The sequence below is a fragment of the Mercenaria mercenaria genome, chromosome 3, assembly GCF_021730395.1.
Source record: "Mercenaria mercenaria strain notata chromosome 3, MADL_Memer_1, whole genome shotgun sequence".
Lineage (NCBI taxonomy): Eukaryota > Metazoa > Mollusca > Bivalvia > Venerida > Veneridae > Mercenaria > Mercenaria mercenaria.
This window is the reverse complement of record NC_069363.1, coordinates 58778199-58900767: the sequence shown is the minus strand read 5'-3', so window position 1 is coordinate 58900767 and position 122569 is coordinate 58778199. Positions and strand designations below refer to the sequence as shown.

The 122569-nt window shown below is 35.9% G+C and overlaps 5 protein-coding genes across 8 annotated transcripts in view; 3 read left to right on the top strand and 2 right to left on the bottom strand.

Annotated features, from left to right (window-relative positions):
* Positions 1-21370: 21370 nt before the first annotated feature.
* On the bottom strand, positions 21371-46990 carry LOC123524625 (peptidyl-prolyl cis-trans isomerase E-like). Its single transcript, XM_045302949.2, has 12 exons — positions 46881-46990; positions 43149-43247; positions 38978-39021; positions 37656-37682; positions 36066-36147; positions 35144-35253; positions 34040-34166; positions 33574-33653; positions 30084-30189; positions 25817-25892; positions 24263-24329; positions 21371-23089 (listed from the first exon to the last, which is right to left on the bottom strand). Exons 1-12 carry the CDS (start codon positions 46912-46914, stop codon positions 23021-23023), a joined length of 921 nt encoding a protein of 306 aa, XP_045158884.2. The 5' UTR covers positions 46915-46990; the 3' UTR covers positions 21371-23020.
* A 1039-nt stretch (positions 46991-48029) lies between these two features.
* On the top strand, positions 48030-98278 carry LOC123524626 (structural maintenance of chromosomes protein 6-like). 4 transcript variants are annotated; one of them, XM_045302951.2, is made up of 29 exons: positions 48030-48128; positions 56626-56852; positions 57291-57405; positions 58487-58592; positions 59574-59710; positions 60487-60629; positions 61409-61510; positions 63102-63239; positions 64811-64891; positions 65159-65305; positions 65788-65876; positions 67245-67409; positions 68293-68471; positions 71191-71363; positions 72971-72997; positions 74519-74602; positions 75769-75867; positions 76997-77266; positions 78103-78159; positions 78440-78610; positions 80127-80264; positions 83877-83995; positions 84521-84620; positions 87155-87316; positions 89767-89925; positions 93925-94080; positions 95526-95623; positions 96126-97222; positions 97379-98278. In XM_045302951.2, the coding sequence occupies exons 2-28, from the start codon at positions 56643-56645 to the stop codon at positions 96226-96228; spliced, it is 3528 nt and encodes a 1175-aa protein (XP_045158886.2). In that variant the 5' UTR covers positions 48030-48128; positions 56626-56642; the 3' UTR covers positions 96229-97222; positions 97379-98278. The 4 variants fall into 4 exon arrangements, with proteins under 4 accessions (XP_045158886.2, XP_053394660.1, XP_045158888.2 ...); XM_053538685.1 differs by having other exon boundaries at positions 96126-97263; XM_045302953.2 differs by lacking the exon at positions 87155-87316 and having other exon boundaries at positions 96126-97263.
* A 7511-nt stretch (positions 98279-105789) lies between these two features.
* LOC123523465 (uncharacterized) lies at positions 105790-108388 on the bottom strand. Its single transcript, XM_045301138.2, has 2 exons — positions 108291-108388; positions 105790-107990 (listed from the first exon to the last, which is right to left on the bottom strand). The coding sequence occupies exon 2, from the start codon at positions 107979-107981 to the stop codon at positions 106353-106355; it is 1629 nt and encodes a 542-aa protein (XP_045157073.2). The 5' UTR covers positions 107982-107990; positions 108291-108388; the 3' UTR covers positions 105790-106352.
* Positions 108389-112250: 3862 nt separating this feature from the next.
* Positions 112251-116061, top strand: LOC123524630 (dentin sialophosphoprotein-like). The gene is made up of 2 exons (XM_045302956.2): positions 112251-113508; positions 115209-116061. Exons 1-2 carry the CDS (start codon positions 112498-112500, stop codon positions 115980-115982), a joined length of 1785 nt encoding a protein of 594 aa, XP_045158891.2. The 5' UTR covers positions 112251-112497; the 3' UTR covers positions 115983-116061.
* A 2216-nt stretch (positions 116062-118277) lies between these two features.
* Positions 118278-122569, top strand: part of LOC123523466 (sulfotransferase 1C2-like) — a 5606-nt gene continuing 1314 nt past the window's right edge. The window contains exons 1-5 of the mRNA XM_045301139.2: positions 118278-118352; positions 119609-119800; positions 120220-120403; positions 121120-121253; positions 122365-122468. Coding sequence (XP_045157074.2) covers positions 119623-119800; positions 120220-120403; positions 121120-121253; positions 122365-122468 — 600 coding nt within the window. The 5' untranslated portion in view covers positions 118278-118352; positions 119609-119622. The remainder of the gene's footprint in view (positions 118353-119608; positions 119801-120219; positions 120404-121119; positions 121254-122364; positions 122469-122569) is intronic.

The window sequence follows — 122569 nt, the reverse complement described above, 5'->3', positions numbered from 1 at the left end:
GGCCAAAATACATGTCAGAGTTATGGGACTTGATGCTATCACCTAGTTTCATAACTCCGAAGACACATGTGAAGTTTCAATTCAATATCTGCATTAGTTTTGGAGATAGTAACGTGCATGTAAAACTATAACAAGGATTTTCTAAGTCCAAAAGGGTGCATAATTTGGCCAAAATACATATCAAAGTTATGGGACTTGACCCAGTGAGGTTGGTAATTGACTTAGAAAAAGAAAAAATAAGTTTCAAAGCTATATGCCTTTAAATGATAGCCATATGTACTTGCCTGCAAAACTTTAACCAAGGTGTGACGCCGACGCCGACTCCAGGATGAGTAGAATAGCTAGACTATTCTTAGAATAGTCGAGCTAAAAATGTGCAGTGCAATTATGGCATTTATCTGTCAATTACCTTGCAGCAGGGTCCAAGCTACATACAAATGTACAGAAGAAGATGAAAGTACAATATCTAACACGCTAAGACCCCGTGACCATAGTGATTAGATTAAATGCACCGCAAACCAAAATTATATATAATAAATTGTTTTATTATTAAATCTATATTTATAGTCCTTTCCATTGGGCTAGATGTAGTCACATGATCAATGATAAAAAATCTTATTACATACTTAAAAACTCCATTAGTTTCAGTGGAACCTGAAACATCAATATTTATAGGTTATTTACTTTGTATGTGGATATATGCACGAGTTCTGCAGCGGTAATATTGCGCGACTTTAGGAGCGCAATATCATCCCCGAAAGAACGAGTTATTACATACCCACAATCAAATAATTATTTTATGTCTAAATTATCGTTCTGTAACGAAAGACAAGAAAAATACGAAAAGAATTTCTCCGAAAATGTAATAAACAAATCAAACTGACGCGCATAAATATTTTCCGCAAAAATGACGTCAAATTGTTGTCGCAACGTGCGCGTGGACGCCATGGATGTCACACGATTCTTTCCATTACAACGTTAAGAAAACATTCCACGTCCGATATGAAAGCGTTCCACGTCATGATATGGAAAAATATTGCACGATCGCGGTCCATTGAAACCCAATGGAAAATAATTTTAGGTATGTAATAATTTTCCATATTGACGTTCAAATTTCATATCGGGTGCGTGATGTCATTTGTGACGTGAGATTCATGTATGCCGTCGTATTTAAAAGCTCTTTAACGACGATATTTTTAATTTCACTCAGGCTTAATAACAAATTTTAATCATTTATATAATAATTTTAAATGTAGATGTGTGTGTGTGTGTGTGTGTGTGTGTGTGTGTGTGTGTGTGTGTTCGGGTTTAACGTCTTTTTCAACAATTTTTCAGTCATATAAAAGACGGTGTCTACTTGTAGCAGTGAGCACAATGCCCAACTTTATAGTGCTGCTTCACTGGAATATCACGCCGTAGACACGTAACATGATACCCCACCCAGTCACATTATACTGTGTATGTAATAAAAAGATTATTAGATTTGCATCGCGAAATATGCACTCGTTCTTTCGCGGAATAATATTGCGCTCCTAAAGTCGTGCAATATTTCCGCTGCAGAACTCATGCATATTTCTCGATACAAATCTAATAACCTATAAATATTGACTCGAAGGCGGAGCCAAAAACACATATTGACCGGCAGCTTTGCCGTCATTACGGTTTAACGTCAATACAATGCGACGTAGTACACAATTTACCACGAAATATTTGTAGTTAATGTTTATACTTATGAGTAGGCTGGATTTAATAATAAAACAATTGTTGCCTTTTAAGTTCGGTCGATATATGGATTTATCGACCTGATAAATCCGAATATCGACCTCACCAAAAGGCAATAATTGTATAGTATCAAAGAGCCGATTTGCCTTTCGTGACCATAATATTGCGGTTACTAAGAGGCAACAAACCTCAATGATGTGATAAGAAATGGCATCAAGCTAAAAAGGAATTCTGTATTATGGCCTTTACAAGAAGAGTGCACGGTTTTAAGATACGTGACCACTCCTTGCCCGGAGATAGGTTACATATTATTAAAAGCCTTACGATGGCATATTTTTGAAATTTAGAAAAACAGTATTGTAAGTCATTCTAAGAAGTATCTATTTTACTCCAAAATAATCATGTCATCTCTAAAATGCTATCTACTGAGTACGCCACCTATAGTAACATATTTAATATAAAGTTAAATTACGCCGATTCATTATTTACATCTATTGATATCAAATGTTTTCAGTAGATTCTTTATTTCCCAATTTACAGAGATTGTGCAACAATAACATGTAACAATGTGTGGTATTTAAAATTGAAAACTACTTCACATGTTTAACGTCACGTCGACACGATTATTGGTCTTAGGGCGACTTCCCAGCAGGCATTGACACCCAAGTAGAACCATGACCTTCCGTCAACTGGGCGGCTTCCGCACATGAAAGAATTATACGTCCAAAGCGCAATTTCGAACCAACAGCGATGAAGAGCATTTGATTCGACGTCAGCGACATAAACAATTCGGTCACAAAGGTTCCTTCTTAAAACTGATGAATCAGGTATTAGCCAGAAAGTAAGCTAAAATAATTATTTAGTCTGACTCATAAAGACACCCACCGAATAACAAACACTTCCTTTCAACCGCGGAAAGGATTGGCAATAAATGATTTGTTTCTTTCAAAATTTATTTTCTTTATTTTTTTGCTACTTAGATAATTAAGGGCATGTTTGTTCAACTCCGTTATCTCTTTTAACCATTGTTAAAGTTTACTTAAGGTGGTCGATACCTTATTCGTCAAATATGGCATTCCCTCCGATTTTGATGAAACTTGGTCCAACTGTAGCACTATGGTTCTAAACTATTTTTCCGTCGTCTTGGAAACAATGCATTATCAGTGATGACGTCACGAACGTCACAACTAAGGGCGCCAAAATGTCGAAATACTGCCGTTTTGAGTCCTCTAAAATGCCTAATTATGATTTAAAATCAGCGAAACTGTACAGTTTGACACTTTATTTAATTTATATTAGGACTATCCTGTGTGGAAGTGGTATCGCACCATATTACAACGAACATTTATCATTTGATAAAGCAAACCATGTTCCTTCTGATATAAAATTTTGACAAAAAGTCGGCAAATATACGCGAAAATTACATGTTTTAAAATCTACAGGCCCATTAAAAGTCTTAATTTCGGCACAAGTGATCAATTTGCAAATGAAATGTCAAATAAAAAAGGGAACTTTACGTTTTCAGTTTTTCGCAATACTTTGTTGAAGACAAACTGTCCTTCCAATTTTTGGACGTACAACTCAACGTTTTGACGTTAGATGCCATGTACGTAAAGCGCGCCATAGCAATTTGATATCTATACATGTGTTTGTTCTTCGTTCTTCGAGGAGATCACATAATAAGCAAAAATAACTTAGGGTAATTAATTGTAAACTTTGATATCATATCGTGCGTAGTTGATAAAAGTAAGTGAATGTTATAAGGCCAGCTCCAGAATTAATTGTATGGGAGGGTCGGAAGGCACTTTTTGAAAAAAAAAAAGAAGAAAAAAACACCACCCATACCTTTTTATTATCCTCCAACCCCACTTCCCATGATTTATGATTTTCCTCCACCCCCACTACCTATAATTATGAATTTTCTACTAACTCCCACCACCTACAATTACTAAATGTACAAAAATCGAAACATGGAAAGAGTCTTTGGAATTTACCGTTTTCCCTTTCTACATCTCAAAACGTCTAAGAGTCATCAAACTGCTTCATTCCGCTTTGAAAATTTGCCGTTAGAATGGAAAAATGTCTAAACCCTAGGCCACCCATCTGATTTATTATAAGCTCACCCGTAAAGCATGTTCGTTTACAGCTTCCAACCCAGCACTTCAAGAAGTGAGTCACCAGACAAGTGAAACAATTGCCATTACATACCTGTTAGTGTTTAAACGTTAACATCCTTTCTTATTTTTGAAACCATGAATATAATATTAAATACTCGAATAAAAAAAAAATCATAAGAGCCTGTGACCGACGAACAGACACGATATAAATTCAAGCTCTTAAGCATGCATTTTATTTGGTTGTAGAGCATTTTGTTAACAATAACATAAAAGCTTCAACACAATGTTGACGCAGAAATATAACACCAAAACGTAAGTTTCTATAAACATTCGGTCATTACCGAAGGAACATCCTGGAAGGCACATGCTGTTTTCCCGCCAAAATACAAAAAAGAAACGTCTGCTTCCCTATCTGTCAAGAAGACCCGATATTTACGCATATTCAAGCCGAATTTCCGTTACGTTTCCAGCTTAACGTTTACATCTTCCGAACAGTGTAGGAAAATGTATATAGTGATCTAGCACAGTTTCTACTGAAATATGGTACATGTATCGGAAGAATCATGTTGTGTCATTAAAACATACATGTATCATGTCTTCATGCCCTGACGCTGACAAGACTTGTGATTTATTTAAACAGTCATGATTTATGGAAATTCAGTCATCCGTTCATCAAATAATAGAGTCAATGGCGCAGTGGTTAGCAGGTTGGACTATAACGCCAGCGGTCCGGGCTCGATTCCCGGTTGCGGCTGATATCCCGACTAGTTTTCAGTGCTGGGTGATATGCTTAAATTGGTACTGTTTCCAGCAGTATCGGTCTACACTGGATGCTGGGGAGGTAAATATGACACCTGCCGTGGGCTCGGCTGGAAATAAGTTGTTCCATCCATCCCAGGTGGGGACTTTCGTCGACTACCCACGTTAAATAAGGAACTTTAGCTTCAACTTCTTTTAATGATTTCACGCAGTATATGTTTTAGTAAACTTCTTTTAAAGGCATTGACCTCTAGATCTTAGGACAACAAAGATATCAAAAATTATTGCTATGTTTCTTAAGGTTTTAAAACTACTCTCTTGATTTGGTAGTTTAAGACAGATTAGAAACAAAAAATCGTGTTCTAATGGTCAAAACATGACTGAACTTTAAGCGAAAATCTGGAGGCCAGTGCCTTTAAATGGCTAAACGTGAAAGTATCTTGTGATTTAGGAAAAGATGTGAAATATTTCGCATGTCACATTTTTGTTTTACTTCAGAGTAATATAGGTTTTTAAAAAGTTTTCTTTTTACGATGCTGGCTTTGTCATTAATACTTCTAACTGCAAAAATGCACTTATTTATGATAGGTCTGTCTATCATTTACATTAATCTGGGTGGGGGAGGGGGGCAAAATATGACTGGAAACTAACAAAAGATAAGTTCATATTGCAAATCAGATAAGCATGCAGGTATTTTAAAGAAACCGATGTTCGCGATTTTTTACAGTTTAACTCTTCAGTGATGCATAAGCGATTTAACTGAAAAACATAGTTCAAATACATGTTAAGCCACGTAATAGAGGAGAAAATATTGCGTAACTCTGTAGTTAATATAATTGTATGCAACATTAGTGACTTCACATAATTGTAGACGAGAATGACTGCTGGGAATATTATACTGTTGGTTTTCTTAGAGATTTACACATTTTGCTGTGGAAAAAAGATTTCCGAATCGGCTAGTGCTTCACAGTTATATCAAAATACCTGAGCGGATATGTCCTTAATATGGATGATGACGATATAACAATTCCGTCGTCATTGGATAATGAAATCGGTAGCATTGATTTATCAACATATGATTTTGTGTGGAATTGCACGATGAATCTGTACGCCTGTTTTAAGTAGTCGTGCAGCATGTAAAATTCGACTAATATTAGGGAAATGTGATTTACATGCAAGAAAAAAATACTCAATTCACGCATGTTTTCGTTTCGGCCTGCCTCGATGTCATTTAGCTACATTCTATTTCTTTTTCCCCGGTTCAGTTTTTAGTGCGTATGCGAAACGGCCATTTCTAAGATACTCATACGCGCAACGTGCCAGACAGAATACACTTGCGAATGAAGGGCGGGATTAAGGACGCTGACTGCAAATTCAGCGGGAACGAGACAAAAAAAAAAATATATATATATATCAAATGAACATAAATAAAAGGAAAGCTCATATTTGTTAGATCGGTTATGTCAAAATTACGTTCCGTGTATCGCGGTGAGTTAAGTAGCGACTTGTAGTTAAAAAGGAAGGAAAATGTCCTTGTGTGAAACCCAGATAGCTCGTAGTGCGTCAATATTAGAAAGACTGAGGCATATTAATTCATCAAAGTTGTTGGCTCATGAATACAGTTGAAATGGACCTAAGATATAACGTGCAACGATGCAAACAATAAGCAACGTCGATAAAACGTTGCGTTTTACGTCCAAAAATCGGAAGGACAGTTTGTCTTCAACACAATATTGTGAAAAACTGAAAACGTAAAGTTCCCTTTTTTATTTGACATTTCATTTTCAAATTGATCGCTTGTGCTGAAAATCAGACTTTTAATGGGCTTGTAGTTTTTTAAAGATGTCATTTTTGCGTATATTTGCCGATTTTTTGGTCAAAATTTTATATCAGAAGGAAATGGGTTACTCAATAAAATTATAAATGTCCGTCGTTATGTGGTGCGATACCACTCAAAAACACACTAGTCCATATGTGAATTAGATAAAGTATCATATTGTGAAGTTTCGCTTATTTTAAATCTTGATTAGATATTTTATAAGACCTATTACGGCGGATTTTGGGCATTTTGGCGCCCTACGTTGCGACGTTCGTGACGTCATCACATATTATTTATTGTTGCCAAGACGACTGAAAAACAAAAAAGGAACTATTGCGCTATAGTTGGACCAAGTTTCATCAAAATCGGAAGGAATGTCATATTTGATGAATAAGGTTTCGACCCACCTTAAGCTGTAAATTATGGTTATGAAGCCTCCAGGTTGGTATGAAAATCAGGATGTTCAAAATCTGTGGAGGCCGAACATCCTCGCGAGTTTTTAAACAGTCCAGAGTGGTTCATATCCAGACGGCGACTACATATCTACAATTAAATACATGTACCTTATTAACAATCTTGTTCATATTTAGTGCTTGTTGTTTGTTTTTTGTCGAGTCCGCTTGCGGTGAGCTCGACTTAGTCGTCACTTTTGGCGGGTCGGTGTATGTGCGTCCGTCCGTCCGATTTTGTCCGGATCATAACGTTGACATGCATGGACCAATCTTGTTCATATTTGGCATGAATGTTAACCTCAATGAGAAGGCGTGTCATGCGCAAACCCCATGTTTCTATCTCAAAGGTCAAGGTCACAGTTGGAGTTCAAAGGTCATATTGAAGTTTGTCCGGTGCATTTCTTCTTCATGCATGATATAACTTGGCATGAATGTTCTCCATTATGAGACGGAGTGTCTTGCGCAAGAACCAGGTCCCTAGGTCTAAGGTCATGGGCACGCTTGACACCTGGCGGGCTCGACATTCTGCCCGTGGGCATACTTGTCTATTAACGGGTCAGTAGTGACACTCGGGCATTTTCGTGAGATGACGATTTCTTATTAAGTAATTCGGCATTCTTCGGACGCAAAGGGAGACCAACGCGTACATTGTTTTCCGTAAATAATCGGAGAATGCCGAAATCCCGTACGGACAATGCCGAAGTTTGCCGATTGTCATTAAGAGTCTTTCACCTTAAAGTAATAGATAAATGTCAAAAACTAACAGCAGCTGTTAGAATTGCAAACAGTCTAATGTTGTCGCTCGAGAGCAAACAAAAAATCCCTGGTCCCGAATTCCGGTCAAAAACTGCCAATTTCTACGTACATTTGTGTCTAAGTCCTTTTTGGCACGCTATTTTTGGTAACTGTTCATCCGTTCAAAATTTCATTTCAAAAGCCGAAGTAAGTGTCGTTGGTAAAATTAATGCATGTGCAAGCCAAAATATGATAATTTTCATTTTTATTTCTAACAATCACAAGGCCCAGGACTAGAACCGCGTGTGGTGATACAAACACGGAAGAAAATTGACAACATTGCAAGGTATCACCAAACTTTTCCCAAATCATATTTTTCACTCAATTCTGAAGAATAAGGTCTATTTAGAATAGACAAAGTTTGGAGAATACGAATAAAGCGATTCAGGTTTTTTTTTCTGCTGAAAGTGCTGTAAAGATGAATCATTTAAACAAAATCTATGCAAACAGGCATAATAAATAGTCTGGTAAATTTCCATCAAAAGGTTAAAGGTTTCGGTAATGTATTTGTTCTAAACTTAAGTACCTCATCATTTGTACTTACTTTTCTTTAGAAATAACATAGAAATCAAAAAATTACAGCGTGACTAACACAGTAGATAGCTTATCTACATTTTTTAAAGACTACATGAGTGCTTTTGCAAATGAATTCTTGCCAGAACTCACTGAATCACTTTGTTTTTACTTTTCATTTGAAATTACTAAGGAATGAGTGTATATTTTTTAATTTTGATTTTTCTATATTAATCTGAAGGCGTGCCCCTTTAACGGCAGAGGATGCCGGAGGAATATTTAAGACAAGACAGATACCTGTGTGGAACCACATAATAAATTATCTTCTAAAACCCAGTTAGATGGCTTCGACACATGAGCAACTTTGTGCCCCTAGTGAAACTCGAACCCACAGTGGTAAGGGGATTAACCACTTGACCACTGACACCAAACAGAGTAGGGCATAAGATGTTTTGACTTTGTCCAAATCCCAGGGTGGTGGGGGGGGAGGGGGAATAACTTCTTAACAGATCAGGCTAGCTTAAGTTTTTGTGGTAGAGGTTCATTTCAAGCAAAAAATAATAACAGACGGACAAAGAATGATCCCAATATGGCCAACCTTAAAAAATGTTGTTTGCTGTGCTTTGATCGACAAAGATTTAAGAAGTGAGTAGGTATGTTTTTGTTGTTGTTGTTTTGTTGTTGTTGTTGTTGTTGTTTTCAATTTATTTAAACTCACAGCCAATTAAGATGCAGACAGGGAAAATTGGGGTTACAATAAGGCAGATATTGTCAGGAGTACTTCTTATATTTTACACGACTTATTTGAAAAGCTAAACTATTTTTGAAATTGACTAAATACATTTTGATAGAATATTTGACTGTTGTAGTAAAAAATTACTTTCAACAAGATTTGGGCTGAGACAAATTAATGGATCAGTCAGAGATCTGCAATCAAACATTTTTAAGATAACACTCAGCTTTGGTTCTAGATCTAACAAACTTAACTGAACAAATGATAATAAATGTTTTGAAAAGTTTAATCCGAATATTTGTAATTGCATCCGCGTGTATGTCTTAAAGTCGGGCTGGGCTTTTTTTTCACTGTATTGAACAATACGCAGAACGTGCCCACTTCATCACTTAGCGGCACACCGAAGGTCATGTGTTGCACTAGCACGGGCAATCCTGATCTAATGATGAACAACACCATAACTGCTGACTTTTTGAGTTTGGGTCATCCGCTACAACGCATGAATTCCGATCAATATCACTTTGACGCATTAAAACGGCGATAAAACCCGTAATCAAAAAAAAGTTCGGAGATTTTTATGAACGTGCGGGCGGGGGGATTTTATTTTTTGCTTCTCGAGAATGAAATCATTGATGCGGTCGTTCCGACGAACGACATATCAATTTGGTATGGCCTTAGCTATTTGAAATGTATTATGCACAAAAAACTGTATCTATGCTGAACGCTTACTAATGCCCAACTTGAAAAAAAAACACTATCCACTCTAAAAGAAAAACTATCCACTCTATCCACTCTAAATGAAAAACTATCCAGCAAAAATAACAAATACACAAGTCAATAATCAGCTGATCAATGACTCCTTTATGTCACTGATCTGTAATGCAGGATTATTTTTCAGTTTCTGACTGCCGGTTTGGAGGACTAGCTCACTTTCACTCAGGTGAGCTTTTGTGACTACCCGTCGTCAGTCGTGCGTCCGTCAAAACTTCTAAAAATTTCTTCTTCGTAACCACTGGGTAGATTTACACCAATCTTCACAGGACTGGTCCTTGGGTGGTCCCCTTTCAGAATTGTTCAAAAATTGAATTCCACACAGAACTCTTGTTGCCATGGCAACCAGAAAGAAAAACTTAAAAAATCTTCTTATCCAAAACCGCAAGGCGTAGAGCCTGGATATTTGGGATGTGACATCATCTAATGGTCTTTTATGAAGATTGTTCAAATCATACCCCTGGTGTGAAAAGAGGCCCCGTCCCGGGGGTCCCAAGTTTTACATAGCCTTATATAGGATCTTCTTGTCTGAAACCACAAGACTAGGCCTTTGATATTTGGTATGTAGCATTGCCTTGTGGTCCTCTACCAAGGTTGTTCAAATTATTACTCTGAGGTGAAAAGAGGCCCCACCCAGGGTGTCCCAAGTTTTATACAGACTTATATAGGAAAAAACTTTAAAAATCTTCTTGCCTGAAACAGCAAGGCCTATGCTTTTGATATGTTGCATTGCCTAGTGGTCCTCTACCAAAATTGTTCAAATTTTGCCCCTGGAGTGAAAAGAGGACCTGCCCTGGGAGACTTATATAGGAAATACTTTAAAAAATCTTCTTGTCTAAAAGGTCAAGGCCTAGGCCTTTGATATCATATGTCCCTGGGGTGAAAAGAGATTCCGCCCCGGGAGTCACTTGCTATAGGAGTTATATAGGAAAAAAATACTTCAAAAATTATCTGATCATATTTCCTAGACTGTTTTATTATAATTACCAAGTAGGGGTCACTTGACTGTGACTTTGACCTACTTTCTTGTTTTTTAAGAACATTTGGATGACATATACAGTTTTTCACACAGATCTTAAAACTGACTTTCAGTAACCATGAATGTGACCTACTGACCTACTTTCTTAATAATTTTGCATCAGTTTGCCATTTGAAACATTTAGCTCATATTACTCAGGTAAGCGATCCAGGGGTCATCGTGACCCTCTTGTTTAAGCATGTGTGTGTGTGTGATTGGGTTTTACGTCTTTTTCAACAATTTTTCAGTCATATAAACGACGGTGTCTACTTGTATAGTGCTGCCTCACTGGATGCCTCACTGGATGATCACGCCGTAGACACGTGACATGATATCCCATCCAGTCACATTATACTGACACCGGGCTGACCAGTCCTAGCACTATCCTCTTAATGCTGAGCGCCAAGCGAGGAAGTTACTCGTACCATTTTTACGTTTTTGGTATGATGTGGCCAGGGATCGAACCCATGGCATCCTCTTGTTTAAGTATTTTACAGGGCATGATTACATGGACACATTATAGCAAGAAATTATTGTCCCATACTTTTGTTATAAACAAGAGGGTCATGATGACCCTGGATCACTCATCTGAGTAATATGAGCCAGATGTTTCAAATGGCAAACTGATGCTAAAATATTAAGAAAGTAAGCCAGTAGGTCATATTCATGGTAACTGAAAGACAGTTTTAAGATCGGTGAGTAAAACTGTACATGTCATCCAAATTTCAAGGCTGTATCTTAAAAACAAGAAAGTAGGTCAGTAGGTCACATTCATGGTCATTGAAAGTCAGTTTTAAAATCGGTGTGCTAACTGTACATGTCATCCAAATTTCAAGGCTGTATCTTAAACAAGAGGGCCATGAAGGCCCTGTATCGCTCACCTGACATATTGGCCTAAAGATCATCAAGATTAACATTCTGACCAAGTTTCATTAAGAGATGATCATAAATGTGGCCTCTGAAGTGTTAAATAGCTTTTCCTTTGATCTGACTTAGTGACCTAGTTTTTGATCCGAAATGACCCAGATTCGAATTTGACCTAAAGATCACCAAGGTATAACATTCTGACTAAGTTTCATGAAGATACAGTGATAAATGTGGCCTCTAGAGGGGATTAACAAGCTTTCCCTTTGATTTGACCTAGTGACCTAGTTTTTTAACCCACCTGACCCAGATTTAAACTTGACATATATATCATCAAGATTAACATTCTGACCAAGTTTCATTAAGATATGGTCATAAATGAGGCCTTTACAGTGTAAATTAGCTTTTCCTTTGTTTTGACCTGGTGACCTAGTTTTTGATCCTACATGACCAGATTCAAACTGGACCTTGAGATCATCAAAATTAACATTCTGGCCATGTTTCATGAAGATACAGCCATAAAAGTGGGCCATAGAGTGTTAACAAGCTTTTCCTTTGATTTGACCTAGTGACCTAGTTTTTATTCCCACCTGACCCAGATTTAAACTTGATCTATAGATCATCAAGATTAACATTCTGACCAAGTTTCATGAAGATACAGTCATAAATCTGGCCTCTACAGTGTTAACAAGCTTTTCCTTTGATTTGACCTGGTGACCTAGTTTTTGACCCCAGATAACCCAATATCAAACTCGTCCAAGATTTTATTGAGGGTAACATTCTGACCAAGTTTCATTATGATTGGGTCCAAACTGTGACCTCTAGAGTGTTAACAAGCTTTTCCTTTGATTTGACCTTGTGACCTAGTTTTTAACCCCAGATGACCCAATATCAAATTCTTCAAAGATTTTATTGAGGGTAACATTCTGACCAAGTTTCATTAAGATTGGGCCAAAATTGTGACCTCTAGAGTGTTAACAGGCTTTTCCTTTGATTTGACCTGGTGGCCTAGTTTTTGACCCCAGATGACCCAATATCGAACTCGTCCAAGGTTTTATTGAGGGTAACATTCTGACCAAGTTTCATTAAGTTTGGGCCAAAATTGTGACCTCTAGTGTGTTAACAGTCAAATTATTGACGAGGGACAACGGACACAGGGCGATCACAAAAGCTCACCTTTGAGCACTTCGTGCTCAGGTGAGCTAAAAACAAGGAAGTGGGTCAGTAGGTCATATGAATCATGATCACTGAAAGTCAGTTTTCAGATCGGTGGGCAAAACTGTACATGTCATCGCAATTTCAATGTTGTATCTTAAAACAAGAGGGCCATGAAGGCCCTGTATCGCTCATCTGACCTATTGACCTAAAGATCATCAAGATTAACATTCTGACCAAGTTTCATTAAGATATGGTCATAAATGTGGCCTCTAAAGTGTTAAATAGCTTTTCCTTTGATTTGACCCGGTGACCTAGTTTTTGACCCCACATTACCCAAATTCTAACTTGACCTAAAGATCATCAAGATTAACATTCTGACCAAGGTTCATGAAGATACAGTCATTAATGTGGCCTCCAGAGTGTTAACAAGCTTTTCCTTTGATTTGACCTAGTTTTTGAACCCACCTTATCCAGATTCGAACTTGAGCTAAAGATCATCAAAATTAACATTCTGACTAAGTTTCATAAAGATACACTCATAAATGTGGCCTCTAGAGTGTTAACAAGCTTTTCCTTTGATTTGACCTAGTGACCTAGTTTTTGACCCCACCTGACCCAGATTTGAACCTGACATATAGATCATCAAGCTTAACATTCTGACCAAGTTTCATTAAGATATGATCATAAATGAGGCCTCTACAGTGTTAACTAGCTTTTCCTTTGATTTGACCTGGTGACCTAGTTTTTGATCCTACATGACCCATATTCAAACTGGACCTCGAGATCATCAAGATTAATATTCTGACCAAGTTTCATGAAGATACAGTCATAAATGTGGCCTCTACAGTGTTAACAAGCTTTTCCTTTCATTTGACCTGATGACCTAGTTTTTGACCCCGGATGACCCAATATCTAACTCGTCCAAGACTTTATTGAGGGTAACATTCTGTCCAAGTTTCATTATGATTGGGCCCAAATTGTGACCTCTAGAGTGTTAACAAGCTTTTCCTTTGATTTGACCTTGTGACCTAGTTTTTGACCCCAGATGACCCAATATCGAACTCGTCCAAGATTTTATTGAGGGTAACATTCTGACCAAGTTTCATTAAGATTGGGCCAAATATGTGACCTCTAGAGTGTTAACAAGCTTTTCCTTTGATTTGACCTGGTGACCTAGGTTTTGACCCCAGATGCCCAATATCAAACTCGTCCAAGATTTTATTGAGGGTAACATTCTGACCAAGTTTCATTAAGATTGGGCCAAAATTGTGACCTCTAGAGTGTTAACAATCAAATTGTTAACGACGCCGACGCCGACAACGCCGACGACGGACACAGGCAATCGGGTGAGCTAAAATGCAAAGCAGAGTTATGGGACCTGAACAGTGCATGTCAGCTCCTGACAGTGAACAAGTGTGTGAAGTTTCAATCCATTCTCATTACTGGATACTGAGATACCAGCTTACATACAACAAGAGGGCCATGAAGGCCCTGTATCGCTCACCTGACCTATTGACCTAAAGATCATCAAGATTAACATTCTGACCAAGTTTCATTAAGATATGGTCATAAATGTGGCCTCTAAAGTGTAAAATAGCTTTTCCTTTGATTTGACCCTGTGACCTAGTTTTTGACCCCACATGACACAGATTCGAACTTGACCTAAAGGTCACCAAGATTAACATTCTGATTAAGTTTCATAAATGCGGCCTCTAGAGTGTTAACAGGCTTTTCCTTTGAATTGACCTAGTGACATAGTTTTTGACCCCACCTGACCAAGATCTGAACTTGACCTATAGATAATAAAGCTTAACTTTCTGACCAAGTTTACTTTAGATATGGTAATACATGTGGCATCTAGTGTAAACTAGCTTTTCCTTTGATTTGACCCAGTGACCTAGTTTTTGACCCCACATGACCCAGATTCGAACTTGACCTAAAGATCATCAAGATTAACATTCTGACTAAGTTTCATGAAGATATAGTCTTAAATGTGGCCTCTAGAGTGTTAACAAGCTTTTCCTTTGAAATGACCTAGTGACCTAGTTTTTGACCCCACCTAACCCAGATTTGAACTTGACCTTTAGATAATCAAGATTAACATTCTGACCAAGTTTCATGAAGATACAGTCATAAGTTTGGTCTCTACATTGTTAACAAGTTTTTCCTTTGATTTGACCTGGTGACCTAGTTTTTGACCCCAGATGACCCAATATCAATCTTGTCCAAGACTTTATTGAGGGTAACATTCTGACCAAGTTTTATTAAGATTTGGCCCAAATTGTGACTTCTAGTGTTAACAAGCCTTTCCTTTGATTTGACCTGGTGACCTAGTTTTTGACCCCAGATGACCCAATATCGAACTCGTCCAAGATTTTATAAAGGGTAACATTCTGACCAAGTTTCATTAAGATTGGGCCAAATATGTGACCTCTAGAGTGTTAACAAGCTTTTCCTTTGATTTGACCCGGTGACCTAGTTTTTGACCCCAGATGACCCGGTATCGAACTCGTCCAAGACTTTATTGAGGGTAACATTTTGACCAAGTTTCATTAAGATTGGGCCAAAATTGTGACCTCTAGAGTGTTAACAATCAAATTGTTGACGACGACGACGCCACCGCCGACGCCACCGACGGACACAGGGCAATCACAAAAGCTGACCTTGAGCACTTTGTGCTCAGGTGAGCTAAAAACAAGAAAGTAGGTCAGTAAGTCACATTCCACAAGACCCAGATTCGAACTTGACCTAAAGATCATCAAGGTTAACATTCTGACAAAGTTTCATGAAGATACAGTCGTAAGTGTTAACAAACTTTTCCTTTGATTTGACCTGGTGACCTAATTTTTGACCCCACCTGACCCAGATTTGACCTACAGAACATCAAGATTAACATCCTGACCAAATTTCATTCAGATACGGTCATAAATGTGGCTCTAGAGTGTTAACAAGCTTTTCCTTTGATTTAACCTGGTGACCTAGATTTTGATTCCACATGACCCAGATTTGAACATAACCTTTAGATCATCAAGATTAACATTCTGACCAAGTTTCATTAAGATATGGTCATAAATATGGCCTCAAGAGTGTAAACTAGCTTTACCTTTGATTTGACCTGGTGACCTAGTTTTTGACCCCACCTGACCCAGATTTGAACTCGACCTAAAGATCAAGATTAACATTCTGACCAAGTTTCATAAGATATTGTCATAAATGTGACCCCAAGAGTGTAAACTAGCCTTTCCTTAGATTTGACCTGGTGACCTAGTTTTTGACCCCACCTGACCCAGATTTGACCTACAGAACATCAAGATTAACATCCTGACTAAATTTCATTCAGATACGGTCATAAATGTGGCTCTAGAGTGTTAACAAGCTTTTCCTTTGATTTGACCTGGTGACCTAGATTTTGATTCCACATGACCCAGATTCCCTCTTGACCTAAAGATCATCAAAGTTAATATTCTGATCAAGTTTCATGAAGATACAGTCATAAATGTAGCCTTTAGCACTGTGAAAAATATGTGCATATACGGGAGTATACGGTCCCCTATATGTCTTATATACGAATATCATATAAAAGGTATCTTTCCTGAAAGTATGATCAAAACCTAGGCCTTAAACATACTTTTGGACCTTGACAATCCCTAACTTTGAATACGTATTTATGCTAAGTATGTACGAACGGATCCATGTGAGAAAAACATGAATGTCCAATTAAAGAATACGGGATTCCCGTATATAGAATGTTCCATATACGGGAAAAATGTTTCCGTATACACCCATATATGAGGAGTATACGGAATGCGTACACTCCCGTATACGGAACCATTTTCCGCAGTGTAGAGTGTTAACAAGCTTTTCCTTCGATTTCAGGGGTCACGCTGTCGATCGCCACTTGAGCCATTTGCGACAAAAAATTAAAAGTGGCTCCGAAATTTTCTAATTGGCGAAAATGGCCCGAAGCTATGTCTGTCTGCAAAACTACGAATATTGCCAGTTTTACGAACCAAAAGGTGTGAAAAATCGATAATCTGTGTAGACACAACATCCGTTATTGAAAGGGAGGGATCTAATTTGCAAATTTTTTATTTGATCAGGCAGTTAATTGGTGATAATTAGATTATTGAATAACAAACTGGATAATTATAACCTTCATTTTGTGCACTTGATACGATTTTATGAGCAGTCGGCCGTTAGACAAATTTTCTATGATTGCCGAGGGTTAGTTTGGGCAAAAACAAATAAAAATGCTTTAGACAAGCAGAAATTGTAAGTATTGAATAGCTATGATGATAGAAAAGCAATAAAACATAGGTATTTTATCAAATATTTAATTCTAACTTACGTTTTCCGAATTTGTCACCCGTTTTCACGACCGTGATTTTCGGATATTTCTGTCATTTCTGACGAGATTTTTTTAGTGCAATCTTAATTAAAAGCCAATAAAAAGTCTACATTTAAGAAAAATATGACAAATGTTGCAAAAGGAGCTCTTATTTTGAAGTAATTTTCGAGAATAAAACATGTTTAAACACAAATTGATTTTCTAAAAAGCTTTTTAAAGGGTTACTAAGAAATATGTAATAACTATATATTTGTATACATTAATTTCTTGAGTAGTATGAGTACTTTGGTACATATAATGTAGTCCTACAAGAACGTCAATGCTATGCGCTTCGCCGATGTTGGCCTCATAATTTTATCTTGGGAAAAAGCAGTGGCTCAGAGAAAAAAATTCCCAGTGTGACCCCTGGATTTGACCAGGTGACCTAGTTTTTGATCCCACCTGACCCAGGTTCGAACCTGACCTAAAAATCATCAAGATTAACATTCTGACCAAGTTTCATAGAGATATTATCATGAATGTGGCCTTTAGAGTGTTAAAAAGCTTTTCCTTTGTTTTGACCTTGGACCTAGTTTTTGACCCCAGATAATGCAATATCGAACATGTCCAAGAACATTCTGACCAAGTTTCATTGAGATTGGGCAAAAATTGTGACCTGTAGAGTATTAACAGTCAAATCGTTGAGGACGGACGACTGACGACGGACACGGGGTGATAACAAAAGCTCACCTTGAGCACTTCGTGAAACTAGAAGGTGCTTTTGTAGAAAAGCGCATGTCTCCCCCCAATGCATAGTTAGGGCTGTGGATCGTCAGACAAGTGGCGATCCGATCCGATCCGCGAGTCGGGGCTAACGATTCACAGATCGAACCACGATCACCAGCCAAAACTTTTAATGATACAAAAAATGCAAGACCGTTATATAAGTACCGTTTTCTTTATGGACTTTTCAGTTTCAGCTCCATTTAACAGTTTTGACTAATGTTTAATGTTTTGCTCATTAATTAAAGTCAGGTTTCGCGGGTGGACTACTGTAATGTTCAGCCATTCTTGCAGATGAACGATATGACGTCGGGCATTAATATCACAATATCTAGTATAAAATTCGTATTTTTGATAAGGAAACTTTATTTGTTGGAAAGAGTTTCGTATTTAGCTTTTTATTTAATTCAATTTCTCAAATAATAAATGTTTATTCACTGTTCTGACTGATTTCATATTAATTTTCGTTCGAAAATAAGACCGATGCTAACTCTACCTAGGACATTTGTTTACATCCGGTCTGGAATCTGACAATGCGTAATCGTCTTAGATGTGCAAAAAAATGCACTGAATACGTTTAATGTGGGTTTAATTTAGTTTTATTGATAGAATTTTACGTGTTGCATGTAATAGTGGAAAAGATCCAACGATCTCGACAAAGACGAATATCCGTACTCGAACTTTTGGTCGAATTCGTGGATATCCGAGTACTCGGATACTCGTTACAGCCCTATGCATAGTCCTAAAGGCAAGATACAAGATACAAGATACAAGAAACTTTATTTTACGTCGGATATGAAATTAACAAATAACATTAGCTTAAAGCTATTTCCCGACAAACGTATGATATAGTAATAACAAAAATAAAATGAAAAAATAAAACAGCTGTAAAGAGAAAGCAGTCATAAAAGAACAAGGGAAGTAACTCTGTAACAGTACATAAACATTACTGACCTTGTTACTCCCCTTAAAAGCTAAATTAAAGCATACATGCTGAAAAGAGGGATACTAAATCAAGCAAAAAAAAATTAGTTAATTACAAATAAGTAGATGACATTATGGGTATTGTGGCAAGTGTAAAAACAAAAACCCTATCTAAGTAAATGTCCCAAAAAACTACCGAAAGAAAGTTGTAGATTTGGGAAAAGGGCCTGGAGAGGTCATTCACTCCACCACGCCCACATCTGTCATCTACCCTAGGAGAAAAGAAGCACACAAGTTAAAACATAAAAAACAAAACAGACAACTTACAGTACATATTTACATAAAATTAACTAAACTAAGACATACTAAGAGAGGAGCACATATTTAATAATAGGCTTTTTAAGCACATGCAGATTATTACTAGGAAAAACTAAGCTAAATCTGTACCATGCAACTAAGAAAACAAAAAAAAAAAAAAAAAATGAGGCATGAAGAGTATTATACAGAAGAAAGAAAAAAGAGAAAAAGTAAAACCTGTGGGAAAGCTGCTGATCTTGACCTAGGCCTAAAAACTGCCATAAAAGTAACTAAATAAAAGTCAAGAAGTCAATAGGTGACAGGAGCAAAAGTCGAAGAGACACTGATGGTTACTGACCAGAAATGGTTTACCATGTTCAGGCCTCTGTGACCTTGACCTTTAATAGAGTGACCCCAAAATCAATAGGGGTCATCTACTCTGCATGTCCAATCATTCTATGAAGTTTCAACTTTCTGGGTCAAGTGGTTCTCAAGTTATTGATCGGAAACGGTTTTCCATGTTCAGGCCCCTATGACCTTGACTAGAGTGACCCCAAAATCAATAGGGGTTATCTATTTATTTATTTGGGTTTTACGGCGCACCAACACAGTATATATATATATATTTTTTTTTTTTTTTTTTTGGATGGATTTAACGTCACACCGACACATGATAGGTCATATGGCGACTTTCCAGCTTCAGTGGTGGAGGAAGACACCAGGTGCCCCTCCGTGCATTATTTCCTCATGAGCGGGCACCTGGGTAGAACCACCGACCTTCCGTAAGCTAGCTGGATGGCTTCCTCACATGAAGAATTCAACGCCCCGAGTGAGGCTCGAACCCACATCGATGAGGGGCAAGTGATTTGAAGTCAGCGACCTTAACCACTCGGCCACGGAGGCCCCTCCAACACAGTATAGGTTATATGGCGCCAAACAGGACTACAAATTTTGGTTCCACATCTCATTTACATCGGAATAAAAACATTAGGTATGGAATCAAAATTTGCATACCTGCTGGAATGACAGAGTTACTGCAAAACCAATGTTAAAACCCTATTAGTCACCTCTTACAATCATGCAAGGGTAAGGCAATGGTTCCAATTCTTTTCATACACAGATCGTCCCATAACCACATGGGGCATAGGGGTCATCTACTCTGCATGATCAATCACCCTATGAAGTTTCAACATTCTGGGTCAAGTGGTTCTCCAGTTATTGATTGGAAATGGTTTTCCATGTTTAGGCCCCTGTGACCTTGACCTTTGATGGAATGACCCCAAAAATAATAGGGGTCGTTTACTCCATAAGCCCTGCCACCCTATGAAGTTTGAAGGTTCCAGGTCAAATTGTTCTCCAGTTATTGATTGGAAATGAAGTGTGACAGACGGACAGGGCAAAAAATGTCTGCCCCAGTGGACAGACGGACAGGGCAAAAAATGTCTGCCCCAGTGGTTGTGGGAGGGGGGGGAGACATAATTATTTTTGTGTCAAAAAAAATGAGTGCAGATAAGGGGATTATGCCTTTAGAGCATCAGTAAGTTGATTTCTAACATCACTGACCATGTTTAAAGCATAAAAAGTGCATTTTTGCAACTTTTTGTTAGATAGTTGAAAAAAATATTCTCCAAAGCCATAAAAACATATAGTGTCAGGCCAAAGTTTTAGGGTTGGTCGTGACACCAGAAACAAACAATTTTTTTTACGCCTTTGTAAGGACAAACATTTACCAAACCTTACTCAGATCAAACAGAAAATAACTTCATAGCCTATCATTATCAATGGTTTTCTATAGACATACCTAGTAAACTTGATTTTATCACCAGACAACTTGACCTAGATTTCATGAAGAAATGTAGAGTAGAGTTACCTAAAAAGTGTCCTCTGTCAAGATTTTCTAATGATTTGTCAGTGTCAGATAAAGCAATTCAAAATTGACATAGGTTTCTTAAGCATTGTGACCAGGTTTCACTCAGATCTGGTAAAGACTGTGGCCTGCAGACTGTTTATGAAGTTTTCTAAGATTAATACTAATTATATAGTTTCTGTTCAGAAAGATAAAACATTCAGACCAAGTTTCATGAAAATGGGTTAAAAAACTGATCAGGTAGAAAATATGGCCTAGGAAGTGCTGACAATCTTTTTCTATAATTTTGACCTTTTGAACTAGTTTGAAATCAAAGATTACCTTGTTTTTTACACGCAAATTCAGAATTTAAAATAGTTATCCTATATTTTGGTTTTTACACACTTATCAAGGAACCTGAAGGCCATGGATACTTACACAACTTGTAGCAATACTTCAACACAAACAAAAGTTTTACTTTAAAAAATTTAATATTACTATTTCAAATTAATAAATCATAAACACAAAAAGGAACAGAAATAAAGTCTTTCATGAGAAGAAGCCATAGAAGCAACTAAGGGTTCGTCAAATCCCTTTGTCCATTCCAAAAATGAGTAGAAATATGATATGGGCTTGCAAACTTGCAGTAATATGCGTCCTACAGGGTAAGTGCAATTTTTTACCAAACATATATCATAAATTCAACGAAAAATCTAATAACTGAAAGTTATCCAAACAAAGCTGATTTATTGTTTCGCAACAATAAACCTATCAAGTTCCGTTACGGCACTGCATTATTATCACATTAGCTAGACGATATCTAGTCCCTGATTTCATTATGTATTGTTTTCACAAGACTTTAAATTGGCACATTCTGAGTAATACAGTATAAAGGCATTAAATTACAGAACAAGTCAAACTGCATTAAAGAGCTTCTCCGCCAGGATAACTTGGTTTCAAAGAATATGTCAAACCCTGCCTGAAATAATGCCAACAGCGATTTCTGCCAATCAAGCCAGTAAGTTAGCATATTTTGTGTAACGCACAGACATAAAGGAAATCAAATAAGTCTATTTAGCCAAGAAATGCTTCTAAAAGATGTTTTAATACAGCTGACATAAAACATGAAAAAAAAAATCAGTTTCAGCATATCCTGATCCTGTAAGAATTGTGTAAGAGACTATGGTTGAGCTGACTATAGATAATCATCGATCAGTACCTTTGTACCACAACTCAATCTTCTGATATTTATGACATCATAATTTTATACTGCTTACACAATTTCTTATACACTTTCTATCTGTTTGTTTCACAACGTTTTAATATCATTTGAGCCTGCACATCCGCGCAGTCTGGTCAAGATCCATGCTGTTCGCTAACAGTTTCTCTAATAGCAATAGACTTTGAAAGCGAACAGCATGGATCCTGATCAGACTGCGCAAATGCGCAGGCTGGTCTGGATCCATGCTGGTCGCAAAGCCAGTATGTTGGTTTTCCCATGGCACAGCTCATTTACTAATATATTTTTATCAGAACTGTTGGACAAAAGTCATTATAATGTTTTGTATTTCAAGTAGAAAGCACAGAAGATAAAAGAAAGCAATTTTAACAATACTCTTAATACCATCTCCATAACAAACAAAAACAACAGGATAAAACAAATTAAGATATACTACCATGAGAATGCATTCATGAGTACAGGGATTTTGTCATCATCACTATAAATCACTCAATTTATACTAACTCCACTTCAATGACTGCTGCTTACAATACAATCAAAACAAGTATGCGGGCCTCAGTACGAGATTACGGCACATCTCTCACCAGGACTCGAACTCGTGACCTGTAGGCTTGGATACAGATTCTCACTCACTGGAGACCTCTGCCCGGTTTGTTGTTTACAGAAAAATATAACACAAGAGCGCTACTGCAGCTTACACTCTGAACTTTGTTAAAAATATTAAATCCATTTAATCAAATTACAGTCACGTGCTACACTTGTCAACATTTGCCTTTTTAAAGTATTTTGTCTGTAAGCTGAAGCATGTTTTCCACAGGAGCTTGTATGTCCAGCACCAAGCCAAGTTAGAGAAACTTCAAGTCCCAGTAACACTGCAAGGTTTCAAACTAGCTCTCCACAGTTTACAATAGAAATCTTCTCTGTTGGTTTTCCTGACTTTGTACCACATTTCTGTAAAAAAAAAGTAAAAGTAATGATTGAACACAACAAATTAAGCAACATTTGAGCTGTGCCATGAGAAAACCAACATAGTGGCTTTGCCACCAGCATGGATCCAGACCAGCCTGCACATCCGTGCAGTCTGGTCAGGATCCATGCTGTTCGCTTTCAAAGCCTATTGTAATTAAAGAAACTGTTAGTGAACAGCATGGATCCTGACCAGACTGCGTGGATGCGCAGGCTGGTCTGGATCCATGCTGGTCGCAAAGCCACTATGTTGGTTTTCTCATGGCGCAGCTCATTTCATTTCCTGATATTGACTGCATTGCAACAAGTGACTTCAACTGAAACCTTAAAGAAAAACAAAAAAAAAAAGATTGTTGACTCCTAATGAACAATACAAATAGCAAAGTCCATCATTTAACTTAAAACAAGATTGGTAAAAATCATAAATAAATATGCAATTATTATTATTATTATTATTATACTAGATTTATATAGCGCCCCTTTCATGATAAACACGTTCAAAGGCACTTTACATATATTGCAGCCACACAGGGCTCGAAATCATCCTCTACTAGTACAGACTCAGAGTGATCTGACCAGAGGGACAGAGTGAGATAAAGCCCCAAGAACAGAGAACTTTTCAGATACAGACGTGTCTGGCTAACTTAGCCTAGCTCTTTTTGAATAGACAGTCTGGTTCTTTAACGTGTCTGGTGTATAATACCAATACACGCGAAGCCGTCTTTCCTGGGAAGAACCAGTACAGGCCTCTAGTTAGATGGGAGACACTCAAGAGCATCTCAGAAATTTCCAGTGTCTGGACCGGGATTCGAACCCTGGACCTCTGGATTGACAGTCAAGCATGTTACCACTAGACCAACGGCCCACCTTACACCTATTTTTGAATTAAATGCAAAGAATTAATTCCTACTGTTTTACTAAACTTTTTTTTTACTGTGACCATTGTGACTCAGAACCTTTCTATATACTGTACAGTCAATACAGGTGTTTTTATAAATTAATACTTTCTAGAACTAGACCTATATCAGTTTTTTCTAAACAATTACTTACAAATTAATGAACTTTTTCATTTCAAAAAAACTTAAATAACCTAAAAATATATAGTGGCATGCTCCTTTGAATAAGTATTAAGAACTTTCATCATCTAATATATCTTACCTCCATTTTCCTTACTACATCCATTCCTTCAATAACTTTTCCAAATACAACATGTTTATTGTCCAACCTGAAACATGATAACAAAACTATTACCTTAAACATTATATAAAAGGTGGATGCAAATTCGGAGAAAAACTGATTTTTTAAATAGTGTTTCGCTCAGCCAAATGAGATGTTCTATTAACCTTTTAAAAAGCCAAATGTGAGATCACATTGAATATTTTATTTTAGGAGTAGCTGTAGCTTCTATTACAGAAACAGCAATTTGATAAAGGACAAGAGCTGTCCGTAAGACAGCCAATGCTCGACTATTCAAATTGTTGTCCCAGAAGCAGGAATATTACCCTAAATGTTAAAATATCTATAGAGTTTCAATCCAGTATCTGCATTAGTTTTGGAGATTCATGTAGTAACTTGCATGCAAAACTTTAACCAGAAGTTCAAAAGGGGACATAATTTGGTCAAAATGCAAGTCAGAGTTATGGGACTTGACCCAGTGAGGTTGGTTATTGATCTAGAAAAAGAAAAATTAGTTTCAAATCTGTATGCCTTTAAGTAATAGCTATGTGTACTTGCATGCAAGACTTTAACCAGGATTTTCTAAGTCCAAAAGGGGGCATAATTTGGCCAAAATGCATGTCAAGAGTTATGGGACTTGATGCTATCAACTAGTTTTATAACCCCAAAGACACAATCATGTGAAGTTTCAATTCAACATCTGCATTAGTTTTGGAGATAGTAACTTGCATGCAAAACTTTAACCAGTATTTTTTAAGTCCAAAAGGGGGCATAATTTGTCCAAAATACATGTCAGAGATATGGGACTTGACCCAGTTAGGTTGGATACTGACCTAGGAAAAGAAAAAAATAAGTTTCAAAGCTATATGCCTTTAAATGATAGCCATATGTACTTGCATGCAAAACTTCAACCAAGGTGTGACACTGATGCCGACACCGATGCCAGGGTGAGTATAATAGCTGGACTATTCTTTGTATAGTCAAGCTAAAAGAAACTATATGGAAGACATCAGACCTTGTGTGTGTGTGTTCGGGTTTAACGTCTTTTTCAACAATTTTTCAGTCATATAAACGACGGTGTCTACTTGTAGCAGTGAGCACAATGCCCAACTTTATAGTGCTGCCTCACTGGAATATCACGCCGTAGACACGTGGCATGATACCCCACCCAGTCACATTATACTGACACCAGGCTGACTAGTCCTAGCACTATCCCCTTAATGCTGAGTGCCAAGCAAGGAAGCTGCTAGTACCATTTTTTACGTCTTTGGTATGACGCGGCCGGGGATCGAACCCACGACCTCCCGCACTCGAAGCGGACGCTCAACTACTAGGCTACCGAGGCGGTTATCAGACCTTGTAACTGAATCATTAAATCTTTATAAAGAACATATTAAAACAATTCAAAAGGCTACAGTTCCAGACTCAGTAACCGAAGTTACATAAACATGTCTGCATTCAAATTTTATGACATAAGATTATCAGTCTGAATGTAATATTCATATGATATCAGTCAAACTAATAAGAACCACCTACCAATCTGTTTTCTCTGTACAAATAAAGAACTGTGAGCCATTAGTATTTGGTCCAGAATTTGCCATTGATAGAGTACCTGAAAACATGATTGTAAGTGTATTAACTACCGGTAACAAAGACTACAGGTACATTATTCATTTTCACCCAAACACTTATATATGTAGCAATTATGACTAAATTTTCTTTTTTGTGGTTGTTTATTTTTTTTGTCTAGTTGTGTTTAACCTATAGCCTGCTGTCAGCAAGAGATTTTGCCTTTGCGACCAGTGCAGACCAAGATCAGCCTGCACATCCGTGTAGGCTGATCATGGTCTGCACTGCTCGCTATTCAGTCAATAATTTTAATTGAACACCCCTTTGAATATTAAGTGGTACTACCCAATTTGAATGATGGCATAGTCCATTTTAGAAATATAGCAGGGTAAAGGTTAAGTCACACAGTTACAGCTCAGGCCATATGACAACTTTCCATCCTTAATCATGAAGACCGCAGGTGTCCCTCTGGGCACTAGTTCTGGATTGAGAAGACACCTGGGTAGAACCACAGACCTTCCACTGGCCAGCTAAATGGCTTCTCCAGACAAATGGTCAAGCAAGGCTTGAACACACAAAAGTAAGGGTCAAGTTGGTTTGAAGAGAGCCGCCTTAACAATTCTGCCATTGAGGCTTTTTAAATTTATCAGTACAAAAAAAAACTAGAATTGTTAAAAATTGTTAACACTTGGATTTAGTTGTTACCAACTAACACTAAAATCCCCATATAATTGATCTTTTAACATTTAAAATCCTTGAACTTCTGAAAATATCCCTGTTGTCAGATAAGATTTAATTTTATACAAATAAAACTGCATGATTCAGCAACGTTTGCCTTTGTGATTTCATTTTTTTCGAACACTTTCAGAAATGAAACATACTTAGTGAAATAACTTTGTTCATTAAAATAATTGAGCCGCACCATGAGAAAACCTACGTTGTGTATTTGTTACCAGCATGGCTCCAGGATGTGCAGGCTGGTCTGGATCCATGCTGGTCACAAATGCACAATGTTGCTTTTCTCATGGTGCGGCTCATATCATTTCTAATGCAATTTTTTCATGAGTAAATGCAGTAATTACAGTAGAATCAGTACTGTGTACTCGGTAATGGATATGTTTGTAAAATTTGATTGCAAAATTATCTTCACATTAGATGAGACCTATGTAACTGTTTAATTCCCTGATAAAAAAAATATAGTTTTGTTTTTGAAGGGTGTAATGTTGCACTGATACATATGTAGGTCATATGGCAACTTCCCAGCTTTTAATGTCTTCCTCAAATGAAAAATTCTACACCCCTGGCAATGATTTGAACCCACAGAGGGGCAAGTGCACTCGGGTTACAAAAAAAAAAATCAAATGTAAACATATGGCAATAAATCAAATATTCAATCAAAGCATTTAACTGTGTAAAATTGCCCTAATTATAAACTAACTGTGATAATGAATGCAACCTGATGAAATGATGATCCTGTCCTTTTTCATTTAAAAAAAAAACTTGGCCTTCTTTTCAAAAAACCCAAAACAAACACTCATTGTACAAATGCAATGCCTATTCTCAAGATCAAAGACACACTGATAAGATATAATTATAACAATTATAAGGTCTTAAAGCAAACACTAATTAAGTATTTCAATAATTAAACCAATATGTGTAGCATTGTAGGACAGAGTCTTGTATGCCACTTCAACCTTTAATAATTACATTTGTATAGCAACTTGGATATTTAAGATTTCAGCTGCCTTCACTTCAAACGAAACAGGAGTGTACTTTTGAAATAACTTTGTACTATTAACCCTTAGCCTGCTGGCGGCAGATGATTCTGCCTTTGCGACCAGTGCAGACCAAGATCAGCCTGCACATCCGTGCAGTCTGATCATGGTCTGCACTGTTTGCTATTCAGTCAGTAATTTTAATTGAACATTTTAATAAGTGGTACTGTCCAAATTGAAAGATGGACCAGTCCATTATAGAAATATAGCAGGTTAAGGGTTAAAACACTCATTGCCACAAACTGACAAAATAAGAAATTGATGAAGGCTCTACATAATGTTTACCTGAACACCTGATTTATACAAAAAAAGTATCTTTCTTTCAACCATCAAGGTCTTATGTGTTTAAGGAGTGTCACCTGGTTCATAAAGTTATTTCACTGTAAATTTTGTCAATATGCCAAACTAAAGAAAATTATCAAAAATAAAGTGTGTTGACAGAATTACTATGTTTATCTAACAATACACACCTCAAACAGATTTTTAGATGGATAACACTTCGAAAAATGGAACAGGCATGGGTGTTCTGATTAAAATGTTCAAAATCCGAACACTTGTATAATTTTGACATACCAAAATGTGAAGTGTTAGTAATGCGGACTCTTCCTGTAAATGAAGTTAAACATATTTGTCAATCAAACGAATATACTTATTAATTGACTAGATTTTTTTCTGATTCTCAACACTACAAAGTATGGTTTACTGTCAAGATGAATCGCCAAAACATTCTTTTCAACAGACTGACATATCAACAAGAGACTAAAAGGGCAGGTCCATGTCTCCCTAAACAAGAGCTGTTTGTAAAACAACAAGGCAGGCTGAAAGACAGCTATATCCCCCACCACTGTTGCGGATAGTGAAAGGGTAAACCTTTGACCTTGAGCTGTGACCTTGACCTTGAACTGACATGGCTGACTCGTGAAATATGCACATCATCTTGATGAGGTGTTCATTTGACCTAAGTTTGATGAAAATCCTTCAAGGAGATTAGGAGATACAGAGCTCAAACCTTTGACCTTGAGTTGTAACCTTGACCTTGAGTTGACATGGCTGACTCATGAGTTGCTGATGAGGTGATCAATTGACCCAAGTTTGATGAAAATCCTTCAAGGGGTTTAGGAGATACAGAGTGGACACAAAATGGAAGGCTCAAACCTTTGACCCTAAGTTGTGACCTTGAACTTGAGCCAGCATGGCTGACTCATGAGTTCTGCACATCGTCTTGATGAGGTGATCATTTGACCCAGGTTTCATATAAATCCTTCAAGGGGATTAGGATATACAGAGCGGACACAAAATGGAAGGCTCAAACCTTTGACCCTGAGTTGTGACCTTGACCTTGAGCCAACATGGCTGACTCATAAGTTCTGCACATCATCTTGATGAGGTGATCATTTGACCCAAGTTTCATGAAAATCCTTCAAGGGATTTAGGAGATACAGAGCGGACATAAAATGGAAGGCTCAAACCTTTGACCCTAAGTTGTGACCTTGACCTTGAGCTGGCATGGCTGACTCATGAGTTCTGCACATCATCTTGATGAGGTAATCATTTGACCCAAATTTTATAAAATTCCTTCCAAGGGGTTTAGGAGATACAGAGCCGACATGAAATGAAAGGCTAAAACCTTTGAAGTTGAGTTGTGACCTTGACCTTGAGCCGACATGGCTGAATCTTGAGTTCTGCATATCGTCTTGATGAGGTGATCATTTGACCCAAGTTTCATGAAAATCCTTCAAGGGGTTTAGGAGATATGGAGCGAACACGAAAGTGTTACGGACAGACGGAAGGGCGGAGACCATTCCTATAACCCCCACCACTCATGGCGGGGGATTCATTATGCCCCCCATGATGGCCTGTCCCATCTTCAGTCCCAATATCACTATGACCATGCCCTTTGACCTACTGACTGTAGGGAATTAACCTATGATGTTTAGTTATTCAGCTAAAACTGTATTCAGTCTCAGTCAATGAAACCCTAGACCTTTAGACTACTGACCCCAAAAGAATAACGATCATTTACTGACCACAGGAAAACAGTCTCTGAAGTATGAAAAATTTAGGCCAAAGCACTCTTTACAGTAGCTGAGGTCTTTTGATGATGCTGAAGTCGTGTGTGAAGTATGAAAGCATTTGGGCAAGTAGTTGTTTTTTTTTGGAAACCTGCTTACATGCAAATTTTACCAAATTTATTGTTAAAAAGGGGCATAATTTAGATAAAATAAGAGCTTAGAGTAATGTAACTTATCCTGTGAGGTCATCTCATCATGTCAAATACATGCATGAAGTTTGAAAGCACTGATGTAGTAGTTTTTGAGATATCAGCTTACATGCAAAATGCAGACACTGACGAAAGGGTGACAACAATACTTCTAGTATTTGAAACATTTCAAATAATGAAGTTGAAAAAAGTTTGCAGGTACCATATTTAATGCAATACAAATCTTTATCTACAATACCTGGTCCTGTGTGCTTCAGAGTGAAGTTTTCATCTTCAAACTTGGATCCGTATATAGACTTTCCACCTGTTCCATTATGATTTGTAAAGTCTCCACCTTGGCACATCTAAGCTGCAGTTAAGGATCCTTGCAAACTGCTCTTTATTTTATCTTCTTTAACTAGGTTTGTTATTTTTCAACAAAAACTGTCACTAATGGTGACAAATGCCCCCGCAGCGCCTTGACCTGGTGACCTGGTGACCTTGACCTTTGACCTGGTGACCCTAAAGTCAGTTGGGATCGTGTACTCAGTAAGTACTATCAGCATGTGAAGTTTGAAGGTCCTGGGTGCAGTGGTTCGCAAGTAAAGTGCCTTCATGCAAAAAGTTAACATTGTGACGAACGAACGAATGAACAAACTAACGAACGGACGGACAGCTGAAAACTAATATGCCTCCCTTCGGGGGAATAAAAATATCTTATGTGAATGAATGAAATATTTAATAGATCTCCGCGAGTAACTGACAACTTGTTCACATGTAACAAAGGCGAAGGATGAAGAAAATTAACAAACACACTTCTGGGCAACAAAGAGAAGCAACCAAGTTCTAGCATGTTACATGATAATCTTGTTCCTATATATTTAGGTTATAGACCTATAAATACATTCAGATAGACACTGTTTGATGTTTCCAGTCACTGTGACTAACCTAACCCTCATAAACTTCATTTTGCGTAACAAAGTTAGTTACACATAAAGTCGTTAAAATATCTTATACCGAATCAATGGGTATCTACCACTTTTTGTGTGATTTTTCTATGGATTTCTCCAAAACTGACAACTATTTCAAATATCTATTATTTCCACCAAAAAATTAATAACGTTCATGTTTTACAAATGCTCTTATTTATTTTAACAATAAAAGTAGTTATTTATCCTACCACTACGCATTTATCAGGCCTATATCTGCTTGCTGCATAAATTTGGGGTTTATTCAGTCAATGGAAGTTTATACGGTCAATACAACTGACTGACTACTTTTTCAAGTATATCCTAAAGACACCGGGCACATTTTTATGCAATCTCACCAGGCATAGGTATGTTTTTGACAACACAGAAAATGACGTCACTTGACCTTCAGCTTTTTCCGGAAGTAAAGAAAATGAAAGTAGACAGGCTAAACTTGCCTTTGCGCTGGGCAATAGTCAAGGGTCACCCCGTCTAAATGTATGCACATGGACTTCTTTCTTTTGCTGATAGGGAGTCAATTTTCAGCATCTCTAATGATTTGAAAATACCTGGGCTTTAACACGACATGTCAGCTTATCATCTACGAAAAAATATTTGAACTCTGAATAAACACAATTCCCACAGGGGTCTGTAACTGAGCAAGAGTATATAGAGATTTTTGGAACTTCATCAAATTGCTCAAAAGGTCCTTTTTGATGTTGTCTGAAAGAGTCAGTATATGCCTCAGATGTAAGATAATTCCATATTTGAGAGCTGCAAACCTAGGCATTTCAGAAATATTTTCAAAATGAATTTTGTGTAATAAATATTGATTCTAAGGAAGCGAGAAAGGGCCATCAGACACATATACATTTTAATATGTTACAGGTGCGGAAAGGATATGTACCATAGGCAGTGTGAACTGGGCTCAAACATTTTATCTTTTTATGAGAACAGCCATGGTAAAAAAATATTCAGAAATTATTTTACGCTATCCTAGTATACCTCAATACAGAATGCTATCCTAGTATACCTCAATACGAAATGGAACGGTGACGGTTTAAAGTCTGAGTAAATCGACCTTGACTTTATTTATTGTGGCGTTTTCACATTTCTAGTTAGAAATTTAGTTTTAAGCAGTCGTTTATTGTATTTTTTAAATCTGAACCGTTCCTGGCAGTAAGAATTTCATTTACCTCATATTGTCTTGCACAGAAATGGAACAGATTTAAGGCATCAATAGAGACTGCAGGCATTTGAATTCAAGCGAGGTTTTCGGCAGTATTTTATCCAAGTCAAAACCACTTTGCTTGTTTTGCACACAAATGCCCTGTTAGCACCTATGATTTATAATACATAGAAGGCAAAGCACGAGGTAAGGAATAATGCTTTATTGTGAAGAACCGTGTGTAACTGAATCGAGCAAGGGCGTAGGAAATTACAAATGAGTAAAATTCTCTGTGTGGATTAATTTTTGATTCGAAAAACAATTTTTAAACAAATATATGTTATACACAGATTTCATTGACTGCAGGATAAATAGAGTAGTAGGTAACTGCCTTTCTTTAAAAATTTGTCCGCCTCCTCTCCAAAATGTTTATCCCTCTCGGCAAGCCTCGGGGTGGATAAACCTTTCTCCAACTTGGCGGATAACCATAAGTTAAGAAAGACAGTAACCTAATATTCTCTATACCCACGCAGTCATTTCTGACCAACCAGCAGATCAAACAGACATAACAGCCTTACAAATTCCTTTGACAAAACTGACTTTTGCCAAACCTTTGAATTTATAAGTCTGTCACCTTAATATAGTAATGGTATCTCAATTTTTATAGATCTTATTGACCAATCTTACTCATCTCACAGGCAATGATTTATTTTCATTTGCATGTATCAAATGTGATGGGAACATACAAATGAATTTCATAACAAAATAATTACAAAAAAATTCAGTTCATTTCCTACATAAACACTACTGGTTTGCGACCCAGAATTTTTGACGACCCAGAAACCCGGACAGTCCTGTAAATGCTTATTTCAGCGTTCTTTTTGATCATTTGTTGACAAGTACACAGACGCTTGCTTTATGTGCAACATCCATTGCAACAATTGCAAATCGGTAAGTAAAACTTACAAAATTGGAATATTTACATTTGTTGTGACAGCTCTCACTGGGGGAAGTTGCATGTGCTTCCGTGCACATGCGCATACTTGTTTTGAGGCCCCAACTTATTCAAGGGGTACTCATCTACAATCTGCTAAATGCAGACGAGAAAATTGCATGTCTTAAAATGATCAAAATGGGAAGATAGTGCCAGGTTTAAATTAAATTATCCAGAAGATAATGGCCATTATTTATTTCTTAAATTATTTTTTTTAAAAATGGAAAAGATGAATTTAATAAGCAGGGTCATGTCAAAAAAAATCAATCTAAGGGAGAAAACTCTCACAGTTTTAAGCCGAACAAACACTGAGGTAGCCTCCCATATTGCTTGCAAGACAGAAGTAATGATAATTAACGTTTTCCTACTATTCAATTTCTGGGTCCTGCAACTTGCTAGAAACGTTAAATTTACGTACCCTCTTTTGGGCCTCTGTGACGTTTTTAGTTTACAAACAAATTCACATCTTGTGACATTGAACAACTGAACTTGATTCAGGTAACATTTCATCGATCATGCATTAAAAATGAAAATACGACAGCTGAAAAGGTTGTAAAATTGTACGAATCTGGGTCACCAACCAGTAGATACATTCTGGAAAAAGAAATTGAAAGGATACAAATGAAGGTATAACTCTATGGAATGAGCTACCTTTGTAACCAAAGCCCTTTTCATGTGTACATAAACATCGAAAGTTTTCTGAAGTATAAAACAACACAGTGTCATAAATTACAAGAATACTGAATGTTATAAAATGTGTTATAAACTACTTCATACTTATGTTACCAGTATTCTTAAAATGTGAAGACACCTTTTTTCAGATTTCACCAATGTTTATAGGTTTGAATTTCTCCTAAAAAGTAACTGTTGTGAGGAATAAGAGGAAACAGATGTTAGATTTTTTCTACCCAGCAAGTTGTCTTACAAACAGGTGAATTTATATTGCTCTTCAATACACCTGATATAATAGATGGCCCAGCCTCAGGAAAGAACTCTTTACTTCCGCATGAACGATGAAGGAGTTCTTTCTAAAAGTAACTTTTGAAAACAGACCTTTCCCCTTAATTTGCACTGTAAAGCTTTACCTGCAGTTTTTGGGACCACATCTGGTCGCAGCTGTATCACAATTCTGCCAGACTGTTTGTTGCCTATCTTTATATCAAAGAACACTTGGGAGCTTGTCCGAGATCTCTTACCAGCGGGCTCATTATCCTTTTATAATAGATTAAGATCATTCTGTACATTATATTTAGAAGTCTGAATTTTTTGGAAGTTCTGTTGCATATAAAAACTAATGTAAAGACATCTTAAACATGTCTTTTTATAGAACAAAATAGAACAGAACAGATATATACTAACTAACTAACAAAACATAGTATCTTGATATATGAACATGTGTATACATATGTATACACAACACTTACTGTATCAGTCCATGACAAATGGTATCAGTCTCTATACCATAACTAAACGTATCAGTTTATATCATAACTTATTGTGGTGTCTAAATTTGAACTTTCTGTATAAAGCTGCAACACAACTTGCAGTATCAGCCTATATCATAACTTACAGACTACAACACAGCTTGCAGTCTATATCATAACTTACTGTATAAGTCTACAGCACAACTATACTATAACTTACAAGTCTAAAACACAACTTAACATAGAAGTCTATACTATAACTTACAGTACAAGTCTAAAACACAACTTAACATATAAATCTACAATGTAACTTACAGTACAAGTCTAAAACACAACTTAACATATAAGTCTAGACTATAACTTACAGTACAAGTCTAAAACACAACTTAACATATAAGTCTAGACTATAACATACAGTACAAGTCTAAAACACAACTTAACATATAAGTCTATACTATAACTTACAGTACAAGTCTAAAACACAACTTAACATATAAGTCTATACTATAACTTACAGTACAAGTCTAAAACACAACTTAACATGTAAGTCTAGACTATAACTTACAGTACAAGTCTAAAACACAACTTAACATACAAGTCTAGACTATAACTTACAGTACAAGTCTAAAACACAACTTAACATATAAATCAATACTATAACTTACAGTACAAGTCTAAAACACAACTTAACATATAAGTCTAGACTATAACTTACAGTACAAGTCTAAAACACAACTTAACATATCAGTCTATACTGCAACTTACTGTATCAGTCTGTGCTGGACGTTTGGTTGGAGATTCTGCACTATTCTCCTTGTCTTCACCACCTATAGTTTCTCCAGCATGCTCCTGTAACCAGGTATCTTCAGACCACACTGAAAGATAAATACATGTATTACATGAAAATATCCAACAATGCAACAATGTTCACAAAATGATTATATTTACCTTTAGCCTGCTGACGGCAAGTGATTCTGCCTTTGCGATTGGTGCAGACCAAGATCAGCCTGCACATCCATGCAGTCTGATCACAGTCTGCACTGTTCGCTATTCAGTCAGTATCTTTTTGGTAAGCACCTCTTTCAACAGTTGATGGTACTGTCCAAATTGAAAGATGGACAAGTTCATTATAGAAATTTAGCAGGGTTAGTACTGTAAAACTCAACCAAACAGTACAGTGTACCAGGAAATGTGTCCCTAACCATGAACATATCCCAGCCTAACAGTACAGTGAGTGGGTGTGTTACAAATGATGATACAAGTAAAAGGCTGCATTGATGTGACTGAGCAGTGCAAAAATACTGCATTTAATTAAAGGTTTGAATTCAGAAAATTACTCAGACCACAGACTATACAGTAAGTGATTATTACAACTATTAAGTGTGGCAATGAGTTAAGTGTTCTATTACTGCACTGCAGCATCTCCCTAAGCACCTTTTCCATTCTGACCACTAATTTTTGCAAGGGTGGACACATTTTTCTTTTCTGAAACTCCTTACTGTCAAGTTCATAGCAAATATTTTCACTATATATTTCTTGTTTTGACATAAATTGATAGTTCTCACTTAATTTAGCATATTTTTCACAAAAAAATGCTATTTCAAATGGAATTACATGAAGGGAATTCTATCTTACATTAAATGAACATGGCAGGCTGTTGACAATACCTTGAACTCCCATACATTACCTGCTTTTGCATAGCCTTCCTTCAATTTCATTGGTTTAGCCAGATTACATCTGATTGTTTTACCAAACAACTCTGCATCATTCTGAAATACAATTTTCTTGTTACAGCATAATGAATTACTTTAAGATGAATGTAGCAATGGCTTAAGAGTGGCTCAACAAAAAGATTGTATGTTTTTGTTTGTCTTTCAATAAGAAAAGAGACACACAAATTCCACAAAACACGTTTTTTTTAAACCACAAAACATATTACAGAAATAAAATTCCATGTCACGGGCTCATTTCTGTTTACTTAGCAAACGCTTTTTTTTAGTTTTCAGAGCTAATAACATTTTTTAACATTTATCAAGCTGGACGCGATTGAATCTGCCTTTGCGACCAGTGCAGATCATGACCAGCATGCACACCCATTTAACAGTTAATGGTACTGTCCAAATTGAAAGATAGACAATTTCATTAAAGAATTTAGCAGGGTAAGGGTAATATAATAGCTGACCTATCCAGGGATGCAACTATGACCTCCTGCATACAAGCTGGATGTTCCACCCAACAAGCTGGATTTCATTTATAATCAGAACAGTACATTTTCAATTTAGAGTACTGTTCAGGGCTTCTTTATTCAGACCTAATATACATTCTTATTCAAATACATTCTACATATACTCTCTCTCTCTCTCTCTCTCTGCAAAGTGCTATAAACATCCAATGACGAGATGACGATAAACTGGCCTTGTACCCATCAAAAAAACATACAGGATTAACTGATAGGCATGTTCAATATTTTTTCAATGGGTGCAAGTATTGTGGAGAATAACGTCAATAATCTTTTTAGTCTATGCTTATTCTTCTCAGTAGGAAAAAAGAAAAACAAGCAGACGGACATACTGCGAAATCATTAATGAGCCGTGCCATGGGAAAACCAACATAGTGGCTTTGCCACCAGCATGGATCCAGACCAGCCTGCGCATCCGCGCAGTCTGGTCAGGATCCATGCTGTTCGCTTTTAAAGCCTATTGAAATTGGAGAAACTGTTAGCGAACAGCATGGATCCTGACAGACTGCGTGGATGCGCAGCCTGGTCTGGATCCATGCTGGCCGCAAACCCACTATGTTGGTTTTCTCATGGCGCGGCTCATTTAATTTCATGGTCATGAAATTTCGTAGTTTTGGTAACAACTGCAATTTTGTGGGGATGTAAATTTGTGGATTTCAACGTCTGAACATAAAATGAATGGGAATTTTTCGTGTTCGTTGGGATTAAATTTCGTGGATTGATTCAACCATGAAATCCACGAAAATTAGTCCCCAACGAACATTAATGTTTTCAAGTATTTCCATCTTTCAAAGACATACAGGAACGTCGCACCAGGTATTACTGATGTTGATATCCAAGCAGATTCAAATCAAAGTCGTTGCATCATCCATGGAATACAATGCATACTTTATACAATATGGAAATATATTGGATGGTAATGTAGTACAAATGTGATTGCTAGTTGGAAAAGAAAAATATTTGTAGGAAAAGTATATCTTTTAGTAATATATTTTATCACTACCTACAAAGAACTTCAAGTAAAGAAAAATTGCTTACCATATTGTCTATTGCAGCAGCAGCATCCTGTAAATAAAACATAACAAAGTCTAACAATATTACACAATAGCTTTAACAGCACAGCACTTTCTATGCAAGAATTCTCTCATGTCACATATTACCAATATTCTAACACATTTAAGATTTTCTTTTATATAAACAAAGAAGGACTTTTCAGTGTATTGTCTTGTTGATTTTGGACCGATTAGAACATGTTTCGCAAAATGACCTACTTTTGGCTATTCCGGTTTACTCCCTCGTATTTCAAACCACATTTTATTTCAGATTAGTATCCCTTCCTGGAGTAATTCAAGCATGTTAGAATGGAAATAGATTTTTAGTTTTGCGTGCTTTGTTGGCAAATAAAACATGTTTTTCATTCAGATGCGTCGTAATTAATAACTCAGGCCTTTGGCCTTCGTGATTAGATAACTATACATCTGAACTCAAAGCCATGTTTTATTTGTCAACAAAGCACGCAAAACTAAAATCTATTACCCAAACAAAATTATATTTTTCTTTGTTTAATCATGTGTCAATCTGAAATACAAGCCATTTATAGAGCAGTTTTCTTTAATATACATGTATGTATTATCTCATACAGTGATACTGACATACTTTTTTTCTGAGAGAAATGAAGAAAATAACCCCTAAAACTTTTGCAAACTGCAGTTAACTTGCAAGTCAGATGCGAAAGCCTGCACTGTTTAAATCGCAGGCAACAAGTGACAAGCAACAAAAGGTAACAGTTTTTATATGCTCCTCTAAAACTTTTTTTTAGCATGATCTTCTCTGCAGTAAGAATTCTGTTCAATGTAATTATGTGGTAAGCCCAGATTTGCTTCAAGCAGTCACTGTGACAGAGTAATTCTAAACCCAACAAGAACAAAAACAATCAAAATTAAATTTGTGACAACTCTGAATTACATCAACAGTGATGGCAACAAATCTCAAATAACTGTACCCATATCTGCACATGTTTACTTTCTCACAAACTACAAACTACATTTTAGATTTTGATCCACGGCCGCATCATACCAAAGATGTAAAAAAAATGGTACTAGTAGCTTCCTCGCTTGGCGCTCAGCATTAAGAGGATAGTGCCAGGACTGGTCAGCCCAGTGTCAGTATAATGTGACTGGGTGGGGTATCATGCCATGTGTCTAAGGCGTGATATTCCAGTCAGGCAGCACTATAAAGTTGGGCATTGTGCTCACTGCTACAAGTAGACACCGTCGTTTATATGACTGAAAAATTGTTGAAAAAAGACGTCAAACCCAAACACACAAATTTTAGATATCTAAACCTCAGTCTATACAAACCTCTGCAAGCTCAAATTCAATGAAGGCAAACCCTCTGTGCTTCTCTGTAAAAAAGAAAAAGAGGAAATATTACACTCTGCTGTCCCACTATGTCTGCATTTAAATATATATATACTTTCCCACCTCATGATGAAAGTTCTGTATTATCAGACAGCTGAAACTGTTTTATATGACAAGTTCTACAACAAATGCCTTAAAAGAAATTTAGCAAAGAACTATTTTAAGGATTATGAAATTTTTTTAGGCTTTGGAACTAAAAATACAAACTTCATGTAGGCACTATCTGTTTTAGATATATGTGTAGCTAACTGCAGCAAAGTACATGTACACATTCTGAAAAAACATATCTAGTCTACCATTTTCTGAAAAAAAGAGTTACTTGGGCTGAAAAAAAATAATCCTGGATAAAAATATTTGGAAACAAGAGTGCCAGAAGGTCATAAAATATGCCTGTCATAGCAAATTTCTTCACACTAGCACCTGTATTTGTATAATACTATGATTTTTTTTTAAAGTTATAATATAAGTTATTTATAGTAACAACAAAGGGAAGTTAATCCTAAAACAAGAGCTGTCCGTAAGACAGCCAAGCTCGACTATTCGAAATATTGTCACAGAAGCAGGAAAATATTACCCAAAAAGGTTAAATACATTGTATTAAAAGAGTTTTAAGTTCAAAAGGGGGCATAATTTGACCAAAATGCATATTAGTCATGGGACTTGCTGCTATCAACTAGTTTTATAACCCCGAAGGCACATGTGAAGTTTTAATTCAATATCTGCATTAGTTTTGGAGATAGAAACTCGCATGTAAAACTTAACCAGAATTTTCAAAGTCCAAAAGGGGGCATAATTTGCCCAAAATACATGCCAGAGTTATGGGACTTGACCCAGTGAGGTTGGTAATTGATCTAGAAAAAAAAAAAAAGTTTCAAATCTATATGCCTTTTAGTAATAGCTGTATGTACTTGCACGCAAAACTTTAACCAGAATTTTCTAAGTCCAAAAAGGGGAATAATTTGCTCAAAATACATGTAAGAGTTATGGAACTTGATCCAGTGAGGTTAGTAATTGATCTAGAAAAAGAAAAAAATAAGTTTCAAATCTATATGCCTTTTAGTAATAGCTGTATGTACTTGCACGCAAAACTTTATCCAGAATTTGCTAAGTCCAAAAGGGGGCATAATTTAGCCAAAATGAAGGTCAGAGTTATGGGACTTCCTGCTATCAACTACTTTTATAACCACAAGGACACATGTGAAGTTTCAAATCAATTTCTGCATTAGTTTTGGAGATAGTAACTTGCATGTAAAACTTTAACCAAAACTTTCTAAGTCTAAAAGGGGGCATAATTTTCCCAAAATACATGTCAGAGTTATGGGACTTGACCCAGTGAGGTTGGTAATTGATCTAGAAAAAGAAAAAATAAGTTTAAAATCTATATGCCTTTTAGAAATAGCTGTATGTACTTGCACGCAAAACTTTAACCAGAATTTTCCAAGTCCAAAAGGGGGCATAATTTGGCCAAAATGAAGGTCAGAGTTATGGGACTTCCTGCTATCAACTACTTTTATAACCCCGAAGACACATGTGAAGTTTCAAATCAATATCTGCATTAGTTTTGGAGATAGTAACTTGCATGTAAAACTTTAACCAAAATTTTCTAAGTCTAAAAGGGGGCATAATTTGCTCAAAAAACATGTCAGAGTTATGGGACTTGACCCAATGAGGTTGGTAATTGATCTAGAAAAAGAAAAAATAAGTTTCAAATCTATATGCCTTTTAGAAATAGCTGTTTGTACTTGCACGCAAAACTTTAACCAGAATTTTTTAAGTCCAAAAGGGGGCATAATTTGGCAAAAATGAAGGTCAGAGTTATGAGACTTGCTGCTATCAACTAGATTTATAACCCCGAAGACACATGTGAAGTTTCAAATCAATATCTGCATTAGTTTTGGAGATAGTAACTTGCATGTAAAATTTTAACCAAAATTTTCTAAGTCTAAAAGGGGGCATAATTTGCTCAAAATACATGTCAGAGTTATGGGTCTTGACCCAGTGAGGTTGGTAATTGATCTAGAAAAAGAAAAAATAAGTTTCAAATCTATATGCCTTTTAGAAATAGCTGTATGTACTTGCACGCAAAACTTTAACCAGAATTTTCCAAGTCCAAAAGGGGGCATAATTTGGCCAAAATGAAGGTCAGAGTTATGGGACTTCCTGCTATCAACTACTTTTATAACCCCGAAGACACATGTGAAGTTTCAAATCAATATCTGCATTAGTTTTGGAGATAGTAACTTGCATGTAAAACTTTAACCAAAATTTTCTAAGTCTAAAAGGGGGCATAATTTGCTCAAAAAACATGTCAGAGTTATGGGACTTGACCCAATGAGGTTGGTAATTGATCTAGAAAAAGAAAAAATAAGTTTCAAATCTATATGCCTTTTAGAAATAGCTGTTTGTACTTGCACGCAAAACTTTAACCAGAATTTTTTAAGTCCAAAAGGGGGCATAATTTGGCAAAAATGAAGGTCAGAGTTATGAGACTTGCTGCTATCAACTAGATTTATAACCCCGAAGACACATGTGAAGTTTCAAATCAATATCTGCATTAGTTTTGGAGATAGTAACTTGCATGTAAAATTTTAACCAAAATTTTCTAAGTCTAAAAGGGGGCATAATTTGCTCAAAATACATGTCAGAGTTATGGGTCTTGACCCAGTGAGGTTGGTAATTGATCTAGAAAAAGAAAAAATAAGTTTCAAATCTATATGCCTTTTAGAAATAGCTGTATGTACTTGCACGCAAAACTTTAACCAGAATTTTCTAAGTCCAAAAGGGGGCATAATTTGGCCAAAATGAAAGTCAGAGTTATGGGACTTCCTGCTATCAACTAGTTTTATAACCCCGAAGACACATGTGAAGTTTCAAATCAATATCTGCATTAGTTTTGGAGATAGTAACTTGCATGTAAAACTTTAACCAAAATTTTCTAAGTCCAAAAGGGGGCATAATTTGCTCAAAATACATGTCAGAGTTATGGGACTTGACCCAGAGAGGTTGGTAATTGACCTAGAAAAAGAAAAAATAAGTTTCAAAGCTATATGCCTTTAATTGATGGCTGTATGTACTTGCATGCAAAAACTTAACCAAGGTGTGACGCCGACGCCGACGCCAGGGTGAGTAGAATAGCTAGACTATTCTTTGAATAGTCGAGCTAAAAAAGATACAATACAAGATATTTATAGTAAAAACAAAGGGAAGTAATTCTAAAAAAAGGGTGCCTCATGGTGGTGAACATTTGTGCCAAGACTGCTCAAACTTTATTGTAGGCTTAGGTGACGATGTACAAAGTAGCTCATGCAAACCATGCTTTTTTTAACCATGCTTTTTTTACCTCTTTGATAAGAAAAATATGTAAAGATCAAATCGTTTATTTTATTTATTTATTTTGTTGGATTTAACGTCGCAACGACACATGATAGGTCATATGGGGACTTTCCAGCTTTAATGGTGGAGGAAGACCCCAGGTACCCCTCCGTGCATTATTTCATCACGAGCGGGCACCTGGGTAGAACCACCGACCTTCCATAAGCCAGCTGGATGGCTTCCTCACATGAAGAATTCAACGCCCAGAGTGAGGCTCGAACCCACATCGATGAGGGGCAAATGGTTTGAAGTCAACGACTCTAACCACTCGGCCACGGAGGCCCCTTCAAATCATTTAATGCCCTGGGAAAAGTGTGACATTTTTGTGGTGAAATATGTCAACAAACAGACAAATTGTTTTTCAAATTAAAACCCACAGAATTTCACAAGGTAAAATATGTTCAGAAAGCTATTGCTGGAAGAGAACAATCTCTGCTACCCATATCATATGTGTCAAAGTATGGGGAAAATATCTAGAAATATGAGAAAATCAAAGTTCTAAAACAATTTCAGGAATATTAGATGCAGGACTGTGTTATCCTGTATAGCAGATAATATAGACAGCCTACTTTTCCATAGCACTGATATAACATGGACAGGATTAGGACTGAGAAACGTTGTTCATTCAACAGAGACTTACCCTAAGCCCTCTTTACGCAAGGGAAACAATTTGTTTATACAGTGAAACTGTTGAGTAAACACCATCAATCATAATAAAATATATTACAAGTTAACTGACCTGTCTCATAGTCCAATGGAATGTTTATGTCGGTCACATCACCAAATGGTATGAATGCTGCATGCAGAGTTTTCTCATCCACCTCCTCAGATAAACCTCCTAAAATTGTTAAATGAAACACAAGCTATTTATAGAAAGTAAAATACATTCTCATAATACTGAAAAACAAATACTGCCCTCCCATGAGGAGAGTTAGTGCATAAACTACTAGATCTCTCCCCAAAAGCATAGTAGAAAATTTACTAGAAATAAGCAAGAAGTTCATTGGGGAGAAGCCAAAGTCAAAGAGACACTGATGGTTGGCTTAGTGACTGAAATGCAATAGGGATCATCTATTTGGCATGTCCAATCATCCCATGAAGTTTCAATGTTTTGGGTCGGGTGGTTCTCAAGTTATGGATTGGAAACGGGTTTCCATGTTCTGGCCCCTGTGACCTTGACCTCTGAAAGAATGGCCCAAAGATCAATAGGTGTCATCTGCTAGGTGTGTCCAATCATCCCGTTTCAACGTTCTGGGTCAAATGGTTCTCAAGTTATGGATAAGAAACGACTTTCCATGTTCTGGTCCCTCGGAAATGGTTTTCCATATTCTGGCTCCTGTGACCTTGACCTTTGATCGAGTGACCTTCAAAACAATAGGTGTAATCTACTCTGTATGTTCTATCACCCTATGATATCACCCTATGATGTTTGAAGGTTCAGGGTAAAATGATTTTCAAGTTATTTATCGGAAACGGTTTTTCATGTTCAGGCCCCTGAGACCTTGAACTTTGAAGTGACCCTAAAATCAATAAGGTCATCTACTCTGCATGTCCAATTATCATGTCCCATGTAATTTCTCATTTTTAAGCCGATTTTGAAAAGTCTTTCATTTCTTTAAATGATTTACGAAATCCTAGCAGAAGGAATTAACATAACAAGAGGGCCAAGATGGCCCTAGGTCGCTCACCTGAGAAACACACCATAACACACCATAACAGTGTAAACATGTTTGACCTAGTGATTTCATGGAAAAAAAATATTCTGACCAATTATCATTAAAATTGGAGCAAAAAATCTTGAGTATAAATAAGTATTTTCTTTGATTTGACCTCGTGACCTAGTTTTTGACCCCAGATGACCCATATTCGAACTTGAATAGACTTCATCGAGGCTATCATTCTGACCAAATTTCATGAAGAAAAGATTCGCGGGTAAATTCCAGTCAATCTAAGTAGCAACTGAGCTATCTCAAAGTTTGTTGATGTTTTTCAAGATGTGATTTCTGAATTTCATTAAAGCTACGACGTAAAAACCACTCACCCAATCGGTCAAGTATACAGCGAGATCCACTCGTCCTATCCAGACTTAGTGGACCATCAGAACATAAAAATAGCGTCACTCAAGTTATGGACAGATCTCGAGGTCCAGGGTTCTAGCCCCAGCAGGGACCTTGGTATTTTCATAGGCCCCATCTAACGGTATCCTTATGGTAGAGCATTATATAGTAAGAAAAAAGAAAAGGTAGGACACTTCCGAATACCCATATTCTCTTGTTCATTAATATATGATCAATTTCAATAGAATAAAATTTAAATGTTAGTTGGAAATATTAATTTTAACAAATATACCACAAAAAGTGTTCAAATAAGTCCTATTATAGCTATAAAATCGATGTTTTACATTTTGAATCGAGTCCAACATTTGCTTTGCTCCGCTGTTTCCGGATCTACGGTGCGAATATCCTCTGCGATTTCATTGGTTAATAGGTATAGTTTGACAGATACCGGGAAAATCGATATACCTCGGCTATATACCTTCATCATCATTACTTCAATAGAACTGAATGAAAAAATAGCGACAAACAATAATAAACAAAAATGTCAATTCAGTTAGAACAACTAAGAAGCGCTGCTAAGCGTGACCACAACATTATTATATCGGGCCAAGCCGGTACAGAATATAAATTTTTCTATTTATTTTCACGAAATTTTATACCTTCGATATCGAAGGTTTATTTTTGACCACCGCAATAAGGACTACAAATTCACTCCGTTGCAAACCGGATGTATACAAGCAGGGAAGATGTAGAAATCTGAAGTTGGTGGAAAATCGCTGATTTCTTTAAAAATACTGTAGTGATAAAGGTTAAACTTATGCTGTAGGTTTATTACAATAATATCAATTAATTAAGTGTATCGTTTGAACCGTACGTTCTATATTAGCTTCAAATCAGATTTGGTGTTTCCTGGAACAACTGATACGGGGACTGGAAACCGGCATTTATCTTATCTGATGCTGTCGTCCAATCGAAGCGTATGCTGTAGGTTATTCTGCTATTACTCGAACACTTACGCCTTACAGTTTAACTCGTCCTTTCAGGGAAAATCTGGGAAAGCATTTGTTGAATTTTTTGTTGAAAACAAAAGTTCTGCCATGAAATTATTGCCTGCATCTGTTTTTAAATGGAAAATATCTACATTAATGTTACTTTTCGCCCTGTGAAAATGGCTAAATCTAGACTTGTCTTACCCAGAGAGAAAGATGTCGTTTTTTACATGATATTTGCCTTGTTGATTTAGAGTATTTAGAATAAAAAAATTAGGACATATTTTAATAAAAATAGCAAGTCAAAACTGTAAACTGTTGCCTGAAAATATTTGTTTATGATATTGCTCTGTTCTTCACCATTTAAATGCGTGTTAAACCTAGATGATTTTCTGCAGTTTTTTCTAAAAGTTCGGAATACTAAATGTAACTTCGTTGTCGGCCTTTTTAAAAAAAATATTGTTATTTTAATTTAAATACATTGTATTTTTCACACATCAGTTTTAAGATTAAATTTATTAAACTAATTTTTGGAGTTTAAACAACAATTTCGTTTGAAACATTCCCTACGTTCAAGAAGAATGTTTTTTTCTGTATGTAGAAATCTGACATTATAAACAATAATTGTTTATAATTATGGCTCTACAAGATTAAGAAAAGTGTCAGCTTTCTGTTATTTTCCTTTTTTTTTTTATTCAAATCCAACAAAAATCGGCCCTTTGATAAAGGTTTGAAGTTACGTGGTAAAATACTTCTTCAGGGAAGTGAGCTCGAGTTAATTTATAATAATTCAGCATATCACCTCATGCAGTCGCATGCTGTTTTTGCTTCAGAATCCCTTTAGATCAATCTCTGATCATCTAATTATCGCCACTTAACATGTGACTGGTAAACCCTTTGAACAATAAGTGTTATAGTTCCATGATTAACATGAGGTAATATGCTAATTACGCGCTAATCGATAGTGGCGAAAACAAAATATCGATTGCTAACGACTGGTCGATATTTACAGGTTTGGACGACAGCTAGTACAGATAAATGTATTGATTTATACTACGAGTTTCTACTCCCCGTATTACACCTTCCTGGTGTTTCGGAAGTGTCCTACCTTTTCTTTTTTCTTACTATATGAATGCTATACCATAAGGATGCGTTAGATGGGGCCTGTGGGTATTTTCTCTCCCACGGCTTACTTTAGGTAAAATAGTTAAATATGTTTAAATAAGCTTACTCTTATTTTTTGCCGATAAATTAAAAACTTCGGGCGGTCGCGAAAATCTATTTCACTTGAAAATGACACAACAAATAAATTTTAAGCCTTATTAATAAAAGCTAAATACTCATGAACTTTCAGTAACTTTACTATTTTTGAGGAATTCCTTATGAAATTTGCCTCATTTATTAAATTATTAAGTAAAACCTTACCGACATACACCATTCGCTTGCTATTCGACGCCATGTTTGATATTTTCGGAGTGTTTCGGATTTGTCCTGGTTCTTGGCGTTAAAATCCTATACCATACCATTTGCAGGGTACACTTCACGGGTGGTAAACGCGCAATCCAATTCCCGCCGGGATTACGCTTAAAATCGGTTGCGCAACGTCCGGTGCTGGTGTTGCGCGTAAAAAAAGACGAAATTGAGGTATGTGAAGTTATGATTTTGCTTAGTATGAGACAAGAATAAATTTTCTCGAAAAAAAGCAAAATGCTATTCGACACAAATATGGTAATACATCATATGTGTAAAATATCTGGTTTGTAATTTATGATTCGGCTCTATTATCACAAAAACTCAGGCGACACGAAGCGTGAAAAAAGTTTGAAATCAACAAAAATGGAAGTTTGACCTCATATGCCTAATCCAAAGAAGAATATTATTTTTTATAGCTCTTTGCCTAATCTGAGGACATCTGATGCTTTTTATGATAACTCAACTGTTATAAAGTAACGAATATCAAAATTATTTGCTTCAGATCCTGCTTACTGGGACATAATTGACAAAACAATAATCGGGAATGGGGATGCGCACCGGGAATGGAGTTGCTCGTATACATCATAATGTATATAATGTATACATGCCTAAATGCAAAAATTATCAACCTACTTTTTGAAATACATGTATGAAATGGTGGCCTCTGGTGCATTTTCTGATATGGGTACTCCCCTTATCCTATGGGGGTCAGGGGGCTCTCCCCCTGGAATTTTTGAAATACAGGCATGAAATGGTGGCCACTGGTGCATTTTAGGTCTAAATTTTGAGGTAATGGAGAGATTACTCCCCTCTTGATGGGGGTAGGGTCATGGAGCTCTCCCCCTGGAAAATTTTGAAATATAGGTATGAAATGGTGGCCTCTGGTAAAATATAGTAGGGTGCATCTTTGACGAGTATAGGTCACTTCTCAGCCAACTGGTTGGGGGGAGTGGGGAGGGGGGAGGGGAGGACAGGAGCCCCCTCGGCCCGGCCACGCACCCATCATTGCCCTAAAAAATCCCATATACCCAATCTTATAATACACTATTGCGTAGCATAAAGGCCGAGGTGATCAGATTGCCCATATAACTAAGCCACCGTATGGTATAGCATTTTAGTAAGAATTGGGATCCAGTAAATCAATGATCGGGCGCGAAGGAAACGAAAGTTTATCTCTTAAAATGATGGTAGAATGTAATGGTAAGATTTAGATCTATTTTCTTTATTGTATAAAGACTTTAGGAGACATTGTGCTGTTATCAAACGAACAGGAAATTATTTGGAAATTTCATAAAGGGAGATAATTCGAGTCTGGGTTTAACTGTTGATAATAGGTGGTCTCGATTCATCGGATTGTGTACCCCGATTTCGCCCGGTACAACGAATTTGTCTTGTTTCAGTCTGCTTAGACTTAGTTGCCCGCGCATCTATTCGGTGCACAGCGGGACACGTTCCTACAACTGCAGTATCTGTATATATGCAGTATTTTCTGGAAGTCCTGGACATAATTTTCTAAAAATAGCCGCTATGACGTCAGATGATGTCACTGGAAAAAGCATGTTTTATAAAACACAACATATCCTTCTTGCTGGCACCATTGTCATATTGACTTTACAGGATTATTAATTGTCATTAGGCGTAAAAAAAAAAAAAATTGTTTCCGGTATCCCGACCTACCCTAAATTTTTGGCCCGACCCTAAATGTTTTTATTGATCAGGTCGGCGTGACGTCACATCCGGAGCAATCGATTATGCAAATTACCTTGGAGGTGAAAGCAGGACCTCGCAATTCGTAGCGAATTAACTAGCGGTGTGGGTTGTGATGTTTTAATTCTCAAGTAAAACAAATCAAGAGTCATCTTTTTTATCATCTGCAGCCCTTACGCTATGGTACAATCCATATATTTTTCAAAAAACTAGGGTTTTTGTGATAATTGATTTTGTGGCATTTTTAAACGGTCTGGAAAAAGTGACAGATTATGTATTGTCTGCTCTTCGGCGCTACGGATCAGATATAATTAAAACAAGTTCCCAAGCTTATTCAACATTTTCTCAGTTTGCTATATATATATTAATCTAAACTAAATATCTGAGAACAAAACATTTTTTTTATTCAACTTCTTTGCTTGAAATCGTAGCAGTTGTTTCTTTCATCTCTTTCAAGTGTCTTGACTTTTTTTCTTTTTAAGAAAGAACAGATCAAATAAATAGTAAATTAATTTTCTGATATTTTTATGTCTTTTTTAAATAAGCTGATGTTCTAAATGTTTTAATGCTCTGAAATAATTATATTGTTGCCATTTTCTGAAATGTACTTTGTGCGATATATTTTATTTAGTTAATGTAAAATGCTATAATGTCGAAGTACATTAAGTATGAAAGTCATTTAAATAAAGTTGAAAACTTATACTTTATTCTATATGTAATCTTATTGCAGACATTTTTTTTTGAAGAAATGTCCTTCCAGCCAAACAATAGTTTGGTGAATTAATTTTAAAGTTTCAAATGAACTAAATGTTCGGGCATGTGTATTGGTTAAAGTTTTTTTTATGTAGTAGCTCTATTAATCTCTTTGTCAATTGACACGCAAATAACAATAATGTGCATCTTCCAAATATCATAAGACCCTGAAGGCATTCATCAAACGGATAAGACAGGAAATTACCATAAGGCCCCAAAGGGGTACATCAGAGGGATAAAACAAACAGGAAATCAATCTATTAAAAAGTGATAGTCATTAGGAACTGGTCAAAACTGATTTTCATCAATATACCACATACTGATTGGTTTCCATAGTGATTTATGACTGGAATGAATGCTTTAATTTTGTGGTATGTGGAAGCAGTCAATTGTGACAGTCTAACAATTAACAAAAAAATAGATATTGAAAACTACAAGATATGTCTTACATTATTCTAGACAAAGCATGCAAATTATCATTCTCAGTTTTAAATAATTGACAAAACAGAGATCAGTATTTTTTTTAGTATTTTCATAATTGGAAGTCATCAATTTATTAATACGTCCTGGCTTTTCGTAAAAAAGAAACTAGCATGCAGTTATTATATATATCATTTTATCTCCGCGTGTAACACAGTAGCTCTAGATGTCATATTACATTTAAAACAATTGTAACATATAAAAAAACCGCTTTGTGTTATAAATGCTATTGTGATCCTGATACCCTTCGAGGGAGAAAAAAAATCCCTTCTCCAGTATTTACGCATAATGTGCTATTAAGCTTTAAATTATGACACCTCTCATTAAATTTCATACGAATGAGAATTAAGGTAAGAGGTGTTGATTTGATTAAATTTGGAGTGACTGAATCACTTTTGACACCACAGTATAAGCTATCTGGCTTTCAGAACTATTTTAATGGCAGGCTACTAAATAGAACGAGAAAAGTGAAACGAATGGAGAAACCTAATTAGATGAAATAGATTTTCAGTTTTATTTACTTTAAAAAGACCTCCGATTTTTTAAATTATAATTTTCATCCTGTCCGTCACAAATATGAGACCTTGCAGCTTACACGGATCAATGATGAATATCACGTCTGAAACCTAAAAAAGAAAGGTTTCTTTCTCGGGAGTGATTTCTGGAACATCATGCTACATTATAAATTCACTGACTTATTAATATTGCCCAAAATTTTACTTTAAGCAAAGAAAAACAACCAGCACTAGTGAAACATGAAACGCTTTTCAATTACAATTTAGCATTTGCTGTCACCTCCGCTTGTTGCTATGCAACGCGATACGCTGAAGTGCCCGGATATCCGACCTGATCAATGGCCTTGGAGAATTTTTTTTTCAACTCTGCACTTTTTATGCTTTAAACATGGCCAGTGATGTTAGAAATCAACTTACTGATGCTCTAAACAGGCTGGTAACATTGCCCAATCGGGCTTTCTGCATAAAAATTAATATTTCTTGAAAAATAATAAAGCTATTTCTTTCAAACTTGGTCCATTCATTAATCATAACATATGATGCATATTAAGTAGGGCTGTCATTGATTGGGTCTTAGGCGTATCGACGATACGGATATATCAAAAGACAAATATCGACGCTACATCGATATATTGATTATTAATTTAGATTAACGACCTATTTGTTCATATGCATCTTATATCCCTGTTTCTCGTATTCTCAGGGTTTCTCATATTCTCGTTTTTTTTTTGCCTTAAAGTTGTCAAATAATTTAATGTTTGTCATTTTCTAGACAGGAATGGTTCAAAACTGACACACTGAAAATTTCAAGTGATTTGAACGCATATTGACGAAACTATCAGCATTTTACTCAATTTTCAAAAAAATCCTTATTTTTTTCTGGTGGTGTTAGCAAATTTGTCATAAATTATTGATTATGCAATTAATTGTCATATTTCTTGATGTATTTACTACAGAATATATCTTTTTATCACACAATGGTAATTTTAATGTTTTAAATTCTACAACTTATTTGTGATGAAAAGTCAAATCTAAATCCAGGGGAATACGAGAAACTCTTGGTCCATTTCTGCGGGTGAGGGTGGTATCAAATACAGTAACAAAATAATTAAATAGGATAATTTCTGTAACATTTTAGGAGTCCATCTGAAAGACAGGTGAATTTTCTACAAAATAACACCCAAATGCTGTTTATGAAATGGTTATTCTGTTACTGGGAATAAAAACAACCCCTTAGGCCCCCGAGAATATGAGAAAACAGGATATACCTTCCTGTTAATGCTATTTTAAGTTTTATTGCCTACTTTCCATATTTCTGTTTGATTGTGTTGTGTTTGTATTTATGAAATAAAAGAAATACATAAAAATTAATAACATCTTTCATTTTTATTTTGCCTTCACTCCTTTTTTGCATTTATCCAAATTTACAAATTTGTGAACTTTAGTTGTTTTTTAGGGTCTGAGTGTTTATTTGGGTAGTTTTTTCTCTCTGTAAAATATCGATTTTTGAAAATGGGAACCGATAATCGATCGACAAAAAAATATCGTTGATACATCGATATCGTTTCTATCGATGACAGCCCTAATATTAAGATAGAAATAACTTTGTTGCCTTCAGTTTTGTTAGAATTACTTTCCTTTTTCAGATTTGTATGATGCATAATTTTTGAAGTAAAAAAAAATTATGTTTTAATTAATGCAATTAATGTTTAAAACAGAAAAGGGTTCAATGGCTTTCTGTTGCTCCAAACTTGTGCGCCAATAAATTTATTCTATATATTTAGGGTTAATACTTTGTTAATAGTGCAGATGTATGAACATATTTTTTTACAACTAACATTTTTCTGTAATGTTGTAAGTGAAAGCACAGTAAAATGTACACATTCGTGTACTAGCGCAATAAGTTAGAGCATCAGAAAGCCAAATTGAACCCTTTTTAGCTCATCTGATTTTTTGAAAACAAAATGATGAGTTATTGTCATCACTTGAGCGGTTGTCGGCGTCTGCGTCAGCGTTGCCTGGTTAAGTTTTATGTTTAGGTCAGCTTTTCTCCTAAACTATCAAAGCTATTGCTTTGAAACTTGGAGTACTTGTTCACCATCATAAGCTGACCCTGTATAGCAAGAAACATAACTCCATCTTGCTTTTTGCAAGATTTATGGCCCCTTTTGTACTTAGAAAATATCAGGTTTCTTTGTTAAGTTTTATGTTTAGGTCAACTTTTCTCCTAAACTATCAAAGCTATTGCTTTGAAACTTGGAAAACTTGTTCACCATCATAAGCAGACACTGTACATCAAGAAACATAACTCCATCTTGCTTTTTGCAAGATTTATGGCCCCTTTTGGACTTAGAAAATCAGTTTTCTTGGTTAAGTTTTATGTTTAGGTCAGCTTTTATCCTAAACTATCAAAGCTATTGCTTTAAAACTTGCAACACTTGTTCACCATCATAAGCTGACCCAGTACAGCAAGAAACATAACTCCATCCTGCTTTTTGCAAGATTTATGGCCCCTTTTGGACTTAGAAAATATCAGATTTCTTGGTTAAGTTTTATGTTTAGGTCAACTTTTTCTCTTAAACTATCAAAGCTATTGATTTAAAACTTGCAACAGTTTTTCACCATCATAAGCTGACCCTGTACAGCAAGCAACATAACTCCATCCTGCTTTTTGCAATAATTATTGCCCCTTTTGGACTTAGAAAAATCACTTTCTTGGTTGAATATTATGTTTAAGTAAACTTTTCTCATAAACTGTCAAAGCTATTGCTTTAAAACTTGCAACAGTTTTTCACCATCATAAGTGGACACTGTACATCAAGAAACATAACTCCATCCTGCTTTTTGCAAGAATGATGGCCCTTTTTAGCTCATCTGATTTTTTGAAAAAAAATGATGAGTTATTGTCATCACTTGAGCGGTTGTCGGCGTCGGCGTTGCTTGGTTAAGTTTTATGTTTAGGTCAGCTTTTCTCCTAAACTATCAAAGCTATTGCTTTGAAACTTGGAATACTTGTTCACCATCATAAGCTGACCCTGTATAGCAAGAAACATAACTCCATCTTGCATTTTGCAAGATTTATGGCCCCTTTTGTACTTAGAAAATATCAGATTTCTTGGTTAAGTTTTATGTTTAGGTCAACTTTTCTCCTAAACTATCAAAGCTATTGCTTTGAAACTTGGAATACTTGTTCACTATCATAAGCAGACCCTGTACATCAAGAAACATAACTCCATCTTGCTTTTTGCAATAATTATTGCCCCTTTTGGACTTAGAAAATATCAGATTTCTTGGTTAAGTTTTATGTTTAGGTCAACTTTTCTCTTAAACCATCAAAGCTATTGCTTTAAAACTTGCAACTGTTGTTCACCATCATAAGCTGACCCTGTAAAGCAAGCAACATAACTCCATCCTGCTTTTTGCAATAATTATTGCCCCTTTTGGACTTAGAAAAATCATTTTCTTGGTTGAATATTATGTTTAAGTCAACTTTTCTCATAAACTATCAAAGCTATTGCTTTAAAACTTGCAACAGTTTTTCACCATCATAAGTAGACACTGTACATCAAGAAACATAACTCTATCCTGCTTTTTGCAAGAATGATGGCCCTTTTTAGACTTAGAAAATCATGGGTATGACAATATTTCTATTATACAAAAAAAATCAGATGAGCGTCAGCACCCGCAAGGCGGTGCTCTTGTTAGACTTAGAAAATCATGGGTGGGACAATATTTCTATTATACAAAAAAAATCAGATGAGCGTCAGCACCCACAAGGCAGTGCTCTTGTTTGTTTTAAACTTAACATATAATATTAGAACTTTTTTTTTTGGACTTCAAAAATTATGCGTCATAAAAATCTGAGAAGGGGAAATAATTCTACCAAAACTGAAGGCAACCAAGTTATTTTTATTTTAATATTTTTTGTATCATATGTAATGCTTAATAAATGGACCAAGTTCGAAAGAAATATCTTCGTTATTTTTCAAGAAATATTAGTTTTTATGTCGAAAGCCCGATCAGGCAATGTTATCAGCCTGCTAAAGGCATAACCCACTTACTTGTATTCATTTTTTGACACAAAAATAATTTCCGAAAAGTCTCCCTTAAAAAAAAAAAATTCAAAAAAAAAAATTTTTTCCGACCTACCTACACTAATTTTTTCGAGCATACCGGAAACAAAGAATTTTTTTTTAGGCCTTATTTAAGTTGTGGACTGCAAAATGAAGAACACGCATATATATCCCCAAGTTAAAGTCTCACCAAACTATTAAAATTGTTAAATGAACTGTTATCCTTGTGTTTCCCCTATTCGTGCCCTCTCCTCAATTTGTGACGTCATTATTTTTCCGATTTTACGCACGTGCTGAACTGTATGACATACGAATTTTATACCATTTTTTGGCTCATACATTGCAGACTGTAAATACTCAAAAAAGTGCGGGAAAAGCTTGTAAAAATATTTAAAAAATGATTACCTTTCAGGGCACTCGTTTGGCCATTTTTGGGGCCGAATATGGGTACCATTCCCCTCCTAAAATAATGTGTTTTTTTTCCCCTTTCTCGAAAGAAAATTCCCCTGATGATAGGTTGTTTGATACAAATAGATATGAACTCTTTCTTTTTTATAGTGCCTCTAAGGAAGATTACTGTTGCAATATAGTCACATCAATTAGGAATGATTGAAAACAATATTAATAAGTGTGAAAAGTAGTTACATATACATGGCTTAAACTTCCCCTTTTTGTCTTAAAATGTTGAAAAATTCCCCTTCCTGAGGGTATGGGTACCTGTCCCCAAAAGTTGTCTAGTGCCCTGCCTTTATATAATTTTTCCAAATATCTCATAAATTTCCATTATTCTCCGCGCTAGTATTTATGATGGCTTTTTGTGAGTGCAGTGCGCAACTTGTATGTAGTAAATTGAGATTTTTTCCTTTCGATTTCCAAAATTTCATATTTAATGTCTCATCTGGCCAATAATAATGGCATCAGATGAAACAACACAAACAAGAAAAATAAGTTTCACTAGAAAAAAGAAACGGGATAGAAATTAAAGAGCAAAAAAGAAAGCAATTTGTGTCGGACTCCTTTCATTTTCAGTTTGATGAATGCCCCAGAAAGAAGGTTACCTTTTTCATGTGTAATCATTTTACTTTTTATTTTACTTTTAAGTATTGATTTATTATATTATAGGCATGATTATTTGCAACATTTATTTTATATGATAGGGGTTATAGGCCTTTTATTCCAACGAAATTCTGGATACTACTTTTTAAAGTTAATATAAGCTAATTTCTAAACCTTTTTGATTGTGTAACTTTTACTGGTACTGAATATAAATTACGATTTATACGACCACTTCTATATATATATGTCAAATTGCAATTCTTTGCGACGTTTTGGTCCAGGGCCTTTATAAAGTCACATGCACAAGTCTTACATTACATATTTTGCAATTATTCTGGCTAAAAAATGTTATATGGAATCACGGAAGTGAATTCAAAACTTCAATAAAGAGAGGTAATAAATCAATGATGTATATGAATCATTTATTTGAAAAACTGTATCTATATATAAAGTAAAATTTGTTTCAATGTCTGCTGTGAAAATTTGTGTTCACTGATTTTACAAAAAAAAAAAGAAAAAAAATCCCTACCTACCTACCCGCTCCCAAAAATCAGGGTCGGAGCACTACAATTTTTAGCTCGACTATTCAAAGACAGGTTCTTATTTGTAACATAATTATTGAAATGTATGAGCAAAAATAACATTTTACCTCTAGAAAAATATTATAATGGTCTGACGTAAGTATGGTATTTGGCGCTTTGAAAATTCGCTTTTTGCACTCGTCGGCAACATGAACCTAATTTTGTAAGCTTGTCAATGCAACATTCATCAGTCAATTAAATGTCATCTAATATATTTTTCTCACCTTGTGATGCAAACACACTGGCTGATGTAATTATTGGCCAGTGATAGAAATTCGGGGGTTAATTGAAAGTGATATATGTTCGGGGTTAATTGAAAGTGCTGCTCTGTCACGTGAATGCAGTTTGGTTTAATGTTCTGCAGCTGATCGGAACTTGTGAAAAAAATATTCTGCTCAGTGGGCCATTAAAAAAATTCGGAGCGCAGTGTTTTTAGCGGGTTGGTCGGGAGATAGCAGACAAACCTAATTTTAATTTTGGCCCTACTTTTAAGATTCTGTATTGAAAACTAACGGTTACAATGTATTTTCAGGATAAAAAAGTTAAGCAATGAAGAGAAAGAATCAGCAGGAGGGTGGGTCTAGATCGAAGAGACGAGCAACAGAGGAAAGTAGCGATGAAGAAGAGGAGCATTTGCCAGTGGCGAAGGTTGCTAGGCGTGATGGTCATAGCAGTGGCCCTAGTCGCGGAGGTGCAGGTAGCAGTGAAGAAGATGATGTCATGGATATGTCCCAAAGGCCTGACTTCCCTGTTGACTCAGTAGGAATACTTTCTTTATACATGTATTGACTTCAGATTTTCAACTAAGGATTGTAAGCGTTTCAAATTCTGGTAATAAAATCTTGCATACTGATCAAACCTTTCAAAATTAATTTAGAGGATACCTTACTATTTGCTTTCTTCCATTAAACCAAAATTTACTGATCACATGGGTTTTCTGCACTCGCATGTAGATTAATTCAAGTATTTAGAATATTTTCTATATGTACCAGTTCTAGAAATACAAAAAAAAATATGTACAAAAAAGCAATTTTCTCGAATTTTCAAAATGTACTCCAGTATTTCAACTATGGAACTTGTACTCAAACCCTGCATAGCATTGAAATTATATTTTTCAAGAATCATTTTGTTCAGTTATAACAAATACAGAAAGAAGTTGCTTGCCATGACATAACGAAGAACATCTATACATTTCAGAAAGAGGCAGATGTTGGCATTATTGAAAAGGTTTCACTCAAGAATTTCATGTGTCACAATCGTCTAGATATCCCCTTAGGACCAAATATCAATTTTATTGTTGGTAACAATGGGAGTAAGTAAAATGAAAATCTTATATTCTTTACTGTTACATTATGGTAATTTGAATTTTTTTTGTAATTAACTTGGGCCTGTACTTACTTGGCACATGAATGTAAATTTTTCCATTTTTGTACCCCCCGACAACAAAGTTGTAAGCGGGGGTATACTGGTTTCAGGTTGTCTGTCCGTAGACGCAATCTTGTGCGCACCATCTCTCCTTATCCCCTTGACAGAATTTAATGAAACTTCACACAAATGATCAGTACCAACAGTAGTTGTGCATGGGGCATGTTAGGTTCTTTTAGAAAAAAAATTTGCAGAGTTATGGGACTTTGTTTTTTTGTTACTATACTATATACATAGACACAATCTTGTGCGCACCAACTCTCCTCATCCCCTTGACAGAATTTAATGAAACTTCAACAAGTGATCAGTACCAACAGTAGTTGTGCATGGGGCATGTTAGGTTCTTTCAGCGACAAAAATTGCAGAGTTACAAGACTTTGTTTCTTGTTAGCATACTATGTACATACAGTCTGCATATGCAATCTTGTGCGTGCCTAATCTACCAAACCCTTGCACACAATTTAATGAAACTTCACACAAGTGATCAGTACCAACCCTAGTTGTGCATGGTGCATGTTACATTCTTTTAGATAAATATTCTGCATAGTTATGGGACTTTGTTTTTTGTTACTATACTGTATACATACAGTCTATATACATACAGTCCACATAATTATGCAATCTTGTGTGCGTCAAATTGCAATGTACTGTGTCAGTGCATGCGGGGGGTACATTCATCACCTTTAGTGATAGCTCTAGTTACACCAGTATCGAGGAATCTCCTGAAAGTAGCACTTTTTTTTATTATTATTTACCATTATTTAGATGTGTGATTTGGACTAACTTCAGTGGCTATGTTTGTATTTATGTATTGACACAAAAATGGCATGATATGTTGATAAATTGTCTATTGACTGTCATCTGAGATGTGCATATTATTCAAGAACAAAGAAAAAGGGCTATTTACATTTTCTGCTCAACATTGTAACGCATGCTTTTTTATGAAAATGTAATTACAAACATTGCAGGTGGTAAAAGTGCTGTGGTTACTGCACTAGTTGTTGGTCTGGGGGGCAAGGCTGCTGTCACTAACAGAGGATCCAAACTGAAAAGCTTTGTCAAAACTGGAAAACAGTAAGTGCATATAGCCTTGTTTAGTTGTTATACAACAGTTTCATTGTATGCTGTAATACAGCTTGTTAGGTATCCTTCTGAAACATTTAAGTGTTTACACAAATGCTAAACATGATGACAAGGTTTCAAGGCAAGAGTCTACACTACAGGTAACCTTCTCATCCATCAGAGGTTCATCAAAATCACAAGACGAACCTCTGATTTATTTCTTTCGTTTCCTTGGTAAATTACCACCAGGATTTGTTTGACTTTCAGTCAGTCGTTGAGTCAAACAACATCTAAGTATTTGCTAACAATTAATAAAGACAACATTGCCTGACTGCAATTAATAAAGATTTATTCTGCTAATTGGATGTTTAGAAATTTACCTCAAGAAATGATAATATTCGTCATAATTCGGCATTAATATCGGAAAGGACGTGGTCATGCTTTTCTTGGCTGATTTTAATTGGTTATTGAAGATTTGTCATGAAACCTCGCTGATTGGCTGAAACTTTTTACCTGTAATGTTACTAAACTAAAAAGTAAGTGCACTTGCTCTTTCCTTGTGTTAGGTGTCTGCCTTTTTGGGAATGTGTGTTTTGCAAGTGCTTTTCCACTTATTAAACGAAAATATGGAATGGTGAATAAAGGGGCCGGAAGTTTTTGTTTCACACATTCATATGAAATGTTCGTCCGCTGTTGTACACCATCTTGCCTGGAATTATTATCTCGAAAAAGATAGTCCTTAATTCTATTTTCACTTATCATTATTAACTTAAAGATTAAGCAAAAATTTTAGGATATTTTTACAACAGTGAAATATTATCTCTCCACGTATATCATTAAGATACAATTTATTCTGCAGATAACTGGGTTAATTTATTGATAGCCTATAGTGCTACCAACAGTCTGGTAGCTTAACTGATTTGTATTGTTTGTCAAAGGGGAGAGAGAGATTAGCATTGTGTGATTTATTAATCATATGTGCTGTCTATTCAGGGTCGCTGAGGTAGAGATCAAGTTGCGTAATCGAGGACCAGATGCCTTCCGTCCTGACCTTTATGGAGACACTATAAGTGTGAGACGCAAGTTCAATGCAGATGGAAGCACTCAGTACAAACTGGTGTCAAAAAGTGGTAATTTTATACTGTAAACATTGTACTGATCTTTAGTATTAACTATCTGCATATTATAGCAGACAGTTAAAGCATGTCACATCAGACATGTTGGAATTTTTAGTTAAGTATACAAATGTTTGTGAATAAATTATTTTACTGGCAAATGACAGTGTATAAGTGTTCCTAACTTAAGTAAGTAATGGTGATTGTTGAAATTTGCTGAAGAGTTGAGCAAGCTAGTTAATGGACAGCTCTTGGTTCTGTAGATGACCATGACAGTAGTTTATGACCACAGTGTCTCTGTTACGGAAGTGCTAAAGATGTCACAGTCAGGGATTTTGCAACCATTTTCTATACTCATTTTAATGTTGGTTATGGTCTGATTTTGCTGAGCTTTGTTTTTTTTTTAAAAATCAAAACAGCCTTGAATTAAAAACATATCAGTTTTACCACTGAAGTAAGCGGTATGAAAGTCTTATGAAAAGAGCGCATATAAATGCACAGTTTGGCCAATAATACAGTTGCTCATTTTTTTAGCACGCCCACTTTGATAGCTAAGTAGGAAGAGTGCAGATCGATGGTTCGTGAGTTCGTTCCATGTGGGAAAAGTTTCTCTGTGAAGATTTGGTAAAAGACATTGTGTCCACCTCTGATTAATGTGGGAAAGTTAGCAGTTACTTGCGGAGAACAGGTTTATACTGGTACGGAATCAAGGAACACTGGTTAGGTTAATTAGCCACTTTTAAACAGTGTTAAACACAAAACAAACCAACAAATAATTGCACATTTTACAGGAAAAGTAATATCAACAAAGAAGGATGATCTGACAAGAATATTGGACCAGTTTAATATACAAGTAGATAATCCAGTTGCAGTATTAAACCAGGACACCTCTAGGAATTTCTTAAATAGTAAAAGTCCACAGGACAAATACAAGGTATGAAATATTAATTTTCACAAAATAGTTCATATAACCGTAACAGGTTCAGGGGCAGCAAAATAAATTGTCCGACTGGCACAGCTTATACTATAGACTAGTCTGTATGAGCAAATAGAATTTCACCATATTTTACTATAAAACCATTATATAGACAAGTAGAAAATAGCTCTTGGCAAAAAGGGACAGTTCAGGCAAAATCTGATTTAACAACCTCCGAAGTTTATCTTTAGGAGATGGCTATATTTTGCATGCCCAGTTTTTGTTTTGGTATGTGAATCCCAGAAATACTGCTTTGTTTTTCTTGCACATTAGACTAGTATTTCCAGTGAATTTATTCAATCCGTTTTGCATCCCCCATGCTGTTTATGTTTAAGATTCATGGACTGATTATATATTTTTGTGTAAATTTCTTAAAATATCGAAAACTTCGACATTTTCCCTTTGTTCCTTGCAGTATATATCTGGATTTAGAAAAAGATACTTTACGGCAAAAACTAACGCTACATGTAACTGAACCAAAACTTTTACACTGTTTTTATTGCTGAGCTCTGCCAAGGTTTCAAAAACACCTCTATTGAATTGGGTATTGAAAGATTTCACTTTGAGTCAGCTTTACAGATATACTATTTAAACATGGTAGTTAGTATTACTGCAAGAATAGGTCTTGGAAAAGACTAGAATAGGTGGGGTAAATGTAATAAAGAACCAGGATGTTTATAATTATGAAAGAAAGCTTTCCAAATTATGATCTTGTTTTTTGTTTGTTTTTTTTACAGTTTTTCTTGAAAGCTACGCAGTTAGAGCAAATTAAGGAAGACTACAGTACAGCATCTGATCGTAAGGAATTGACAAAGGAAATAATAGCTGTTAAAATGCAGGTGAGATAGTTGATATGTCAGTCAAATCATCACTTCCATTTTGTAAAGATTATAGGAAGTAAGTTACTTTCTTTTTGTTCAAGTGATACAGGGGCCCCTGTGGCCGAGTGGTTAAGGTCGCTGAATTCAGATCACTTGCCCGACACTGTTAGTTTGAGCCTCACTCTGGGTGTTGAATTCTTCGTGGGGAAACCATCCTCGAACAGTTTTATACCTTTAATATTTTTGTTCCAGTTAGACTCTAGATGTGTTAGAAGTCTTGTAAAATCATAAGGCAGTACATTGAGCGAATATCGCCTAATCACAGACAAGTAAATCTTTCATTAATATGCCAATTCAGAATTGCACAAGTTATAAATTGGCACTGATGAAATATACAGACTGATTGGCAGTTATTGAGATTCAACATTTGGCTTATGTTGTTTGGACGAGTTCCCGCTATAGTATAATACGGGGACAAAAATTCCATAAAAAAACCAGTAGAAATGGCCTGAGGATGAGGGGAATTTTACCTTAAGTCGTCCTGCAGGATGAGTGCATTATTCAGGCAGCAATCGGTACTGCAAAAGAGGAATAAATTAATAAGGGAATCCTGGCTGAAATAATCCCACAACTGTGCCATAATGTCATAGTTTATCAACAGTTTATTACCAATCCTGCATGTATCACACATCCTGTATGAAGCTAGGTGATACTTGCAGATGCCCAAGATTTCTATGACGTTAAACAGAATTTGCGTCGGGTTCATCGGCAGTATTCAATACTGTGTACTAGTGTCGTCTGCCAAAAAAAAGTCGGACATCTGAAAATTGCAGGACTAACTGTTGCGGGTTGACTAACAGTTGTAAATCACTAGTCCTGCAAGTAACAGTTGTAAGTCACTAGTCCTGCAAGTAACAGTTGTAAGCCACTAGTTCTGCAAGTAACAGTTGTAAGCCACTAGTCCTGCAAGTAACAGTTGTAAGCCACTAGTCCTGCAAGTAACAGTTGTAAGTCACTAGTCCTGCAAGTAACAGTTGTGTTTGAAAAATTATAAGGATAATTATAGGGACCAGAGAGGTTCAGCAGGCTTGAAACTACTCTTTTGACAGGGTATACTATATGTCGTTTACTGCTAATACAGTTGCAGTGATTATATATTTGACTATTTAGTGAATGTGGCTATGCATTATTAATTATTGGGTTTGTTACTGACTCTCTACGGAAATATGTAGGGTCAGTATGCTTTATGGAGGGCGAGGCAAAGCCGAGCTCTCTATATGGCATACTGACCCTACATATTTCCGTAGAGGGTCAGTAACAAACCCAATAATTGATTTGTTTTATCCACCACTTAATTACTTCTCGAAAGGTCTCTGAAGGTGGTAGTAGGATCCTTTTGAAATTTTAAAATAATAATGTTAATTTTATGGTCAATATCACGCAATTTTGAATTACAGTTCTCATGTAGGGTCACCATGACCCTCTATAGAATATAGGGGCAACCACATGACATCATCAACAAAGAAAGGGCTAGAATCTGGTGGGAGGTAAAACAAAATTACCAGTATTTAAAGAGAATTTATTCAGTTGTTGCCTTTGTGTATGTCAGACATTACCAAAACTGGAGAAAGAAGTATTAGACTGGGAACAGAAATACAAGTCTCTCACAGCCATTAAAGAACTAGAGAACAAGACAAAAAGACTGAAAGAGGAGATGGCATGGGCACTTGTTATCGAAAAGGAAAAGGTAAATACAGTACCATCAGCAACATTTTGTTAGGACTCGATAGCTGAATAGCTAAAATTGCTGAAATGGAATTTCTAGCTTTTGAAATCTATGTTCTGAATTCACAGAACTATTTTTTCCAGCTTGTTGTTTTCTGATGAAGAGTTGCTTCATGCAAACATTAAGACACCTGGAGTGGTTAATATAACTTTTTTTTATCTTTAATTTGAATAAATAAAATGTCTTTTTGCAAGCCCTGTAAAATAGTCACCGCTTATATACATGTAATCAGTAAAGGTGTGTGAATGTAAGATGGAACTAACCTGCTTTGAATATGACTTTGAATTTGTCGCAGAGAACAGCGTATTATTGCCTGCCTAGCAGGGAAAGTATACATTTGTCTGAGCTCGTGCCTGGGATAGATATTTCTGTCTCCCTAGTGAAAAGCCTGGTCTAAAATAGCGTGCACTAAGGTAACGTTACATAGTACTGGAACTATTATGACGTCATAAACTATATAAATAATGTCAGGAAATGCCGAAATTTATTTGTCTCCACAATCTATTTTGACCGTGATAGGCAAGAAAAATGATTTAACATGTCTGCCTTTGTAAGACAGCTGTTTTCCTTACCCTCGGTACAGCTTGCTAACGCTCGGTTTTCCATTCCACAGTGTCCTTCGGGTAGGGAAAACTCTATCTTACACAGGCAGGCATGTAAGATCCTTATAGTGTGTTTCAGTAGTACAATAAAGAAATTAATTTAACGGTCTGTGAAATTAGCAGTTGTCAGATTGTCCGGGACAACCATTTTTTTGCTCGGACAACCATTTTTAGAATGTTTGCTTGCCTGACGGACAAGTAAGAATTTCCAGAAAATTTTCATCAAAATGCCAGACAAATTCGGATAAAATTATCAGTGAAATGCCTCTGTGTACAACTTGTTATGCCAGAAAACACCAGCGCACCATCTCAATTTATCAGCAGTTGTCAGTTCAATAGCCCCCCTCTAAGTAATTGTAACTTGTATGGCGTCTGTAGGCATGTGCATACATGTTGAGGGACGCGAATTATTATTGCTTCCATTCTAGTTGTTTACATTTTCGCTTCAGTCATGTACAAAATGTAAACATGTTTCATCGGTTAAAATGTTATGAGGGGGCTTTTTCGAAAAACTTTGGCAACCACTTTTTACTTCGGGCAAACAAATTTTGATAAATTGGTTGCCCGAATGACAACCATTTCTAAATCCTAATTTTGCAGACTGATTTAATAGTGTGTTAAGAAGTGCACTTATCATTTGATATAAAGAACTGCATATTTTTGAGTGCATTTTTAACTTGAAGAAACACTCTAGTTACTTTCAGTGTTTAATGCACATCCAACTTTCCTCCCATATGATGGAAACAAAAGCTTGCACATTATACACAAAGAATTACAATGTTGAATGTCAGGTCTTTCTACATTTAGATTTCAATTTTGAACATCAAGGAACACATACAGGAACATTCTTACCCTTAGAAGTTATTCTTTGTCTTAATTCATTGGAAACAGGAAAAGCTAATTGTGTGCCTTGCTTTTCTTGTGAAACAGGGTATGACACCATTGGAGAAAGAATTCAAGCACGAGGAAGCAAGACTTCCGAGGTTTAAATCAAAAGCAGACGAGGCCAAGGTAACTTACTTCCTTATAGATATTAAATTTGATTGTTTCTTTTATGATGCAGCTATAAATAAAATTATTAGATAACTTAAAACAGATACAACCCTAACTATTTACAGTAAATTCATTCTGAATATTTGCTTCTGACTGATTGTATTAAGTCTGAGCATTCTCTTGCTTCGTTGGAATTAGGTTTTACGAGGATAAAACCCAAATGTTACTTATATGCATATTTTGTTTCTCCAGACAATACCTAGAGAGTGTATTTATTTTGTGTAGGGTAGTCTAGACACAATGAATAAACAGATGCAAGAGTTGACAGCGAAATTGAACGTGTCCGGCGAGGAGGTGAAGCAACTACAACCGGCTCACCAGGAAGCTAGAAATGCCCTGAATGAACAGAAGAAAATCACCAGAAATGCTCATGTTTGTATACTTTGTATTTATCTTAGTTTGTTTAAAGTCACCACTGACATGTAATTCATGGAGGTGGGGGTAGTCCCCCAGAAGAACATTAGGGGATGGCACAAGATATTGAAGAAGCTAATTAAAGTGCTTCTAAAACATTGTTAGTAACTAAGTATATATAGTTAAGTGGTGCAGGATATTGAACTCGTGGCCTGAGTTTCTTAGTCTGATTATCACATCTTACCACTTAACTGATAGTCCACACTTCATGATGTTATTTCCTTTTTCTTAAGCTTTGACTTCACTTGTCTGCTACTTAGTAGAAAAAATAAAAGTTCATGTGAAAAATGATATTTGAGGTTGGTCCGTTGGAGTAAAATATAAAAAAGGGTAATACTGGAGCTTCTTATTTGCCATTAAACTGAACAGTTTTGAAACAGACCAAAATTCCCTGAGATTAATAGACTGTATAATAATTGTGGTCTTTGATAACCTTTCAGATGGAAGTGAAAAGACTTGAATCAGCACTCAAGAATCTCAAAAAGGAGAAGCAGTCTATTGTTGAACGTATTGCAGAAATACAAACAAGGTAATTTTTGTACTTTCAAATAAAAAACTATATGAGCCGTGCCATTGGAAAACCAACATAGTGGCTTTGCGACCAGCATGGATCCAGACCAGCCTGCGCAGTCTGGTCAGGATCCATGCTGTTCGCTTTTAAAGCCTATTGGAATTGGAGAAACTGTTAGCGAACAGCATGGATCCTGACCAGACTGCGCGGATGCGCAGGCTGGTCTGGATCCATGCTGGTCGCAAACCCACTATGTTGGTTTTCTCATGGCACGGCTCATATAGTAAAATCATTTGATTTTTTTTTTTTTTAACAAAATTTTGTGGTTTGAAGAAAAAAGAGCTATTTCAGTGGGATATGTATTTGTAGATTTCAACTTTTGAACATAGAATGAATGGAAGTTTTACTTGTTTGTTGATAATTAATTTCACAAATTGACTCAAACACGAATTCCACAGAATTAGTCTGTCACAAATATTACTGATTTTACAGTAATTTGGTAGTGGTTGTCCAAGATGATTAACTGAATTGTCTAATGGGGTTATACCTAATGAGGACTCACATGCTTATTTCATTGAAAATAAGAAAAATGCAAGGCCTGACAATCATAAAAGTCTATGCACTGCAGAATCCTCAAGAAATGGTAGTCGGGGGTAAAAGGTCAGTTTTCTGTTGTATGGCTATATAGTCACCTAAAGACAAGTTGTTGTTTGTGTCATATATGTCTCGAAAAGTATTTTACATATTCTAATATAATCTTAATATATAAATGTTAGGATTTGAAGTAGTGCACATAGTGTTTTGTTTGGGATACTACTCGGCAAAATCCTTGAAATAATGAAAAAAAAGTCATGAAGCGCAGAAAAGTTTGAAGTTTGTGTTGCGGGTATCTCAAAAAGCGTTTGGCCCAGAGTCCTGTAATCTTATAGTTGTTTACCTGCGGTTTTGTTTGCATTTTGTCCCCAAATAGGTTTACTCCCAGTATCTTGTGTTTCTTAATGAAGTTTTGTAGTATCCTTACATGACCCCTCGCCCCCCACCCACTCCAAAGTTGTTTTTTTAATTTCAGCATTTTGCTCTTTTTTTCACTGGTATTATCCTCGGGACACTAGTATTATCCTTGGGACATTATTTTCCCAGTTATGTATTTCTGAATAATGCAGATAATACTGAAGTTTACTTTGTCTTGCGTTGTTAACAGGTAACATATGATTGTAAAGTGACAGTAAGATGGACGACCAATGTCCTATGGACACAAAATCTTGTTCCATTATTTGTTTATCCCATAGACCTTGAGCAACTTGGGGGCCAACCTGGACCTCTTGTTTACTCAAAGGGATTGACCACTTTTGCTAACAGTAGTTATAAATGATATTTTGTCTGCAGTTCTCGCCACGATTATGAGAAAGAACGTAAAGGAAGGATGAAGAAGATAGAAGTACTGGAAGGGAAACTTGCTAGCATACAAGCCCAGGAAACAACTACAGATCACCAGCTAGATCAGTTCAGAAATGCAATCCAGAAATACAAAAATGATAGATTCAAACTGGGGTATGTATAATGCATCAATAACTTGGTATAATACTGTTACAAGGAAAATGTTTAAATGAAAATATTTAAATTTGAATGAATTGGTGAATGAGCGAGTGTCTTTATTCACAGATGAAGTTGACATTCATGTACTGAATAATTACTGCATTTAAAAATCTTAGCTTCTTAAGAATTCCTCACTTTAGTCGTTTTGTCTCCCACCACATAGTGGTGTGGGAGATATATTGATTTACTGCTGTCTGTGTGTGTGTCCGTGTGTCTGTCATAAATCTTGTCTGCGCTCTAAGTTGAACAGTTCTCATCCGATCTTCACCAAACTGTAACAAAATGTGTTTACCAATAAATCCTTGACCAAATTCAATAACACGCCAAATCACCCAAGGCACTTCTGAATCATGGCCCTTGAAATTTCTGAAAATTGGCCAGTTTACTCTTGTCCGTGCTCTAAGTTGAGCAGTTCTCCTCTGATCTTCACCAAATTTGAACAAAATGTGTTCGATAACTAGCTAAATTGGTCCAGGCACTTCAGAATTATGGCCCTTGAATTACCGAAAATCACTCTGTACACAGATGCCAGTGATACATTTATTGGTGCATGGTTGACTCAGATACATAACTGTTCAGATGATTTAAGGCAGTTGTGGGAGACATGCACTTTTCTCAAAAGCAGCGCTAGTTGATAACTGCTTTTACCAGTTGGTGTTTCGATGAAATATTGATTATAAAGCAGAAGATGTATTTTTTGGGCTAAATTTATGTTGATACGTCTTCCTCGTTAAGTTAGCAGTTTGTATTTTAGTTAGTGATGGTATTTTGTCCATAAGTGTATTTAGTTTACAAACAAACAAAAAAAAACAACTAGTAAAATGAATGTAAATTCCAGTCAAGACCAGCAAGTTAGTCAGACGCAGATAGATAAGCATCAGAAGAATCTCCAGTCCCTGAGAGCATCCCAGGGTAACAGACTTAAACGGTTTGGATCATTCATGCCTCAGCTGATACAGACTGTAGAGGAATATGCTCGACTTGGAAGATTCCATAAGAAACCAATCGGTCCATTAGGTATGAATTGTAATAGTATTGTAGTAGAATTAGATAAACTCCATTGTGTCCTGATATTTTACTTTTTAGCTCGACTATACGAAGTATAAGGAGAGCTATCCTACTCGCCCCAGCGTCGGCGTCGGCGTCTTTCCGCGTCCCCACCTTGGTTAAAGTTTTGGTGCACTTTCTCTTTTTTCAACTTATCTCTGTAATTACTTGATGGATTTGATTCAAACTTGAAATACTTATTCCTCATCATCATCCACATCATCTGACATAAGGGCCATAACTCTGGCACCAATATTTCATGAATTATCCCCCCTTTTCACTTAGATTTTCAGGTTAAAGTTTTGATGCACTTTCACTCTGTCTCTGTTATTACTGAATGGATTTGATTCAAACTTAAAATAGTTGTTCAACATCATCACCCACATCATATGACACAAGGTGCATAACTCTGGCACCATTCTTTCATGAATTATTCCCCCTTTTTACTTAGAATTTCAGGTTAAAGTTTTGGTGCACTTTCACTCTGCCTCTGTTATTACTAAATGGATTTGATTCAAACTTAAAATAGTTGTTTAGCATCATCACCCACATCATATGACACAAGATGCATAACTCTGGCACATTTTTTCATGAATTATTCCCCTTTTTGCTTAGAATTTCAGGTTAAAGTTTTATGCACTTTCACTCTATCTCTGTTATTACTGAATGGATCTGATTCAAACTGAAACAATTGTTCAAAATCATTACCCTTATCATATGACACAAGGTGCATAACTCTGGGACCAATTTTTCATGAATTATTTCCCCTTTTTACTTAGAATTTTATGTTAAAGTTTTGATGCACTTTCACTCTGTCTCTGTTAATACTGAATGGATTTGATTCAAACTTAAAATAGTTGTTCAACATCATCACCCACACCATATGACGCAAGGTGCATAACTCTGGCACCAGTTTTTCATTAATTATTCCCCCTTTTTACTTAGAATTTTAGGTTAAAGTTTTGATGCATTTTCACTCTGTCTCTGTTATTACTGAATGGATTTGATTCAAACTTAAAATAGTTGTTCAACATCATCACCTACACTATATGACACAAGCTGCATAACTCTGGCACCAATATTTAATGAATTATGCCCCTTTGTGCTTAGGATATACTTATATAGTGTTTTGATACATTTTATCTTTACCTCTCTTATTACTTTAAGTTGATATTTTTGACATAGACTCAGGCTATTGTGCAATATCTTCATCCACAATTGGAGTCATTAAACACTCCGGTGACAGCTCTAGTTTCCTCAGATGTGCCCAGTTTCACTATCCAGCATCGAAATAGTCGAGCACGCTGTCTCCTGTGACAGCTCTTGTAACAGTTTAGGATTGACCATGGTGGTACTGAGAAACAGTCTACATTCCTTCCTCGGTCAGATCTTCTTGAGCTAGATATTTGCAATTGAGGCCAAATCAAGCAAAGTTTATACTAAAGAGAAAACTTATTTTCACAAATCTGTCTTGGCAATGTGTGATATGTGTCAGACTTAACTTTGATGGATATACCTGTGTTGACTTCAATTCGGGATGAGTGTTCTACAGATACAATTTATTTTCAGTTTTTGCATTTAACCAGGGATTTTTTTACCATTTCAAACCTGGACCATGGGCCCATTCAGTTGGGAAAAGTGGCGCGTAAAACCTGAAAATTGGGAAATTTCAAAAATAACTTGTACCATTATACGAAATTTATTTTAGCATTGTATGTCACCCTACAAATACAAGTCAGTGTTTCTGTGTTGCTTTTTTTTGTCTTTTGAAAGTGTCTGCTAAAGTACACAAAGAAAGTGACAAAATAATCAGGACAGTGAAGGGTCAGTAAAACCTTCAGATTTTGGTGGGTCAGTACCAGTTTCACTTTTGTACAGTGTTTTATCACGGGCTTGATCTGAGGATGTGGTTAATTCGTCATCAGCATTCGCTTATCGTACCGAATCCTGGGACTTCATCGCGGTGGCCTGTTTCTCAGCATTTGTTTTATTGACAAAGCCGAAGCTAGACAGCTTTTTGTTGCCAGCAGCGTACATTTTTGAGACTTTATTTGTATAATATTTACTATTTATTGCCCGACATATTTTCATTTCCAGTAAAATTTGGCGAGCTTGATTAAATGTGATCGCGATCATGTATATGGAACATAGAACAGTTTGCAAGATTTAATCAAATTGGTACCGGAGTGGTTATTCGATTAATACAGGAACAGCGCTAACTCGATTAAATTTAAGGAACAAGAAATTAAAACGAAACCTGAATTGGTATTTTTTGGCAGATTTTTGGGAAATTTAAACCTCAGAAATTTCTGCAATTGGGATGGGGCCAATATTCGGCCTCAAAATTGGCCTTAAAAATCCCTGATTTAACACTTGCTGTATTTGACATCAGACATTACGTAAGTGTCCATTTAGTAACAGATTTTCGTTGACTTTTTGCTTTCATGGGCAAGTAGATAATTATGTTCTTATTTCTAACACTGTAAAAATTGCTTATTTCAAGTGTTTAGAAATTCATTAAAAAAGTGTGATCAGTTGGTTTTATCTATAATTAACATGTGTGTAGCTAACTTAGTTAGCCAGGGACAAATAGTGATGTTTAGTGAATACACAGCTTTTAATAAATTGCTTTACACATACAGTTTTCCATTATATAATTCCATTATATAATATATCTCCATTTCCGCAGGGGCCTGTTTTACATTAGCTGATCAGAAATGGGCTTTGGCCGTTGAATGCTGTCTTAAAGGTCTGATGAACTCCTTCTGTTGTCATGACTACCATGATGAGAAAGTTCTAGAACAGATTATCTCCAATGTTAGCCCAAACTACAAACCTACCATAATAGTCAGCAGATTCAAGGTAAATATTTTAGATTGTTTTTTATGCTAGATAATTTGCTTCGGGCACGTTAAGAAACTAGACTGCCTATTCGCATTTTTTAGAGCTAGGCTAAGTTAGCCGGATAGGCCTTTATCTGAAAGGATTTTTTTCTCTCTGTTCTAGGAGCTTTATCTCACTCTGTCCCTCTGGTCAGACCGCTCTGTGTTTGTACTAGTAGAGGATGAATATTGTGCCTGAATGGCTGCCGTTGCACTATGTAAAGCTCTTTTTGAACGTGTTTACCATGAAAAAGGCACTATATAAATCTGGTATAATAATAAAAATATAATCTGATTTTTAAGATAACCTAAAACTCACAGAGGGACGTCCGTGGCGGAGTGGTTAAGGTCGCTGACTTCAAATCACTTGCCCCTCATCTATGTGGGTGTGGGTTTGAGCCTCACACTTTCATACCTCATGTTTTTATTTCGATGTAAATGGGATGTGGAACCAAAATTTGTAGTCCTGTTCGGGGCCATATAACCTATACTGTGTTAGTGCGCCATAAAACCCAAATAAATAAATAAATGAATTGAGCCTCACTTGGGGCATTGAATTCTTCATGTGAGGAAGCCATCCAGCTGGCTTACGAAAGGTCGTTGGTTCTACCCAGGTGCCCACCTGTGATGAAATGATGCACGGAGGGTGCACCTGGGATCTTCCTCCACCATCATAGCTGGAAAGTGCCTGTGACCTATAATTGTGTCAGTGCGACAACTATCCCACAGAAACATGAAACTCACAGAAAAGGCTACCTGATACTCACCGAAAGACAACTAAATAGTTAAGTTTCCTGATTGTGTATTTTTCAAACTAATTGAGCCGCACCATAGAAAACCAAACTACTGGGTTTGCGACCAGCAGGACCACCAGCCTGGCATCGCGCAGTTGTCAGGTCATGCTGTTCGTTAAGCACTGTAATAGAGAAACTTTTGCGACAGTAGGATCCGACCAGATGCGCAGATGCCAGGCTGTCTGATCAGCTGGTCCAAAGCCTATGTTGATTTTCTCATGGCGCGGTCTCAATTAAGGATAATCACATGTATTATAGTAGAAATTCAATTAAGTTGCCATTTTGTGTGCGAAAGAAATAAAAAGTTGTCTATCATTTGTTATAATTACTGATAGATCGTGTGTTCATATGCAACTTTCTGTACACATCTGGAATGTTGTTAGCAGTATTAATGCCCATCACATTTGTAACAAAGATACTCTTCTTAATGAAATGACACATTGAAAAGATGGAGTTTTTTTTTCTGCATTGTTTTCATTGTATATTTATTGATGTTTCAGATGTTAATCCTTACCCTACTAAATTTCCATAAAGAACTTGTCCATCTTTCAATTTGGATAGTTCCATTAACTGTTAAAAGGGATGCTTATCAAAAAGATACTGACTGAATGGGTAACAGTGTAGATCATGATCAGACTGCACAGATGTGCAGGCTGATCATGATCTACACCGGTCGCAAAGGTAGAAACCATTGTGTCCAGCATGATAAGGTTTAAGGAGAATTTTTCAATGTTTATAAACGAATGTTGACTTTCTAGCCATTAAATGTTTATATTTGTAAATTTATTTTCAGGACAGAGTCTATGATGTTTCAGAAAAGGTAAGTTTTATCATTTGTTGTGTTCAACAAGGATTTGTATTCAGTTTGCTAAACAACAATATATCTGGTCAGAGGGGTTTAGTTTAAACACTGAAATGCTTGATATTTATAAGTTAGTAGTATGGAAAGTTTTCAATAACCCCATATCTGTTTCTTGTTGTCTCCTTTCACATTATACTTGTTATAAATGTGAAAAAGAAAAACATAGATATAACAGAGATAGTTAGATGTATGTGTAGACTGTGAGTTGTAAGTTGTGATCCTTCAGATGTGGACTAGGATGTGTGATCCTTTAACATATATGGACTATGATGTGTGGTCTCTTCACATGTTGACTGTGACTTGTGATTCTCTAGATTTTGACTATGACTTGATCCCTTCGCATGAGGACTATGACTTGTGATTCCTTCACATGTGGACTGACTAGTGATCCCTTCTTGAATTGATTACGACTTGTGCTCCCTTCACATGTGAAATGTGACTTTTGATCTCTTAACATGTGGACTGCGACTTGCGTTCTCTTCACATGTGGACTGTGACTTGTGATTCCTTCACATGTGACTGACAAGTGATCCCTTCTTGAATTGATTGCTACTTGTGCTCCCTTCACATGTGAAATGTGACTTTTGATCTCTTAAAGGTCCAATACTAAGGAAAGTGAACATTTTAATTTCTTTTAAAAAGCACAGAAACTATTTCATTTTATTGGAAGATGAAAGTTGGTATGTGAAATTCGAATTAAATCGCAGTATATGTACAATTATTTTTCTATGAAGTATGAAGAAAGTTAAAAAGACCTGGGGGGTCATTCTGTCAATTCATTGAAATTTCAACATAATACACATACATTTCTTTAAGTTCCAAAGACCTTCTGTAAATTTTGACCTGCCAATCTTCATTATTTAGTGTCTTGCAGAAGTCTATGCACTGGCTATGAAAAAAATTGCCAACTCACTTTCCCTTAGTAATGGACCTTTAACATGTGGACTGTGACTTGCGTTCTATTTACATGTGGACTGTGACTTGCGTTCTCTTTACATGTGGACTGTGACTTGCGTTCTCTTTACATGTGGACTGTGACTTGTGACCCCTTCATGGGTGGACTGTGATTTGTGTTCCCTTCACACTTGGACTGTGACTTTTGATTCCTTCACATGTGGACTGTCATCTGTGATCCCTGCATGCATGGACTGCAACTTGTGTTCCCTTCACATGTAAACTGATTTGTGATCGCTTCATGGGTTGATTGTGACCTAGAGATCTCTTAATATGTGGACTGTGATCTGTGCAGACCATTTCTGTAGAGTTACTACCTGTTAAAACCCCAGAATGTACTTTGTAGAAGTCTGTAATATGTAGACTGTAAACTTTATGTCAGTTAGATAGATTGAAAGGTTTTAGAAAATTGATCGTTAGCTTTTTAAAACCTATTTGTATATTCATGACACCTAATAAGCCTGAGGCAACTAAACACTTTCTTCTCTTTTTTTGGGGGAAAAAATACGAAAAATCTGTTTTCAGCGAGCTGACAATTCAAAGTTCCGATCTGTACTAGATATGGTAAAATGTGACCATCCCATGGTGTATAATACCCTAATTGATCAGGTAAGAGTTGTTTGTTAGTTAAAGTAATATTTTCATATAAATTCCATAATTAGCCCGACTTTTCAAAGAAAAGTAGAGCTATTGCACTCGCCCCAGGATGGGTGTTGGCATTGCCATCGCCGTTGGTTTAAGTTTTTGATAAAGTCAAATATCTCTGTTACTATCAAAGCTATTGACTTGAAACTTAAAATAATTATTTACTATCAAAGTTAACACCAGAAGAAACAGTCCCCAAAACTCTGATTTGAATTTTGACAGAGTTTTGCCCCTTTTTAACTTGGAATTTTTTTGTTAAAGTTTTTGATAAAGTCAAATATCTCTGTTACTTTCAAAGCTTTTGACTTGAAACTTAAAATAGTTATTTACTATCAAAGTCTACACCAGGAGAAATAATCCCCATAACTCTGGTTTGAATTTTGACAGAGTTATGCATCTTTTTAACTTAGAAAGTTTTATAAAGTTTTTACTGGCAAAGCTCTAGTACAGAGTCAAGCACTGAGAAAAATCGAGCGTGCTGTCGTCACACAGCTTTTGTTTGTATTACTGTCACTGTTACTTGATCTAAGGAAAGAGTTTTGAGTGCTTTGAAAGTGACCAGTGCTTAATATTTTGGGAGTAAACAATCTTGAGGTGAAATAAACAAGGGGCGTGGTCACAAATCGGCATTCATGGGCTTTTGTGACAGAGTTGTTATGGTCTTCGACTTATTCACATGCCCCATGATTCCGAGTGTTTGATCCCTGCTCAGGTCGTAGTGTGGAAGCCATGTATTTTGAAATGATGTAGAAAGGATGCATGGGTTCACGTTATGGCCTAACCCGTATCTTTTTGTCTGAAAACCCATTGATAGACACACTACTAGGGCCAAGTATGTCGAATATTATGTAGTGTTTATTTGCAACTTTACTTTCATTCAATTTGGTATTCTAGTAACCTAAAATATATGAACGCTTGTTTATGGATAATGTGAAATAGTGGTCCTAGATTTCATGCCCTTGAAAGAGGGATTCAGTTTCCTGTTTCATGTTGAAAATACAATTTCAGCACAGTTACATTATATTATTTTATGTATTGTGGTATTTTAATCTTTTGAAGGCATCAGTTCCATTAATTATGTTTGCATAAAAATTTATGTATCTAATGTTTGTTGTGTTTTTTCCCCACAGCGGACTGTAGAGTGTGTATTATTGATAGAAGACGGGAGATTAGCTAGACAGGTGATGGACCCTGATAAGAGGCCAGGTCCTCCCAGGAATTCTAGAGAGGTAGGTGATCAAGTTGTCGTGAAAAATGGAAGAAAAACCTGCATTTGTTTTGTCTGTTTGGTGGAACATTGCAATAGTATTCAAGTTCAGCATTTACTGTATAAATGAAGCAAAAATCTGCAAAAGATCCTCCTTGGCCAAGTTTTTAAGTTCACAGACTTCTGATCAATTGACCCTCACCAACTTAGGTTTGAAACCTTGCTCGGGGTGTGCAGTTCTTCATGTGATGTAGCCTTCCAGCCGAGTTAAGGAAGGTCTTTTTTTTTCTACCCAGGTCTCTGAGGTGCCCACCCATGCCTGAAACAATGCACAGAGGGCACCTGGGATCTTCCTCCACCATTGAAAGCTGGAGAAATTGCCATTTGACGTAAACTGTTGTAGCGACTCTAAACCCAACAAAATCAATTCAATTTCTGTATATGGATTTCGGTATTCAGGGAGATTTTTTATTAAAAAAAATAAAGAAGAAAATTTGGATTCAGATTTTCATGGGTACAGGATTGGAGGAGTTCCACTGTTTAGAGATAGACCCTAACATTTTCATTGATAGAAATACATTAAATAAAGTCTAGAAATTGATTTCCAAGTCCTTGAAATTAACAAAATTGATTTCACAAATGTGCAATGTATGATAGTTTTGCTAATATCAATAACAGAAAATTTAATATTTAATTCAAAGTTGTGATCCGCAAAGAATGTCAACTCTTGCCTTGGGCTAGTACTTTAAAGCAGAGATATTTATTAGTTTTCTTCCCTTGCAATTGCACAATAGAGTAGAAAACGAAAACGGTTTAAAACACAGTAATATACATTTTTGCACAACAAAATCATTTAGGATTTATTAATATGTGTTTGATTTAACCCTGAACCACTGGTTCCTATGATTTTGTCAACTTACTTATGGTAAAAAATAACTTTTAACTAGCCGATAATAAAATGAAATACCAGTAAGTATTTTATAGTGCAGATAATACAGTTTTGCTTGTATCGAAATGTCACAATAGAAGCACTTTTGTAATACCGAACACCTGGTAGGATTAGTAAAGGTGCAATTATATTGATCTCTTTTTCCTATGCCTACACTGTTTTAATTTAGTTAAAATACAGGTCATCCAGCTGTATATTTCAGGCATTTACAGCTCAGGGAGATCAAGTATTCAGCTTTCCGACATTTAGGTATTACTCCAGTAACCAGGATAAAGCGAAGTTTCTTACTGCCAATGTGGAAGAAGATATTGCTGCACTAGTCAGTCAGGTGGAAGCCTTGCAGCAAACATTAGGTCAGATACGACAGCAGAAGGTCCAGCTCGATTCCGAGATTCAGATCAATACTAGGGAGGAAAGAAAAGCTGAAACAACACTGATGAAGATAAGAGAGGAAAAGAGAAAATTGTCACTGGTATGTTTGTTGAAATATATATTTTCAAACTTGGCAAATATACATTTTTGGCTATTTTAACATTATGTTAGTTTGCCAAAGATCAGCTCCAGTTCTCCCACAGGGCAATATTTGTTTCCTTCTACCTGTGTTATACATAATGCCACTTAGGGTATTGTCAATACAATTGTGTATTAACCCTTACCATGCTAAATTTCTGTAATGGACTGGTCCATCTTCCAATATGGGCAGTAACCATTTATCATTTGAAGGGGTGTTTACTAAAAATTTACTGACTGAATAGCGAACAGTGCAGACCATGATCAGACTGCTTGGATGTACAGGCTGATCTTGGTCTGCACTGGTCGCAAAGGCAGAATCACTTGACGCCAGCAGGCTAAGGGTTAATGAGAGGGAAGCATACTTAAAGGTGTCTGACACGAGACCCCTAAATAAATTTAGTTTAGAAAATTTCAGATAGAAATTATAAGCTTAATATTTCATCTGGACACAATTTGTTGCTGTATAGGGACAGTTATACAGAGAACAATTACTGTTAAATTATTTTCTTTCATTCTAGGAACTTTGATATTCATTCAGTTGACAAAGCTGTTGAATAGTCGAGCGTTGCTGTCCTCAGACAGTTCTTGTCATTGACTGAAGTTCTTTTTTGCCTCAAATATGTTGCAAAAATCTACCCCATCCCCAGGCCTTCAGTCCTTGTAATGCTGAGAGGGATCAGACATAGGTTTACTATGATTATAGGGTGTTACATTGAGGTGAAGCATTTCTCTGATTCAGATATGTATGTTATTTTGCAACACTATTTTAAAGTGTTACCTATTCTTTACATTCAGGAAATAAGTGAATTGAAAAACATTGAAGATCCAGCACCTGTTGATGTAGCAACCTATGTAAGTTTCTCTACTATTGTAAAATGTTTGTCTTAGACAGTAATGAAACTTGTTCTGCTCTATATTTTAGAAAGATATAAATAGTAATGTTTTGATTTCATACCAACGCCAGAGAGGTTATTTGTAGGATTTTAATCGTACCATTAAGTTTAAAGCATTGCTTTTGGAAAGATTTTTAGTCTTTAGAGAAATCTTGTTTTTCGACCTATTCTGAAATGTTAATCTGCATAAATTTATATAGAGTTGCCAGTTACTTTGTCATTTTGGTTCTCCTTTCTAGGAAGAGGAGGTAAAGATGTTAGAAGAGCAACTTTCCAGCCATCAACTTCAGTTAGAAAGTAAGACAACAATACACAAGGAACAAGAACAGTTACAAGAGAACCTGCAGGAGCAGTACAAGCAGATTGACGTACAGATCAGATCAAAGATTGATGCCGGAGATGCTATCAAGGTCTGTATTATCTGTTTTGCCCCATCAGAATTGTATGGGATTTCTGAAATACTAGAGGGCCATCCCTGACCGAGTGTTTTAAGATCGCTGCCTTCAGATCACTTGCCTTCACCGATGTGGGTTGAGCCTCACTCGGTGGCGTTGAATTCGTTATGTGAGGTAGCCATCCAGCTGGCTAACAGAAGGTCAGTGGTTTTATCCAGGTGCTCGCCTGTGATGCCTGTTTGAACGTTGTGTGCTGTGACTCCCTATTTATTAACCAGGTTTTCAAAAAAAACTGGTTATTTTACTTGTAAATTATTTCAAAGTTTTGGAGATAATCAAATACATTTATCATTTGTAGTTTTACGTCTAGAATCATTTTTGAAGAGTAAGTAAACTTGGTATTAAAAAATCTTCATTTCAGGGATTGAAAATATAATAAGGGATCAGAGGCTTGCACTAATTTTGGAGCATAATCCAAAATAAATTGACCACAAAGGAATGGAATACCTGATTAACCAGATTATATTGTTTTTTTTTGGGTTTTTTTTTTGGTTTTTGTTAGTACCATATCAGTGTTAGTTTCCCCTACCCTTTGTTTGTTGTCACACAAAATAGGATCCTGCAATAACATTTTTTCTTGAAACCTGATACAGGAATAGATGGCAGTTGGAGAATATGCACATACTTTATTTGGTTGCTATGGCAAAAATTGTGGTAGCTATGGCATCAAGTAGTTAGAAAATATGACAAAAAGAGCCGTGCCATGGGAAAACCAACATAGTGGGTTTGCGACCAGCATGGATCCAGACCAGCCTGCGCATCCGCGCAGTCTGGTCAGGATCCATGCTGTTCGCTTTCAAAGCCTATTGGAATTAGAGAAACTGTTAGCGAACAGCATGGATCCTGACCAGACTGCGCGGATGCGCAGGCTGGTCTGGATCCATGCTGGTCGCAAACCCACTATGTTGGTTTTCCCATGGCACGGCTCAAAAAGTGGCATAGTTGGATCCTGCAGTAAATTAGATAGATTTTAACATGAAATATGGAAAATAGATAGAAACCTGTATGACTAATAGGTGGAAGGTTATTTTGTGAATTCGCTTGTTCAGTTAAGTATCAAATCTAAAAAATACGGCTCCTCTGGCAGCAAATATAATAGATCTATACATAGAGCTCCAAATTCGGCTATCCCTATCGGGCCTCAGTCCTGTTCTTACGAAGTGTATGAATTTTCTAAGATGGAAAAAATTTACCTGTTAAGTCGAACGGCAGCATGTCAGCTGTTTGGACGGCATAGAAGCTATGACTACAAATATGACAAATATGGCCCCTCCAGTTGGTGAATTTTGTTATTGGAAAATATTTTTGTTAGTTATATAAAAAACAAGAATCTTTGAGACTGACAGGAGAGGTTAAGTGTAGAAATCATTTATTTCAGAGGTGAAAGGATGCACTATTTCTTTTATAAATGTCGATGTTATTTATATAATCATAGTCAGCTGACATTGTGTTGTTGTCGTTGTTTTTTCAGGAGGAAGTAGGAAATGTGGTGAACGAGATTGAGACATGTAAAACAAATAAGAAACATTATGACAGCAAGCTTAAAGAGCAGGAAAAGAAAATCAAAGAACTGAAAGACAAGCTGGATAAATACAAAGTAGAAGTTGAGGTATTGTATATTGTAGTTTTAATTTCCTTCCTGTATAAGTAGGGTTGCATCGATTTTCACGGGTAGGTCGTATTACTGCAAACTAATTAATGATGGCCTTAACTCCATAGGGGAAGCGTAGACCTGTGGATCACAGGGCCCTGATTTCTGTTCCCCAAGCAAGCCATATGTTCCATGTGTCGGAAGTCATTTCATCCTTCACCTTTGCTTCATGTAGAGAAGTTTTGAAGTTACATTGTGAGAAATGGTACAGAATCCAGGAACACTGGTTAAGTTAGGCCAGAGAAAATAAATGTTTAGATTCTCATCCGAATTTTGAGAAAAAATGGGGCGGGTGGGCACTTTCTATTTTTTATTTTTTTATTCGGAAATATGGTATTGTGGAGGTCAATCTGACAAATTATATTTAAAATATCACTGTATTGATATTCTAGTGTGTATTGCTGTGCCTTTGAAATGCTAGTATATGTAAAACCCATTTTGAAATAATTTTGAAATGAACAAAATAATTTTATGTCATAAACTTTTATCTTGTTTATAATGTGATAGTAAATCATTTTGTCTGATGGTTGATTGTATCCTATACAAAAAAGCAAATCTACAATAACGGCAAATTAATATTTGTCTGTTCAGTGTATTTGCAAATTCAAAATATTTAGTTCTGTCAAAGTACAGCCACGATTTTTAAAGAAAATCAATCTGTCATTCCTGCTGAGCATGTGCTAAAAGCTATATACCCGTGGAAGCGATGATGATGATATTGATGTTCGAGCTTAAAGTTTAAAATACGAGGAATCTAGTAGTTCTACACTTGAAAAAATTCAGATATTTCTTAATTAGATGCACTTGCATGCACAGCATATTTTAATCCTATTTCCATATCTATGAAACAAATAGCGCGGTAATTCAGTATACTTTGCACGTGAAAATGGCATGTCTGGCTTCCCCACGAAGGCAAATGTCCATGTTAAACACAATTGAAATATTGAAATCTAGACAACAGATACTTATTTCTAATCAATAAAAATCAATAACAATCAAATAAGGATAAGAAAATACATTGGCTTTACCTTTTTCTAAAAGTTTTTGAAATCGAAAGTAGGTTGCCAGAACGTCTGCTAGTCATGTGAATTGCCGATATTTTATTATCATTTTTCTTAATTTGTTATAATAAGAGGTAATGTCATGGTAAATTTTAATATCAGATACTGTCAAATGCTGTTAAATTGTCTTTGCATTACCACAATATGTTAAACATTTTCTTTTAACTCTAGAATTATGTAATGTTTATGAAAGTGTACCAGTATCCGGACATGAAATTTTGGATATCTGGATTTTGACCAATAAAAAATTTCGAGGCGGGGGGGTTTCAGATAGGGGCGGGCGGGGATGAGAATCTAAAAACTAATTTTCTATTGCCTTACCTGCCAGGTTTTCAGTTTAGAGAGGTTTTGTTGGTGGGATGTGTTCTACATTAAGTAGATAGTTCTACAATTACCAAGCAACCAAATTTATTATCCCCCGACGAAAGTCGGAGGGATATAGTTTTGGCGTTGTCCGTCCGTCTTTCCGTCCGTCCGTCCGTCCTTCCGTCTTTCCGTCCGTCCGTCCGTCCGGAGCCATATCTAGGAAATGGTTTGGAATATTTATTTAAAACTTCATATACATGTTCACCACAATGAGTTCTTGCGGCCCGTCAAGTTTCAGTCAGATTGCCCAAGTAACACCAGAGTTATGGCCCTTAGAAGTTTCTAGTGTTAACTATATAGGAGTCTATAAATATGGCAATTTCTGCATCATAACTTTTGATATATTTGACCTAGAACTATGAAACTTAAACAGAATTTAGATCGCCATAATGTGGTTGTGTACACACAATTTCATTTGGATTTATTTGTAAATTAAGAGTTATTGCCCTTTAATTGTATAAAAATCCACATATTTGTACATAACAAACTTACCATTTGGTAGAATTTCATTAAATTTCTTTCATTCTTTTCCATGAACATTTATTGTAAACATGTGAAGTTGTTTACCCACACCTGGTCACCCCCTTACCTTGATCACACACCTCCCCCCTATCCCCCGACACCCCCCGCCACCCAAAAAAAAAAAAAAAAAAAATCATTCCTTATTTTAGATTTTTTTCAAACAAACTTCATATACATGTTCACCACTATGAGGTTATGGGACCCATCAAGTTTCAGACAGATTGCCCAAGTAACACCAGAGTTATGGCCCTTAGAAGTTTCTAGTGTTAACTATATAGGGTACTATAGATCTATAGATATGCCAATTTCTGCATCATAACTTTTGATATATTTGACCTACAACTATGAAACTTTAACAGAATTTAGAGCACTATAATGTGGTTGTGCACAGACAATTTTTACTGATTTCTTTTTGTAACTTCAGAGTTATTGCCCTTTAATTGTCTAAAAATCCACATATTTGTACATAACAAACTTAACATTTGGCAGAATTTCATTAAATTTCTTTCATTCTTTTCTGTGAACATTTATTATAAACATGTGAAGTTGCACACCCACACCTGGTCACCCACTTGCCTTGGTCACACCCCCTCCCCCCCCCCCCCCCCCCCCCAATTTTTTTACCTTTTTTTTTTTTTTTTTTTTTTCATTTTTAATTTTCAATCAATATTTATAATCAACATGTGAAATTTTGTTTCCTCTCCCATTCCCCTGCACCCCCACCCCCTAAAAAAATAAATATATACATATATCTATATATAGATATATATATTTCCATTCCTTTTTTTTTTTTTTTTTTATGTTCAAACCTTCAACATGTTAAGTTGTGACTGCACAAACCTTGCCCTCAGCCATGTTCAAGATATCTTACCTGTGTTTTCTTAAGGACATCTGATCTTTTAAGTTCAAATGTACATGTAAAACAGCAACACCTGGTGCCAAACCACTCAAAGACAATATTTCATTCCAGTTAAACTTCAAGCTCACATTTCAATTAACTGCATTTAATTTTAAAAGCTAAGCTTATTACAGTAAGCATATCCCATTCAAAATAAATTCTTTAGTCAGGATCAAAGTATCATACATTTATTATGTACTCTTTAATTAAACATTTGTTTTCTGTTAAATTGATTTTGACTAATGAAATTATTTGCTTCTTATTAACATCCTTAACTTTTTGCCGTATATATCTTTTTGCCATTCCTCACCACAAACCCTTTCGGCGGGGGATACCAATTCATCGAATTTGCTTGTTTTAGATCCTGATTTTGTTTATCTAAATAAAACAACACAAAGTTTCCATGGACATATGCTACAAAATGGAGTATATTCTGGTTACCATAATTAAAGGCATGCCAAAATTCTGATTGCTTGTAAAATTTAGGTTTCAAGAGTAATATTTTGTTAACAAATAGAAGTATGGTTTGGAAAAAAATTTCAGTTTGCAGAATACAGGGGTTCTGGTTTACAGGGGGTATTTTTCCAATGATATGAGAAGGCCAAATTTTGGGAACCACAGTTAGAAGGGATTTCCAGTATTCAGGGGCTGTAGTACCGACATATCCCATAACATTCATAGCTTTTGTTTGCCCTGTTTGTACAAGACTTGCATCTTTTGCAGAGTGATGTAGAAAAAGCACAGACTATTCACAGTGAAAGAATAAATACCCGCCGATCACCATCTAATCTGAAAAGTGAGATTCTTCAGATAGAAAAACAAATCAAAAATGAAGAAAGAAGGTATGTTTTAATACAGTATATCTGTTTTGCTAATAGATAGATGTACAGATACTTATGTTGTCCTAAAATTAGATGTTTTGAAATATTCCTTATCCCTGAAAAAATTTATTCCGTGTTCAGTAGTCATATGATCAAATGGTTAAAAAAATATTGCACTTTTGTCTTACTTTAAAGGTTGATAAAACTAGATAGTTCTACCCTCAGATTTTATTAGTCGAAGGTAAATGTTTTTCATTTAACATTAGTTATTGATAAAAGTCTACACCTGAAATGGATGGAACAACTTATTTCCAGCCAAGCCTAAGGCAGGTGTCGTATTTACCTTCATAGCATCCGGTGTTGGCCAGTACTTTGGGAACAGTACCAAGTAAAGTAATTGCCCCTAGGTTGGACACTGGTACCCAGTAACTAGACAGTATAAATAACGATTTTTATAAATACTAGTGTTTATACATGAGCCTTGCACACCTTACACTTTTATAATTATTTATTGCTTATTACCATTTTCTGGTTGACGATTTTTAGGCGAGGTGATCCTGAAGAAATAACAAGACAGTATAAGGAAAAGAAGGATTCCTACCTGAAAATAAAGTGTGAAGTGAAGCAGCTTAGAAAATTTATCGAGGTAAGTGTCTTCGTTAGTTTGCTTTATCTGGTATATATCATAAAGAGTAAATATTTTAAATGTAGGTATAACAAGGGTCAGTATATGCTGAAAAAAAGTGCTCAGTCACAAAATGTCAGTCCCAAGAAAACAGTGATACTGTGTATCCCAGTGGACTTAGTAAAACATGTGGAACTCTTTTGAAAGAATCGGTGCAAGACTACAATAGACCCCAGAGTTTACAACTGGTCCAGATCTAGGATGATTTATTAGCCAGTAAATGTAACTTCAGATTACAAGTAACTTTTGATAGAAACAGATGCCATGCTTGAAACAGCTCACAAGATCTTTTGTTGACACACTTAACAATGAGCATTATAAAAAGATGTTTCTTAAAGCAGGCAGTGGTTTTTGTTACTTTTCAGCATTTAGCATTTCTCCTTCCACGACAAATTATTCCTGAGTACAGCACAGTGATCTAGAACAACCATTTTAGATTGTGTCACAATTCTGTCTTTAAACATACATAAAAACAGCAATAGTACCTGTCTTCTAAGTCTGCATAATGTGAAATCATTTAGTTTCGTGGCATAGTTTCGTGGTTTTGCCCAAAGTGACTATTTCATGGGGAAATAAATTTGTGGATTTTGACATGGTAATTAGAGGAATGGAAAGTTTTCTGTTCCTGGAATATAATTTCACGCATTGATTTATGATGAATCCCATGAAAATTTATCCCCCATGAATATAAGTTATTCCAAAATATGCAGTGGGCGAGTGGCTAAGGTCGCCGACTTCAAATTACTTGCCCCTCACTGATGTGGGTTCGAGCCTCGCTGTGGGCATAGAATTCTTATGAGGCAGCCACCAAGCAGGCTTATGGAAGATCGGTGGTTCTGCTTAGGTGCCAACTTGGATGGACCGGCCTGGAGGCGCACCTGGTGTCTTCCTCCACCATCAAATGCTGGAAAGTCGGCCATATGCCCTATAAATGTGTTGTCGTGACATTAAACCGAACAAAAACCACAATGTGCATTTTCTACTTCTGTTGCTACATAATCGATTATTACTGATTTGAGCCGCGCCATGAGAAAACCAACATAGTGGCTTTGTGACCAGCATGGATCCAGACCAGCCTGCGCATCTGCGCAGTCTGGTCAGGATCCATGGTGTTTGCTAACAGTTCCTCTTATTACAATAGCTTTGAAAGTGAACAGCATGGATCCTGACCAGCCTGCGCAGATGCAGTCTGGTCAGGATCCATGGTGTTTGCTAACAGTTCCTCTAATTGCAATAGGCTTTGAAAGTGAACAGCATAGATCCTGACCAGACTGCGCAGATGCGCAGGCTTGTCTGGATTCATGCTGGTCACAAAGCCACTATGTTGGTTTTCTCATGGCGCGGCTCATTTCATTTCATGATTTTTTGAAAAATAAGGAAAGGTATTGTACTCCCCCTGGCATCAGGTTATGGCAAGCTCCTCAATTTCATTATATCTGCACCAGTTGTTATCAAACCTGGTATAAGGATTGGTCTTTGTAAGGGACAGTCATTTTACAGTTAGGCTTAGATTCCCAAAAGACCAAGGTCTCTGAGGTCAGATGTAATGGATTATAGTTTTGGTTAAAGTATATGGGAAGCTTCTTAATTTCACTGTTACTTCTTAACTACTGTCTCTATAACCATAAAACCTCAGTCACAACCCAGAAAGATCAAATCACTATGGTAAGATTTTGTTAGTTTTGGTTGAAGTTTTTTACAGGCTTTTGACTGCCAGAATTTCTCTATATAGCTCTATTGAAAATGGAGATTTCAAGTTTGAAAATGTAGATTTTGTGTGCAGCGGATCAATTTGTTGTGCAATGTTGGGTTTGAACAAATAACTAACAAAATCATTACATGCAAGACCCAGGTCCCTAGCTCAAATGTCAAGGTCATGCTTGCATGGAGATTCTAGTATTTTACAAACCCTTCATCCATGCTTAGTTCAACTTGTTTCTTACTTGAGTATTTATTTGTCAGTGTATATTATTTTATATTTTGTATTATACCAGATTTATATAATGCCCTTTTTATGACAAACATGTTCAAATGCACTTTACATATAGTAAAGACAAAGGCTGCGGGGCTTCTGTGGCCGAGTGGTTATGGTCGCTGACTTCAAAACACTTGCCCCTCATCGATGTGGGTTCGAACCTCACTCGCGGCGTTGAATTCTTCATGTGAGGAAGCCATCCATCTGGCTTATGGAAGGTCGGTGGTTCTACCCAGGTGCTGGCTTGTGATGAAATAATGCACGGAGGAGCACCTGGGGTCTTCCTGTACCATCAAAGCTGGAAAGTCGCCATATGACCTATAATTGTGTTGGTGAGACGTTAAACCCAACAAAATAAATAAATAAATTTCATGACAAACCCGTTCAAAGCCGGTTTACAAACAATGAAGCCAATGGGAAGCTTGCAATATATTATATAGAAAAAACAACACTTACCCTTTGGTAAACACTTATGCACTAATACATGTTTCACCGTTATTATATATTTGTTGTGTTTCAGGAACTCGAAAAATCACTAAAAAAGCGACAAAAAGCGCACAGGATTTTGCTTCAGTCCTTATCGTGGAGGGTTAAAGTGTACTTTAATGGAGTACTGAATAGCAATCCAGCTTTCGAAGGAAAGCTGGAAATCTCAAATAAGCATAAATTTATACATTTAAATGTAAATATCTGTTTCAAGGTCATAACAAACCAGTATTTTAGATCACCAGCCTTTAGTTACCACTTCTGTTTGTTTCACTGTTTGCATGACAATGTTTTAGAATTTTTCATGAATTTATTCTTGCTCTGTAGGAATGAAATGAATATTGATATATGAACCTTTTAAGGTATTATTTTGCTTTTTAACTAGTGGTGTCGATTGCTATTTTTTTATAGTCAAAGCTAGAATTATTACTTTTCAAGAATAAGGGGCTCATCCAGGATTTTATTGATAAAGTTAACATGATTTCAAAGAGGTCTGGGGTCATGCTTTACATATATATATATTATATGAGTGCAATGCTGAACAATGGCTGATATCTGATCATGAATATTTGGTTTCATGGCTGTCTTGGGATGCACCTTCTTAGCCTGACTGTGTGAAGATTAAGGAAAGCTATAGTACTCACTCCTCAAACACAGTCAGCAAGCTTTCAGGTAACAAGGTCAATGGATTTGATTCAGGCATAAAATGGTTGTTCCACATCATCACCCACATCATATGGAATATGATCCGTAACTCTGCCAGAAATATTCTGTACATTATGTCCCTTTTATTCTTGTTAATTTTTTAATACACATGTACTGTTGCCCAAACTTATCATTCATACCTGATGGGTAATAATCACTCCAGTGATAGCTCTAGTTATCTCAGATATGCCCACTCAAGTGATAGCTCTAGTTATCTCAGATATGCCCTATTTCACTACCAACCATAGTCAAAAATGCACCGTTTCTTCTCGGCTCTTGATTACTAGTCTGGCATACTGTTCTTAGAAGATTTTGTTTGTTCTCAAATACATTATTAACCAAGCTCCATTGACCAAGTACCCTCCATAATAATTATGCTACAGAATGTTCGGTGTAGCAAGTGCATATGACTTAAATGTATGAATGACTGATTTTAGATTTGGTGTGCACCGTGCTCACCTTTGATCTGTATATGTATAACATTATATCTGAAACTTTCATATATTTTGATTTTCTAAGAATAAAAGTATTTTGAAATATGGTTGAGAATCTAAAATCTGGTTTGCTATAGCCCAGTCAGAAACCCTATGCATGGTGGTTTTTTTTTTTTGAGATCTGCCAGAACTTTTAACTTTGTTCAGAATGATGTAGATAGTGTGTTTTTGTGTTTGTTTATCAAAATGCTTACTGTTATCTTCCAACTTTGTTCAAGGTGCCTATGAATAATTCAGTACTGTGCATTTTAGATAGGAGGTGGGGAGGGTAGAGGAAATTTTAACAGAATTTCATGTACCTGTAATGGCGTAGCTTAAAGCAGAAAAAGTCTTGATTGGAGGAAAATGTATCTTTAAGGGTAACCCAAAACCTTTTAGCCTTACAGATAACCCTGGAAAGCTAAGCTGAAAGTATACTTGGATACTTGTGCACTTTTCCAAATATATATTTATCTTCTCAGATATCAGAATAATTTCTCAAAATTTTTTCCTTGAATCATGGCCTGCTACCAAATCTTTTCGTGGAATTTTAAGTCATCAGAAAACATTGATGTCAGGGGCAGGTTTAGTTTTTCCTACATTTAATGCTTTTAACATTGTCTCTTCGAAACTGTAGGATGTACAACTGCTTTCAAAGTCATTTTGCAATAATAATGACTCCTGGATGATGCAATTTGTATAAAAAAAAAATAATAAATTCCACCAGGGGGCAGAGAAGAGGCGGGGGACTCTTTTTCTCTAGTTGTATTGATGGAAACTCTTAAATTCAAAATAGAATTGATCCTTTTGAGATTTTGGGCAGTGCTAGTTTCCATGGTGAGCGATCCGGGACCATCATGGCCATCTTGTTTGCATTTGTAGGACTCTGATGTATTGAAGTTAGACGCTTTTTTTAAGAAAATGCACAGTACTGGATGTAGTTACCCCCCACTTCCTTGTAGCAAGGGACAGCTTGCTCAGTTTTCACAGAAACATAACTTGTCTAACTATGTTGTTTAGAAGGTATGCACCAGTTGCAGTCAGCTATGGGTATGACTTCATTTTGACATAATTTACACATTTAGTGAAGTTGCTATTTTAACACTGTCCCTTTATTGATAAAAGTTGTTCGTTGTAAGGTTTTGAGAAAGGTAGTCCTGAAAAAGAAAACAAAGTCCCCAAAAAGTACTTGTATTTTGTCTTCGATGTTCTACATGAAACAAATATCTTTACAAAGCTTACAGCATGTTTTGTGTTTGCCGTGTGCTTCCTTGTGTTTTGTCTTGCTTTTGTCACCGTCTTGTAAACTTGTATGTGAAAAAAATATATTTACTAACTAAAATCAAATTCTGGATATTTCAGAATCGCGCAGCTTTCTATGCAAAAAGGAATACAAGCATTTAATACGCAGAAAAGAAATTGATCGAGGAAAACCGTATTTTAGTGTTGTTAATTGTCTTATTTTCAGAGGTTGGACAGCATTCTAGGGAAACGACTCGAGAGTTATACAGAATTTCGCCGCATGATTGCTGTGAGAGCAAAGTACTTCTTCATTGTGCTTCTTGCCAATAGACAGTACACTGGCAAAATGACATTTAATCATAAAAATGAAACCCTTGAAATGACAGTAAGTTTCGTCATGTTTGTTGTGGTGACAGCTTGCTTTCCGCTTGATAACACTTACCCTGTTGATTTTGTTTTTAGCTCACCTGTCATGTAGTGACAAAGTGAGCTTTTGTGATCGGCCTTCATCCGCCATCGTCTGTCCACAGTTTCTTGTGAACACAATAGGGACCACATTTTGCAAACTTGCACACAACTTGTATTGGCATAATATTTCGGTTCCTTTTGAAAACTGGCCAGATCCTGTCATGGTTCCAGAGTTATGGCCCCTTAAAGGGCCAAAATTTGCTGTTTTGGATTTTGCAGCCATATAGAGACTTCATTTAAGGTTTGATTTGATACAAACATGCAAGATATCTTTAACAACAATAGATCTTTGATTCCGTAATGAATCTGTCGGATCCATCATAGGTTCCCGTGTTACGGCCTTTAATTGACCCCTGAAAGAGTCAAAATTTGTTAATCTTTTACCTTGTGAACACGATAGAAGTGACATTTTACATTTGATTTTAACCACTCTTACACACAACTTAAGTCACAATAAGACCTCGGTTCCTACAGTCCATCATAGATTCTAGAGTTACTGCTCCTGAAAGGGGCAAAAAAAATTCTAATTTGGCCCTTTCAGCCATATAGAGGTTTCATTTATGCTTTGATTTGATACAAACTTGCACAGAATGTTTATCTTGATGATCTCTAGGCCAAGTTCAAAACTGGGTGATGTGGATTCAAAAACTAGGTCACTCGCTCAAATCAAAGGAAAAGCTTGTTAACACTCTAGAAGCGACCTTTTATATATTACATGTAGCATATTTAACAGGTGAGCGATATAGGGTCATCATGACCCTCTTGTTTCAAATACAGTCAGACCTGTGTTTTGTAGGCACAATTATCGGAATTATGTTTTATCTCCTCTTTCTAACCACTTCATTGGTGAAACGGCACGGAAGGTGCGTTGATGCAATAATTAATATTAAACACCTTTTTCATTCATTTTAAAGCTAGCACTAACAGATTTGGAGTAGTCTGTTCTATTTCTTGTTGCTTTTACTGCAGTTTATGTTCCTTCTGCTTCACTAAACCATAACACATGTTTTAAATCAACCAACTTAAAACTAATAGTTAATAGTGTGTTTTCGTATTTTTGTTATTTTCAAGGTCATAACTGGGCAGGTCGTATTTGCTAATAATGCTGCTGAACTTTGTTAAAGCATTTGCAAGAATAGCCATTTAGTTTTATGTCCTGAATGAATTTCAACGAAACTTTGGTTGTTTCTCCATTTTACCAGTGATGGTTTTGCTGCACCACATTAAGGTGACACGTCATTTTAGTTAAAAGGACTTAAATTAAAATTCATACATTGGCTTTACGCTAGTGGGGCCTCAGTGGCCGAGTGGTTAAGGTCGCTGACTTCGAATCACTTGCCCCTCACCTATGTGGGTTCGAGCCTCACTCAGGGCCTTGAATTTTTCATGTGAGGAAGCCATCCAGCTGGCTTATGGAAGGTCAGTGGTTCTACCCAGGTGCCCGCTTGTGATGAAACAAGGCACGGAGGGGCACCTGGGGCCTTCCTCCACCATCAAAGCTGGAGTGTCACTATATGACTTATTGTCTCAGTGCGATGTTAAACCCAACAACAACAACATTACGCTAGTCTTGTTCTCTATCTTTGTAAAGACATGAAAGCTGTTATTTCATCATGTATATATTTAGCACATACCGTATACCCCAAATAAGCATCCCCTATTTTAAACTAGCACACACTGTATTGATACTCTGAATAAACAACCTTGGGGGCATTGCATTTTGCATGTTGTGGGATGACATTTATAGGGGCCAAATTTAAAAAAATAAACATTTATAATGTTTTTTTTTAGAAAGTGGGGGTGGTTATACTGGGGTATACGGTATGTTATAGTGTGCTGAAGCTTTATGCTAGTCACAGGCTTTTGGAACTTCAAGCTTAAGGTCATAGGCTAGTTTAATAAAAATGCTTTTGCCTCATGATTTAAGGTTATATAATTACATAGTGATTTAAGAGGGAGTCTTTAGACTTAAAAGTTAAAACCCAATTTTAGAACTTTATTGACAGTTTTTCATGACCATATTGCTTGTACTTGGCTATTGGTTCCTTAATTTCCTGAATATTTTTCTGCAGTCTTGACAGAAATAGTATCTTTAGAACTCTTACTGAACATTTTAAACAATTTCATCCTTTTGAAAATCATTGTAAGTCTGGTTTGCTACATGAAGTCCGTAATTTTTGTTAGTTGATTTAGTACATGTGTAATGGTGGTGATTGTTCCTTCTTTTATGTATGTCTTTGTGTTTCTTGTTTTTGTTTTCGAATATAATTTTGTGTTTCTGTTGGAAAATCCCAGTTTCTTGACATTTTAATTCAGAATGTTAACAAGTTTTGTTTCTGTGAAAACATTTACAAATGATCTCGGCTTTCCTTGTGTTTGATTTAACATACCTGACCTTCTAAAAATACTTATAATTTACAAGGAGTTTCAAAAAGCTTGCATCTTTAGAATTCCCAGATACAGTGTGTTGTGTTAATACTAAAATGTTGTAGTAATAAACTAAGATATTTGAAAGAGTTTGCTTCAGGAATTAGTCTTTAGCCTGCTAAATTTCTAAAATGGACTGGTCCATCATTCAGTTTGGGTTATACCACTTATTATTCAGTGGCACGGTAACTGAAAATTTATTGACTGAATAGCAGACAGTGAAGACCATGATCAGACTGCACGGATGTGCAGGCTGATCTTGATCTGCACTGGTGGCAAAGGCAGAATCACTTGCCGCCAGCAGGCTAAAGATTAGATAAATAAAACATCGGCTGGAGTTAATATAAATGTCTCACAGTGCCTTTTAACTTAATTTCGTTTTGTTATTTTGCATGCAAGTTTTGTTCTTATAAAACCTTACAGCTTAACCTGCCTGAGTGACCACCTGCATTTAGCAGCCACTTGCCTTAAGCAGCTAGTCAGCTTACTTTCCAAAATTTACTTTTTAGCACAACTTTTCGAAGAAAAAGTAGAGCTATTCGCCTTGGCGACGCCTTCGCCGTTAGTTAAGTTTTTGATAAAGTCAGATATCTCTGTTACATGTACTATCAAAGCTGTTGACTTGAAACTTAAATTAGTTATTTACTGTCAAAGTCTACACCAGGAGAAACAATCCCCATAACTCTGATTTGAATTTTGACAGAGTTATGCCCCTTTTAAACTTAGATTTTTTTTGGTTCAAGTTTTTTGATAAAGTCAAATATCTCTCTTACTATCAAAACTTTTGACTTGGAACTTACTTATTTACTATCAAAGTCTACACCAGGAGAAAGAATCCCCATAACCCTGATTTTAATTTTGACAGAGTTATGCCCCTTTTTAACTTAGAATTTTTTGGTTAAAGTTTTTGATAAAGTCAAATATAAGGTTTTACTGGCAGAGCTCTAATTCAGAGTCAAGCACTGAGAAAAGTCAAGCGTGCTGTGTTATAGACAGCTCTTGTTGTTCTAATTTCCACCTGACTTGAGCAGACACCTGCCTGAAGCAGCCAAGATTGCACTTATCCCTTTGATAGCTGTGTAGTACAGATTTGACTGTATATATCATGTTTTTACTTGTAACTTACTGTAAAAATCAAATATTTTAGCTGGAATTTACTAATGAGGTTTCATACCACTAGTATTGTGGCACTCCGCTGCGTGATCAATAGAATTTTCAACAAGATTTATTCCACAGCATAGATTACTGATTTTATAGTTTTTAAATTATCATGAATAGCATTTGATATTGAAAAACTCAAGATTTCTTGAATTAATTTGAAAGTTGCTAATTTTGCATTTTAATTTATTAACTAATATCCTTTGAAGTTCTTTTTTAAGTAAATGATCTAACTTATTTTCTGAAAAAATTTATTTGTCTTTGCTGTTAAAATCCATTGTAATATATATAGAACTTCCCTCATTTTAACTGTGACATCAATTGACCACAGGTGCAGCCCTCAAAAACTGCTGGCACTGAAGGTGCAAAGGACCTGAGGTCCCTCTCAGGAGGTGAGAGGTCATTCTCCACCGTCTGCTTTATCCTTGCTCTCTGGGACGCCATGGAGTCACCTTTCAGATGCTTGGACGAGTTTGATGTGTTCATGGTATGTTTTCATGTATCTTGTGTTACCTGTTATACAATTGAGCCGTGCCATGGGAAAACTAACATAGTGGTTTTGCGACCAGCATGGATCCAGACCAGCCTGCGCATCTGCGCAGTCTGGTCAGGATCCATGCTGTTCGCTTTCAAAGCCTATAGCAATTAGAGAAACCGTTAGCGAACAGCATGGATCCTGACCAGACTGCGCGCATGCGCAGGCTGGTCTGGATCCATGCTGGTCGCAAAGCCACTATGTTGGTTTTCCCATGGCACGGCTCAATTATATTTTTCTGTTGATTAATTTCGAAAGAGAGATTAGCACTACTGATTGAGAGACAGCTGTGGCAGTGTTCTCTGTACCAGTGTCACAAAGAACAAATAAAGTTGTCTTTTTCCCAGTCATCATTTTCATGCAGGATGGTTCATTAGAATTAAATGATGCTATGTTAATGTTTTACAAGTGGATAATTTTTTACTTCGAAAAACATCCTAATCCCGCCCTCTTAGCTCAATAAGGAGGGTGCAGATCTGCGGCTAGCAGGGTTGTGAGTTCGATCCCCGGGTGCGGCATATGTTCTCTATGATGATTCAATAAAAAACATTGTGTCTGAAATCATTCCTCCTGCACCCTCTGATTCATGTGGGGAAGTTGAAACTGAAATACTGTTGAAAAATTATGTTAAACCCAAAACAAACAAATATTTCAAAAAAATTAGAAAATCCTGTTTTCTGATGTCATAAATATATGAGCTGTATATTCTATTATACTACAAGTTATGCATATATAGCATCAGTATCATATCGTCATGTCAGCGCAATAATTCAATAAGTGCTTATATAATATATATGCACTTATTGAGTTACTGCACTGACATGACGATATGTACTTGTATTGAATATGTTGTAAATCTGAAAATGTGTGACCAACATCAAGATATCCTGCACAATTGAACTTGTGCCCCCAAGCAAAAAGTTCTGGAGAACAGACTTAAAAGCTAAAGCATCTGATCGGTTGTTTCTATCCACCACCCTGAAAATAACAAGGTAGCACTTTGACACTTGTATTCAGATTATTATCATTTAATACATTCAAGACATACAGTCTTATTTCAGGATATGTTAAACTGTAAGCCAGATGAAAATTTTCCTGTTTTGGCTAAGGGTATCTGAGTATTCTTGTCCTAATATAAAGTTCTTTCTAAATTCTACCTTTTGTCAGTAAACATCAATATTGTATTCAATTGCAAATTTCTTCCTCTTTTTACTAGTGTTTAACCTTTAGCCTGCTGGCGGCAAGTGGTTTTGCCTTCGCATTCAGTATAGTAAATTTTCAGTGAACACCCCTTTGAACAAGAAGTGCTACTGCCCAAATTGAATGATGGACCGGTCCATTTAGAAATTAAGCAGTGTAAAGGTTAACAAATTTTCAGTGAAATGGTTGTATTTCAGGACATGGTAAACAGAAGGATAAGTATGGAAATGATGATGAAAACTGCTCGCACACAAACAGAGAGGCAGTTCATATTCCTGTCTCCACAAAGCATGAGGTATTGCTTGTTTATAAAAAGTCGAAAGTCAACAAGATACTGGGATCATTTTAATTACTTTAATAAAACTTATATTTCTTTTTAGAATTACTGTAAGTCAGGTATTCTTGCCAACCTAGTGGGGAAAGACAAGGTTATATGGGTAGAAACAACACATGTGCATATTGACATCATAGTCTATAAGCAATTTTTAATTTATAATATCTTTTTGAAAATATTAAAATAATATCAACAGCAGGCAAGAAAAATGATCTAACCTGTCTGTGTAAGGCAGGTGTTTTCCCAACCTGGTGGGGTGGGGTGGGGGGGCTGGATAAAACAAGTGTCGCTAGCGCTCAGTTTTCCATTCAACACTGCCCCTTGGGTTCTGGGAAACCCTGTCTTACACAGGCAGTCATGTAAGATCCTTTTAATATTCTCTTTAAAAAAAAGTTTGTTAGCTATCTTACAGTTTGCTGTTTATCTTGTAGTGTTTTTGTTAGTGCATATCTTTTATTTTCAGTAATCTTGGCATTGCATCTACGAAAATGATGAAGATATTCAAAATGCCTAATCCAGAAAGAGGCCAGAAAACCATAGAGTTCCCGTCAACAAGTGATGAATGACAGAGGAAAAAGAGTTAAGTTAGTGACTCCCTGTTGTGAAAATTATTTCTGACTGGCTTAAGACATAATATCAGTGAAGGAGAAGTCGTATAAAACAGTACTCACCACTGCAAACTGCTGCTGACAGTTATTTTACAAGAGGTGTGTGAGAGGGTACGGAATAATCTATCACCTTATCCAGGGAAATGAAGATATGATTACCTCCCTTGTTAGAGACAGAAGAATACTTTTAAAGTCAGTGATTTAAGAGTGCAGTTGAAATTAGTATTAGTACAGAGCACAATGTAGTTTTGGAATGTGATGAAAGAAAATTCCTGTGATATGTATATATTTGGTTTTAATTTAGATTGCAGAAAGTTTGTATTAGGCCGAGAACTTGCTAACGGAAATGTGTATTTATTATACCACATAGAAGTTGTTTGACTTCAGACAGGACGGTTTCTGTTGTACCAAACCAGATGAGTATGGTTTGGGTAGAGTATTATACTCACTCACTGACTAGTTGGCAAGGAAAGACAACTTGGATCTGATTGACGTGTTATGCAGCGGAAAAACAGAACTTGAAAATGTAACTTAAAAATCATGAATGTAAACAAGTCCAAATACAAGGACAACTATAAATATGACAAGGGCAGACTGATGCTTTTTCTAAAATTGTATAGTGAAAAAATAACTACTGGACTTAAGAATTCAGCAGCAGGATACAAAAACTTCTAATTAGGAAATATCAAATCGAATCTATGTTTATAGTCCCCATCATTTTGCAGAACCTACCTACCAGGGAAAAAAAACAAAAAATTATCCATATAAAATGAAATTTAGGTTTTATATCTATGACTTATTTCTTGACGAAAGCACAGAAGCAAAGAGATTTAAGGCATTAAGTTCACATGAACACTTTACAATCTATATTAACAAGGTAAATGACTGGATTTATATATGGAAAAAATGAGCATGTAAATGACTGGATTTATATATGGAAAAAAATGAGCATGTAAATGACTGGATTTTTATATGGAAAAAAAAAATGAGCATGTAAAATGGATTATTTGGAATAAATTACATTATGACTGATTTTATGAGAAAAAATGAAGTAAATGAGGATTTAAGGCATAAAACATGAGCATGTAAATCTATATATTAAAAAAAGGTAAATGACTGGATTTATATATGGAAAAAATGAGCATGTAAATGACTGGATTTATATATGGAAAAAAATGAGCATGTAAATGACTGGATTTATATATGGAAAAAAAATGAGCATGTAAATGACTGGATTTATATATGGAAAAAAATGAGCATGTAAATGACTGGATTTATATATGGGAAAAAAATGAGCATGTAAATGACTGGATTTATATATGGAAAAAAATGAGCATGATCTTTCTCTGATTAATACCAGGTTTATTCTAAACAAATATATTATTTATCAAGTGAAAACTACTTACTTTAAGTTATTTTAAATTGAAAGAACACAAATATGATATCTGAATGAATGTTTTCTTTCTTCTATGACCGTTTAAGCATTTTGAGAAATGTTTGATTCAGAAAGCCCAAAGTTATTTCTCATGGTGACACAAAACATAGGGTTAGGTTTGGTATTGCCTTTAAAGTTTCCACTGTGTTCACAGTTTGCATTGAAATTTAAAAAATCCAATTGGAACCAGATTTGCAAATAGAATAGGTTGATGTAGGCTGCTAAGGTACTGGAGTTTCATGTTCAGTAGGAATTCATTAATACTGAATGAAGACAGTGTTTTAATGGCAATATGATAGCATGTCTAGACTGGTGTAAAGGATGTGATGTTGGTAATGTTTACTGCTGAATTATGGAAAAAGGACTACTTTTTTTCAGGAGTTGTAGGTTAAAATTTTTGTGGCAAGAAATGTTGATGTTTGCTGCAACTATTTGATTCTTCAGATTACACCAACTTGTGTTCATTTTTGTTTTGTTTTCATTGTGTGCTATATTATTTGCATGCTAGCACATTGTATTTTATTTATAGAAAATAGATAGTAGATCTATAGGATTAAAATGTTTCCATCTCAACTTACTATAGAACTATAGAAATCCATCTTGGAAGTGACTTTATGTTGTTTTAATGTTCTTTTATTTGTAAATTTTAACCATTGTTATGTGTTAGAAGAATTATACTCTCAACTAGGTGATCTTCATCAGTTGATAATGTGAAACACTGAGATAAACTTTGTCAATTTATATTGGAAAAAATTAAAAAGATAATGCTTGATACAGGATACACTTAATGGTAATCTTTGTCAGTTTATACTGGAAACACTTAAATGTTAATCGTTGTCAATTTATACTGGAAACACTTAATTAAATGGTAATATTTGTCAGTTTATACTGGAAACACTTAAATGGTAATCTTTGTCAGTTTATACTCAATTACAGTTTATACTGAAAACACTTAAATGGTAATCTTTGTCAGTTTATACTGAAAACACTTAAAAGATAATACTGTCCAGTTTAGTCTAGATACTGGAGTTCTAGTGTACAAATATTGTTCCTTTGTACAGATTTCTTCAACATGATTTCTCCAGGTTGTCATGTGATCATTTTTGGTTTGTCCTTTATCAGGCATATTTTATGTAAGTTAGTAAGATATTTTCAATGACAAAGAAAGTCTGTCTCGGGAATACAAACTTGTTGTTGAAAGAGAGTACTGACAAATTGATACATAACTTCATCAGTGGCCAGTTTAATAAAAAAAAAAAGCAATGTGAGAGAAAACATTGCCTATTGTTATATATTTTTTTAACAAAGTACCAATTTTCAAAAGTACTTTACATGATTGTTTTATTTTCCACCATGTTTGAGCTCGTCTTTTTAGAATAATTGATATGTGCATAATAATTATGATCCTCAACTTACAGAGACCCATATTTCTGTACTTCTAGTTAAAGTTATAAAATCATAAAATTTTCATTTCTCGTCATGTTTAGTTTTGATTGGTTTAATGAAGCTCTGGATGGAAGAAGTCAGCTGGGGATTTTTTTATGCTATTTGTTGTTAGTTTCATTTTACTGACTGAGAGGATTAATGGTACTGCATGTGTATGGAGAATGTTGTGGGGTTTTCAGATCACTTGAGCAGGTGGTTTTGCAAATGCTCTGTGGCTGTTTGGATTTTTCAGCTTACCTGAGGTAGCAAGTTTTTGCAATCACTGTGTAGCTGTTGTGGGATATAAGCTCACATGCACTGTTGTGAGTGTTCGGCTTACCTAAGTAACTCATGTTTTGCAATTACTTTGTGGGTTTTGGCTAACTTGAGCAAGTGAGGTTTTGTGATTGTTATACGGCTATTTCAGGGTTTCAGCTCTCCTGAGCAGGAAAGGGTTTGCAGTCACCATATGCCTGTTGTGGTCAAAATCAGTTATATTCCTTAGGTGTTCCTATACAAGATTGCTTGAAATCTAGATCATTTATGTAGAATTCTGGTTGAAGTGGCAACCAAAAAATAATTAGGGGAAAAATCTAGCCAGATTTCAAACTGTTTTAACAGAAGTGTTCATTGGGTGACCCACTACCAAATATCTTCAAGCTATGTCGATTTGTCTTACAACATGGCTAGTGGTCAAGGCTAGTTTTCTCAAGATAGCTCTCTGCAAAATTTTAAAAATCTCTGAAATTATTGTCTTGATTTCCAAATGATTCGGCAAATATTTTCCTTTGATGACCTTCCACTAAATTATTGTACCCCCCGACAACAAAGTTGTAAGGGGGGGTATACTGGTTTCAGGTTGTCCGTCTGGTCGTCTGTCCGTAGACGCACTCTTGTGCGCACCATCTCTCCTTATCCCCTTGACAGAATTTAATGAAACTTCACACAAGTGATCAGTACCAACAGTAGTTGTGCATGGGGCATGTTAGGTTCTTTTAAAAAAAGAATTTGCAGAGTTATAGGACTTTGTTTTTTTTGTTACTATACTATATACATAGACACAATCTTGTGCGCACCATCTCTCCTCATTCCCTGGACACAATTTAATGAAACTTCACACAAGTGATCAGTACCAACAGTAGTTGTGCATGGGGCATGGTAGGTTCTTTTAGAAAAAAAATTTGCAGAGTTATGGAACTTTGTTTTTTTGTTACTATAATATTACATAGACACAATTTGTCACATCTCTCCCACCCTTGACACAATTCAATGAAACTTCCACAAATGATCAGTAAAACAGTAGTTGTGCATGGGGCATGTTAGGTTCTTTCAGAAAAAAAAATTCCAGAGTTATGGGACTTTGTTTTTTTGTTACTATACTATAGACATAGACACAATCTTGTGCGCACCATCTCTCCTCATCCCCTTGACACAATTTTAATGAAACTTCACACAAGTGATCAGTAACAACAGTAGTTGTGCATGGGGCATGTTAGGTTCTTTCAGCGACAAAAATTCCAGAGTTATGGGACTTTGTTTCTTGTTAACATACTATGTACATACAGTCTTCATATGCAATCTTGTGCGTGCCTAATCTACCAAACCCTTTCACACAATTTAATGAAACTTCACACAAGTGATCAGTACCAACCCTAGTTGTGCATGGGGCATGTTACATTCTTTTAGATAAATATTCTGCATAGTTATGGGACTTTGTTTTTTGTTACTATACTGTATACATACAGTCTATATACATACAGTCCACATAATTATGCAGTCTTGTGTGTGTCAAATTGCAATGTACTGTGTCAGTGCATGCGGGGGGTACATTCATCACCTTTAGTGATAGCTCTAGTTTCAAACTTAATTAAAGCTTAAAAGCATGGTCACTTCTCTTTTAAATACATACTGGAAGGTTGAAACAGAGAAAAGAAAAATGATCAGATTAAGCTTTTGGCATTTACAAAACAGTTGCTAATAAAAAAAAGTGGCCACTTTTAAAGTCTATTCTACTTAACCAGAAATGGAAATATTCTATTAAACATAACATCTGTTGTCATAATGTGACTACTTTGAAAGTGGAAATAATCTGTTAACATCTATTGTTATAATCTGTATATTTTGAAAATGGAAATAATCTGTCGAACAACACATCTGCTGTTGTAATGTGACTACTTTGAAAGTGGAAATAAACTTTTAAATGCCACATCTATTGTTATAATATGACTACTTTGAACATGGAAAGATTTGTTAAACACCACCTCTTTTGTTCTAACATGACTACTGTGAACGTGGAAATAATCTGTTAAACACCACATCTATTGTTCTAACATGACTACATTGAAAATGGAAATAATCTGTTAAACACCACATCTATTGTTCTAACATGACTACATTGAAAATGGAAATAATCTGTTAAACACCACATCTATTGTTATAATGTGACTACTATGAACATGGAAATATTTGTTAGACACCAAATCTGTTGTTATAATCTGTATATTTTTGAAAATGGAAATAATCTGTTAAAAACCACTTTGTAATGTTATTATCTGTATATTTTGGTATTTTATCACTATTTGATATTATAGGTTAGGAGAGCAAAGTTTGCCAATGGACAACACTTTGAGTAACTCAGCCGGGGAGGAAAGACAGGTTTTACCAATTCAAAATAATTTTATAAAAAATATTCTTTGTGTGACCTCGAAAATGTGTTTACACTATTTTGAATTTGCTAGAGAGGTGTGGTCTTTTTTTCTCATGTGTGTGTAGTGAAAACATTTTAAAAAATCCACTTGTCTGGAAGACCAGTCCTGGTCCAGTTTAAAGATATGTTAGAAGATCCTTCCTTTATGTAACCATCTATGAAGATAGTTCAGGCCATTTTGACATATCAAAAAATGTGGCCCACAGGGCTGGTCTATGTTTCACTGTATGGCGATATGAAATCCCTTGAAAATTATCATCTGAATATGCATACCTTTGACAGATACATTTCTTTGATGTCTCTATACCAAAATTGCCTTTTAAATTTTGAAACTCAGGTGAGTGATCTATGGCTATTAAGACCCTTTGTTTTTTAGCTTATTAGTCCCCTTACGGTGGAACATGGAAGGGGACTATACGAATGCCCTTCGTCTGTGTGCCCATCCGCAAATCTGGATCCTGCAATAACTCGAAAAGTATTCAAGCTAAGTTCATAAAACTTGGTATGTGAATAGAGGGCACTATGTAGATTATGCAAATACATGACATGCTTGTAGGTCAAAGATCAAGGTCACTATTGAAGGTCAAGTAAAAAGTGTTTCTGCTCCATAACTTTTATATGCTTTGATGGATTATCTTAGTGCTACACACAAATGTTCCCCATGATGAGACAATATGTCGAGTAAAGGTTAAGGACAAGTAAAAATTTGTTTCTGCTCCATTACTTTTAATTGCATTAAAGGATTTTTTTAGTTCTACACAGAAATGTTCCCATGATTACGTGCACATGACCCATGGTTGTCGGTAAGAGGTCAAGGTCACTATTGAAGGTCAAGTAAAATTGTTTTTTCACCCATACTGCAATACTCTGTCACTTGTCTTGTGTAGGGCTGGCCCATGTGTAAGGTTAATTTAAGGACATTTTTGTGCCTTCCCCACTTCATTTTGGGAGGTGGGGGCACTTCAAATTGCCTTTGTATGGATGTCCATTGGAATTGTTGTGTGCATATCTCGAAAAGTATTTGACTTGGGACTGTATTCAGTTTGTTAAGTGATATACCTGGGATTTAACTCCAGTAGACCTAAATCATGGCTGTTGAAAAAGTAAAAAGGCATAAAAGTTTGTGTCACAAGTATTTAATCTGGAGTCTCAAAGCCTTACAGCAATATTATTGATCATGTGAAGTTGTGCACAGGGTTTTGGTGGGTGGGGGGTGAGGTTTACACAGAGCAGAGTTATGACCGTTAGTCAAAACTTGGTATTATATGGGCATCAAAGTTAATGTTACATGTGTTTAAAAATAATTGACCTGGATTCATGAAACTTTATAGGGGTATTGTTCAGCATGAGAGGTACCTGTTTTTAGGGTGGATCTACCTAACCATCCTACTCCCCCCACCCACACCAAAAAAATACAACTTTTACTCTTTCAGTTAATTTTGTGATTCTTGGTTATATTTTGTGATATGCTTACTCTCCATCCCCTGGTAATATTTGAGTTTACATAGTCTGTGTTCTCAACAAATAACGACAGTATGTGGGTGTGCAAGTATCTTGTGGACACATCTAGTTTATGAGGTGGTTATGTACCAAATATTTCGGCCTAGTTATATAGACAAGTTATTAGTGCTTATACATGTGCTTTTTTCAACCCAAGCCCAAAGTATGGCTTGGAATAAAACAGAAATACTTGAGAATAATCAGTAAAGTCCAAATTTTAGAAAAGTATTTAATGACATACTTCAGTCAACATGTGCAATTACAAAATTTGAGCTGCACCATGAGAAAACCAACATAGTGCATTTGCGACCAGCATGGATCCAGACGGATGCACAGGCTGGACTGGATCCACGCTGGTCGCAAATGCACTTTGTTGGCTTTCTCATGGTGTGGCTCATTTACTTGAAAACTGTAAAATAGTGCCTTAAGCTAATATTTTTGTTAAAAAATATCATGTGAGAATATTCATTATCTTTTATCAGGAAATACATTGTCTCTTTTTATTGCATTTATGCCATTGGAAGTAAAATGAAGAGTAATAGAAGTGTTTAGTTGTGATTAACTACATTAAGTGTAGGGCTCTGTTAAACTCTTTTAACCTTGAGCCTGCTGGCAGCAAGTGATTCTGCCTTTGTGACCAGTACAGGCCAAGATCTGCCCACACATGCGTGTCTGCACTGTTTGCTATTCAGTCAGTAAATTTTCAGTAAACACCTCCAGTAATAAATGGTACTGCCCAATTGAATGATAGACCAGTCCATTTTAGAAATTTAGCAGAGTAAAAGTTAGAGATTGATGGAAAGGTAATCAAAGTATTATAATATGGGATATTGTTGCTTGTACCCATCAAAATAGGTTGTCTTGCAGATTTGCCCCTGTTGTCCATCCAATAAATTTTGCGCATTAGAACGGACTGTTAAGCATATACCAACATAACAGTCCGTTCTAATGCGCAAAATTTATTGGATGCGCAGGCTGGTCTGGATCCATGCTGGTCGCAAATGCACTATGTTGGTTTTCTCGTGGTGCGGCTCATTTAGTGAACTGATTGCAAGTCCGTTTTAGAAAATATCGCTTGTGTCCAACTCATTCATTTTCAGCTGGCACTTGTTCAAACTTTCACCTTTGACTTTGTTTTAGTTGTGTCTAACATTCTTTTCTATGTATTCCGGGCTATGAAAATATCTTTTGGATGTTTACAAGTTGTTTTAAAGCCTCGCATATACATCAATAAATGGCAGAGTACTTTAGTTGTAATAATATTTTATGTTTAACCTGTTGCAATTGTGTGATAATAAATGCTTAAATCTTAATGTAGATTATGGTGCATCATCTGTGAAAGTCTGTCCAGTTTTAACTGAATAAATGAGTAAAAATAAAAATTATGCTTTCAGACATTTAGCGATTGAACTGTTTGTCCGTCCGTCTATACGAAACAGATCGCCTACAACCCACATTAATGACCTAATTTCGTTCGTACTCGCATTCAACAATTCTTGTGGCAAAACCTACAAACTGACCTATGATATAGATGACTGAATCTCATGACCTTCACCTTCAAACTTTAAACCTTAAAACATACGAGCCGTGCCATGAGAAAACCAGCATTGTGGCTTTGCGACCAGCATGGATCCAGACCAACCTGCGCATCCGCGCAGTCTGGTCAGGATCCATGCTGTTCGCTTTCAAAGCCTATTGCAATTACAGAAACTGTTAGCGAACAGCATGGATCCTGACCAGAATGCGCGGATGCGCAGGCTGGTCTGGATCCATGCTGGTTGCAAAGCCACTATGTTGGTTTTCCCATGGCGCGGCTCAATTACTATTATGGTCTTGCAGTCCACATAAATGATCCGAACATTGTGGAATACTCGTTGCTGTTCATCTTCCAGCAGATCTAAGAACTATTCTCATTTACTTCGGAAAACCATGCTAAAATAGGTAAACAATGTCGTGATGCAGAAAAGGCATTATTTTCAGTACGTACTCCGGCAAAAATACTACAACACCACTTCAATGATATCACCGACACATTCCTATAACATGTTTTTGTTATAAATGATTGAAGACCGATATAAGGCGATTCATGTCCGAACTGATTGGTAACGCAGGAGCTTAAGGGTCAGCGTCTACAAAATTTATTAACATATTGTACTACCTTAGTCCAAAAATTAGTAACGTTAAAGCGTTATACGGAAACACACTACTAGAAATTTACGTTAAATAGAAATACCTAATATTCAATATCGCGATTTACTTCGATATTTTTCCCTGAATAGCCCATCTTGACTGCAGTGTTGCGCATTATTTGCATAACCTTTTGTCAATAATTTAACAAGAAAAAGTAGGTAACTTTATCAAAATTTGCCAACTAAATGACCACTGGATTTATTCAACTAGATGTTGTATAATCTGAAATACTTTACAAGTAAGTAAGACAAAAGATTGAAAATCTCGGGATTGATAATTTAATGTTTAGACTAGTAAGTCTACAAGAAACAATAAAAACTCAAATGTAATTCTAAGAATTTTAGCGATGTTGAATAAATTTTTAAACGATTTTAGCATAGCACTACCCACGAGAAACAAAATAGTAATCCTATAGATACAAATGTACACCAACACACTTGTATATTACTCGCAGCTAATGTATGTGCGCTAAGGTTGTTCTTGGTCACTCAGTTCACCATATTTCTTATCTCAATAAAAGTGTTCTAAAGTAATTTTAAACTTTGTGTTCGATGCCTCGAACGTTAAATAAAAGTTACATAACACTTGTTCATCCTCGAATCCTTGATAAAACAGCCTGCTCTACACAATAACAGACTACCCGAATGATTTGAGGCCATTTTTCACTTAAAAAATTTACAGCCTAAAATGCTGGATTTAAATACATTTGCTAGCACATACATTTTCTATCAAACATCTGTTTGGAATTCATAGCACATATTCTTTTTTTTAGCTGCCTGTTAGTAGACGTCTCTTGCTTTAAGAGAAAATTAATGATCGTTAGAATTATTCATCGGTTTGATCGCAACTATATTTGTTGTTTTGATGTTCGATCTCGTTTTCTAAATGCTGTGGTAAACCCGATGCAACAGTATTTAATGCAACGTCTTCTAGATGGTGCGCTTTTGTGTCTCTGTCTTCTAAAAGTTTTTCATCACCCTCTTCGTTAACTAATTGACTAGCTAAAAACGAATCTGTACATTTATGATTAGGTAATACAGTATCGACATCCATGTCGTGAAATAGCTCACTTTCGTTATATGAATTTATTATTTCCTCACTCATTGTTCCGGATTCCAGCTGGATGTCTTTAAGTAAACAACTGATGAGGTTAAAATCGTCCATATTTTCATCAATCTCCTGATCATCCGTTTCTTCAAATAGTCTGTTGATGTAGAACGACTCGTCTACATTTTCAAATTCCTTGTTTTCAAACAACCAGCCTAAGAAGTACGATTCTTCGTTATCAGTATCTTTTGCATGAGGTGCAAACGTTACACGACCGTCAACAATTGTTAGATATTCAAACTCGTCTTGCTGGAGCACAGCCTGTTTCAGTTCTTGTTCCATATCAGGAGTCATTATCCGACATGTTATAAATCCGTCCTCCATCTCTAGAAAATCACTACTAAACGAATATATGTCAAATTCTGACACTCTTTTTGTATCATGTTTGTACCCATTGCAATCACCAGTTGTTTCATCGTCAGATTCACTTTGACTACGTTCAAGATTTGGTTCGTTCCCCACATGCTCTGCAGAAAGCGATGTCTCGGATTTTCCTGTTTCTTCTAAATTTTCTCTGTTTTCCTTTTCTTCTATTTTAGTTTTGTCTCTATCATCAACTTCTTTTGCGTCATTGGTTACAGTATGTAAAAATAATGTTCCACTTTCGAAAATATTTGCAAGTCTGTGTAACTTCGGCCTCGGTTGAATGCTCGAAAATGCTTTTGGGGGAACAATGATATAACTGTCTGGGGTTTGAGACAATGCAAATGGTCTCCATTTAGTTAGACTGGGTTCAAATATTCTGCTTTGCATCCGAACTGAGCCCAGCAAACGAAGTGATGACTTGTAATAAGTAAAATCCCTTCTGGATATGATTTCCGTTTCTTCCGTACACTTCATCATGTTTGCTTTTTGCAAGTTTATCAGAAATGGATCTAAACTGTAGGAATAAAACACATCTTGTAAATCATTTGCACTCCCTAGGTACGTATGTACTGAGTTTGCAACCGAATTTAATATTCGGCAATTCTTAATTAATGTTTCACTAATGCATGAATTATGCAAATGATCCCGAAAGATCCATTTCCTATTTCTTTCAGGGTCACTACAAGTCGGAGACCGTGGCACGTAATTTACTGACACGGTCCCGGGTACGTTTTCCCCTTTTTCCTTACCACCAAAGTCACTCTGATTAATCCACGACAAAACACGGTTTTCAGACGTATCAGTGAATATTACATCATTGTATTCTTCCGCCGACACAAAACTGTCGGTACCCGACGACGCAGACGATAGGGAGTCGGATCTAGCGCGATATATCTTCTGCTGTAAAATATCCTCCTTCAGTACGACTAAGGAGGCGTTCAGTTCCCTCAACTTCTTCCAAAGCTGGATGTCACATTGCATCAGATGAAGCTATAGAAAAAAGAACAAAAAAATAATTGGTTAAGAGAATTTCAAAATAATAAAGGTTTACATTAATGTCACATGTCAGCACGTTGAAACCCCATTGCGAACCGATGTAATATATACTAAAGTATTCATAAACGAAATTCATGCCTCGTATTATTTTCAAGTTTTAAGAATCTGTCAAAAAAATTGTAGTAAGAAAAAAAATCTACAACAACAGTAATAAACGGATGTTTTTACTTCTGTAACATAAATTTTTAATCAGTCCAGAACTTTTCGATTCCTACTGCAGAAAAAAAAACTCACCACTCAAAAAAGTGCTAAACGAATATCAGTTGTTTATTTCTTACTTTGCACAGACAAACAAAAATAACAACATATTTTTCTAGAAAGAAATAAAAAATATATACCAGTATTAATATGCGTCACTTCTTAAAAGCTTAGGTTGCGGAGAGGGCAAATATTTGTCATGTCACCTTGGTAACTGAATGACGCTCGTTTTGGCTTGAGGGTAAAAGATAGTTACAATTATTACAAATAAGTGACACATAGATAAGTACACTGCTTAAAAAACTACGGTTTAAAACAGGTACTGGTGAAAAAATGATACGGTTAGTATATATAATAATTTATACACGCTTCCAAGGAGCGCTGGACGTAACATATTAGAGATGGAGGCTTCCATACACCTTTGACTTAGACGGCATGTTTACTTACCTTAGTATGAATCAAATAAAATGATAGCTCTAGATGTTTTCAGAAACTTATTTTTCCTACAAAATCTATCTTTCCAAGGAACTCATGGGTAGGTATTGGGACTTTTAGTTTTGGGTAGATTTTAGTTGGGATATTTTTCAAATGTTGCAGGGTCAGCAAAGAAACTTCTACGCTGTTTTGTTTAGTGCTTACAATATATCTTTCTTTTCATATAGACAACATACGAAGTATAAAAATGACTGAAGATCTTTGAAACGGTATTCGACTTTTTGCATCCTGAAAAATTAGAAAAAAAAGTCAAAAGAAAATAATGCTCTGAGCACTTTATGTCAATGAAGCTTCCTGAAAAATTAGGGAAAAATCAAAAGAAAAATAACGCTGTGTACTTTATGTCAATCAAACTATATAACTGACAACTTTAACGAAAAAGTACATGATACATTTGACAACAACAACATAATTTTTATAACATCGAGTAGCATATCAACAATATTTACCATTTCTGTTCGCAATATCCACAAAGTTCTGTCCAAAGTGCTTTTATCTTTTGACAGCTGATCCATTTCGTGTGCGTGTTTAGATACTAATTCTTCTTTCTCCAGAAACAATGTGTAAATACGGTCAGATTCCACTTCAGTGGCAGTGCCATTTAGACAATCTATAGTATTTCCATTCATTTTCGAAATTGTACCGTGAATTCACTTAACTTAATTATAAGTGTTTCTTTTTTAAATATAACGAAAACATGTGTACATCAAAGTGAAAAATAAATTTTGAAATATTGCTGACTGACGAAAACGTTGAAAAAATGATTTATTGTTATAATTAATATAAAGAATGTTTAAAGACATGTCATGTTTAATCTTAGGGGAAAACTCGCGGTAGATTAATTGGGTATATGATGTTGGCAATTAAATTAAATAAGAATGATTTATTATGATATATTACACAGGTTCGAGACCTGGCTAAATGATCACTTATAACCGAGGGACAAAATTCTCGCTGTAAGACACCACTCATAGCGACGTGCTTATTTCTTTTAAATATAAAACACCCAGGTGAATGAAAATCATACAAGTTATGTTTAAATCAAATATTAATTATAATTTCTATACTGAAAGACCGTAGGTATTAGTACAACATATACTTAGAAATTTGTCTTTAATCAACCCGACTTATCTAAAAATCTACTAATCCAAAAATCTCGAAAATATGGGCATAACGTTTTCGATTTTTAGTAGTAGTAGTAGTAGTAGTACAAACAACATTCTTTAGATATTATTTCAATTAGCTCCATTTCGTTTACACGTACGTGTATTTTAATTTCTAATAGGACAGTTGGCCTAAAGGAATATATGAAATTAAGTTGTCAGTCTTATCTCATTCCCCTAGAACACGAAGCTATGAGTAGGGATAGTGGCTACTATGACAAACGCGACAGGCTTATTTAGAGGTCATTACAAATTAACCACAGTGTAATTGAGTGGACAGGCCGCCGACATAACAAAGTTGCCATCTATTACTAAATCAAGAGAAATGCAGGTGGTGGGGGTGTATACTGGTTAACGCGCGTGTTGGTGGCTACTGCTTGATTCTTGACTCTGTGCTCGAAAAATTATAATAATATCTACACGACGAAAACTTACGAACACATCAATGCTAAATTGACGGTGGCCACGACAATACTGTCCGATAAAGCACTGACGCTGGATTTCTCAAATGGTGGGCTCGGGAATGAACCAACATTTCTGTATATCCTAGATAACTTAGTTTACTCTTAGTTTAAACAGTATTTATTAAATATATCATGTACATAAATCCCATACATACAATATATCAAATCAAATATAATCAAATTAATGTAAAGGATCTGAAAACAAGCTTTCATCGAAAACTTATATTAATTCATTTCCTTTTGTTTACTCTTGAAACTAACATGTTGTTTTTTTAGGTATAAGATGTTGGCAATTAAATAAAATATGAATGATTCCTATATTACACAGGTCCGAGACCTGGCTAAATGAAACTAACATGTTTTTTTTTTATTTATATTTGTACATGAGCATACAAGGCTTGAGTAAAAAATTATGTTTCTTGATCTTACTAAGTAACGGGTTACCAAGTAGCCAAGTAGCCGACAGTAAAACGGTGGCTTTAGCCGTCATTGGTAACGCAGTGTTACAATAGGGGAAAAAAAGCTCTTGTCTTACAATTTTGTTAGTCATTTTATCTGTTTAACGCTTGTGCATTATTCGGAACAAGTTCAGGTGTCATATTTCAAAATAAACAGAACTTACAGGCATTACGAAAAAAAGACAAAGGCCAGAAGGTTTCAAATTATGGTTGTCTGCAGCTTTTACTCTCAAGTGGTAGTCTTTCCGGAGAGTGCAAATCTATGGCTCACGGGGTCGAGAGTTCGATCCTCGGGCGAGACTTACGTTCTCCGTACGTTCTGGTTCATATGGAGAAGTTGGCAGTTTCTTGCGAAAAACAGGTTAGTACTGGTATAGAATCAGGGACCACTGGTTAGCTTAGCTGCCCGACATTATATAATTGAAGTACTACTGAAAAACGATAACATAATTCCCCTCCCCCACCCACCCAACAAACACTGAATTTCATTGATTTAATAAAAAGTGCATATTTAGGCAGCAAAATATGTTGTCAACTTCCTTTATGTTGGAAATAATCCGCTGATCCTTCTTAAATACTAATTAACCCTTACCCTGCTAAATTTCTTAAATGGGTTTGTCCGTCATTCAATTTGGGCAGAATCACTTATCATTTAAGGGGTGTTCATTGAAAATTTACTGACTGAATAGCGAACAGTGCAGACCATGATCAGACTGCACTGATGTGCAGGCTGATCTTGGTCTGCACTGGTCGCAAAGGCAAAATTACTTGCCGCCAGCAGGCTAAAGGTTAAAAAAAACAGTTCGAGTGTGAGGAATGCCTCAACTCGACTACATATTTTAATAAAAAGGAAGTTATTTCGTGTAAGTTCGGAAGTTTTTTCGACACTTAATGAAGTGCCCTTTTTGTATAAGCCTCATCCGCCTATTGCACAAAGGCTCATTCACGATGCACCGCTTTTGCTTTATAGATTTGTTCAGTGTTTAAATGTTTTATATCATTCCGTTTTCCACATCTTTTTTAAAATTCGTCTATTTTACACGGGGTGAGGTAGGGTATTCAGCAGTCGATAGGGTTTTAAAGTTAGAATATTTGTAGGTTATTTATACATTTTCTGTGTGCTTTATGGATTGAGAAAGCATCCAAAACAAAGTGTGTGTCCTGGCCTATTCCGATTCATCCTGTTTAGTATTCCTGATAAAATATACTTCTAAATTAGATATCTAAACGTTGCAATAGTCAGATAGTAACCTTATAAACCCGACTATATCAAAATGTGCTGTGTTTGTCTGATTCATATTTTCGCTGTTTCAACATTGTTACATTTTCTATTGTTTATGATCACTGAATACCTTTTGTTTAAAGCGGGTTGGGTAGATACATGTTTTCACGTCGATGCAGCTCGGTGTTTCTATTGTTTGTTATTAAATCCACTTTTCTTTAAATATAAATTGCGTAAATTTGGTTTAACTTTCAGTAGAAATACGTTTTCTTGATCTTTCGAATGACGATTTAAGTTTAATTTTCAGTAGAAATAATGTTCTTGATCCTTCGAATGACAAATAAAAAGAAATATTACGATTAATAAAAGTGGATAACTGATTTAAGAGTTAGAGGAAAATAATCTCTTTTTTGTGCGCTAATTCCGTTGTAATTGTCAGACATGGGAGAAAATAATAATTTGTTGTTACAACAAGAGATTAATCAGAATATGGCGGTAGCCGCTCAGCAACCGTTTGCTATGTCCAATGAGGAACAAGCATTCAACATACAGCAACAATCGCGAGGGGTATTTAACCGCAGCAACAGAAAAAGAACTGGTCAGGAGAAGAAAGACCAGCAGAGAGATACACAGGAATGGGTTAACAAAACAAATAGTGACAACATCTTACATATTGAGAATATGGAAAAATCTAGACTGGCACAGGACTGGGTTAACAATGTAAGCCAAGAAGTTTTAAGCACCACCCAGAGAAACAACAAAGCGAGTTCAGAGAGTATTGACACTATTCGTGAAAATATCAAGAATAGTCGGGAATCACTGAAGAAGAGAAGCTGTGAAAGTCTGACAATTGAACATGTTTCTTTACAAAATAGAGGTGCAAATATTGGACCTAACGGACAGAAAAACGACAAAGCAATAGAAGACAGTCAATGCAGTAATAGTGTAAATGGAGGGTCACACAGAAATAGTAAAAATAACTTAGCAGTTAATGGTACAGATGAAGAAAAAACTAAAAACATGAATGATAAAATCTTGGAAGATAATAGTAAAGACAATTTCAATAACCAAATGGACGAAGTGAATAAAAATAAAGTCAATGGCAACGCACAAGTAGAAAATAACAAAACTGTAGACAACGCCAAAACGAAGACAGAATATACTCCTGATATGGCAAAAAGTAGACGGACGTGTGTGGATAGTACTGACTCTTTAAACGAGAGCACATATGACCTTTCTCGTTCCTATAGATCATTATCAATGAAAGACCCACATACAGCAGCGATAGATTTATCCAACAACTGCAGACAATTTTATTTCAATCATCAAAAAGCTGCTGAAGCCATAAAACAATCTGTTCGATCAGCAAAGCACACTCGTGCCATTGAGAAAATGGAAGGCAAACCTAGCTCTCGTATTGACAATGCAATGGACAGGCTACGATCTGAAATGGTTAGTGTTAAGTAATTTATTTTCAAGTAAAATTTAATAATCCGTCTATGTCATATGCATTTATCTAATGTTTGCTGTTTTACCAGGGCAGGACATTTAGTTCTATTCTCTGTACCATCTTAACAGCAAACGCACGATTATGCAGAATCGTATGTAAAACAAAAAACAGAATTGTGAAAACATTAAATATGTCAGGAGAAATTGAGCTCCATGTTAAAAAGGAAAAACATCCGTCTCATCTGAGTTTGATATTGCAATTTTGGTGGCAAATTTTACTAGAACTTCAAGATTAAATTCCAATTGAGACTGGCAATCAATTCTGAATAGTGACTTCAAAATAGCCACAGACTAAATACATAATTTTAGGAATGAGAAATAAAGTTCACATATCAAACTCAGCTGAGAGTAGAAATGTGTTATGAACATAAGGCTAAATCAAGAGCTAACGTACTGAGTGAGCTGTCTGAAATCCGTACTGTCAGTGAGCTGTCTGAAATCAGTTTTACCGAACATATTACATAGTTTACATATTTTTGTAAATAATTGATTTAATGATTGTATTGCTGAAGTCTTTCATAACAAAGGGAAATGAGGTTTGTAAACTCTGTCACATTGAAACGAAACACAATAATGGTCGATATTTGGTTAGAGGTTCGCTTTTGTCAGACAACCAACTATACAGTTCTGACTTTCTAAAACAAAACGTTATCACATTGTAATGGAAGGTTTTCGGAAACATTTTATACTTGGTTATCAGTCTTAGAAAGAACTTGCTTGAAAGAAAAAACAACTTGAAATGGTTTCGAGCATAGCGAATTCAATTCAGTTTGGTACAAACATTTTAAAGGAAGCTGGAAGGATGTTTAATTTGCTAAAAGTTTCAACTTATGAATTAGATTTATAATGCATTTTCATTACATAGGTATTTAATTTGGATTTAAACGTACTATTCAAAAGTATTATATTACATAATATTATGTTGACTCCATTTTGACTAAGTTAAAACAATGAAATTATACTGTAACTTTTTCAGTGGTTAGACATTTTGTTTAAATGACATTATCGGCTAATCTATACACAAAAGAAAAATATAAGTATGAAAACGCCACCAAAATTTACTAAAAACAATGCTATCTGAACAAAAGAAAATTTTGACTCTGTCAACGTCCTTTGTTTAGAATGATATGAAATATTTTCTTTCAAAGAATTAAGTTTCATTTTTGCCCCGTTAATGTAATCCGTGTATAAGGAAGGGCAGGAGGATCTGCGAAGCGTGCAGGTCTTATACCAGGCTGACATGAACTTATACTTTGACCTAAAATGATTTGAAAAAAAAAATGGTTTCGATAAATGAGCCTTAATGCTTGAATTTAGCTTGTACTTATTTATTTTAGCTCGATTGCGATTAAAGCTTCCAGCGTGATCGAAGTCCGCTTCCTGTGAAAATCAGTACTGGTGTCATATGAGAAGTCGTGGTCGTGACCCCAGTAGGGTTCCAACCCACGACCTTCGGTTTGAGTGGACGACATATTAACCACTAGACCACAACCCCCCCCCCCTAAATTCTTAACTCTTCCCTCCTCCCTGCTTCAGTTTCAACGTACTTTTCAAGTAAAAATGAAATAAATACAAGGAATATTGTTCGCGTGAAATTTTCATTTGCGTGAAATTATATGCAGACACATTTTATTATATTATAGGCTGACCTGATGGACCAGGATTTGTCGCTGATGTCACAGCTGTTGAAGCTGAACGACAAGATAGAGGAAGTGAAGACACACGTGGCATATAGGCAACAGCAACAGTCATTCAACAGTCAGAGCTCGTGCTACCTTAGCGGCAGCGAAATGTCCGATTCAGAATTTGAAGACAATGATGACAGTAGACTAGATCTGTCACAGTCTGTAAGAGATTTCAAAATACAAGCTGTGGAATCACTACCGGAACCGAAACCTGAGAAAGAGATCGTTTTACGTAGAATGGCGCCTGCAGACAGCAGAATAATTGTCTACAAGAAGAAAAAGACGCGAACAGGTAAACGTAGAGCAAGGAAGAGCCAGTCTAGACCGGAAACGGAAGACGATTCGACCGACGGAAGTCAAGAAAGTGACCAGTGTGAAAGCGATTCGATGTCAGACACTGAAAGTACCTTGAGCCAGAGTTCAACAATTTATGGTTCTGATCACAGTGGTGACAATGCTGATCAGACCTCGGACACTGTTGATAGTGGAATACAAAGTCCAAAACAGCCTGAAGAGCCACCAAAACCGAAGAAAGGTGGAATTTCACAAAACAGACGGTTTTTAAATTTTCACAAGAAAAATGGAAATTTCTCTAAATCTGTTTTAACTGGTTTAAATGTTTTGACTATGCAAGGACACAACGTTCCATTAGACAAATATTTTGTTCCACAGGGGTTGGTGTATCTGAAGCAAGAGAAAAGTGAAAACGTATTTTGTCAGTTTACAAAATAATATACATGTAAATTTCATTTATGCATTTGTTAATGTAAATTATGCAAAACAAACTTTAATGAATAAAAGTAAAAACATAGATATGTCAGTTTTTCCCGTGAATTCACTCGTTTGCCAAATGATGTGCGTAATACAGCATACAAAAAGAAAACAATTAAGAAAAGTCGCATAATTTAGATATTTTATATATGTGTCAATATGTATACGAGAGTATGATCTATAATTTTCTCAGTTGTGTCACTAAAATACACAGAAAGAAGGTAAACAAAAAAGGTCTGGTCCATGATCTACGTGATAGGTCTGTACAAGAACAACGAAAATCATTCTTCAGAAAAATTTATATATAGCAGAAAGAAAGAAGGAACAGCATGTTTTTCTTAGAAGTAATCAAGCTGGGAAAGCAAAAGCGTCTTGCTCAGTCAAATCTGTAGACATACATTTGCCGTGCTCAGAACAACGTATTCATTTATTCTATATATGTAACAGAAATAAGCTGCGATACACCTTTATGGATATCTTGCATATATTTCATAATTTCTTAAACATTAGAGGCGCTTGCGGACATTACATGTCCTTTCGAGTACATAACACGTACACGTACGCAACAAGAAGACAAGATTTTTAAGAATGTATTTATTAACGATGTTTTTCACAGTGTGCAAAGAGTGTTGATTTTGCCTTTTATATAACTGCCAAAGTAATGTTTCAGGAAGTTCACAAAACGGGAAACTATTATCCCGGTCCAGGCACTAGAAATTTCTGAGATGCTCTTGAGTGTCTCCCACCTAACTAAGAGGCCTGTACTGGTTCTTCACAGGAAAGACGGCTTCACGTGTGTCGATGCTATACACCGGGCACGTTAAAGAACCAGACTGTCTATTCGGAAAGAGCTAGGCTAAATCAGCCGGACAGGCCTGTATCTAGAAAGGAATTCTCTCTATCTGTTCTGGGGGCTTTATCTCACTCTTTCCTTCTGGTCAGATCGCTCTTTGTCTGTACTAGTAGAGGCGACGTATGTTTTTGCCAACACAGAAAATGACGTCAGACGACCTTCAGCAAAGGAAATGAAAGTAAACAGGCTAAACTTGAAAACGAAAGTCGCATTTTAGTCAGGGGTCACGCGCAGGGGTCACCCCGTCTAAATTATGCACTCTTGGTTTTTTTGTTTGTTTCTTTTTGCTAATGGAGAGTCAATTTTCAGCATTTTCTAAAGATTTGAAAATACCTGGGATTTAGCACGACATGTCAGCGTTTCATCTACCAAAAATATTTGAACTCGGAATAAACACAAATCCCACAGGGGTCCGTAACGGAGAGATGTATGGAACTTCGTCAAATCGGTCAAAAGGTTCTTTTTGATGTTGTCTGAAAGTGTCATTATATGCCTCGTATGTAAGATATTTCCGTATTTGAGAGCTGCAGACCTAGACATTTCAGAAATATTTTCAAAATGAATTTCGTGTAATAATGTTGATTCTACGGAAGGGTCACGAGAGTCTCAGACGCTAAATAATACGTTTTCAATTACGTTACGGCCGCGGAAAGGATATAGTCTAAAATGGCACAAGCTAGGTCTCGGGACTGGGCATAGATCCCACCGACTGTCCCTTATCTACAAAATTACAACTGAAATGACTGCAGTTACCATTGAGATTTATCTAAGAACCTTACTAAGGATTCCTGCCATTACAATCTGCTGTCCTACAGATTAATATATGCAACCACAAACTATGTGATGATCAATTTCCTTAGGTCTATAATCAGTGAGGTATATAAATGAATAATCAATTTCTATAGGTCTATAGTACAGCGAGGCAGCTATCATATTTCCTTCCTCCTTTCGTTGTTCTATTACTGATTTGTAAAACTTTGAGTATCCAAAGTTTCTGCTGGCTTGACGTGCAAAAAATGCCTAGGTCGTTAGGTTAAGCATGTGGAACATGATCATGTGCAATATTTTAAACAGAGGATGTGAAAATTTATATAACCTTCATTTACATGTTATGAAAATTTGTAGGTGTATTTAAACGTGTATATAAAAAAAATACTGACACTCGTTCACTCTCCTCCCAGTCAATAGCTAATATATTACGTGATTTAATCGATGTATAATGATCAGAGGCGGGGATGGGTCCTAACCGGGCGTCATTGCATTACATTCATCATATCAAAAACGTCTCACAATATTCATTTCTAGCTATCCATACTTTTCATAAGTCAATAACAGAGAACAGTTTTTGCAATGTAACTTGATAAAACCGAAGCGCTATACATTGGTTACGCACCTGAAACAAGATATCATGTGAGTTACATGTATTTATTTATGAATAGAAGGAAGTTGTTTTAACTCGACTTAACGCAATTGACAAGGTATGTAAACAATTTTCACTTCATTAACATAATACTCGGACGACCATTTGATGCATGTACACATAATAATTAAAGTTACCTGCATGTAGATCTGTTTACACTAGTCAGTACATGTATACACGTTTAACGAACTACGGAAGCCTAGAAGGGTAATTTGAACTGAAAGCTCGTAATTTTGAACTTAGCACATGATTTTGAATTTATGACTGAAAACTTAAAAGTAAAAGTTGATAGACAAAATAATTTATTTATTATATATAAGTTATAAAGATATATAAAACTCAAAATTCATATGTAAACATATGAATAATTAATTTAAAGTATCTATGTAAACTTAAAGTCAACTTGATTGTACTGCGTGTTTGGTTTAAAATAGAACACACCTAATACATATATAGCTTAAAGCACGGAATAAATGTGTATTAGAAGAACTGGAAGTTTTGTTAAAGGTATACTAGATACATTTCATATTTGAAAACATGAACAAATGCTACATATTATGTAAATACACAAAATCAACAAGTTTAATAGTACACGCTGTAACGACTACTATACATGATATTTAATTGTGAAAATAGCTCTACAAACACCACTTACGGAAGGTCGGTGGTTCTACCCAGGTGCCCGCTCGTGACGAAATAATTCACGAAGGGGCACCTGGGGTCTTCCTCCACCATCAAAGCTGGAAAGTCGCCATATGACCTATAATTGTGTCGGGGCGACGTTAAAACCAACAAAATAAATAAATAAACAAACACCACTGTTACACATGATATTTAATTGTGAAAGTAGCTCTACAAACACCATGAACACAGTTAGTTTATATATTTAGTCAAGCTAAATTCATTTCATGAATTAAAGTTAATATCTTAAATAAACTATTTTTGTGAGAGATGCGCATTGAATATCTTTAAATATTCGACTTTGCTGTAGCCCTATGGCTAATGTCATAATTATGTTATTACTGTATTAATGAGTGTGACTGCCAGCTGTTGCATCTTAATTAATTTATATGTCCTAAGTTTGAATGATTCGATCCCAGGTTCTTGTATCTATGATTAAAGCTGGTAAGATTCAAGGTATCGTCGCACGGACCAAAAGTTTTATAACCTAGATTTCCTTATAGTCTAAATATCTAATTAAACGCACCGAACGTATGTAAATAGCAAACCATTCTGAATGATATTTTTGATATTTTTTTCATTCTCTAAGTATACATTTCTCAGTTAAAAAGCCTTCTAACAATAACTTTGCAGATCTTTTTTACACAATGGAATCAAGAAAGGTCCACGTCCAAGATGGCGTCGGCAATGAGTACGATCTTATAGAAGCGGACGGTACACTTTTTCCGGATTATTTCGCCGAAGATCCTGTGCAGCGGCTGATAGATGTGAAGTCTATGACTGGTAAGGATGATGACGTCATAATCGCAGCTTATCCAAAAGCAGGTAAGAACAAAACGTTGGTATGTGATAGATATGTTATTCTTTTATAGATTACATTATATTTCTAGATACTCGACTTCCGTTTGGAAGTAAAAACCATATTAAATGATACAGCTGTTTTGACTAAAGTATGCATAGCTATGTATATACATGATCAAAAATATTTTTCAAACAGTTTGGTTATGTGGGTACAAACTTGGCAACGGTTCAAAGCTTTTTTTGTAAAGGAGCTAGTCTTATTTCACTAGTTTCCAGAAAAACTGTACGCTCATTTTCGAATATGTGCGTGTTAATTAATGTACACGTCGTTGAAATCAAAAACTTGACGGTATCTAAAACGTTTCTAAATTATTACTATTTATAAGAAAATAACGACTTTGCTGTCCCCTTTCATATGGATTCTTATATTCCTTCTACCAAAGGTACTCACTGGGTGTGGGAAATTGCGAATATGTTACTGCAAGGTTCAGCCGAGTATCACACGTCTATGAAGGAGGCCCAGATGCTGGAACTCACCGGAAGTAGTGGTGCGGACGCTCTGGACTCACCCCGTGTGTTCAATACCCATCTTCGCTTCGAACAACTGCCAGCAGATATGATAAAAAGGTGAATTTGACTTAGAAATCAGCTTCCAGTTCTTATTAATTACCTCTTTTTAAGAAAAAAAATACATGTATGGTTAATGTTTACGAAGATACCATTAGAACAGGATTCAAAATCCGGCAAGAAAAGATATCCTTGTAAGTAGAGATCGTTGCTGAGGCATTCGGCGATTGTTTTTATAGTGCTTGTCGTGGCCTGAACTAATAACGTACTTTTAGAGATTTTTCAACTGAGACTAGATTCGTTCATACCTTAGCTCGACGATACGAAGTATGTGGAGAGCTATCATAGTCACCTTTGCGTCAGCGTCTAGATTTCAGGTTAAAGTTTTGATGCACTTTCACTTTATCTCTTTTATTACCGTATAAATTTGATTCAGATTTAAAATACTTATTCCACATCAGCACTCGTATTATATATGACAAGGTCCATGCAGTTTTATGTCCATACCGATCCCTCCCATACATCTCTATAATTTAAAATGATTATTTGAATTCATCTTGTTAATTTTGAAACATCACACATAAAATGTTTTGTTTCCTTTGACAAAGCAGCGTTGCAGGAATAGAGCTATTAATCACTCTAGTAATAGCTCTTGTTTTCTCAGTTATGCCCTATTTCACTATCCAGTATTGAAATAGTCTTACCTGACAGCTCTTGTTTCTGTGTGAGTATGCTGTGACTATTGGTCAAAGCTAATATAGAACAATAAATTTCAGGAACTGCAAGATTATATATGTGACCCGTAATCCGAAAGATATGGCTGTGTCAAGATATTGTCATAATGTCAAAGGAAGTGTTGGATATAAAGGGACTTTCACCAACTACCTTCCTCTTTATATGGACGGAAAAGGTGCTTCTTTTTCTTTGTCTTTATTTACAAAATTACCTTACCATAATGGTGGACGGATAGCTCAGTGGTTTGCACACTGGCCTTCCAATCCTGAGGTCGGGGGTTCGATCCCCGGCAGCTTCTCGGGAATTTTTAGAAACGCTTCAGTGTTTCCCACCCAACTAGAGGTGTACTGGTCAGGATCCCAGGCAATCCTTGCGTGTATCAGTGCTATACAGGCTGTCTGTTCGCAACGAGCTAGGCTAAGTTAGCCGGACAAGCCTGTATCTGATTTCTGATCTCTCTGTCGTGGGGGCTTTGTCTCACTCTGTTCCTCTGGTCAGATCGCTCTGTGTCTGCACTAGTAGAGGATGAATTATGCGCCCTGTGTGGCTGCATTTGAACTATGTAAAACGCCTTTGAACGTGTCAAGAAAAGGGCGCTATATAAATCTGATATAATAATAATAATAATAAACCATAGTTTTATTGCACTAATTGCACTGTATTGGAATAACCTAGACGGCCAAAGACCCTACCAGAAGCAGAGGCCTGAAAATCCCATCTAGAAGCATACCGTGAAAAGTATCATCGTTCAGTAGTAAGCAGCTAATTTTCTCATCATAAACATACGATAAAATGTCCATGTCCAGAACATTAAACTTACAAGTCCCTCCAGCAAGCATAATGGTCAAAAGCAGATAGGAGATTCCTTAGAGTTCAGCAAGATGTATATGCCCAGTAAGCGCTTAAGGCCTATCCAGTCAAGGGCCCATCAAGCAGTATATTGTCACAATATCTTCCATAGGAATGTAATCATATACCTTCCAATTGCATTTGGTCGAAAGAATCTGCTGTACTCGCAGTCACCTACAAATAACTTTTCGGAAGCATATAGTCAAAGACCACTCAGAAGGAATGAAGTCAAAGATATCATAGACCTCCACTAGAATATGACAACTATCTATCGTGCATTCACCTATAGACATCCAGGCTGTAGATTATGGTCCAACATGGCAGTGTGACTCTAGCTGTAAACTTAGATCACGTTATGCATTTTATAGTTTTGAAATAGTATTGCTTGTTTTAGTACGCATCTATCATCGTTGCTGTGTTTTCTTTTCAATTCACAGTTGCTTTTGGATCATGGTTTGACTATACAATAAAATGGAACACGACCCTCCGAGAAGAAAAAGACTACCCTATACACACTGTTTGCTATGAATTGTTGAAAAGAGTAAGAATTTAAGATTTTTGTCTAATTGTCACTGAATGACTTTGTCGTTTTGCCCTTTATCTTATCAATTTTATAACCCGCTTAAATAGTAACGATACATT

Bases quoted from the DNA above. Each gene is read 5' to 3' on its own strand.
- LOC123524625 (XM_045302949.2), bottom strand. From the start codon at position 46,914: ATGGCGTCGAATAGCAAGCGAATGGTGTATGTCG. The intron at 39,022-43,148 runs GTCAGTTAACTT...TCTTTTTTACAG, and splicing joins TCCATTGGACTATGAGACAG to AGAAGCACAGAGGGTTTGCC. The intron at 30,190-33,573 runs GTATCCTTTCAA...ACTGCAGCTTAG, and splicing joins ATAGAGTTATACCTTCATTT to ATGTGCCAAGGTGGAGACTT.
- LOC123524626 (XM_045302951.2), top strand. From the start codon at position 56,643: ATGAAGAGAAAGAATCAGCAGGAGGGTGGGTCTAGATCGAAGAGACGA. The intron at 57,406-58,486 runs GTAAGTAAAATG...CAAACATTGCAG, and splicing joins TATTGTTGGTAACAATGGGA to GTGGTAAAAGTGCTGTGGTT. The intron at 94,081-95,525 runs GTATGTTTTCAT...GTTGTATTTCAG, and splicing joins ACGAGTTTGATGTGTTCATG to GACATGGTAAACAGAAGGAT.
- LOC123523465 (XM_045301138.2), bottom strand. From the start codon at position 107,981: ATGCAATGTGACATCCAGCTTTGGAAGAAGTTGAGGGAACTGAACGCC.
- LOC123524630 (XM_045302956.2), top strand. From the start codon at position 112,498: ATGGGAGAAAATAATAATTTGTTGTTACAACAAGAGATTAATCAGAAT. The intron at 113,509-115,208 runs GTTAGTGTTAAG...ATTATATTATAG, and splicing joins ACAGGCTACGATCTGAAATG to GCTGACCTGATGGACCAGGA.